Source organism: Melanotaenia boesemani, chromosome 13 (assembly GCF_017639745.1).
Source record: "Melanotaenia boesemani isolate fMelBoe1 chromosome 13, fMelBoe1.pri, whole genome shotgun sequence".
Classification (NCBI taxonomy): domain Eukaryota; kingdom Metazoa; phylum Chordata; class Actinopteri; order Atheriniformes; family Melanotaeniidae; genus Melanotaenia; species Melanotaenia boesemani.
This window is the reverse complement of record NC_055694.1, coordinates 12,520,674-12,629,593: the sequence shown is the minus strand read 5'-3', so window position 1 is coordinate 12,629,593 and position 108,920 is coordinate 12,520,674. Positions and strand designations below refer to the sequence as shown.

The window sequence follows — 108,920 nt, the reverse complement described above, 5'->3', positions numbered from 1 at the left end:
TCATAAACTATATTAAATCATATCTGCCACTAAAAGATGCACAATAAGCACAATCCATTTCTGCTTTAATTCTTAATCCCAAACACGTTATAGCAAGCTGTATTAATACAAGCCTGGGTTATTACTCCAAGACTGCTGCAAAGCAAACAAGTAATGCTGCTTAGTTTGATAGTCCTAACAAAGCAATAAGGCAACAGGCAAAACAACATGTTATAATGTGCCACTTTATTAGAAAAGTAAAAACTCACTTTAATATTTTATGAAGGGTAATATAAAACATTACAATCTTTTGCATATCTGCACTGCCACACTATATTTTATTATATTTATTATTTTTCAACTAAACCCTGTGCTTTTAGAACATACAACATTGGCTACAGCTGTCACAGCAGTATTGGCCCATAATTATATTTTAAGACAATAAACAAACAGCATTTGTATCTGCATGGAAAGCATGAAACATTTTGCATCCACAAAGTACAATGTGTCTGTGATAACCATCTTTTTTGTCAACAAATATACTGTATACTGTATGTTACATTGGAACAACATCAGAACAGCAACAGAGTATATTACACATTTACATCATCATACTAGTTGTGCAATCTGTTTTGGTCAGTGTATAACAGCTTTCAACAAAGTATATCAGATCAGTGCTTTCTTTCAGGATAAGGAAAATATGACACATTATTTAGGTGACAGCCACAGAAAAAAGATAAGAGTGCGAGAGCAATTTCTAGTCAACACTGTTAAAGTGAAGGCTTGGTAGAGCTTGTAAAGCATCTCAGCTGTTGGCCATTCTCATATCAGACAGTAGCTGAGCCGTTGGTGCCTGGCTGATATCAGGCTGGGTTTGGCCTGACCCACAGCCTCTGCCCCCTCCTCGACCCGCATATCACTCCCACAATCCCTCAGAACTGGACATCAAAGGCCCCTCTTCTGTACAGTGCAGGAGAAAGGTGAAGCAAAGGGAAAAAAAAAGGGCAGCGTTGGTTATTGGAGGATGGATGGAGCTGAGGGTGGGAGTACATGCACGGGCTGACCCAGTGGAAGCAAAATGTGCTTCCTCCCTATGAACTGCAACTGCGTATGGCTGGATACTGCACTGTGTTGATGTGAGCACGGATACATATGAGGAGGGGGAGTGTCCTTTGGATCTGTGTCCACTTGTGGTGGTCTTAATCCAGCTTTAAACAAGCTGTGCACTCTCCAACCCAACTATATCACTCTTTCTTCCGCTCCCAGAACATTGAATAAACAACCCTCCGCCATATCCTCCCACTATTGCTCTCTCCCTTACACCTCAAAGTTGGTGCTTTGGAAAAACCGGGGGGGGGGGGGGGGGGGGGGGGGGGGTGGGGTGTGCTTTGCATCACATGGCAAAAAGCAAACAAAACAAAACAAACAAACAAACAAACCAAAACAACAAAAAAGAGTAACAAGATAAATTAAGTACCACAACATTTGTTTTCATCTCCATATATATATAAGCATGCACTTATTTGATCAAGCAGGAAAAATTGCATTAACAACAAAAACATACTGTTTTCATGGCAGTGGTGTGAGCTATTTAACCAACTGTATTATTATTAGGTAACATAAAAAATAAACAGTGCATTAAAATACAGTGTGCATTTATTTTTACATACTTTGATACAGAAGCATTTCTAAATTTATGTCACTAACCTTTCTAAACCTGTCTCCTATATGGAAGTTTGTCTCTCAGTAAGTGAGCAGTTTGTATCCCTCGTCCACTCTTGTCTTTATGCCCATCTATTCAGTCCCACGTGTTTTTTCTTCCTGTGTTCTTTCCTCTTTTATAGTTCCCCAAAGTTACATGGGAAAGATGTTGTTTGTAATGGAAGAGAACTCAGAATGGAGGCTGGAGACGAGATTGGAGAGAAGGAGAGGGCAACTTTCCAAAGGACACTCAATGGTATTTTTTATGCACAGCTCTTTATTTTCTTTGGAGTCCAAACCTTCTGTTACTATTTCAACCACCAGACTCAAGTCTGGTGAGCTATGAGGCGCTCTGGCTTTGACTTGAATCCAGAAACCGAATCAGAACTGAGCTTGGATACACCCTTCATGATACACTAATACACAATTAAGCCCTGCAGCTGTCCAGTGCAAGATTACAATGGTCATAAAATTAGATGTTTACATCTCTCCAGAAGATATGAGATATCAGCTGCACAGAATGAGTAATCCTGTATTGTTTAGGAAATTCTTTCACTTCCTTTTTTTTTCTTTTTGTAAATATATTTCTGTCATTTATCCCTAATACAGTTAAGATCTCATATTGTGAAACATCACTCTGGGGAAATTCTTACACAAGCCACTCACTGCCCCTGACCTGATCATTTCACCTTGCATGACTCTGCTAAATATGTGTGTGTGAGTGGGGGTGTGTTGGGGTGTGTCAACATGCCTCTGGCTACAGATGTTTGTCAAATCTGAGTGCAGATTTCTGCCTTCTGTTTTAATTTAAGTCAATATTTTATGTTTGAGGAAAAGTCATTTTTCATGGCCATGATTACTGTTACTGAGAACTACTAATGAGCTTGGGACACATTGATGAACATTTGTGAAATGAAGATGATTACCTTCATTTACTAATGTGTTTGAGCAGGCCTGCAAATTATAGACCTATGTTTGAACAAAGCACCACAACGCTGTCTGCCAGGCAACAGGTCAGTGAAAACCTGTTTCATGTTTGTTTAGAGAAAGCGAAGCGTCACAAAAATCTGTGACATATATGTGCTTATGTTTCTTAAGGTACCCAATGGTGAGGCAGGTATTTGTACTGGTACCTCATACTCCTTAAATATCCATTTTCATTGCTACTTTAGTCTATTTTCATATCTATCTTTATGTGAGTTTGCACAAAGCATGCACATTTCTTTTTTTTATTTCTTTCTTTCTTTATTTATTGATAGTGTGTGTGTTTTTGTTTTTCTCAGGGTGTGAGTTTCACCACATACTCTTAAGAGTACAGTGTTCATATAAAAATATAGATATTATGGAAAATGATGCACAAACAGGTGAATATGGCCAGTAACACAGAACACTGAAGATGTATATTTCAGGTTTTTTTCTTTTTTTTTGTAGCTGTTTTTATCTTCGTTTTTTTTTGTTTTTGTTCAAATGTATTTAGTCCATATTTTGGGCTGGACTAGGCTTAGCCTGGTTCTGAAATACAGACCAATAAAAGGAAGTCTGAACCTGGATTAAGACCCTGTTTGTACCTGATGTCAACACAAAATGAATCCTCACGTTGACTGAATATAGAGGGCCCGCCTTGTGTCTATGTACATCAACCTGCTGGCCAGCGAACAGGAAGAGCCCGGTGGATTCTGGGCTCTCTCTGCCTACCAGTGTGCTACAGGCCAGTGACATACATCTCCATCCCATCATTGAATGTGAAGATCGTGGTAGTGCTGGAGCTATTGGCCCCTTGTTTAACATCGCTGATAGTCTCATAGAAGTTTTCCCCACCAGGGAGGCTTTTAGCTGGAGTGGCGGTGGGTCCTGAGCCTTGAGGTGCAGCCGGTGCTGCCTGCTGCTGGGGTGTCTGCTTCTTTCTCTTCAGAGTGGCACTACTCCCACCTGTGTTGTTAATGGGTCCCCCTTGCTCACGTTTCCGGTGGGTGTCGATACAAGCATAAGCAGGATCTGATTCGACCACCGAAGAAGACCAGGATCTGTCTCCTACTGGCTCGTAGCAGGGCTCCTCCTGGGAGCGTGCCTGGCCCTGGACACCTCTGCCACGGCCTCGAGAACTCTGGTTTCCTCTCTCCCCACCAAAGGAACGTGGGAGGGTCTTTGCTCCATTGTGCTCCATTGGAGGCTTCTTTTTCTGGGTTTTACATACGATAGAGTAAGTGTCTGCAATCTGAGAACACAAACACAGGAGGAGAGCAGAGTATGAGGTCAGTTAATGAGTTTTTATCATTGAACTACAGTCCATCTCTATGCTGCAGTAGGGATGGCAGCCCCTGTTGCTTCATTTCACTGCCTTGTTTATATCAGGGAATGTTTACAACCACCACAAATTTTTCTTTGAGAACTATTGTATGCATATGGTTTGAGTGTGTTTATGCACTGCAGTTTGCATGTGCTGACAGAGCTTGCTCTGTGCTGTAAACTGACCTGTTTTGACCAGAAAGGATAAGACAGAATAAACTATGTTATCAGTCGAGTTGAGTTCTAGGCTGAGGCAAAGTTAGCTTTGCTGTGGACGAACCTGTTAAAATTTCACCACAACTGGTTTTGGCAACGGAACAGGGTATGTGTAAAGGATCTGCACAACAGTCAACTTGCTGGAAAAAAAAAGTTTGGTGTTCACAAATGGACTTTGCTCACTACTCGTTTGCTTTGAATGAGGAACGCATACGTGTGTTTGGAGCTAAATGCACTTCAGGTGTACGAATGTGTCGCCTCATTCATAAACACAGAATTCTGTATGTGGGTGCTTACAGTGTTATCTAGGACTCACAACTGAAAAGCATTTGTGAAGTCTTATGAGGAATTCTGATGAACCAGTGCTGTGACCTCTGGCATTTCTATGTCAAAATTCCACATATGGAGCACAAGAGCAGAGGATTGTGGGGCATGGTCATGTTTACATTCCGTGTTCACACCCCTACCAGCGGCTCTGCTCTACTGGCCCTGAGAAACACTAGCTATGCAAACTCTCTCCGTCCTACACGCACACCCACACACAGATTAACCTTATTTTCAATCTACTCCAGCAAAAGCAAAGAAATAATTGATAAGACTTTATTTTTGTATGTGCTCACTTTGCATTGTATGTCACACATCGGTTATGCACGGGAAAGGTAATTAAAGAACAAACCACTCAGACTTCCTTTGTGAATATCTCTAACCCGTTCTTTTTCTCCTGTCATGGACTGATCACACACACCCTGCCCCCCAACAAATCTCTTGTGTGACCTTTTTGGATAAACAAAAACCCTGGCGTATGCTGTAAGTGTGAGTGTGTGTGCAACTAAATGTGTGTGTGCACACAGAAAGCGCAGCTCTGTGCAGCAGAGGAAGGAAGTCACAAGATGATGGGGATTTCAAAACTGAGCTACAGCTGTTAAGGAAGCCTGCCATTGTATGTTTTTCTTCTCTCCCCGCTCACCGTTTATTAAGTTGTTAGTTTTTCCGCTTATGCCAAGGCTTCAATATGTAACACTTTCTGCATACACTGATTGCCAGTAGGAACAGAGAAGAATGCACTATTCGTGCATCTGTTTGTGATCAACTTTTTAAGTTGCAAATAATGCCCTATTTTCCAAACAGTTTTCTAACAGTTGACATTCATCTGGTGAGACATGCTTTATGCAACGTGATTGGCTCGGGAGGGCACGCCTCCTAGCCACGAAGGGAGTGGAGCAGAAGGAGAGGGCGCCAGCAGAGAGGAGGAGATTCAGTTGGGAATGGAAACTCAACACCTTTTGAAGGCTTCAACTGACAAACTCCAGAGTATAGGGGCATTTTAGGGCAACAACAAACTCCCAAACCGAAAAGCACAACAACCAAAAAGAGAGGGGGGGGGTAATAAAAACAGAAAAAATAGGAGAAAAGCTTAAAAGAAGAAAAATAAACTTAGAACGAATGGAGAATTTAGTCAAGGCCAGTTGCTCTGTACCAGTCTGATGTGCAGGGGAGGAGTTTAACTGGCTCTGAACTGTAGAGACTTAACCCCTTAATCTCTACATGCAGCAACTAAATTCTTTTTTTCGACATTGGCCCAGAAACATTAAGGAATATAATGTCAAGAAACTTAACAGCAGCTTAAAACTAGTCAGCACTGATTTTCTGCTACTTTAAAATGTCTATTGGTACATACTTATTTCCCAACTAGAATTATCTTATATGTAAGCAAAAAGTAGCAGAATAAAAAAAAACAAAACAAAAGTTTCACTTCTGTGTCAAGATTCAGAATTAGATATTAGCTGAGGTGAGTGAATGAGGAAGATTATGAAAAAGAGAAGTGAATACTAAAATTAGACAGTGGTCTATTTCAGGGACAACTGTCCTACTCAGACTGGCTGCCCCCGACCCCCAGGCATGACAAAAGTTCTTTAAACTGTTTATAGCTCTTTCAGTATGTTACACTGGCTACAGCAGAGTGCAAATACTGAGAGGGGATCGTGTGTGGAGATGTGGGGGTGGAGTTGCTACATGTGGAGGCGCATATGGGAGAGTATGTGACATGATTAGCGAGTGCAGACTCCCCTCCCCTCGCTCACCACCAGATATGCTCTACCATATATAGGTCAGTTTGTAGCCCACATCCCAGTCAGGGCTATCAGGTAAAACAGCAAACCTTTAACCAACAACTCCACGTTTGCTGGGCGATGATTAATATTAGGCAGCAGGTGATACTGATGGCTGATCTGTCTGGATGTACACTGGAAACAGACAGATGAATGGGAGTAGGGGGGATTGGGGTCAAGGTTCAAGCAGGCGGTGGGGGGTGCTGGATCTATCTAACGTTACCTCTTTCTGTAAGCAGAAACCTTGTATGACAGCCAGGTCACGAGGCAGCAGCTTTACGAAGGCGTGCCCAATCAAATGACTGCCTCCATCGGTAAACAAAGCAGTAATCAGATACTTTTTCATGTATCTGCCTGCTTGGCGTCTTTTCTGGCACCCCCAGTTATAGTTTTTCTACCACCAGCTACCATCAAACAAATGCACAAATACAACCAACCTACCTCCTTTGCAGTTGGGGGTGATGGGTGCCCCTGTCCGTTCTCTCCACGGAGAGGAGGTGGGTGCAAGGTGATAATGTCATCATCCTCTGGAGGCTTCCAGATATACTGCTCCCCATTGCCCATGAACACGGCTTCCTGAAAAAAATAACAATATTATAAGAAGTTCAGGTAAGTATTTTAATTATGGTGTGATCTGTTAGTGCAAAAATAACAGCTTGTAAAAGGGGGTGATTCAGCACCTGCTACACTCTGTTTGTTTCTCATTTTTTCTTTTGTAAAACAGGTGACAATAATGCACAGTGTGGATGAATCATGCATGTGTGTGTGCACCTGCAAGAAACAGGGAGTGCAGTTTTGAAGGTCACTGACCTGCACTACGGAGTCTGTGTCAGAGCTTTCACTACATTTGTTCAGCATTGTTAAAGCCTCTATTATTAGACAAACATGTGGCTTTTTGTCCCTTTGTTTTGCTCTTAAATGTAGCTTTGATGTAAAGATCCAAATAAATGAATCCATACAAATATCACAAATATTTATTTTAAAATAGACCCTGCATAATTTTAAAAACAAAAAATAATTACTAGATGGCTTACGTTGTTATAGTGCCAAAAAGTACTGCTTAGAATTCACATTTTCAGACAGGTCTTTAGTTTCTTCATGCTCTGTGACCAACTGTTCCACCCAGTTTTATGCAAATCTGCTCAGTCAAAGATATCCCACTGATAGACATGTAGCCCCACAGACGCACAGACAATGCAGGCCAAATATGACCTCCATTGAACTCTGCTTTGCAAAAGTTTGCAAGTTAAAGCTATATGTACTGAATATAACATTAAAATATGCAAATATTATCATTAATACTTTGCTGTACATTTTTGGCTTATTTAAATCTTGGATGGAGCAAAAGAATATTAGACAAGAAACTGCTCCTGCAATCTATTTTTAAACTCCTGGTGATCGAGACCAATTAGTAACCACTTAGAACACACAAACTGCTGTGTGCATATGTGACTGATGATGATTAAACTTTTATATGTTCTTCCTGTGCAGTGAGAGTGAGTAATAATAGCTGCTGCAGAGTAAATGGCTTCAATATGTGGACAATATTTATCCTCGCTCTGGCTGTCGACTACCTGTTAGCTGTTTCTAGATAGACTTGATGATATATTCAACAGGAACACACATACACATATATGAAAAACACACAACCAGAGGCACACACGGGCAGCTGGGCAGTCTGCCAAGCTCTTACATAATCCATCCTTCGACTCTTTACTCTAATATTGCGCTGCGCTGCACAGTGCAAAGAGGTGGATGAGACACAAACATGCACACACATGCACACACACACACACACACACACACACACACACACACACACACACACACACACACACACACACACACACACACACACACACAATCAAGGATTTAGCATGCACAGATTAAAGTGCAGGTCAGCAACTTAGGCTGGCTTCAGCAGCAAAGACGGAATTATTTAAACAACCTTATCAATCTCTTTAAAAAGACAAGGGCTCCAGTTTTATGCTTTGCCAAAACACAAACATACAAGGGAAGTGTGTGCCAGCCAAGCCACAGAAAATGCTGATCACCTCACCATCAAATCATTCTCCCTCTAGCTCTGATTCTGACCTACTTTTATGCTAATGTAACTATGTGCTATGTGTGGCTGATAAATTCTGTTCTCTTAGTGAATAAAACTTTCAAGTATAAGACATAACTATGAAAACAGGATATTTGAGGCCAGCGAGCTAGTAAACTGTATAGATGATCTTTTTGTTTGAAGCATTTATGCAGACTGTGGGCATGCTTAGATATAACTAAATAACACTGAATCAGTTTTCTCGGTAGAACATAAACATTCTGTTTATTTGTGGACAGCTTCCTCTAGTGGTAAACAGACAGACATGCAGTTGTAAAATGCAGCTGATCGAGTAATATGTGACAAGTTAGGCTATAACAGAGTATCTGATGGCTGTACCTTTGGGAAGGAGTGCAGGTGAAATGGCTCCAGTGGTTTGCGTGGAAACTCCTGACTGCGGTGCAGTGGAGGAGGACCAGCAGAGGGTGAATCACTCACGCTCGATTGGCTGTCTGACTGGCTGTCAGCTCCGTTATTCTCCTTCCTGTTTAACTTGTCAACCTGGAGGTTTTATATCATGATTGAAGATGTTTTACTTGAAGCTACCAGGCAAAGATCACAGCAAAGAAAAGAACTCAGAATATAGTTATTTTAATTTTTGATGTATATTAAAGGAGTATTAGGGCTGCAATTTGGACAGCTAAAGTTAACATTAGTTATAATTTGCAAAAAAAAAAAAAAAAAATACAAAAAACAAACAAAAGAAAAAGATTTTTGTGTATTTTGCAAGATTGGAAACTACTGGAAATTATTTATATATATTTCTATCAACATCTACAAATATGCTAATTACATCTAATGTCACCAAATGAACCACTGCATATCATATCAATCAAAACTCCCTGCTTTTTTCAACAACACTTCTTTCATTTCAAGATAGTAATTGAATAGCTTAGTAAACAAAATGTGCATGTATACCTTTCTAAACTTCCGTATGGAAGCATACTCAGCTGCGGATGAATCTTGAATGGCCAGGGAGTTGACAGAGGACAGAGGGGACCTGTTTGCCCCACTTGCCCCATTACTTCTTCCTGTCATTGTTCCACTGATGGTGCCATTCCCCCTGCCATTCCCTCTGACATCCTGGTAGTAATGAAGACAACATGAAAATGTGGCATTTTAAATGAATTGTCACCTCGTCTCCAACAAATTACAGTCCCCAATTCAAAAGACCAAAAATCACTAATGCAAAGCATTTAGAAGGAGCACCAGTCAATATCACTTAACACTACTACTACACCCCTTGCATGAATGACCTATAAACAAGCCAATTATGAATGCCAGCTCCACAAAATAAATATAGAGCCTATACACTAAATGGTTGCACATACGTGGTATTATTTGCAGAACTTTTTTGTGTTTCTACTTTCTTTTCTTCCCAACAGGTTGGGAAACGTGGGTTTACCTGGCTTACTAGCTGGACACCTCACTGAATAGTTTTAAGACTGATAGAGACAATTAAGTTCTACTCCAAATAGATTCTGTAAATGTATTTTGAGTGTGTGTACGTACGTTCCCATGCCCGTTTCCATTACGAGCTCCATTAGTATGACCTGGGGGGCTTTGGGCTGCTCTGACTGTAGCCGGAGTGTTGGCCGATGTTGTAGGTGGTGCAGAGAGGACCTTGGGGCCTGCATCACCTTCCCGGACACCAACGCTTTCATATAAACCATCATCCGGGTAATGGGTAGGGGTGGGGTTATTGCGCAGGCCAACTTCAGTGTAGGTATGGTCTCTAGCCTCCCCACCACCACCACCCCCTCCTCCCCCTCCTCCTCCTCCTCCCCCTCCTCCTCCATCTCCTCCTGCATCCCCTCCTCCTCCCTGGCCCGATTCCTGTGTACTGGTGGGAATCTGAGGGAGCTGGCGTCCATGGGAGGGTCTCAGGTCTGTCTGGGAGCGCCGACTGTGAAGGAGCAGGAGGTCCATACTGGCTGGGCGGCTTTTACTAACAGCTGCACAGATATAGACAGGAAGAGGAGGATGAGGAGGAGGCGTAAGAAAGTGTTGGAGGGGACATGACTGATAAAGTGTAACAGCTCAGAGTAGTCTATTATTTATTATCACATAGGAGCCGTTAGTCACCACTTACAGTTTCCATTGCAGGGAAAGCGATTGATCTCATGCAGCCTGGTGTCAGATTTACTCATGGAGTTTAGTTTTGGATGCCGAAGCGTACCCTGCTGTCACACACACACACACACACACACACACACACACACACACACACACACACACACACACACACACACACACACACACACACACACAGACTTATTAATGGATGTATAAAACATGCAAACACATGCATGTGCATCTGTGTACACAAACAGCTTAGTAGGAGACGGGCAGAAGTAGCCTGAGACAGGAAAGGAGGCAGAAAGAGAAGGTAAGAGACAGTAAAATGAAAGCATGTCTCACCATATTTACTGATGTCCCTTTCTCTCCGGCTGGGGGGTGCTTGCTCTTGCTTTTTCTGACAACATCAAAGTGAGGAAGGTCAACGAAAGCCAGTGGACAAAAAGAGAAAATGCACACACGCATAGCAGATAGATACTATCATCGTTCAACTTTGGTTAGGGCAGAAAAGTCCTTGGCTGATAACAAAAGCCCAGTCAAACAGTGAATGGAGCGTGACTCAGGTTTTTGCCAAAGCGAAGATGACCTTCAGTGCTTTTTCTCAAGATAAACCTAAGAAAACTCACAATTATTCTGTTGCAGTTTACTGCATGCTGTTTCCCTCTGGTTTGAGCCTTGTGAAACAAATGTATCTAGATAAGTGTTATGCATCAACTGTGGATCCCTGGAGGTGGCTGTAGCTACAGGAAACAGTTGATATGGTGCATGAGCAACAAGATGAAGCAAAAAAGTCAAAAGATGTTTAGCCCAGATGTGGATGTGAGAAATGCTCTACACCCCAATCTCTTTTCTCTTGCTTTAGAGGGTGAGGATCTTCTGTGCTGCAAAACACAATGTGGCATTAAATAGCATCTCTAGCATGCAAACAGGTGCAGAAGCACAGTGTCATCTTATTATGCAATTAGCTTGAATGATTGTGTCAGATCCATTCTACTGGAGCAAGATATTATCTCCTCCAGCAAGATGGACTTCATTTGTACAAACATATGGCCATTTTACCCCAAGGGGACCGTAAGAAGGTGAAAAGAGCTCCCCTGGAGATTTTTATAATGATATGACATGGGGAGAGGTTCTGGGTAAAAATGAGATGAAGACTCAAAGTCAGAGAATGGCTATAGTTATTTTACAATTTTTAGACTTGGATCACAGAAAGGATATATAAACTGGAATCCCTGAAATTCTGAGAATATATATTGCAGTAGTGTATTTTTTTAATCAATAGAAGGAAATCAATAGAGGAAGGATTGGTATTTGTACATGACAAAGTGGATTTGGACCAGCAAATGACTGATAACCCGGCAACATCCAGCGGGGAGCTTAAACACTATATTATTCTTTAGATTGGAACAGCAGTGTGGTTTTATTTCTATGACATAAGCTGGTTTGACATTTCTCTACATCCTTATCTGTGTATCCCATGGCAACAAAGCTACAGCACAGCCTGTGATTGGTCCCTGAGGGTTCTGAAAAAAATAAAAAAATACATAGGCTGTTCCATTGCTCTCTCTTCTGGCTCACAGTCTGATCCTCTTTAAACCGTGGGGTGTCCTATTATTTTTGCCTGCTGCTTGAGTTTGCTTGAGATGATGACGTGAGGCTGTTCTGACGCTGGCCTGCCTCCTCCTCAATGTCCTGTAAGCATCATTTCATTTGATTTGACACTCACAGCCATTAACATTCATTACTGCCACTCTGCTCAGAGCAAAGGATAAAAGAGACAGAGGACGGACAGAGGGAGCTGCAAGAAGGGAGGAGAGGAGTTCAGAAGAAGTGGAGACACATAAAAGAAGGAGTGGATGATGAGAGGGATCTGGGAGGGCAGGGAAAGCTCTTGGCAGATATGATAAAACTCTGACTGTCTTTTCTCTCTCTACTTGCTTTTTAAAGTTTCATTCTGCACCCTACTTTTTACCCACTACAAGTCATGTGACAGTCTTACCTTTGGCAGCCTACGCAGACAAGGACAATAAGGATGGTGACCACAAAGGCGGAGGCTGCTGCAATGGCTCCGAGGAGCAGCAGGTTTTGGTAGGTAGGATTCCCTGAAGTTGTTCCTCCGCTGCCGTCCATGACACCCAATGCGTCTTTCTCACTCCCTCGCTTTCACTTAAGCTCCAGCACTGCAACTTAGACCGTGTAATCAGGAAAACCTGTGAAGACGCACGGCAGAATAAAAAAAAACAAAAACAGAAAGAGGTGCAACATATGAGCAATATGCAAGATAAGAAGAAACTGAAAAAAAATGTTGCATGGATCTTAGTGTGTGTGTGCTTGGTTTGCCTCTGGCTTTTTGTCACTGTCTCTTTCTGTCATATCAGTTTCTATTTTTGACTCACTCAAACAATACACAGAAAACAGGACACCTTATAAGGCAGCAGGTATGAGCATGCCAAAAGCAGTTAATGATCACACTCTTTTTCTTTGCTTTTGAAAAAAGATCAGATGATGCAGTAATATTCCTTTGAGAAGCCAGATAGATTCTTGTGTTAGTTTAATGGGTAAAACTAATTGAATTCTCAGAAGTAGTGATGGTAGGACTAGACTTGCAGCTGCTATACGTCAAGTGTGAGCAGGACGCTGCAGAAGAGGCTCAAACACTGACAACAAGATTTTAAATTTTTCAAATAGTGGTACATAATGTAGTAATTCTTGCACTACACACAGGGAAGCCTCTTCGGTTCTAGTCTTTTTTTAGCTCTGTGTCACACAGGGGTATACAACCGAGAACAACCAAATTTCAACAAACATACACACTTCTCATCAATGTCAGACAAGATAAACTCTGAAGAGATTTGCATGCTGTTCCTACATTATTGGATTACTCTATATTGACATCTGACATAAAGAAAAACTTTGGAGGTTTCTACTCATTTTGTGTCTACATAAATCACTACCAGTGTATCTGTAGAACATTCACTTGTTTCAGAATTTGGTAAAGTAAGGATTCTCACAGGACACAAACTTCCCCTGAAGCAGGTTTGCTCTGCAGTTCAATCTACTTCTTATTCCAATGTTTCTCCAGAGGTGGTGCAACTCCTTACATTTACTCAGCTGTGCTAACAAGCCGTCATTAATCCCGCAGCCCACTGTGATCACGGTGTCTGAGCTTTGCTAAACACACATGAAGCCAAATAGAACAAAACCTGAGCAATTGAGCTGTGGACATGATGGAGAAAAACAGAACAATTCAGTGTGAAACAACATGCATAGTAATTTAGCATCTATAGTTTTTTTAAATTTTGCAAAGAAAGAGATGAGAGCTAGTTGTCAATTCAACCCTTTTCCTCAGAGTTGAGTGTATATGTGATGGAATGCTGCTTGGCAGACTATTGATTATTGTTTGTCAACCACGTACTTTAACTATAAGGACATCCAAGGTATGAATATGAAACACACTAATATGCTGTTGTATATTTCCAGCAGTTTATTATAGCAAACTTTGATATTTTGGTTCAATATTCATTAGCAAATATCTACATGACTGCTAAACTAAATTTCAAAACATGAATAATATCAGATTTAGTCTTTCGTGTGCAGCAGCATTACCCCTGATGTTTATGAGCATGTTAGAAAAAGTGCTTTTCAAACTAGAAAAATGCTTTTTCCATCTCTAAGCTATTAGTTTTGAAACAGGGATTTTAAAATCTAAAACAAACCATTAAAACTTAATTGTGTTTGTGTTTAGAGAGAAGGCCTCACAATATCAGAAATGACAAGTTCACAAATACATGAGCTCTAGTTACAGAAACTTAAGGAACAATATAAAAAAAACAACTAATTTCCAGTTGTGTGTGTAGGTATGAGTTTGATTTAATTTTTGTATTTATAAATGCACACACACAGAAACTTGATTCAGTGTTTATGTAGTTTAGAAAGTGTTAAAAATGTTAGAATTAACCAAATCAAAGTCAATCACTGAGGGCAAAGATTAAAAAAATAACTGTATTTTTGCACTGTGAAGTTCAGATATTTTCCCTTTTTTTACATACAGAACCAGCCAAAAGTTTGGACACACTTTCCCATTAAATCCAATGGGATATATTCAAACCAAGTTTGCCGGAGTCTAGATAAAAGCTAAGATATAAGATGGGTTTCATGAATCATATACGTTTCTACTTTAAAAAGCTGGTGCAAAAAGCTTCTGCAGTATAGAAACTTAAATGTCACCTACACAGAAAATCTGTTGAGTTTCTAGATCCAACTTAGCTTATAATTCCTTGTTTATCAGCAAGGATATTTTGAGCAGTTGTGAATACCTGGTCGCGCTGCTCCACAGTTCCCAGAGGCACAACAACACACAGACATGAGCTGCATATTCTGTGCTAGAAGCAGAGACAACAGCAGAAATGTGGTTAAAGAATTCAATTAGAGAAAAACTGAACTGACAAAGCAAGCAATGTGCAGAAGCAGGTCATGGGAAGTTATATATAAGTGTATGTATTGTGTTTGTGGGTGAGAGGTTGGGGAAAATGCCACCACAGGATCTGGCTCTGGCTTTCTATTTCTTGGAGATAAAACTGCAATTTTTTTTATGTCCTCTCTTCTCTCTCTCTTTTTTAGTCCTTCTCCCTCCCTCTTCCCCCTGATCTCCTCTCCCTTCACGTCTGTCTGCCTGACCCTGCAGATATGTGAGGCGATGCACGGCGAATGAATTAGCAGAGCAGAGGCCTCAGACAGCCCTTTTTGGAACAGACAGACAGGCAAAGCACATCACAGCGGAGAGAAGAAAAACAAGAGGAAGGTGGTGAATGAAAGGGAGGGGTAAGGGAGAGGTGATCAGACACAGGAGCCAGGGAGTGGGATGAAAGGGGAAAAAAGGTAGGAGAGGACGCAAGAAAACAGGGGAGGACAGAAAAAGAGAGGCAGCATACTTCAAACATGAAGGGAAGGGTGGTGGGGGGGTAAACAGTGGGGGAGGGAGGAAAGACAGTGATGAGGCTTGGAAGACAGTGGGAGAAAAAGCGGGGAAGCCTTGAGAGAACATGAGATGAGCCCAGGGAGGAGAACAGAGCAAGGAGGAAAAAAAAGGAGAGGAGGCAATGAGAAGGAGGTCAGCAGCGGTCGGTATCTGTCTGCATTTTCTCAAACCCCCTCTGAAATATTCAGCGGAGAAATACATAAAAGGGGCAAATTTCTGAATTCTGCCAATGAATACGAGGCAAGATGGGAGCACACGTCTGGCTGCATACTTAACAGTGTGCGAGGCTCACAAGTGGTGAACAAGACGAAGGTTAAGGAGAAGCATACTCTGCCCCGACGCCCCTGCAGGACGCTCATCAGTGACACAAAGTTAGGATGCAAGAATGTTGATTTCAGCATCTGTCTTTATTTCATGAGATTATGGGTAAAATGATGACAGCTATAATAACAGCGTATTGAGAATGATGACAATGGCACAAGTTGATGTCTGCTGCTGGGGATCGTGATAAAGATATCAGCCATGATGAAGACGAAGGGTGCAGTTGCTAATACTGATGGTAATGATGGTGATAATGAGGTCAAAGTAAGTGTTGCAAAGGCACACTGAGGGGCGGATGCAAGCAGCAGAAGAAAGCAGGATGCAGCAGTGCAGCACAACCACAGGGTGGAAGGTTTCCTCTGAGATCAAGGCACAAACAAAAAGCACACTTGCACACATACAGCAGCATTTTGTTGTTGCACATTTAACAGCTATATTTTCTGCTACACAATCACTTTGCAAAGCAAACCTCAGATGTACATGTGGGGTGACTGCTACTGAAAGACTCTACACTCGTGTTTTCTGCCCAGCTAAAGCTAATTATAGATTCTACTCTCAGCTGCTTAAAATAGACTGTTGGCTTGAAAATCTAATTTTTTTATGTGAAAGAAAATTGTTTTTTGAGACAAGCAGAGACTTACTGTATGTTCACGCTGTTCAGATCTTGGCTTTAACAAAAGGAGCGTTGTCATCATAATCTAACAAAGTTGTCATATTTAGTGACCTAAAAATGGCATCATTTTTCTGGTATGATGATTCAACAGATCCTTAAAGCATGTTTGTTTTCCTGTGCAAATGGAAGCATATTACATTGTTTTAATGTGCCATCTGTTTAATTAGATTCATAAATGAACAATTAATTAACAAAAACCTGTTTTATGAACACTTCTTTTAACTATGAAATATCTCACTGGGATTGAGCAGTTCCACTTCAAAAGTAGGACATTTTTTAAAGGTTTAAAAATAGGCCTAACCTGATTAAGTTACATTTCTGGGATGGCATTAACACTTGTGTTTACACTGCGTTGCCATCAGTGCTTTCGGTAGTCAAAAGATGTTGGCTCAGCTTTCTGTGTAGAGCAGCTTTTATTGGAAGGGCTGAGCAGCTGAACAGATCTGAGTTCAGTTTCAACAGAACCAAACAGCATACAAAGTCTGAGCTGGCCAGCTTTGACAAGGCTGAGTATGAAGTATATTAGGTTAATTTCAGCATTTTACAGGTGCTTCCTTACAGTCATGTAAAATTAAAGAAATCTGGGCAGCTGCTCTTGTGAGTTAGAAGGCTTATACAAATGAAAATTACTCTTCCTTGACTTTTAACAAGCGTCATATAAGAAAATTTATAGAATATAAAGCGCAGGAATGTTACCCAACTGAATTAAAGCAGAATATTTTTCCACTAGACTCCACTAAAGTGGCATAAAATAAACTAAAAAAAAACAACTCCTTATCTTATCTTATATCTGTTTATAAACCTAATTTTTTTTCTCCAAAAATTCAATGTAGATGTCTATTCACTCAGTGCTGCAGAAAAACCTGCCCTCAGACAGCACTGTAACTTAAACATGACAGTGATGACCAAGAAAATGAAAAATACCCACATTGTGGAGCAGCCCACCCAGAGGCTAGACTTGCATCCAATCACCTGTAGGGAACTGAAGTCTTGAGCGATAACAAGGATGCCCTCCAGCCTCTGACTCTAGGGTTTTTTCCTCATTTATTGAAAATGTATTATAAGAGAAAAAAATGGTAACAGTAAATGGTCTCCAGCTGACTGGACAGACCATCTTAATGCCCCAAACGTACCCATGTATATTATGTTCAGGTGGCTTCCAGTGGTTATGAAAACAACTGCATGTGAGAGGTAAAAGTGGTGTCTACAATGATGAATTATCTGTATAAGCCTTTCTAACCCTAACCAAATAGATCTGATTTCTAGCCCTGAATCAGTGATATTACAGCCTATAAGCCAACCAGGAAATGACAAACTTAAGCCGTAATGTGCTGTTTATTTATAACTATGGCTGCTTGTAAAACTGGGACCACCATGATGGTTGTGTTGTACAATTAATGTATTGTAGCTAAAACCGTGATAGTTTTCAACTATTTGTCTAACCCCAAGCAGGAAGTGAAGTGCTACAACCCCCCTTCCTTATACAGACTTTGTGGCATGTTAGATGTGACAGTCATGTCTACTAGTGCATTTTCTTTGTTATGCTTGTGGAATAAGACATAAATTTTATGGGTAGAAACAAATAACATATATGACTGTTTCAGAGGAGTTTAATTAGAAAGTAACAGTAAACAGTCAATAGGACATGGAGAAAACATGCATGCTTAAGACCATTTTCCCCCATATCCTTGTAATCATTAATTCACTGTTTAGCTTCGGTTGCGCTTGTTCTTTCACTGGCTGCTGGGTCTCATTTACATATAAATACTTCTTAGCTAGGTTTAGGAATCACAATTTCTTGTTTAGGTTTAGGCACTAAAAGTCCTTGGTTAGGGTTATTCAAAGACTGAAAATACACTGCTTCATATAGTTAATCCATTGGTTAAGAAGTTATGCAGAAATACACTATTTCAATCACTGTTCTTCTTAAATCTAATGTTGTATGCTACTGTATGTTTCAGTTAATTCCAACAAAATGTCAACACCTTGATGGAGTGAGACTAGCTGAATACTCACAACCGGTATTTTTTCACGTTGTGTTTGACCCATTTCTGATAAATACAGTTTAAATATTATCTACATTTAGATTTTTATCTAACTGTATCTGCCTGACACAGCATCATATTTCCATTACCTGAGGTTCTTCAGATCTCTACAGACTGATAAGATTTTCCTCTAAGTGTCCCTGGTACTTGCCATATATGAACAGTTAAGAAATAGTTGCTATCATGCTATAGATAGTTTTCTTTTACAAATGTAAAAGGCACAAACACACTTCCATTCATCTGTATTGTATTTTCAGAGATATATATCTAAAAAATTCAGCATGTAAAAGTGAAACCATCTGCAGAGCTGGATAGCACCACAGATTAGTGAGAACATCTTTTCTGTGATTTCCCTGAATTGACACTGTGAAACTACATAAAGGCTCCACCAACATACATACTTATTTTTTTCAAAACTCTATTTTTAACCTCTGCCTATGCTCAGAGAAAATTATTCTTTCTTTTAACCAGCGGTCACATCACATGATGGAGCTAACCTTTATGTTGACACTTCATGACATTAGACAACACTAGCCTTGCATTTGCCTGATCGCTGCCTCTTGCATCTTCTGTTCAAAGCTGCCTGTACTCACTTTATAAAGATTACCAAGACCTATCTTATCTATCTCCACATTGGATTAACAAAGCTAGCCATATTCATAATTGTAGCCAGACTTTTACATGGCTGAAATGTCCACACCATTATCCTGAGGACAGCTTTAAATCTGTCATCACATTAGGACAAATCCAACTAAGTGATTATTATCAGCAGCTACAATGCAGCATTGAGATACAAGGATGACTGTGTGCAAGTATGTGTGTATGTTTATGATCTACTCGCGCTCAAGTCAAAACATCAGTTAGATGCAAACAATCTTGACCTGGTGCAATGAAATATCTTCTCATTGCATCACCTCATAAGCCCAACCTGTGCTTCACTTCCAAATCAATCAATCACACTTTTTCATTTCATCGATGCAGACATAGTCTGTGGTGGACAAAAAGTAAAGGACAGAGGAGGCTGTAAAAAACAAAATCTCTTCCATGCGTTGCAAGTTAATCAGAGGCCCTGTAGTGCAGCACATGTGAGGAGACACATCATGTCCATGGGGATCTGCAGCCCTATGGGACACTGCTGCTCTGTACATAACAACATGGAGTGATGGGAAGCCAGAGAGATAAAATGGTAGAGGAAGTGAAAGTGCAGCTTAACCTTATGGCATTTCTGCCATCAGCTGCCCAGCCAATCTGTAAACCTCACACACCCACACACTGGGGGAAAAGACCTTGTACAGGCACTTGGAAATTCAGTTTGCAATTTAATGCCTTTCCCAAAGTGACCTGTTACAAGTGGTCACATCAAGTGAACATAACCTGCTGAGCTATTTGTCCTGGACTAACACTCTAATCTCATTAGCAGAACAAATATGATTTGGAGTAGCTAAAAGCTTTTGGAAACATCCATCTCTTAATAGCGGGTAATATTCTACATTTCTATTGTCTACAAATCAAATGAGTCAAAGGTGATTATTCAACCATAAACAATTTTCCACTCTATCCAAAGATGTTGATAGTTTAAATAGTTGATTGAGTTAATAGAAAAGCTTGTCTGTACCATGTGCATCTACTGTTGTCCAAATTGATTGAGAAAACGTAAGCTGTCTATGTAAATGACTAATCTTTGCACCAGTTCTGAAAAGTAAAGCCAGTTTAACTTTCATTGCAAAACCAGTCACAAAACTTTTCTGGCTTCATCAAAAACTCACAATCAAAAATGGTCAATTTTTCTTCAGCCATCTTGTCTTTAACAAACTATATAACCTGAAGCCTTATTAATTTTCACTATATCATTGGGTATTTTAACTTAGGGACTTTATCATTTTTAATTATTGTTTTCAACCCAACCTGAAGTGTCCATTTAAGAAAGCCTTAGCCGTAGCCTCTTGCTTCTTGTTTTTCTTTTTTTTCCTTTAGGTTGCTACAGGTGCTGCAGTTGAAATGCTTTGTTTTGTCAGAGGGTAATTGTTTTTGAGTGGCCTTTAAACAGAACAGAAAGGAAAAATAAACTTTGCTAACAATAAAAAATCATAGAATAAAGTCATCCCTTTATCATTGCAGTTGCCCATCCATCCATCCATCCATCCACCCATCCATCCATCCATCCATCCATCCATCCACCCATCCATCCATCCATCCATCCATCCATCCATCCATCCATCCATCATTTACCTGCTTTGTCTTGGAAAGTATGTATTTGGCTTGGGCTTATCCCAGCATACACTGGTCATGTCACCATAGGGATGACATAAACAGACTGCTTCCAATTAACAAACACCAAATAAACTAGCATGTATATTTTGGACATTTTGAAGGAAACCAAAGCTCCAAATCTACACAGGCTCAGTGAGACCATGCAAGCTGCTTACAGAAGGTTCTTCTTAAATTCACTGTGGCACTACATATGAATTTAATTTTTGACAGAACAATTTTTTTGTATTATCATCTGAAAAACTTTGATTTCTCTTACCTCCATATGCAAAATTATGAAATTCATATGTACTGTAAATAAATAAAATATAATCTTCATTTAATGCTGCCTTTGGACACATATGATGACATTTTAGCTCTTTCCTAAACCCTCCTTGCTTATCTGCAACATTTATAAGTCATGATTATGATTCAGAAAAGAATGTTGATGATCTTATGGGAAATAGGTTAAAAATGTTAACTACATAAACATTTACGAAATCCACCCCTCTATTCTCGGAAGAGGACAGTTGGCAGCTCTACTTCAGCAGCTGCAGGGCACAACGAACTATTTGTTTTATCTGTTCCACACACGATAGAGTGCCTAAGATGTCCTCAAAGGGCAAACCTTTTGTTGTTTTATTTTTAGCGTTTGACAGGATTTTGACATTTCAGTTGTTTGCCTCATCCTTTTGTCACATGGCGAAATCTTTCCACCATAACACAACAAAGAAACTCCCAAAGGTTGCTCTACAGATTTCTTTGTTTCTCTGACTATCAGTATGGATGTGTATGTGTGTATGTGTGTTTCTGTCAATGTGTTTTAACTGCTGAGTGCCGGATGTGCAGAGCAAATACTATCTACCGTAAATGAGGGCTAAATGATAAAGTGTGATAAATGAAACTGTTAGTGTACATAGCCTGAAACCCAATGCTGAATGGGGCACAGACACAATGATGTGCTTGTAAATTTAAGACCTAATGGGAGGTGTGTGTAAGATTTTGTGCATATAAAAGGGCCTGTGCAGGTCAAGCTAATATAAATAGGCGGAACACACTGGATACAGTTTGTTCTATCTCTGCTTTCTGAGCACACAGAGGACAGTTACAGTGAGAAACCTCGTAAGCTACAAATACAGTATAGTGCTGATTCTACAGACTCAGGGTAGGCAAGACCCCATTTTCCTCTCACTTGACTCGACTTAATTAACCAGAATGAGTCAGAAGCACCATTCAGGATTAAGATTTATCCTTATGGGATTGAGGATCTTTCTCTCTCTCAACCTCTCTCTCTCTCTTTCCAGCTCTTCCTCTCTGTTTATGGTTGACTTCAGTGCTAACTTCCTGCTCATTACTTTAATGATGCCTCTACTGTGAGTTTATGCTCACGAGTGCAGTTTGCATTTTTTTAACATTGCAGTTTGGGAATAACAAGAAACACACACACAAGCGTACACAAAATCATGTATACAGCGACTGAGAATGAAATCAAATGAAAACACCACACATGCATTATGTATGTGTGTTGTAGCAAAAAACTAAGAGCCTTGTTGAGAAAACTCACAGATTTAAAAAATCTTTTAAACCATGTGTAACTGCATGAGCTGCATGATAACACAGATCTCCGTGACTGTGCATGATTGCGTTTATTAAGCATTAAAGAGTTAATTACAGAATTAAAAGTAAATGGGAAGCAGAGCAAAGAGCGACAAACGTTTTTTTCCTCCTCTGAAGTATCAGATGAACTCCCTACGAAACAGTAATACAGAGAAAGAGTCTGACAGATACGTATATCCAACCCTAGCTCTTTGCTTTTGCCTTAGATGCATTATTCATCTGTGCCAATTTGGAGGAGCCCTCCCAATCCCCCAGCTGGCACCAAAAAGACGAGAAGCGAGAGAGAGAAAGAGAGAGAGAGGCAGGCAAACAAGAAAAAAAGGAAGTCACAGCGAGAATGTCAGAAAAAGAAAATGAGAGAGGATAGCAAGAGTGGAAACACCAGAACAAAAGGAGTGAGACACATGCAGAAAAGCAGAAGTAGGCATGGCTCAGCCTCTCAGCTGCAATGTTGTGAAACATCCAAACAGGATTTCACATGATCCAGGGAGACTTCACCCTGCATGTTATAATATTCCCAGCTCTGTCTGATTTGTCTGCAAAAAGCAGATTAATGACTATTTCCAAACTAAAGACTCTTAACCCTGTAATAAACACAGAGGGAGCAAAGACCAGGGGCACACAGCTTGCTTTTTTTAGCCTGATGCCAAACTGCACACTGTTGCTAAATTTTTGTCTCACATGCTGCAGCATAAATGCCAACGCAAGCATGCTGTCGAACATACGCTAAACTATTTCATGACTGCACAACAATGCCAGAAACAAACATTTTATTCATTGCATGCTCGACCACCATCTTTTACTATCTCATGAATCTTGATAATGTCAGGCTCATCCCAGTGTCTCTTCCAGTCAGCCCCCTCCACACAGGCTGTCCATCCTGGGACAGCCTGCCCCAGATTTAACCCCACACATTTGTGTCTCTCTCATCCTGCCCCCGCCTGCCCAGGTTTGGTACCTAATAAAGCAGCAGGCTGTCACTCACATGGGCCAGATCTCTTTAACATTACAGCCCAGCTGAAAATAAAGTGGTCACTCGTAGAGGCGCCTCCTCACAGTGACGAATGTGGGTGTGTGAGGAGAGGAGGGGGAGCAGGTAGGGTAAGTGTGTGGGCTGGATCCGTAGGATTGCTGTTTAATCTGCTGCTGTATTCCCATAACAGACATCTGAGCTTTCAGACCAAACAGCTGGTTGGTTCTACCCCCGCCTCAGGCACACTCAGGACCAACAGGAATTTTTTTTCATTGCCATCAACCAAACCCATTTTATATTAATACTGTACTAAGCACCCTTCTGCATTTTCTAGTTTGTGATGTAATCCTCATTGTTTCACGCCTCATCCAACATCATTTTTACTGTAGTGTTATGAAAGAGCATTAATGAACGGCATAGTTGTGAGGGGCGTTGGCTTTGTTTCTCTGCTGACAGATCTGTCAGACCGTGGAGCTGCTCTGAGGATTTGCCTGTCAGATTTGGCCTTATTTGTCAGTTTCTTGTGATTCTGCTCCTTCAGCTTTGTCATTTCACCGTCTGGATCACTTCAGCGGGCTCTTGGGGATCTCTCAAATGGAGAGTACATGGCAGGCCCTGTAGCTGATCTACATCAGGTCAGTCATTACAGAGACAGACGGAAAGCCTAAGCTCCACCTATGACACTAGTTATGGGGGTTTAAACAGCTACGATAATCTGCAGAGATGCTGTCACCATAATCAAAGTGTGGAAATAGGTCTCATCCTATATTGACAATGTAAATTTAGGCATTTAGTTTTAAAGATGAACAGCCTATTTGCAGAGCCACTGCACTCTTTTTTATACAATCAAATTTAATATTAACTTTTGCAAAACCAGTCTGTGCCCCTATAAACTAGCTGCAAAAATGATAGTACTGAATCAAACAGAGTCAATAAATCCTTTTGATGGTCTACAAAGTTTGTAATTATTGCACACATACTGTGCTTTTTTTCTTTAAATTGTACAACTGTACCTAGTAAATTAACTCATACATTCAAACTCACATTTTTACACTTCAGGCTATGTGAAATCTAAAAATGCTATGCTTCACAGCGTTGTATGGTCCCTCTAACCAGTCATGGCAGCATGTGGCAGGTGGATTCAAATGTCACAACTCATAGCAACATCTGTGGTCTTCAGGATTACGCCCCCTCAAAGCTGTCATACTGACGAAAAAAAAAAAAAAAAAAAAAAAAAAAACCTCACATACATCACACAAGCATGACTGTAAACACATGGTAGCACCAGTTCCCAAGTCCCTGGTGGCAAGTGATGTTTTCACACTTATGTGAGGAGATTGCTATTTCTGCACGGAGCCAGATAACTCAATTATTTATTGCGGATCCTGGTGCACTCACTTTACCTCTGTAAGAATGGAGGCGGGTGTGTCTTGTTCTGAGTGTATGCGCTTGTTCCCCTCATGCATGTCAGCGTATGAGCCCAAGTGTGTGTGCGCATGTGTGAGAACACCTCCAACCGAATATGAACTGCTGACACGCCACACCACACGGTAAGGGAGGAAAGAGGCACGAAGAGGAAAAAGAAGCTGTCATAAACATGGCAATCAAAGCGATATGAAGCGGGAGGTGAGGATCAAAGAGCAGAGGGAGAAGAGGCAAGGAATTAGTTCCCTTATCTTCTCTCTAAGCCAACCGCGTACCCTCCAATCCTCTTGAGCTCAATCAATGGTTACAAAGAGAAAGACTTTTTTGAGTTAACAGCAAAAGTGAGACTCAGCGGTGTTCAACCTTTCACACAGGAGGCTTTTTAAGCACTTTGTGCAGTCCTGACATGAAGCATTTTTGGTTTGTTACTGATACTAATGCATGGGCCCTCTATCACAGCCATGTTGTATGTGATGTCTAAGAGATCACATATAATCTCAACATTTCTCACATGGCCCCTTCATGTGTCTTAAAACTACTCGGTAACATGCAAAAGTGTAAGGTTTATGAAGACTGTCTTCATTTGCTTGCATGGTACACGGCAGTTTCATCTCTTGTGAGTTTATTGTGTGAAGTCAAGGTTTTTCTCTGTTAGAGACCAAAGTAATTCGATTAAAATTGGACACAAACATTTGATTAGCGTTAGAAAAAGGTAATGATTTGGTGTGAAATACAGCCATTGAAAACCCAGCACAGTCTCCACAAAGCATCACTACGTGACGAGTAAGGAGAGTAATCATATGTCTTTGGCTGACAGGGAGAAAATGAAAATGCTTTTCTTTACTAGCTTTACCAAACTAATTGAACCACAGCTATACTGCAGATAAACTGGTTGTTGATGCCCTTTGCGGTGGCTTCTGGGAACTCATTGTCCTTATGAAAATCTGCAATGTGTTTTAGTGTTGCTCATTTTTCCATACTGCTGTAAATTTAAGAAACATAAACATGGGCTAAAAGAAACTGTTCTTAACCATTCTGTATCTTCACAGTTACAGTGACAATAATTTGTGCAAGTTCATTTGATTATCTGATGTACAAGTGAATGGTTACACTAAAACTGAAATGATGATCTTTTATCTCATAACTTGACCCATGACCCATGAAGCCAGAAATCATCCCTAAATTATTATTATTATTTTTTTATTTATTTATTTTTTTTTTTTATTATTATTTCCAGTCTGAAAACTTCATCTTCACCAAAAAATTGTCTATAAACTTTCACATGCTGAGTAAATTATAATAATCTAAATATCTAAGTGATATAATATCATAATTCCTAACATGCAGCTTTGGTGCGCAGCTGCAATGGTGTGAGAAGGGGTCTGATCATTCATATGTCAATAATCATTAATAAATTATTGGAAGATTGATTATCTGTCCCTTTTTTAATTATTAAAATGCGTAATCAAAACAGTGTCAAAACAAAACAGTAATCTAACTGAACTTTATGACTTATAACTCCATTAATCTGGTCCTGCACCATGTTTAAATTAAATCTCTGATAGAATGACCTCTACAGGACATACCAAATTATTAAAGAGAAACAGCCCAAATTCCATAAGTGCTTCAGCAAACAGCATAGAAAGACAAGGCATAAAAGACACGTGAGGCTGAAGCTGTGACCCGGTTGGGTTTAAACTCAGTGCTTTTACAGTAAATGTTGGATTTACAGAACCCAGGGTCACAGACCTTTACACAGTAGCGTGTAAAGGCCTTGGTTCAGCACCTGCTACTCTTAAGTCCACAAACAGCTGCAGAGTGCTGCCCCTAGAGTCCATTTATCACCCCTGACATATGGAACCCTGGAAAGTCCTGAGCAAACACACTACATAAGCATGACATATAGACACATACATTATGCTTACATATGCATGTGCAGATTGTATATGTAAATACAGTCAGTTTCCACACAAAGACAAAACTTCACCATCACAGTTTCACATCACTCACACAACAACACAATGTTTTTAAAAGGAATTTTTCTCTATATCTGCATATTTTGTATTTTGGCTGCTTCTATTTACAACAATCTTTGACTGAAACATGTGAAAAGAGGCAAATATAGGACAGACACATAACTCTTCTTTAGTGGCAGTCTATCTGTGCCGGTGACGCTGCCCTTATTTCCCTGAGGAGAACTCTGGAAAGCCAATTGGAACAGTTACACATGTCAACACTTTCATGAAACCACGGCACGCCAGCACAGTAGCTCTACAGTCTGTAATACTCATAGAAACATGCAAATTTTATGTAGAGGCAGTAAATTGACAGAAACTAAGACATACACACATGCAGAGCAACTTCATTTGCAGAGATAACTCGCACACACTTCCCCCGTTTAATCTTTGTGGCCAGCAGAATCCATGGGTGATTTATTTTAAACCATTCCCTGTGGGGTCTTACAGGATTGAGCCAGCCTGATCATACCACTCACTTTTTGTGTCAGCAATTTATGAATCCACCCCCTTAGCTAGAGCTTGTCAGGTTGCACGTGTGTGTTTGCAAGCAAGCTAATGAGGGACAGAGAGAGAGGGAGAGAGATGTGGATTTATGGAGAAAGAAGGGGAGACACAGGAAGAACAAATTGGCACTGTGATGAGTGTGTACTATAAGTTAGCAAACTGTGTTGAAACACACCCCCATGGTTTTGGGTGAGTCACTCTCTGCATTTGCAAACGTGCATCCAATTTTAAAACACCTCAGTATGCAACGCATCTTCTGTGAGTGTGTTTTTCGGGTGTGCGCATTTCATAAAACCCTGATGAAAGTGTAATGTGAACTTTGACACAACAAAGTCAAAGCATGACACACCCTCAACTGCTGTGCAACCACCGTCCATTCACTGAACTCATCTCAGTATCATCCAGATGGCTGTGTCTAATTTCACTGGATGCTCAATTTCCATTTGAAAGGTGGTCAGTGCCCATTGAACAGTGTTATCATGGCTGTGCAGACACAGAGAGTCTCTGCTGCTCCTCCCAGCCTAAGACGGAGAAGCCATCGATTTGACTCAGTCTTAAAAGCCAGGTCAGCCTCAACAACAGCAGCTTATGGAAAAACCATTACCTCAGGTGAATCTTGAAATGTTAACCTACATGCATGCTTCCCATCACTCCTGCTCTCTCTGACTATCCTACACAACGCCACAGATGGAGATGAGACAGCAGAGAGAGAGAGAGAGAGAGAGAGAGAAAGAGAGCTCTATGGGTTGCTAGTCAATGGAGTATGCAGGCTCCTCTCTTGGTGAGTCATGCTGCTTTTCTTTACACTTCTTGTCCAAGGCCACCTACCATACACCTCCACTCTCGCATAGTTGCTGCCAAGTTACTACGCCATCCATTATACTACTCACAGCCCCCAATCCTTTACAAAAAAAGTCTCAGATGACTCATTTTATCTAGCTGAAATGCCTGCTGCTAGGCTGAAAATGATATGAGGACTCTAAAGCTGAGACCCATAACTGATAGTCAGAATATGATTATGACATGTCATTTTCCTGGGAGAGTGATGTTAACAGCAACATGCTATTTACTTTGCTGAGCAACATATCGGCCCATAAAATCTCACTACTCTGCCCACTGTAGCTCAATATTTCTGACTGATGTTCCAAAAATCTAGTTTAAAGAGCGTTACAACAGAGCTGCCAGTCAAGGACAAGGGACTCTTTAATGATCAGCTGTTCACTTGTTCATCAACAGCAAAGCATGATGGGCAGATATAGTTTTACAAACATGTAAACAATGAATTAACTGAACACACACAATGCAAAAATAAATATACAAGCAAATAAATAAGATTTTAAAATATGGCTCACATAACTGCCACACACAAACGCGTGCAAACACAAAAAGATCATAATAATCATTGCTATATGGGTGGCCATACTTGGCATTAGCAATTAGGGTGCAAAAAGAACAAGAACTTGTTAGATCCACGCAACCGATCCACGTGTGCTGTGAGGAACTGCTTAAATGAGAAGCTAGGAGACGCAACATGGAAGTTAGCCAAGGACTAGCAGAAGCTAACCGGCTGATCAGATGAGCAAGTTCGTGCTAGCTGCAGGGACTCAGTGTCTGCTGTTTACTGCTGGCAGACAGAGCTGTGAGCAGAGCCAGATTAGCATATTCACAGGTCCCTCTTCATTGAAAGAGGAAAAGGGTGTAGCACTCCATAGTATTTGCAAAAATTAGAACTGAGAATATAACATTGGATTTTGCATGATGGGCACTGATTATAATTTCTTTCAAAATGACCAAATATTGAAGAAAATGTGATTTTTTTTTTTAATAATCCAGTATTTCTAATTAAATAAACAAAAATGAAAAAGAACATATAACCACCATAATTACAGCTTACTATGAAAGAACTTAATGAAATGAGTAATGATTTGCCAGTAAGATGCATGAACGTGCCAGTATCAGTTAGGTTACTACAGTGCAGGGGTTCTGCTAACTGAGTTAGTGCACAGTTTGGATAATTGGGTTAGCAAAGATTTCATGAAGACCATACTGACAGACCCAGCTTGCTATCGATCAGATGACTGAATGAACAGTTTGTTTGACTCTGTGTTTGTGTTTGATGTGGGTGGCTGCAGGTGTTTTCATTAAACAGTCGCGAGAACATGAAAAAGCTCAACGAACTGCAAACACACAAACATGTCGATTCATGATGTAAATATGTATATCCAGCTTAAAAGATAAAAAGATGTTAAGATCACCGAACTAACCAATTATGTGATGGTGACTACAGAAAAAAAATGTTAGCCAAACAACTGAATAATAATAGATTGGTGTGTGTGCACATGAAAAAGAAGGAAAGTGTTTGAGAAAGGAAAAGACAGAAACCACTTGGGACCTAAGCTTCCTTTCATGTGGAGGTGAATTCATAAATAATTAAATAAAATAATCAAAAAACAGCCCAAAATAGTCTCAGCCCATGTCTCAATAATGTACATACAAAGAAGTGTATGCTCCAGATTAATCAAAGTTTTATTAGCTCATAACAGTCTTCACATTCAATAATCTATATGTTGAAACATCAGTGTGATGACATAAATATGTATATATGTGTGCTATTTAGAGAAAAATGACTAAAATGACGTAACTACAGAGATAACAGTTGTTCTGATTTTTTTTTTTTTTTTTTTTTGTAATGTCATTTCACAATAAAATGTTAAAGATCTGTTGCTAGCATCCATCTTCAGGCTTTCATGTGTGGCTTGCTTCCATAGCTACCCTATTATCTGATGGTGGCTCTGTGCAATTTGCAAGGTGTCGGGGGAGCACAGTACTAAATAAAGATATTTTCAAGCTTTTCAGACACCAAGAAATCTCAACCCCAGTTGTGTCACTTCACTTCCTCACTTAACGCAATCTGCTGCCTCCTGAAATAGCTCAGTGTATTTTTGAAGCCAGGCTCCTCACTTAACCTGGAGATAGATGGAAGATAGATGGATGGCGTATGTGTAGGAAAAAAAAACTGTCAGTGAAAAGAAACCACACCATACAAGACATGCACACAAACCAGCTGCAAGAGATAGAGACTCATTCTGTATGATCTTACTCATGGCTTGAGACAGTAACTTTTGACTGCTTTGGTTTTGATCTAGGAAGACCACATCCTTGTGGTCAACATCTGTGTTCAAGATTTGGCCTAATCCTGTTTAGTCACCTGAGAAGTATGACTTTCCTTACAGAGAAGGTCTAAAGTCAATGGATTTGACTTTAATTTTTACATAGAGATATTTCTAACTCCTGGGAGCCAAAAACTATCATTCAAATGAGCTGACCTCCCTCGTGTTTGTTGTGATTTTGCTGTGATCTATTCTTTCAAGCTGAAGGCAGCCTCTGGAGTGGAGTTCAGATGATGTGATCTCTCTTTCCACAAGCTCCTCTTATTAAGCAGCACCGCTAAAAGCCTGAGGATTCTCTTACTAAACCAATCAATATGGGATCTGTCTTACCGTGGCCCTCTGAGCCTTCAACTACACCCTTCATTCTTCCTCCAGCTTTCACTGTCCCCACACTCTCTCATTCATGGTTACCACGAAGTGAAGCGAATGCTTTTGTGTGTGCACCCTGTTATCGTGCAGACCCAAGACAGATCTGAAACCAAATGTGTGTTATCTCAAACCTCGGGTGGGGAAACAGGTGACAGCAGTCCTTTGAGGGTACAGGGCCAAGGAGGGAAATGGCTGTTAATGAATAAATAAATAGAGCAGTCAGCATGACTGCCCCACTGTCATCTTTGAGTGCAGAGGCTGATCTTCCATCGGTAACACCTGTGTGACCGTCAGAGGAATCAATAGACACTTACTGCTGCAAAGGTGAACCCACCCACCAACGCACACTGTGCTTCAACTGTCTGTGTTTCTAACAGGAAGAGACATTCACTACAGTGAGACACCTTACTTTCAAATTGACGTGTCGCCCCTTGGAGAAAAAAAAATGCATGAATACTGTACACATGAATACTAAGATTAAGATGACTTACCAAGGTATAGAAACATGCATACAATGCCAAACTGTATTAAATCCTGCAATCTCACCTCCATCTAAATATACAGTACAAACATATTAAAAATAAATTCACCATCATAAATTCATTCACCACCAGTCCAACATACTGACTAATTAATAATTACTATTTCTTGCTGAAATATTTGCTCAAATAAAGGTTGCAAAACCATAACATCATTAAATCGTCTCCATGTGCTGATGCAAGAGGCCAATGACTGCTTGTTTGTTTGTTCATTGATGGTGTGAGTAATTGCTGTGGATTGTTGCCAGTTCTGCTGCTTTGACAGATACTGATATCAAGCTTACCAGTGGAAGTGTGAAGTAAAATCTGCAGAAGTGCACCTGCAGCCAGCAAGTTGCTAGTTTGACACCTAAATAAGAGCATTAAAGTGGTTATGTAACTCGCTCCCTTTTCTTAAATTAAGAGCAGGCAGTATTTTTGTGTATAAAATGCAGATGTGGCATAAAACACAAAACAGAAGAGTGAACATAGAGTATAGCATCCCTGCTAATAAGACCCTGAAGCTCAGATCTGATGAGTAGATTAAACTGCTGTTGGTGGAAACACATCTCCACCCACAGTGAGTGACAAACTCATTGTTTAAGTATAAAAATCAAAACAATCTCTATCTGAGTTGTAGCTGGGAGGATGCCCTGAACACTGAGTGCAGCAGTTCTGCAACAAATAGCAGAAAACTGAGAATGACGAGAGCACAGTGTCATGTATTCACAGTGATGGGAAAGGTTGAGGCAAGTCAAATGTCCTAAGGCCAGTGGATATAAAAAGATTCACTTTTTGTATTTCAATATAAGTTTCCTTACGCACTGCAGAACTACACAAATGTCACAAATGATAATTCAATTCAAGCATAGTAAGAGGACATATGTGCCGGTTAGCGTGTCTATCTGCAGCTACTTTTTGACTTGGGATATGTCAGACACCTTCTCAGTGTTTTGACCCCAGCTGTTAAATAGAATTTACTGCTACTATACTGTATATACTACTGTGGTGGTCTAGGAAGTTCTAGTTCATACTTCATGTATTCAATTACATGTCAGACATACAGCTAGAAATGTGATTTTTCAAAGAAAAACAAAACAAAACAAAAAGACTACCTATTTAGAGGCTGTGATAGATGGTGACTGGATAGTTTTACATGTAGGCATATTTAAAGGGTTTTTCTACAGTTTCCAACTGGCTAATAAATCCAAATACTCTGTGAGTTGCGGGTGGGAAGCATATTGTCTGAAAGGATATTTTGACAAATTCACCTGCAGAAGAGACCCACATTTTTTTGTTTGTTTGTTTTTTTGTTTTTGTTTATCTTTTTAAATATTAAAGCAAAGTCCTATGAAGACAAACAAACAGTCAAAACTACTTGGATTCTTTATTGGATGTGTTTCCTGACCACCTGATTACTACAGAACACTGTGATATACTACATATTTTATTGATGGTTGCAAGAAAAATGATTACTATTAACTGGATGAAACCTAACCCTCCCATGATCGCTCAGTGGTTACAGAAAGTAAAGCATGATGGGACATATGAATGCTCAGCTAGTTAAATGTACCTATTTTTATGAGACGGTGTATTGAATATTTAGCCTAAGACTCTTATACCTCAATACTTTTATAATATTATTATTATTATTATTATTATTATTATTGTTATTATTATTATTATTATTGTTGTTGTTTAACAACAGCGACCTAGATAAGACATACAAGCTCTAATGTGCACTGAAGACAAAAATGTTAAGAAACATAAATAAATAAAAAATAAAAAAAAATACTTGGACTTATTGCTCCACTTTAGATTATCTGATGAGCACCTGTGTGACTAAAGTGTGAGTTAACAAAGCACTAACAGCTGCCTCAAGTTTGAGCTGTGGAGAATCTATTGCCTCAGGCCACATGGCGGGCTGCTAAATAGTAGCAGAGGATATAGACCATTACCTACAGTACATGAAATAACAAAAGCAGCAAGCATGGTAATTTTGGTTTTTGTATTATGAGTGCTTCACAAACACACAAATGAGAAGATAACAACATATCTATGTAAATCCCTGCCTTCTCTTCACTTTATTTATCATGTTTGCTGCTGTATATAGTTGTGTTCAGGGACATTATGCTGAAACACTGCTGAGACATCAATCAATAATTATGAATTACAAAGCTCTTGCTCTAATGGCCACAGTGAGCCTGGGATATATTTAGTGAATACTGAGGCAACTGATAGCAAACTTTAGGGTGCTTAACAATTAAAATCTGGATTTGTCATATATTTCCTCGTGTGGATCTTTACATGCAATGCCTGGTGGAAAAGATGAAAGCTTCTGTATACTAAAATGCCCCCTTTTCTTTTCATATATCCTCTGTTTTATTAGCCTTTACAAGGGAATAAATAATTGAGAGCATTTTAAGCACACAGCGAGTTTTGCTGTCTTGAGCCCTTTGGTCACAGTTCTATGGCATTAATGCTGCGTGGCAGGCTAGTTTGAAGGCCTGCACTCCAAGTCTAGGCTAGGGCACATCTGTCTGGGTGACTGGCCAATATACAGTCCACCCTCTCCTCCCTAAGCTATTATGAACACAGCTGAAATCCACACATGCATGCACACATACACACTTTAAAGATTCATGGTCCATTTACTCCAATCTGTGAAGCTCACATCGCACTTTTGCACCTTTTACAAACAACTAAAGGCCACAGACAATGACTGACATTTTCAAAAGGCCCAATAACTCCAAGCTGCTTCGTCATCTGTACAGAGATATAATGACAGTTTGCATGAGATGGAATAACATTTTTCTTAGAGAGAATGATAGCATGCAACAGCCAGTGAGTGACTGACAATATATCCAGTAAAAACTTAAGCGTATGCAGACAATATTAGTGTGCAGGGACAACATTACCTGCATATGTATTGGTAGTATAAGCGAGTACAAGGGAATAATTATTTTAAAAAAAAAAACATGACGTGAGCGCAGCTAAAATCTTGCTGCACTTTTAGTAATATTTATATTTTAAATTAAAAATTAATCATGATTTTCTTTCTTTTAATCTGTGCATTCTTTTTCCTTCTCTTTGAACCAACGCCTGTGTTTTCTTTCTCCAAATCTGACAAATGGCCTCCTCTGTGTAATTGGGTTTTACCCTTTCATTTGGTTTAAACCCAACCATATGCCAGGAGCGACGCTGTTGTGTTTTACTTTGCAACTAAATCCATTTTAAATAGATACTCATTGAAAAGTACTTGGTTGCATATCAGAAGTTAAGCACTTTGAGACAACCTGCAATTAAACCACTGCAAGAGGGGCAAACTGCAGGTGGTGGTGAAGGTGGCCATGAACATTTGTTAGTTTAATCCAGCATTTCTTATAAATACAGTGAATGGAAACAAAGCAATCAGCTCAAACTATACCATATGTGATTCTTCTCTCAGTCACAAATGATTTATGAATTATAACTTTCTCTTATTGGGTTTTTTTGGCTTTTAAATCATACACTGTATATTTATTTACTGGCACAGTATGCATCAGCTACTTGTGGAGGCTTTAGTTAGTCAGGCAGTTCATTTCTTTATAAGATTGCAGCTGATAAATTACCCCAACTCAAAGTCACTTCCTCTAAACTTTACCTCTGTTTTCAGTCTGATAAATTTAAAGTAAAATATGACTTTACTGCTACATCAGAGTGCTGGTTGACACACTATGAAAGTTTGTATGAAAAGTGCAGGTTATCTGTGGCCACTTACATGAAGCAACTATGCTTTATATATATGTGTCAAACTTGTGGGCCAAAGATCTCTAAATGTTATCAGCTGGGTGGAGATGAGCTGACTATAAAGATCATATGCTATGATCCAAGTTATCTCTATAAATATAAAACTATTCAGTGACCTCTTCTACTGGATAGATGAGGGTAAATTCAAGCTGAAAGACCACTCCTATCAGACAGACTTCATGGCAGACAAGTTGTATTGATCTGTATTAGAATTACATTGCGTTGTATAAGCATTTCTAATAAAACAACCACACAATGTATGTATGTTATAGAGGAGAGTAATGTGTGTAATTAGGGCGATACATACAAAAAACCATGACTGAATATAAGTACGTAGCATGTACAGTATGCATCTGAAAACATGAGGTAGTGTGTGACAGCAGATTCGATTTTGTTTCAAACAGACACTCATAAATATTACTCCTTAGGCACACGTCTGCATGTGTGTTTGTTAAAGCAGTGTGTGTGCCACATGTGTGTGTGCAAGCATGCACAGGAGACGAAAGGAAGGCAGAAAGAGTGCAGACACTGTGCTGCAGGTGTGCAGCTGCACCACAGAAGAATGGGTTTTTCATTTCTGTGAGATGAAGGTGGAAAAGGATGATGGGATGGAGGGTGGATGAGATGGAGAGGGAGGAGGAAGGAGTGCTCCAGTCCTGTCGCCTTGGGTGCATCAGCAGCAGGAATTGTTCTCTGCCCTGTGGGGGCCATCTGACTGTTCTGTCACCCTCAACAGAAGGCTGACTCTGCCTTAAAGTGCTCAACCCCACGTTTGCAGTCCGACGTGCTTGATATTTAATATGTACAAAGGAAGAATATTGAAAACCCCTCAGGTAAAATGCTGCACACAGGATGTAGGGGCGATAGTTGTTTTTTTTTTTTTTGTTTGTTTTGTTTTTTTTTTTTGTCTGTTTGTGGAAAAAAAAAAAGTGTGAGAGAAGCTCCTATACAAAGCGTACGTGGGCAGGCGGCAAACATAATTGTCCAGGACTGGAACCAGAGCCAGAAATCCTTCACAAAATTTAAAATATCCAAGAGTAAAGCACCTCTCAACAAAACGCACTTGTGGTGAGTGGGGAGCAGCCTCATACTGGTGATTGTGTAATGCTCTGACGTATGCGCCATGAAATATCCAGCACACCACATTCACACATGATGCTTCAGTCAGAATAACAGCCGTGAACTTGACATGGAAAGCAGAAATGCCTCTCCCACCTCTGAGTGTGGTGTAATTCAGGACATCACTCCTCAATGAGGCAGGAGAACGGGCCCCAGAGGTGACCCTCCTGCTTAAATCAACACAATGAGAGTAATGAGGTGAACTAGACACACACACAATCACATCCATGTAGGAGATAGGGACCTTTGCAGCATAGTAAGTGGATTTCATGGATTTCATTCATCTGCATGCACTGGGCCTGATGTAGAAGTTCTGCTCACACCCACACCCACACATGTAGCAGAATAGCATGTGCTCCACTCTGTAGCTTATTCCAGGTGAGAGAATCATTACACACTGAATCAGATATATAAATGCAGTGCTCATTCCAACAAAGGCAGCCTCAATTTAGACATGATGTTAAGAGTAAGAACTGTAGCTTATGAGTTTTTTTTTAGAATCATCTTCAATGTCACTAATGAATGATCTTATTAAAAGCTACTATTTCTGCTTTGCATTGTGTGTCGGCTATGTGCCTTGTGCACATGACAGACTGTGTCCATGTTTTTTACTGAGTCCATAATTAATCAACCCAAGTGTGTAAGCAGGACTGGTGCCTTCCTCTTATCATCAGTACAGCAATCCACGCCCTCCGGGCCATCAATGGATTAATGATGAGTGCCTGTGATAAGAGACCCCCTATAAAGGCATTATTAATTAACCACTGTGGCCGCTGCGTGCAACACATGTTCACTCTAATCAAAACTTTAAAGAGAGACGATCGACCCCACAATCACCCACTGAAGCGCAGTGCGTGGCATTAAACCGTGATGCGTGCATGCATTACTGTAAGTTGCCGGTGTGCGCAGGCGGAAAGCGCTCAATTTTTCTAATTAAAAAGGCAACTTTCACACATCGTTGACTCCCTGGTTACGCGCACTTTTCTAGGAAGCGCATGAATGATTGATCAGACAGGTGGGATCGATGTAGCATGGCTTAATTCAAGGGCGATTTACGGGGGCAAGCATCCACAACTGTCCAGATGTTGCTAAAGTGTCGGCAGAATACAAGAGGCGGGGATCGAATGGGGTGTACTCACTTGGCTCCGGTGTGTTAGAGGAGCATCCCGGTCTCTCACGGCCAGCTCTTCAGATGAGTTCTCCTGGGACAGCGCGCCTTGGTCTTCACTATCATTCTCTGTAATGCCCCAGTCTCCTTATAGCTACACCTTACTGTTCTTCTTTGGCATCACATTCACCAAATATCGCAGCATGCTAAATGGGATTTGCCTCCTATAAATTGCTATTTCAGGGTTGCAGGCGTCCGTCTGTCAGTGTGCAGGGCAGAAGTGACAGAGGCGGATTTCTATTTGAGGGGATGCTGACGCGCAACCGGAGGGGCTCGCCTCCTGCCTTTTTCATCTGGCTCCATCAGCTCTCGGTAAGGCGGCACCATGTGACTAGATCGGTGTCAAGACAGAATCAGCAGCCCCACTAATATCCGGTGAATACTTTCCAAGTAAAATATAATTGAACCTATTGAGGATTGAATGAGGTAGTAAAAAGTTCCATAGTTTGCAATGCGATTTTTAACCTGCCAATTTTATTAATCTGCCTTGTAGAGCATTTATATACATATAAATCCCCAACATTCTGATTCCATATCCAATTTTTTTTTAACTATTTCTGACAAAGTGGTTCAAAAGTTACTTTCTCCTAATGATTTACAGATGTATTTCAGTCTCTTTATTTTCATGTACACATCTGGGATTATTGTCATTAACTTGTTCCATTCTTGTTATTTCTCAGCAGGTATTCCTGGCTTGGGGTTACACTGCTTATTGATCCCTCATTCCTTTCCTCTTCACCCCCAACAGCTTCGGGCAGGTGGAATGCTCTTCTTGAGTCTGGTTCTTCTTGAGGTTTGCCCTCCCTGTTAAAAGGGAGTTTCTCCTCTCCACCACCACCTGCCACCCAATGCATGCTCAGGATGGGGGACTGAATTAAAGAAAATGTTTATGCAATCTGTGTCCTTAGCTAGGCAATTTTTTTTTCAAGGCTTGGCTTATATGAACACAGTTATTATAAACTGGACTAATATTAGGTTTTGTTTAAATTGGATTATACTGTGACTACAAATAATTGCATCTGTAAGCGAATCTGTCTGTAAAAGTGCTTTGAAGTAACTTCCTTGTAAATTGGTGCTATACAAATAAAGTTGAACTGAATCTTTTAACAATAAACCACAAAGATCTATATGTATCAATTTCTATCTACAGATACAGTTTGCTGCAGCAAATACCAGCAATAATGAATGAATTATGATTGCTTCAAATTACTTTTGATCAACAGACATTGGAACTTGTCACAGCAGGAAAAAAGCACAACTAATAACACTCAAGGAATGCAATAATTACTAATAACATTTCTTTCTGTGACATGTGAAAAAGTGCTTTTATTTGGAAGGAAATGCACTAAATTTCCGGTATCCTCCGCCTCGTGCTTGCGTTGATGTTCCTATGACGGCACCGTTCAATCAAAGCTGACCTCACAGAGAGTGCCTCCAAGTGGTCGCCGCTAGAATAACACTATCTATTAAAGAACAATTCTGGGGACCAATTTTTCTTCACCAAAGCATAATCTCATTATAAATTATTGACATGCTCCTCATAATAGTCTGTATTTATTCTTCACTGAGTCTGGAACTTTCTTCACTGCAAAATGAAGGAGAAATCGGACTCCAAAGAAATGTGTACAACGTTTAATTTTTTATGAGTACAGACCTAAATAAAGAAAGCATTCATGTGCTTATCTCATAGCCAGTGTTGGCTGTCATTTGCAGCAATGTCAGCTACTTTGTGTTGATAAATGTCCTAAAGAGCAGAATGGAGCAGCTCAAATTGGTTACGGTGTATTCTTTATAACAGTTCATCAATGCAAAACACCCTGCGTTTTTTTGTTACTCGTCCACATGAGATGCATAGTGTTTCAGTCTGAATGGCACCATTATTTTTGTCTACAATGGTTTTGTAAATATGCTGCTGCAACATCATGATTTTAGGGGAAAACAAGTAATTTGAGTTCCTCTGCATAAAAGCAAGAAGAATCTGTTTGGCCTTCACGTTTCAGCTTCAAAAATGATGAATTGGTGGTTTAATAATCATAAAAAGAGACTTCTCTTTAACATGGCTGCATGAGGGGTTTCCAGTGAATTTTAGCGCCAAAATGTGTGAAAAGAAAACAACATAGAGAAAGGCAGTGAGAGTGGGAACCAGAAATGACAGCCTAAGGCTCTTTCAGAGAGAAAAGCCCTGTCCTTTTGAGGTCTTTTTTCTATTGTTGTCCACTATGTGCCAGACTCTTGGGTCTCCTTCACAATGCAGGTCCCCTCCGAGCAGCGCACCACTGGCTGTCTTGTCACTTCACATTAGTGTCTTTGTGGAGAACAGCAGCCCTGGAGGGCCACACTTGTCATGAAAGAAGTGAACACACACTCACACACACAAAGTGAAGAGATAAAGAGGTGTTGGGCAAAATGGGCAAAATGAGAGCACATAGCAGAACCTCCATCAAGCCATCTGATAGAACTATAACAGTGACCTTATTTCAGAATGGGCTCCCATGTCTTAGTCTCACTCACTTTTAGCCACTAACCCACTCATGCACACACATATACTCATATACACATTTCGATTATCACATAAGAAATGTAGCTGTGAATAAGGGATCTTCATACATAAGAAAACTGTCTTCACCAGTTTAGTCTATAACGATAAAAAAGACAAACATTGGCTTTAGAAAAATCAAATACATTTAGCTTTTACAAAGTCAAGCTGATGGTGGAGCTTTGTTTAAATCCATATATCTTTATGTAATGAATTGCAGCAAAGACTAATGTGTTTTCAATATTTCCACTCAATGAAATGGTGCAATGTAACCTGTGGCAGTGAATGAAGTCAACTTTGTCTCTGAGCAAATTACAAGGAAGTCTTAATTTGTGGAGCCATTTTGGGAAAAAGAAAGCGATCCATTAAAAAAGGTTAGGAAAAAATAAGCAATGCATTAAATGTGGAGATAAAAATATTTACATCATAAAGGCTAAACACAACGCAGACAAATGCAATACCTCTATATAGATTACATAACAATTACTTTGCGCCTAACAACAGTTAAAACAATGAAAAATGACAAGAAGAAGGATTCATAGTGGATTATTTTTTTTCATTCATGTTGTCAAGATTCGTGAAAAAAGAAAGGATTGTCGTTTATTCAGTTGTACTTTTTTATTTTTTATTTTATTTATTTATTTATTTATATTTTTTTAATCCCATGCGTTCCAGTATGTTAGCTTCCATAAATACAACTGCAGGTTATTTTGGGAGATGGAATTGAGAGGTGGAGCTCCCTCTGGTCCGGCGGGACTCAGGTGGGCAGGGCAGCTATATGGCACTGAGGAAGAGAAGATACTTTAAAGGAGTAAAAATAACGGGGGAGTCTGTGATTAAATGAGATGTGAAGTGTTCCCCCACTCTGCCTCCCGACTCTTAAAAGATTTATCGAGCTGGCGAGGAGAGAGGTGGGACCAGCCTCCGTGTGCTCCCTAAGAGGAGGAGGACTGAAGGGCTTGCTTTTAGTCTTTTCTATTATATATCATATCCAGTGGCTTAAATAGGAGGTTATGTGTGTAGTAACTCGTTATAGTAAAATGAACCGACAAAAGACGAAACAGAAAATACGATGCCTATTTATTTGAAAACTGCCTGAATTAGATTTAAAGCGTTTTTAATTGCGCTCACGAAACTAGTGAGAATTTCAGTAGGTTAATTATTATTGTAATAAATTGTGAACGCACCCTATATGATGTGTGATTAAATACAAAGGCAAGCATGAGCTATATACTGCATGTGTAAAAATGAGCTGTTTTTTTTTTTTTTAATCTTGACAGTGTAATTTTATAGCCACCAGATGGCACCTTTTCTCCATCTTCAGCATCATAAAGGCAGGAATATAACCTGGCTTCTCCTCAAACTCTCATAAGCGCCCGAGTAGAAAGTCATTGAGTTGTGACGTAATTTCCATTAATCTTAAACGTTCTTATGCAAACTGATTCCGTCACTTTTGGCCTGTCTGTAAATGTAAATTGTTATTCTAACAGCATGGCTGCCTTATCAGTTATTCACCTCACTTGCGACATTTTTTAATCAAAAAACAGTTTCAGGATTGCCACATTGCCGACTGCTTCCAGAAACTAGGTGACGCCCTCACTCAGCTTCATCTGAGCTCCGCTCGACTACCCTTACTACCACCACCGTGACCACCTCCGCCCCCCCCCCCCCCCCCCCCCCCCCCCCCTCCTCTTCCCATACACACCGGCTCTCACTCATCCTCCCAGCCAGTCACCTCAAGTGCGACCGGTTGGTCGGGGCGGAGGTAAACAACCACAATCAGAGGAGAGATTCCAGCTGCTGTTTCAGGATCTCAGTGAAAAGACGCCGGAACCGAGGAAGAGGAGGAGGAGAATGGGACTAAGCTTGGGTCAGGACTGAGTCAGGTCGGCACACCGAGAGCTCCTCAGACTCGATTCCAAGTCCCCGTAGAGTCACCGCGTTGTCTGACACAATGGGCTGCTGCAGCGGACGATGCACGCTCATCTTTATCTGCACTTTGCAGTTGGTGAGTTGATCCACACTTTTGTGCAACTATGTTTGTTTGTTGTTTATTTAAAAAGTTTTAACTCGGAGAATTCAGCCTTATCGTGTCAGTTTTAAAATAAACAACTTTAAAATGGAAAGTGCATCAGATGTTGACAACTGTAGCCTCAGTCCTTAGTTTTATTTAACTCTGTAAAAGACGCAAAGTAGTACACACAAAGCATGTTTTCAAATTGTGGTCTTACATCCTCTTTTCTTTTTGAGTTCCCGTTTGAATAGAAATCCAAATCCAGGATTTTGGGATTTTTTTTTAAAAGAACACAGCAGAGTTGTTTGAAGTTTACTGCTCTCACAGAAATATGTTGGTAAAAAACCCACAACACAGCAGCCCACAGACAATGCTGGGCTAAATGTAAGATGATGGATTGAAGCAAATCTGCAAATTTGTGGATTTACTCCTCTGAATACTGGGATGGAGTCTATTTTTGTTTTCAGATCCAGAGCACCACCTGAAGCCTCCAACAGCTTCAAGCTTTCAGTGTGACCGACACGCAGATGCTGAGCCCAAATGTCTGTCACACATTAAACCCAGAGTCACTTTTGATGAGAAACATCTGCTAATACATGAATTAATTCTCAAATGTTAAAATTTTAAGAAATTATTTGATCAAGAACTGAAACCAGCTGTATTTCATGTTTGTCCATTAAAAACATCCCCCTTGACCCCCTCCATCCCAATCGGGTTGATAGCTTCAGGAGCATTTCCAGGTTTGATCAGTGAAGTGTAGTCCGTGACATTTCACAGATGGAAACCGTGCAGTCTAAGATGATGCTTTCCACTGACTCCCACGCCAGCCTGCCTTTTCCACCACCCCTGAGTAGAGTTTACTTGACAGACTGTGACAATGTTATTTATGACAGTATTAAAACTGAGCTTGCTCACACCATAAGCCCCCAAGTAAATGCCACCTTTAACAACTTCAGGAGCAAGAAAATCTTCTCCAAAGACCCAAATGGGAAAGTTCTATTATATTATGTCACACATGATGGAGCTCATAAACAGGCTAAATGGAAGAGTTTATAACAAGAAAGCATACAGCATAGTGTAGCAGTTTTCATTTGCAATAATCATATTGACAAAAGAAGTTTAATCCCTTTCCATTTTTATTGCTGGCATTTATATATTTTATCTGCTCCTTTCTGTTGTCAGCTTTGTCTTGAATTTATGCGTGAAGCTTTGAGGCTGCTAATATGAAACGAACCACACCAGGAGTTGAAAACCTTCTCATTAACAGAAAGCTAAAACAAGCAGAACTTTTAAAACTGAGCATTCTCCATTTAGAAAATACTCTTCATGGTTTTGTAGATATTAATTACAAATACCAAACTGATTTAGATAAAGAGATTAATAAATTTCAGCTCCAGAAACAAAAAACAAACAACAAAATCACATATAAAAACAAAATATTTGGATTAGTATTGTTTGTTGACATGGACCAGTGGTTAGATATTGGTATAGAATAACCCCTCTGCAAATACATCAGAAGGAGAAGTATGGAGGATTCAAAGATAAGGTAGAAAGCCATCTTTTGTCTGTATGGTTACAGGCCACAACGATGCATTGCTAAAAATGTGTTTCACCCTCGGGTAAACTACAAACACTTGCACACACTTTCAAATACAGAGGGCCACGAACTCACTTGAGCCACACACCTGTTTTTCCTTTACAGGGTTTGGACCTTTTTGCCTCATTAGAGAAGAAGGTCGACTGTTTGTTATGAGCTTTACAAAGCTGTCAGCTTGTTGCCTTAAAAGTCCCTGAAGACTTCGACGAATAGCTTAATTTCCCCCCAGCACTATTGCTTGATGACCTGACACTTCCTGTCTGGAGCAACACACGCTCACAAGCTCACACACCTCCACACTGATGAGTTTAACCTGCAAAGAGAGGTTACATTAAACCCTGTCTGACCTTTGGAAGGGTCATCTTTGTGTGTGTGTGTTGGTGGGTATGTGTGAATATACATGAATATACATGTGCTTGTGTGTGTTGAGCTGCAGGAGGGACCCCTGTGCTCTCCTGGCTTAAACCTATGCATTGAACCAGGTTATTCCCAGTCCATTACAGACTAAAACAACCATTAACAAAACAACACGCTCTCCTTCTCAGATATAAAAATAGCTCTTGTGAACCTCCATGTGTGCTAATTATCCAGACAGAGTGCTTTGATCAAACTTCTTTTGGCATCTCGGCCATTCCCTAATTGAATTGTGATGCGCTCTCCTCATCAACAGGCCGAGCGGTGGGACTCATTTCTCTGGGACAGAAGGCAACAGATAATGAGCCTGTATTGATCGGAATGCCTCTGTTCCCTCTTCCCTTTGCAGCCTAACTATTGCAGACAGGAGAACTGGATGGTTGTCAGAACCCTGATCAGCCCTAGAGAGTAGCAAGTAATGGCTGGAAGCCCTGTCTGTGTAATGATTTGTTTGTACACTGAGACACTGGCAAGCACATTTTGTCTCAACGGGGTGGTTGTTTGAGGTGTTGACCTCAAGCTGACCTGGAGTTTTGTGAATGTCATCAACTGGCCGTGACCAGGATGTTGTCCTCAATGGAACTGATGGTCATTGTGGCTCTATGAACAGAAACTGAGAAACGAGGATGGCCTCTTCAGTGGTAATGCTGTTTTTTTTAGTAAAGGGCAGACAGACATGCACACTCACATGCACACACAAGCACACATTGTCATGCTAAGCGAGGGTAACAAGCTCAGAATCAAACACCGATACTGGGAATGCATTGCCTTAAGCCAGTTTGTTTTGCTGATGGATGCAGATACACATGGATGCTATAATGCACCCTTACTCACTCCTGGGACACACCCTCAGTCACAGCTGTGCATTCTGTACTGTGTGTTATAGGTTGGTAGGTCTAATGCAGGGTAAAGATTACAACATTTAGGAGAGCAAGTTGGATTCTGATTACATGAGAGACATATGAAGTAGCTGGAGGGGATATTGTTTGATCACAAGCAAAGAGAAGACAAAGTTGTCCATGCAGTTTTTACTTTATGTGCATTTTGAAGAAGTTCATTGGAAAAAGTTGCATTTGTCCATTTTGCTGAAAAGTTTTTATGCTTGCTTGTGGTGATTTTTGTAGGCATTAATGCACCTAAAGAAGCTGGAAGTCCTTACAAACTAGCTTCTTAAGAATTTGACTTACAACCGATAACATGAAAGAGCAGCTGGTTCTGCTTCCTGAGCAGGGACACAGCCAAAGAAAACGGGACAGTATTGGCTGACATGAAAAAATAACAACAACATGGTCAATAGAAACCTTGTAATCAAGGGAGATGAAAATATCTCCGCTGATTATTCTCTTTTCGATGCTTGAGGGAGCGTTTTTTTTCTTTTCTTTTTTTTTTAAACACTTTCTTTTTCCATGGTTTTGTTTTAAGTAGTGATCTCTAACATAATCCATATCGACATATTATACATCGCAGGAAAGCTTAATTATTTCCAATTACTTAGTGGAAATGTGCCTTATCTCAATTAATTAAAGCAATATTTTCAAAATTTACTTAAATTTTCTTGTTTTGTGCCCATATAACACAAACTGCTACCAATGAGCTGCAGATGCAGTCATGTTTACCTTAAAAAAAAAACAATAAAAAACATTTTTCAGTCATTTGACAGGCACCTTCATCCAATACATTTTCAAGCGAGAACATTGAGAAACTTTGGCATTTATCTATAAATGACTGAGTTCCAGATTATTTATTTATTTATTTATATATATATATATATATATATATATATATATATATATATATATATATATATATATATATATATATATATATATATATATATATATGGAAAGGGAGTTATCTTAAATTACTCTGCCTACTTTTCTTCTCTCCAGATGAGGTAGCAAAAGAATATATTAGCTTCTAGTGAATGTTTCAGAAAACCTGTTCTAGACAAAATGCTTCTGACAAAGTTTTTTGCAGAAAAATACAGCTGTTCATCCTCAAGTTGCAACATTATCCCTTGGCAGACATCACATAGTATTTAGTCTGTTTTTTCCCTGCTTTCACTGCAAACTCATTTACTTTATGGCAGTACAGACATGCAAATATCCTTCTGCATATTCATGAGCTTGGAGATGGCTGATGTATATCAAAATGCTGTTTCTGCCTATGTGTGTACAGACACACACACACACACACACACACTTGCACAAGGCCTTGGCCCATAGCTTTGATATAAATTCATCACACAGCTGTTATTAAGAGTAATTACTGCAGCTGGAACAAGCTGCATGGCAGTAAAACAGTGTATGCTGTCGGGCCTGCAGATTGGGGTGTGATGGTTGCTCTGTAATCCTGTTTTTCCTTCCCAATTCCCGGTATATCGCAATGTGGCAACTGGAGAAATATCAAAACTGTGCTTGGCAAGAGCTACAATATTTCAATTTTACCCATTACAGATGCTGCAGACATCTGTTCAGGTTAACTTGTTTAGTAGGAGTTTTGTGTACAGGGGTGTGTGTAACTTCTTTAGAGGGCCTGTGTCAACTTGGAGTGTAGTGTGATCAATGATAATGAACTGTATTTCCTTGGTACTGCCAGGTTGATGGAAGAGAAAGGCCAGCAAGAATAGAGTGGATGGTCACAGCTCTTTTATCTCTTCCCTTTTGTTCTTTTGTCTTTGCCTCTGTGGGCCCTGTATTAAGTTTTCATAAAGCTTCTCTGGAACGTGATTCATATCACCGTGAGCAAAATCCCATTTTTTAAAAGCTTTTTGTATTGGCTTACACACACGGTGGCAGAATAAGATAGCATCCTTATCTGAATTATCCATGTGGAAACAAAAATTGGTGTCTGCCTGTGTTAGAGATGGACTGTACAGAAAGTAGAAGTGCTCTCTGAATATCAATGGGAAAGTTTGTGTTGTGTTTTTAGTCATTTATTTTTCATGGGAAAGTGGGTTTGTAATCCTGTAATGCTTGTCAGTGTGTACTCCTTATGTTTAATCTAGACTGTACACATGGTGTAACTTGAGTGGTGTATAGCTTTGTACAAAGACAATGTTTTGATGAAACCAAAATGAATTTAAAAAGTATTAAAAATACTAAATATGGTTTTCTCACTACGCAGTCATAACAATAAATTAAAAACAGTTAAGACTAATTTCCATTATTTTTGATGTGGACTATCAAAGGACTCTAACCGTGAAAATTATGCTGATGCAGCATGAATAAATGCTGTTTTCAGTTGTCTTTGGCTGAAGAATTTAACACAGTGATTATTTGGTTGATCTTTGATGTGTTATGCACTCTTTAAATCCAAAACTCATTTTCTGTCCAAATGCCAATTACATAGTGTTCTCTGGTCAAGAAGAGGAGTCATGTTTTCAAACGGTCTTCCTTTCCATGTCCTTTTTATTGCAGAAATTTTAATTGTAATTATTATTTAATTGACATAGGAATAGGAGTACAATGACTTTTTTATTGTGCTAATCTAGTTTGAACATATGGTGATGTGTCATATACCAAGTCTAATCAAGCCTTGATGATTTGCAGCTAAAAAGGACTTTAACACCATCATCACTCCCTCAATTTGCAACATGTTCATAATATCTTCCTTTGCCAAATGGTCTGTTGCACAGATGTGGAAAGGTTTTGATGGAAAGCATTATTGTAATCAAAAAATGACATTACATGGGATTGGTTGAATCATCGTTATTTAAATCCTAAAAATCCATGTGGATTTTGTGAGGGCAGTATTTGATTTTCTGGCCACAGACGCTTAGATGATCTTAGAAATAAATGTCTTAACCCTGACTTTCATAATCTCCAGGTCTTTATTCCATTCTTTTTGAAGGTCATGCAGGTTGAAGTAATTAATCTGTGCTGTGCTGTCAGATGGACCCCTGGTGTTCAGTGCTGATTGTAGTCTTGGTCTGGGCTGTGTTGATTGCTTCGGCTGAACAGCCCTCATCCACGGAAGAGCAGATCCTGACAGGTCATGTCTGGCCTTAGCTAGAAAAAAAGGCCCATCAAAGTTGATTAAACAATAGCTTACACTGAGCCACAGGGCAAGGTGACTCCTTAATAAATTCACACTCACATCTCCTACTTTTGGAGCAGCGTGTCATCGTCTCACCTGAGAGCTTAATTTAACCTGGATTATTCAGGGGATGGGAAGCATTGCTTGTGTAATGAATGGGGAAGTGCAACAAAGCTGTGAGATACCTCCCCCCCATTTTTTTCTCCCCATTTAGTTTTACTCCACTCCTCTCTTCCTCATTTTCTTTCATTTCAGAGACTGCAGGTTGGAATATGTTTAAATTATTGATTGCCATTTGATTTCTAAGAGCCACTGGAGATTTGGGTGAGGCACAGATAGATGGGTGGATGGAACTAGAGAGAGAAAAGGGGGGTAGGTAGTAGTTCAACCTCTCACTCTGAGCTAATTATGAGTGTGTCTCTGGAGACATGAGAGACCTGAGATCTCCATGTTTCACTTTCCTTTACCCCCTCCTCTTTTTAATTTTCTTTCCTTTCCCCTCCCTCCTTCTGGAAACCTGCAGGTAAAAAGAGCAGCTTGTCAGAAGGCAGCTTGGGAATGCATGATACAAATCTGAGTTGGCATGATGAGAAGAGAGATGACTGCTGGTAGACGACCTCTTGGGGTTACAATGTGATGAACATGGAGTTCAGTATATATCCTGCTCCTTAGGCAACTGTAACTCTAAAGATACCTCTATATCTCACTAAAAAACCACACTGAAATGCATTAAAGCAGCCAATCAGCTGCATTTGAGTACTCTAATTTTTGGCATCAAGCGTATCTCTGAAATTTCCTCTTATTTTCTTATAATAAACTTAGTCTCAGATTACTTGTTCAACAGATTAAAGCTGCCGTGTTGCATGCTAGACCTTACCTCTCTTTTTCAGCTTTAAGTCACCACCCAAGCTGCATGCATGTTGGTTTATAATAATATGTGTGTTTGTGGAAAACCCATCTCCTCTCTGTCCCTAGAGGCCCCTTTTACAACTGTTCACCATTTTAATGTCTTCAATTTAACACACCATTAATATTGTGGTTATAGTGAAAACCTTGGGCTGGCAGATGTGAGTGTGTGCATTCTCCCATCCATGCACAGGCTTGCGTTAATGTGCCTGCATGTGTTCCACATCAGTGACATTGCCATATTAAACCATAATGGAGATAAAACTAGAACTATTTGCAAGCCCATTTCTCTCTTTCCGTTCCAATGGTTCCGGTGGGGTCATTTGTTATAGTGTGGCATTGAATAAATTGCTTTGGGAGCTCCACAGCTGGGATCGCTATCTTGACAGATCACACTCAGATGAATGGCTGTGATGCATATTCGTCTCAATCAAATTTTCTTCACAACTTTTCTCTGGTTTGCATGCAACTGATGAGTACCCAGGTGTTTTTGCTTCAAACGTGTGACCAAATGGTCGAGCAGCAGGACTGCATTCAGTAGAACTTCTTCTATGATGGGTAAGAGATTAAGAGTGATGGCAATATGACGAAAAGAGCAACATGACTGACTCAATTATGGAAAGCCGAGCTGGAGGGTGCAAAGTGCTGACAGCTGTTTGCTGTTCTTGCCTGCATATTCTTGATGAGAATTTCCTCTATTGCAGCTAAATTGCCCACTTGTTAATTGGGGCGAAACCTAAACAGCTCTTTGTTATATCTGGGACAGAGGGGGGAGAGATGATTGGCTGCTTTAAGCTGCTCTCATTTCATCAGTATACTTCCATCCTTTCCATTGTTGCTATGTTTGGGTTATACTTGTTCTTGTGCTGCTTTTTTTCGATCAGGGATCACCAATCCTGGTCCTCGAGGGCCAATGTCCTACAGGTTTTAGATGTTTCTGCTACAACGTGTCTGATTCAAATTAAACTGATCTCCAACAGCTTGATGCCAGTCACTGCACAAGCTTATTACCCATTCATTTGAGTCAGGTGTGTTGCAGCTGGGAAACATCTAAAATCTGCAGGACAATAGGTCTCAATGGCTCTTTTCAGAAACTCAAGGTGTGTGTGCGTTTATTTGTAGATGAACTTTTTTTAGTCTTGCCTGATATACTTTCGATTACATGTTTTTGGGTCTAATGGAGAAAATAAGACACTGACAAAATGAACAGTTGGTGCTACAGTAAAAGCAAGTTCTCAACTGTGAACTTAGCCCCTTCAACAGAAGTTGAAGCCTTATTCTTCGAAAGAATAAAGTCGAGTTTGTTATCTTGTATTGAATTAAACATTACTACAACACAGTTGTGAAAAAAAAGATCAGATAAACACTTGACACGAAACCTTGATTCAATGCTGGCAGGTAAGGACAGAGAGCACAGAGCACATGGCTTAAATTTCCCGAAAATAACGACATTAAAACACACAAATTCATACCTGGCATTAGAATGCATCCCCACCTGCATCTCTTGTGACCATTTGTGGCTGGATCTTGAATTAAAATGCTGTCAGAGTTTGGAAAATCTCATCCGCCTGCACCCACAAAGCTCAGTAGAGTAGTGGGATTTGCTCATTGTTCTCAATGCTAACACTGTTAATATGATTGTTATCCTGTTATCCTACGCGTGATTAAACAGAAACATGGCCTTATTCAAAACAAATAGCCTATAATAACCCTGTATATCCAACCTTGTTGCTTCTCACCCGTTGGGAGGCACATCAGTCCAATAGGCAGTGTGGAAATGATGTAACCACATGTGGCCCTGACTAACTCAAAGTTTGGACCAAGTGATCAACTCTCAGTCTATCCTGGATGCTTTCACGCCTGCAATACTACTTATCAACCTATTTAATTATTTAGCTAAACATCCTTAATGTTCCATAATTAGTTTTGTGCTGTTGTAAATATTTTAGATATGCGTCATGATAGACTAGTCAGAGGTCTTTGCATACCAAAACAAGTTAAGAATTACACAGGGCAACAAGTCCACATAAGAAGTAGCACATGCAGGATAAATGGGTATAATGGAGGACACTCATCCAGTACTCTGTTTTACCCACTGGGGGTTAAATTTTGTCAGTGATGGCCGATTTTGAACCCTTATAAGTTGCACACATACGCCTGTGCTTAGAACATGTAGACTCATACAAAAGTAATCCCGATTAGTCTTCTCTTATGACCTGCTACAAATGTGAATGGTCTGTTTTGTTTTTATTCATTTTTTAAAATTTTTTGCAAACTCAGGTACCACTCTTGTAACACGTCTCATCGGACACAATATATTAGAGCACAGGTCTCAAAATATGGTCCTCGAGGGCCACTGTCATGCAGGTTTTTGTTTTTTCCCAGCTCCAACACACTTGTTTCCAATCAAATGGATCCAACAGCTTCTTGTTAACTTCTTCTCAATGATCCATTAATTTCATTTAGGTGTGTTGGAGCAGGAAAAAAAGCTGAAACCTGGAGGAAACCAGCCCTCGAGGAGGGAATTTGGACACCTTTGTATTAGAGGGTACATGGACAGCTGCATCACTAGGACACAAGTGGATTGTTATGTACTTTAGAAATGGTGGCACAAACATTACAATGAAAAATGAGAGCATTTAACTAGAACTGAGCTCAAGTTGGCTAAAGCTGTGATCATATAAAGCTGCATTTTGAACATTGGCCATAAGAATCTAAATAGCCTGGAGCTGTTTTACCAGGCGTTAAAAGATTATTTCAGCCAGGCGTCTGTTTCATTTCCACTGAGGTGTAGGGTTCAGGGTAGATTAAGCTGGCTGAATTGTGTGCCTCATAGTAGCCTCCAAACAAGGAAATCAACCTCAGTCATATTAACTCAAAAGCTGTCAATTTTACACTTTGCTATGGTATTTTGGGTTGAACTGTTGGTGTCTTAGAGCATGACTGATATGGAAATATCACAGATCAACATTTTATCTCTTTGGTTTCTCTGATGTCATAATCTGGTGGATTGACTCCCTAAATGATCCTGATTCCTGGAAATAGTCCTTCAGTGAAAAATGAAGTAGTTGTTTTCAAACACTTGACCATTTAATGATCAAATGATGATCACGGGAGTCAGTGATGTTCAAAGTTCAAACTTAAAATAACTTTAACAGAGAGAACATAGCAAGACAGAGCACAAAAGAGAACGTTTAGAGTAGTTGGTTAGAAACATGGAGGAGACTGTGTTTAATGTTATTTTTTGTGTACAGAGCGTAGTGACAGATTACCTTGTTATAAGCACCACTAGACGTTTAACATATTCCCTCTTAGATAAAAAGCAGCTTAATTAATTTTCTTTAAATAGCCATTTCACCAAAGAGCAAGCAGCTCTTCCCATAGTGTCAGTTTAACATCATCACCCACCGCAAGAGGTACTTAAAGGGAGCTTTAGCTGATGTATGTTTCAGTATGATGACCATATTTCAAACAGTGAGAAAGAAAGTGGCTTTTAAAAGCATCCTATTTCTTAATCCTTGTCTCAGCGCTGCTAGACCAAGCAGCACCAACCACCACCAAAGGGCTATCTATCTAACCAACTCTCAATGTGCCCAATAAAAGCCCCAACACACCATCTCACACATACTGAGATTGGCACCATTAGTGACACAGTTACGTGAGGACCATGTAGACACCAGGGTATAATAACTTAACCCTGGCAAGAGGTGAAGAATGACAATTTTCTTGAGAAATGCTTTACTACCTGCAGAGAGTCAGAGTAAAGACAACTGTCTTAATCTGTTACTGTCTCAGTGTGTCTTTTTTTAGGGACTAAGCAGGGAGTGATACAAGGCCCCCTTAAAATAGCTGTTTTCAGTGAATACCAAATTGGTTAACCATGCTGAAAACCTATACATGGATATGGGCACAGAAATATTTAATTTGGAATAATTGTTCTTGGAAAATAAAGGTTTTATAGTGTCTAAAATGAAATTCAGTACAGTTGCCTTCATGTTGTGTTTCAGCTTCATGAATTCAACTCTACAGAGAAATGTAACATCCCAGTAGCCATGCATAATATCATGCTCCCAGGCTGCACTATGACAGTATGTGAACAGGCGACAAACAGCTAGCACCTAAATCTTTTGACATATTGCAATGTGTTCCTACTTTGGAAAGTTATCAATAACTAGTATAGAAACAGAATAAAATAGTTATTATTAAAACTGCCAAAGGCAGGCATGAGAGTGGTTATAAGAGTCCCAAAAAGAAATTTAAAAGGCCAATAAGAGCTTGTGCAGTATAAACATGGCCATATAGACCCACAAAGGCTCATTGTTACAAGGTTATTTTCATATTAGTTGAGGGGAATAAAAGAAAATCAGGCGGTAAAAGAGACGGGGATGAATCAGAGCATGACTGTCTTTGAATGTGCCTTGCTTTGCCCTTACTTGTCTTTACTCCCAGTCACTGCTGACATGCAGCAAAATAACAGTTAGAGAGCAAGACAGGCATGAAATAGCAGTGATTGCTGGGATTTAGCAACAAAAAAGTCTTATTTTCTTTGTTTTGGCCTATTTGTTTTATGTAAGCAAAATAAACTTATTAATGATGTTATTGAAAAAAAAAAGATAGCAGGAGATGTAGCTGTTTTGAGTGTACCCTTTACATCTCCTGCCATTCCTCACTGTCCTCTATCTGCCTGACTCTTTGCATCACAGTTATAGACTTTAACTCAGAGGAGACTGACTCATGCAGCCTAAAGTCACAGAAAATTGGTACAAACACTCAATTGCACACATCCTGATGACACATCCAGTAACTAACAGACATTTCACTGTACACACACACAGAAAGAGAAACACTGATGTGATTTATAATAACTGGAGGCTAAGGTGGAGAGGTGCAGAAATAAGAGGGTCACCAGTCACCTCTGTCTTTTCGCTCCAGGGGCAGAATCACACACTAACACCTCATCAAAAACCTTTCCTACCTCTGCATGTCACAAACTCGTGGCAGCACAGTCTGCGACATAGTTTGGTCTCTGCCTGGAATCCAGGTTGGATACTTTGTTAAAACAAACGTGTTTTCATGGATTTCAGCTTCTTATCTTAAGCACACATGCAGGTCTTAATTAGCTTTCAAATGATGTAGATCAAACGTTGTTTCTCCCTCAGTCACATACACTCTGATCTTCTCATTCCACTTACATGTGGCTTGTTTTCTCTCCTCTTCAGAAAGAAGGTGGAAATGACTGAAATGTCTTTGGGACTTTGATCATTTTGATATTAGATATTTTTGTATTGAAAGCGTCCACTTTTTGTTTTCTTCTTCATGTACACCTGAGTATATGGACCAGCAAACGACATCTGACAGAAGAAGCAGGATTTGAGGTCTTTGATTTTAATCTGGTATAATTTGACTGAAATTCAGAATAATTGATGGTTTTGGAAATCTATAAATAGAGATTTGGGAAAACAAGTTGAGTGAAAAAGGAGGAAGGATGGGCAGTAGTGAAAGAGCAAAAGGCCTTGTTGCATCCTGCTGCCATACTCTTCCCCTAATTGCTTAGTATTTATGGTGGGAGGAGTCATATTTGTGGGTAACACATACACACTCAAAACCAAAATACACACTAAGAGATTCCGTCACTCTGGAGGGAGTCATTTATGTTTGCCGGAGGTCAGTTAGAGGCTTTTACGGGCCGTTATGTAGCCGGCTCACTATTCCTGGAAGAGCGTTGGTATCTTTTGATCAAATTCCAACCCACTCTCCAGTAACCTGCTTCCTATGAGCTGTGAGCTAATTGTGCCATATGGGTTTTGTGTGATTGTGTGCGCCTTCATGTATGTCTGGGTGGGCAATGGCCTTTCTATCTTTGATTGATTGTTGTCATCTAGGTGGATTATTAAATTAGCAGCATACATGATAGGCTTACAGTATCTCAGAGGAGAGAACACACATTTATACACATGCACATAATCACATTTCTCATTTCTATACATATCTTTAACACAGTGACTAGTGGAAATATTTCCCAGAAATGATTATATCTGTGTTCTGAATTCAGCATGGGTGTGTGTGTGTTGGACAGGTGAATGTTTATGCTTTTCTAAGCTAGCTTTTGCCCAATGTAAGGGAGTAGTTTGAATCCCCTGCTGACAGTCAGACTTCTTTTCATAGGGTATTTGACTTTGTCAGATTGGCCTTTTGTCACTGATTCTTTTAATGTTTCTGGAAAGAATTTCTCTCAGCAGACAAAGATCAGAGGTTTAGGATTGTAGATGCTGTTGTCTTATTGACTTAATCAAAATGAGACCTCTAGGAGGCACTGGGCTGGTTTGCAGCTGAGCGTGAAGCAGCTTGGATAAAAATTGGCACCTCTGAGTCTGAGGTCACTTAATTAAATTGGAAAGGGTGGGTTCCTTGCTGTCTACAGGTAGGGAGTGATTTACTGCCTCGCATGGAGATCTTTAAGTGTCTCGGGATTATGTTGATGAGTGGGGGTAGAGTGGAATGCAAGATGGACAAGCCCAGTGGGGTGGCATCTGCAGTGATACGATTGCAGGGCAGATGGTTTTGTGTCAATTTAAAAGTCCATCTCTGCTCTAACCCTCACCTGTGATTGTTAGCTCTGGTTAGAGACTGAAAGGTGAGAGCATTCAAGCAATATATTTAGGAGTGAGTGGGTTTACTACTAGAGGTAAAGCAAGGAGCACAATCATCCCCAGAAAGGACGAGAATCAAGTCACTGCTCCTCTGCAGTGAGAGGGGCGTGCGTAAGTGGTTCAGGGATCTAGTGGATGCCTCATAGATGGCTTCAAAGAGAGGGAGACATGTCCCACCAGGAGGATGCCTTGGGGCAGACCCATACTTACTGGAAAGCTAAAAAGTCTAAAAAACTGGAGATCATGGCCAGCTAAAGTGAGGTCTGGGAATCTGTGTTCAGACTGTTGGCCATGCTATCCAGTCCCAGATAATGGATGGATGGAACAAAATTTGTGGATCTAAAAGTCATTGCTTGGTAAAAACACCATAAATGTTGCCAGTTTAAAGGGATCAGGCCTGTGTATGCCCCGACCTAATTAAATGTCCTGAAGCTGCTTCTCATCTTTGCTGAATTCCTCCTGCATAATTTCTTACTGAGCTCTCTAACCATGACCCACAGGTGACCAGAAGATGTATGACTCTTTCAGGTTTATTCATTTACTGAAGTCCTTTCTCTATCCAGGGAATAGACAGAGGTTATTATTCTTGGTAATGTTAACATAGCTCATTTATACATTTGTCCACATTTTTTTGTTTCACAGTTTGCTGTTGTTTTATTAATGGCTTCATCTATCTCATGTTTTGTTTTCCATCACTCCTTACTTGTTTTTCTCTTACATATAAGGAATGCGTTTTATCTTTTACTGGGAAGACTTTTCTTGACATTTGAAAAATCTCAGTGCATGTTGCAGTTCACTGCATCTTTTGTCGCTTTACACCCAGCCCGTGGAGTTATTACCTTTGTCCTCCATGTGACAAAGTGTTCATTTTTAATTATCACTCAGCATTTGATCATCTCCCTACCCTGCCTGTCACTACACCTCATCAAGTTGCTGGTAACATTTCCATTACATTAAGATGAGCAGCTACCGCTGGGTCTGATGTGTGTGAGTGATGTGTGTGTGTGTTTGTGTAAATGTGTTCAGTGGTGTGTTTCTTTCATTTTAGCAAAGACATTTCTTCCTCATCCATCTTCAAACATTTTGCTGTAAATGACATGTCAACACACAACAGAACATGTAGTTTCTTCAGACACACCCACCCACCCACACACACACACACACACATACTGAAACTGGGAATGAATTGGAATTGGATTGGCAATGGAATCTTGATTAAATTGTTCACACCCCTTTGTGTACCCCCATCCCCCCAGCCCATTGCATACTGATTAAGCAGATGCAAATGTACAAATCCAAATTGTTTCGTTTTGCTGCTTATGCATAAAACATTGCACAAAGTTGGGTGAAAGGTATGGAGATGGTGATTGATTTTGTGTGTAGTTAAATTAAGACTTGCATCAATCCTCTTAATATAAAAAGACATCTGTCTCCAATCATTATTGATGGCTGGAATGGGTAAGTGAGCACTGGGAACTGTGGAATTTTACTATTCATTGCAGGAGGTTTAACTCTGTTCATGGTTGTGTATGTGTGTGTGTCAACATGTTGTTTGTGAGCACATATTTTCATAAGTGGCTAAGCTCGCTGCAGTGGTATTAATAAGGAAGGGCCTCACCTCCCGTAAAGTTCCCAGAGCATTTTCATTTCTGCCAGCCGTTGGCAGGAAGGTTGGAAATAGTGATCTCCTCTTAAACTCAGCAGGGGTTGAATCGATAAATCTGTCATTGTTTGTTTAGTAAAACTTTTACTCTTCCCCTCTGGGCGCTCCCACCGCAAGTGGAGTGTCTCTATAAAGAACCGGTGAATTGTTTTGACTTGAACACATATTGTCTTTAACTACCTTACAACAATGAAAAGTGAACATTTCACTTTTCATTGTCAATCAGGGTTTGGATCACATCCCTCGATAACATTAGAGATCAGCTGTACCGCCAACTAGTCCCACAGAGCCAATTTGTAGATGCCTATTGGCATAAACCTGTAATATACAAACAGCCCTTTTTAATAGCAGGGTTTTAAAATGATGAAAGAATGTAGTTTAAGCTACACTATGTGTTATACCCACATCAGGCTCTGCCATGGACACACCCACTCCTGCCATGCATCACCGTAGTCACGCTCCTGAGTACTAATCATCCACACCTGTAGTCAATTCACACCCAGGCTTGCTATACTCCAGCTCCTCAATCACTCTTTGTCGGACCTCTTTTCTACTCAGTTGGATTTCCTCGTTCCCGACTCACCTGGTGGATCTCTGGACTTACTTTGTAAGATATTGTTGAGGATCGCTTGTGTGAAATAAACCCTGTTAACTGCGATCTGTCTCTGTGAGGTCCTTCGATAACACCATGGTTTTTTCCTAACCCTTACCTTTCATCCCTAAACCAAATCCTTTTTTTTTTTTTGCCTAAGCATAACTGAAAAATCGTGTTGCTTGATTGAGCTTACAATAGAAATAATGCTCTACTTGCACGTAAAAACAAGTTCACAAAAAACAAACAAAAAAGCAAAACAAAATCACACACTTGGGTCTAACCTGTGTTTCTTAAAAAATGTATTCCCTTCCTGTCTTTCAGTATGGACCTATGTGCTTGTTTGTGCAATAGGGTTGTCCTTCTGCCATTAATGTCATATGTTCTTGTTAATTTAGCTTTGACAGACTGGCAGCATTTGACCCTGTGACCGTGTTGTCAGTAGTAGTTAACATTAATGTTTTTCAGTGGTAAATAAAGATGCTGATTTTTTAACTGCTTACTGTGGTGCAGTCACTTTCTGATATGATGATATTAATGTGTTTTTTATTCAATAAAAAAAAATAAAATAAAATTACTATTTTTTTTAGCTCACTTCTAAATATTTCCTTAAGCAGATGGCATGTTTTCTGTATCCTTTGTATTGTATCGACTTCCACTGTATTGTAACAGTTCCACACACTGTACCTGTGACTACAAATATTTCTTCGTCAAAATGAAGGAATCAGCCTGCTAATAATTCCACTTGCAAATAATCAGGTGCCTCATAAATGATTTTATCTGAATTTGTCTGTTCAGGTTGAATTATGATTTCAGTGTCACTTGTATTTGAGTCTGCACGATGCAAAATCTAGATGACGTTAATGAAATTGTATCAAGTGTGAGCAAAGGAAGACTAAATTGCGTTGAGGATACAGTTAGCTTGTTTTCTTTTAGATAATTTGGAGGGCCGTGCAGCTCCCATCTTGCAGCTCACTTCACTTGCATTTATACATGAGTTTACGTGCATGGAAATGTACTGTATAAAGATAGATTACTTTCAGTTTTAATGATGTGAAAACATGTCTTTTTTTCTCATTCTTTAGGTGTTTGCTTTAGAAAGACAGGTATTTGACTTCCTCGGTTATCAGTGGGCTCCCATTCTTGCTAACTTCTTCCACATCATCATCGTAATCCTCGGCCTCTTTGGCACCATCCAGTATCGGCCTCGCTACATTACAGTGGTGAGTACATATAATTTAAATCACAATAGACTTTTAGTTCACGTTGATTTTTTTTTAGCAGTTGCACGTCATGTTAACCTTTAACCTTTAATCTTTATACATACTTGTATAAATTCTTGTTGTTGCCTTTCTTCTAACTGAAAATTGTGCTGCACTCTTTTGTGCATTGTGCGACACCCTTAAATCACTCTAATCCTTTGGTAATTAGGGCTAATTAAGGGGGTTGGGATTGTGAGGGGACTAAGGAGCTCATCAGATTTATACTTGGTTTCATGTTTCTGGACAGAGAAGTTCATTCTCTACAGCAGAAAGCAAAGCATGTGCTGCCTGCTGTCCACATGAAACTTAGGAAACAGGCTTTCACACACTTACGTTTTATTTGCACCATAACATTTATCTGAGACATTTAAAAACTTGTATTCAGTAGAATTAGTACAATTCACAGATGGTGATGTTAATGACAGGAAAAGATTATAGGAAGGGGTTAGAAGAGCACAAATGAAGAGACAAGGGAGATAAAGAGGCATAAAGGGAAGCCACACAGGATGAGATAAAAAACCTTGAAAGGAGCTGAATAGAAGAGAGGGAATAGAAAGAGGGAAAGTTGAAGCTATTGTTTCTTGTCAAATGGAAAATGGGAGTGCAAGCTGGAGGGTTTCATGATTCAACATGTATGTTTTTATGGAGCTGCTGCTTTGCCCTTCGCTCTTCCTCTGACATTTTAAACACACATTTCATTGTGAGTCAGAGGTTTTCACAACCTTCGCTCTGATGACTCTGTCAGTGAATACCACCCAGTACCACTCAGTCTGTCAGCAGTTGGCTGTCTGACTGTACAATTTTCTAAATGGTTGATTCGTGAACTTTATTCAGCTTCAGCAGTTTAAAAAAACCCACAACTCCCACAGGGCTCAAACACACTTGCTGAACTTACTGGCATCTTTATAAAAGTGAGGTCCTCACATTTGTATGCGAGTGTAGGGTTTTGATATAATTAATGTACACTAGCCTTTGGCCTTACTTTCTTTAAGAACTTATTAATTAAGCCTAACATTTATAAAGTAGCTGACATTTTCTACTCACTTCAGTTCATGCACAGTAGTTTCCATGGAGCTAATGCAATGTTATATGCTTTGTCTTATAGTACATAATATGGGCCGCTGTCTGGGTAGCCTGGAATGTCTTCATCATCTGTTTCTACCTGGATGTAGGAGGCCTGTCTAAGGTGGGACTTGAAATATCTGTGTTATCTCTGAAACTTGCATCATGCACATGCCATTTGAGTGAAAAGGTTTGTCTGTACTGTAATGAACATTCTTTTCTTTCTAAGGTCAGAGCTTCAAGCTGTTTGGGGGAATTTAAACTGATTTATGTTCCTCTGTCTAATAGCTGCGACAGTTACACTGCAGGTGTCTTTATGTGCATCATAAACCCCGTCATTACAGCTGCAGACTTAACTATAGACTTGTTTTCTAATTAACTTCCAAGTCTCCCTTGAAGTTGAATAGCATGGCACCTCAAACTTGTTTGTGGTCAAAAGTTAAGCACTGTCCTAAATACAAGCACAAAGTATGAAAATGTGGGTGTACACACGTCCCATCTGCAGTTGCTGCTTACAAACAGCTGAGAAAGTTTTCATTTGTGGCACTGATTGTGAGTGTCAGTACACTGATTTACATTGTGCTGTTAATTATTTAATAAATTTCCTATTGAAAACCTGTAGAGATTAACATAAAATCATGAGGTATGGGCTGTCTACATTTATTAATCTGTTTTCTCCAATTTAAGTTTGATCTGGACAATGTTTTCAAAGTACTAGACATGTACATATCAGGTGGCGCTTGTTTTGTTCTGAACAGCCACACTAATGTGGAGCAAAGAAACTTGTGACACAGTTGAATGAAATACTGTGTTTTAATGTGTAATGTGAGAAATAACTTTCCCACTCAAATAGTGTAACAGTGATTGTGGACAAAAAAGTGTTTAAACAATTAAAAATGAAAGCCACTGACAGATCTAATTTTAACTTGGCTAATTTTTTTTTACCTCCACTCATTTCGTTAACCACTGTATGTGAGTTAGAGATTAGAAATGAGTATATTGCCTGAGTGAAAGTCTTTTTCAGTGTCCATTATCTCTTCTCAAACAGAGTAAGAGTAGAATTTCAGTTTTCAGCAGAATACAAGCAAGTTAAGTTTTTGCCTCATTTAGCCAGGAAAATGTACCATCTCTGTTTTTCGTTTCCTGTTCTTAATCTTGACCTTGTGCAAGACTTTTATTTTAATTAAACCCAGCTGTGCCACTAAACAAAAAATAAAATATGTGAATATGATTAATTCTTTTTCAGCTTCAGCACTACTGTATATATTTTATATTCTATGACATGAGTACAATCACTGTCAAAGAAAACACAATAATATGCAGTGTACAGTATAATCTGTGTGTTACACAACCGTGTGGCATAACTATAAATCACTCACTAAAACTTGAAGAATCCGCAGCACAAACATCTGCAACAGCTCAGCAGAGATTTCTAATTTGGCCTTGAAGAATGTTTCCTGTTTTTTCTGATGTTTCTGCTGACCTGTGGGGAATAATTACCTCCCTGTTGAGTTTGAAGAGCCAGCTTAAAACTTATTAATCAGGAACAATCCTCTTCAGCCCTGTGTGTTGCACGCACATCGACACTTTTAACTCTCTGTGGCTTTCCTGCAGTTCCTAAGTACAGATCAGAGACATACTGATTCAGACAATGGCAAGTGTTACGAATGTCACCTCTCAACAACCTCTAATTTTACCCCCCTCCCCTTTCTGCCTTTTTATCTTAATTCACTCTGCTCACTGCTCCTTTGATGGTATTTAATTTCTCATTATTCTAATCCTTGCCTTTTTTTATTTTTACTGTACTCTCCTTGACTGATGACTACCTTGCCTAACTGCCTGCTGACCACTGAGAATAATGAATTCAGGCAGCATTTATCTGACACCTGCTCAGACAGCCAAAATGAGTTTCAGAAACACCTTCCCAGGCTATGGCAACTCTGTCATTGTGTGATGGTCCTTGGCTCCATCAAGTGTGCCTGTCTTTCATTGCATATATCTGTGTGTGTATGCTACGTGTGTGTGAGTGTGTGTCGTGTGTTCCTGCATGGTTCCTGCTAGAATAATGAGGCTTGTAGGGGCCAGCTGCTTGGGGCTGAGGCGTGCGCATTAACCCGACAGATGGAGCCAGCTTGGCCTCCGAGCTCTGCATATGGTGGCCAGGAGGAAAGCTGGCTGATGGAGTGCACACATACACACATAAGCACATAAACAACCCATACACACATGCAACACATTATATCATAAAACAAAGTCACCTTATTCTTTCCGGCTCGCCTTAACAAATGTTGACAGGATGGTACTGTACGGGTTGTATGTATGTTTGAGTGAGCAGTGTGTGTGAGCCAGGACCAAAGTGTGGGGGGTGGCAGGTTGTCAGAGAGTCAAATGCCAAACGCTCTGTCACCTCCTATTGATCCTTCATCCCCACCCCCACAATGTAAGACAGACAAACCTCTGCTACTGTGTGCACACCTCTGTTTTCAAACGGTCTCAGTCATCCGTTGCTTTTTACTTATTCTCTGTCACACTCTGTACACAGTGACCACAGACAGGGGGACTTTTGGGAAATCAGCAATAAAGTGCCTGATAAAAATATAACTTTTTCTCACCATTTTGGTATTTTGGACTTTAACTCAGTTGTCAGTTTTTTTTTTTCTCTCTCTCTCTCTCTTAACTTCCTCTAAAAGAATCTTATTTGCAGTATTTTTGTTGTTACCTTTGGTTGCAGAAAAAATGTGTAAAACAATGCATAAGGCATTTTTAATCTTGTGCACTGGATTGCTTTTTATTATTATTATTTATTATTTATTTTTTAATATTTACACTAATTTTAGGTAAAGCTTGTAGTCTAAAAAAGTATCTTTATATCTGAAATACATGAAAATCCCTGAACTATTCTGGTGTGGATCATATAGGACATATATTCAATTTGACTTAATATGATACAGTCTGACCGAAAAACTCCTGGTTAAAGAACAGAAAAGTTTGTGAACAACTTTTTGTGTTTTTAAACTCCTAAAAACATTTTCTATCTTCATTCACACTGTGGCTGCAGACTTTACTTCAAGGAGTGTAGAATGTCTTTCCAGCTCTTGAATGAATACAAAAGCAGTAAATGTGTATTTGTTTATCAAATTTAATTAGATCTGAGGCCTTAATCAGAATCAGAAAAAAACTACAGCGCCCAGTGTGTTCCCTACTGTGATCATACATAATTTCTTATCTCTTTATTTGAGAAACAAGCCCTTATTTATAAGATTGCAATCATTTGATGTAAAGCCTTATCTTTCATTATTCCAATAGTAGGATTTTGTCTAAACATACACCCACTTATTGTAGAGGAAATAGTTTAAGTATTATCAGTAAACTTATCTTGAAAAGTATGGTGAGATTGATTTGTACTTCGGGGTGTGAGGGAGCATAACAATGCCACTCCTGACATTAAGTTGCCAGAAGCCTCCTCAGTATCGACTGCAGTCATGAATGTGCCTGCAGCTTGGGTAGAGTTGGTTTCCCTGGCTCGCAGCATCAATCAATGGGATCTGTCAAGTCATTAGTCCTTGCAGTCCAACGATGACCCTCAGCTGTCCTTGTTTTTGTGACTCTGTGTGACAAATGACAGAATAGCAAAAATGAAAAAATAAGAGACAGTGAGTGATTGTAGCTCATCATCTAGAAGAGAGGGGGATAATATGACTTTTGGTATTACTCATGACTCCTGTTGGAGACTTCACTGATGGCACATATGTATTATTAAATGTTGTTGCTACCTTTGTTATTATGAATGTGTTGTTGATGTGTATTTTTGAGTGCGCCTTGATAGGAATCAGAGATGTCTCCCAACAGCACAGTTCTGTTAATAATGCATGGCTTGTCAATGAGGGGCAGATGCAGGGCTAGATTGCTGTTTTAGGGGTATTGATTGGTGATGAAGTATCTGTCGGGCTGTACACTTGGGCTCACATGGCTGTTTCCTAAACGAACCTCAGCATGGTATGCAAGAGCAATACAATTTAAGAGATGGCTCTAAAATTAGCATTACCACCTTGACTCTGTTTTAAAGTTATTAAACTTCACTCCTAAGCAGAAAGCCTGATGGGTGAGGCTAACAGTCTTCATGTCCTTCTATTACTTAAATAAAAAATGTTTAATGCAAAATGCAGTATTTTGTTTATCTAGCCATGCAGACTTCATTTAAAAAAAAGCAAATAAAAAAAAAATCAAAACTTCCCCTGGTTTTGATATATTTGCCATTTGAGGCTTTAACCTTTAACCCAAAAGTCTGATGATATGAAATGCCAATTACAGTGCCCGCAGCTATGAAAAAAAACAAACAACTTTTAGCAACAATGATACCTCAGGAGCTATCAATTTTTATAAGTGGTGTTTGTACAATCTCCTTAAAAACAGACATTTTAAATCTAACTACCTAATTCTCTTTGACAACTACTACTTATACAATAAGTAGGAAATTGTATTTTTAGACTTGATGTGTGGCTGCGTTGTCTCGTCAACCACTTTCATCATCTGAAGTATTAAATTAAAATATAAAGATTTAATGGATTTCCCTGACATTTTTCAAAGCAAAATGATTAACTTAATCTAAATTGCTACCCTGAAATGATTAGTATAAACTACATACTACAGAATATTCGATGGAAACCTATGCTTCGAACAGGAATGACCACAGCTGGATGAATTGCAAGAACTTTTATTTTAGGGCCATTGAACTATAAAACAAAATCCAAATAAATTATGAACCAATACAACAAATTTCACCAGAGTCCAAAATTCAATATGTATTTAAATGCCAAAATCAAAATGTCTTCTGTTTCCGTGATGACAGTCAGGCTGAGTTTCACCTTGTAAAGTATCTAAAGTCCTAAAGATTCAAATATTTGATAAAAGCAACAGGAAAGTATGACAGAGCATACATCTATTTTTTCATCACACAGAATAGCAAAGAAAGAAAGTCTTGATCTAAAGTGAGTTATTATTTCAAACAGTAACATCAAGCTATGATTGGTGCAGGATCATATAATGACAACATGAAACTCAGTTTCTTTACTGAGAAACCAAGCACTTCGTACAACAAAGTAGACATTACTTTTTGTTCCGCTTCATGACACAAAGTAAATATTTGTAACTAAACCCTTCCCTTTCACTTATTACATTAGTAGTAAACATAGAACGAAATCAGTAATCTTTAGCTTCATACTTCAACGTCGTAGCAGATAAAGTTCTCTGTGAGAAACTGCCTGTTTAGCCCTGAATGTTTTGCTACAAGCTTAACCAATAAAGACCACATATAAAAATATATATATATATAAAAAAAAAACCCCACAAAACACTGGTTTATGGAACCCACACATTATCCAAATAACATCTCAAGCATGTTTTACAATTTCCCTTTGGAGAGTATTTTTGTAAATTTATTTTTAGTCATGTCATAATGAAGTGATATGATGTCTCATGCTCTCTGAACCACTCTTTCACAGTTTGAGTCAGATGAATCCTGGAATTGCTATATGCCATCGGGAAAGAAAAAATCCATTACAAACCAGCTCATTGAGTATATTCCGGTATTAGATGGCCTCATTCTTTGGACACATAATGTTGCTGAACCTAGACCTGACCCACTGCAGCAACCCCAGATCATAACACTGCCCCCACAGGCTTGCACAGTAGGCGCTATCCATAGCTGCATCACTTCATCTGCCTCTCTTCTTACCCTGATTCTCCCATCACTCTGGAAAAGACCACACAACCTTCTTCCATTGCTCCAGAGTTGAATCTTTATGCACCCAAGCAAGTTGAAACTTTTTGTTCCCATTTGTCTCACTGATAAGTGGTTTTCTTTAGGCTACGCAGCTGTTCATTCCCAGTCCCTTAAGTTCCCCTCACATTGTGCTGGAAATGTTCTTAATTTCACTCCTCAACATAGCCCTGAGCTCTACTGTTGTTTTTCCACAATTTGATTTCACCAAATGTCTAAGCGATCTATCATTCAAGATTTTTTTCGACATTTCTTTCTCAGAGATGATTGTTCCCCGCTACCCTTCCAGTTTTTAACTGAACATTTGTTAATCTCATTCCAGTAGTTTCAGTAATCTCCTTAGGTTTTGTATGTGCTTCTGAAACAGATCAACATCTTTTCCATGACAACAGGATTTGTCTTCTAACATGGTTGTTTTAGGAAATGAAAAGCTACTCACTGCTTCACTTATGGTTAGATAACTTGTTGCCAGGTGAAACCTAACGATAATTATCCAGTGGGAAGCTCCTACCTATTTGCTTAGTTAAATCTAGACTTTTTTCGGACATGCTGTGTAACTTCCATCATTCTTAGATATGCTGGATGATCGTTACTAGTAAATGCTGGCATGTTGATGCATAAAAGAAGGTAAATTGAAGTAGTAAACCTTTTATCTTTCTAACATATGATGAAAGAGTGTTGGTGTTAGCATTGCTTTAAACTAAACATGAGTAAAACTTTGAAGACACTCATTTGTCTGAAAATAGATCAACTAAATCTTTCAGCAAAGCAACCCAGTCATAAAAAATATCCAATATCTTTCAGTGTTTCAGTGTTAAGATCCTTGCATCTTTAAATAAACCTACCTTGTGATCCAAAATTAGATTCCTTATAAAGAATAAATAAATGTGCATCATAAATAATAAAAATAAACCACACAAAGAAGATAATGTTTTTTTCCTTTGTTTCCTTTTTACAGGACAGTGACCTGCTGACATTTAACATCTCAGCCCATCACTCCTGGTGGAGTGAGCACGGTCCTGGCTGTGTGAGGGGAGAGATGACACAAGCTCCAGGGGTCCGCACTACAGAGAGCCAATCCTACATCACTGTCATGGGCTGCCTCGTGGACTACCAGTACATCGAGGTTATGCATAGCAGCACACAGATTCTCATTGCTGTAAGTACAAGCTTTAAGAACAGCGTCCACGCAGGTATGCCACAGGAGCTGTTGTGTTTTTTTTGTTCATGTAAGGCAAGAGGAAGGTGATGTTTTCTCCCAAAGGTTTTGTTTAACAGTGTGCTTCCATGGTCCGCTGGTGTTGTCTATCCAAGTCTTCCTTCCTCTGTTCCGGGCACTGACTGAAAGATTGATCTTTTGTTTTTTCTGGTTGACATTAACCTTCAAGGTCCTAATGGGATTCTTAAACATTGAAAGTACTGTTATTGTCTTCTTTCTACAAGTCATTACTGCATAGGCGTTGACATAGTTAATGGTTGGGTTTGGACTTGCACACTTGTAACATTTGCTTACAAACTGACCCCTTTACAAGAGATGTGCACACTCATACCAATATTTCAGTCACTGTCATGTTTCTGCATGTGAGGTAGGTGGCAATAAGTGACCAAGAGAAAGAGACACCAGTTGGTTTCAGTGACATGTCTGCTTTTATTCTCACCATCCAATCTTGGAATAATTTAAACCTGGGAAAACACTGCGTATGTGGTTAACATCGTGCTTTCAGATGGACCAAGTGGTGGGAATTACTAGATAGTATCATTCATCCCATCTCCTCCATGGAGAAAAGTAATAAAATGGCTGACCTCATTTTACAGCCACAATACTCTCAGTGAACCTCATTAGCCTTTTGCACTATTGGCAATGAATTGGTTTATGGTTTGCCACGCTTGGACTACTACTCCTCCATATGAGGAGATCGCAGCACCCTTTTACTTGCATTTGACATGGTATTGCTCAGCTATGCATTAAACTGTACCTTCATGCAAGCAGCTCCCCAGAGGAGCAGGAGAATTGGTACAGCAATCTCAGAGTCAGTAATGACATATTTTTCCTTGCATGTTCACTTCCTCTTAGCCTAGTAGTAGTGACCTGCATAGGAAAGCTGTCCCTGGGGGGGTTCAGTTTTTTTAGTTTCCTTTTTCCCTTCTCTGATTGAAAAGAGGGTCAGGCAGAAGGAGCACCTGCTTTGCCAGGTCACAAATGGCCTTGATAAGTTGTTGCATTGCCCATAACTTTGGCTGGACAAGATGACAGTTTTCTTCTGTGTAATCTTAGAAGACTGTTTTATATTTTCACTATGAGAAAGTTAATGTGTTGGGTTGATTGAAGCACTAAAACTGGGGTTTTAGTCCTGTCTCAGTGTTTTCAATTATTTTTTTACGTACCCCTTTTTAAATTTAGTTTTACACTTTTTATTTTCAGACACTGTATTAGTTTAGGCAAAAAAAATAATAATTTGGTTATGTTCTAGGCTTTTCACAGTTTACATTTCAAGTCATTGCTTGTTATGCTTAGCCATAATATTACTTGCTTAGGTTGAGACAACAAAGGTATTATTTTAAGGTAAGATTTCGGTTGGGTTTGGGGTTGAAATGAGCCCTTTTGCACTTGTTCACACAATTACAGGAAATGTAACAGGGTTGCTTTCTACAGACTATAGCAGTTTAAATGCAAAACCATCTCATGACTAATTGTTAAATACTGACTTTGATCAAATAAAGACACCTACATTCTGCTCCTGCTGTTCTCTACTGTGATACAGCTCTATCTACATTATTACACTGAATTAGTGATCAGTAAGCCAACAGCCATCCACCCATTATCTATACCCGCTTAATCCAATGCAAGGTCACACGGGGCTGGAGCCAGTCCCAGCAGCTACACCCTAGGGCTGGACGATATGACCTAAAAATATAGACTCAGATTTTTTCAAACCAAATCTGATTTCTGATTTTAATTGATTTTTTACTTTTCTTTTAGAAAAACCTATGAAATGTATTAAAAACAATGTTAAACTTAAAGCTTTTGCATGCAACTTTATTTATTTATATATTTATATGAATGGATGAAAGTAAAGAAGGTAAATAACGTCAGAACTTTTCCCCACTATTAACGGCTTCATATCTTGCATAGAGATATGCAACACAAGTGCATCTGTGATCTTTTTCCATCTGGATTCTTATCATACGGGATCCGCTGCAGAAATAATTCCCCTGATGTTGGTCGTCTCTTAACAAGAGTTTGTGAGCTGAAGTTGTCGTTTGCATCTCAAAGAGAGCAGCATTTCTCACTGCAGTTATTTGCTGTTATTTGCAGTTTTTGCGCAACTAACTTCCCGTCGTGAGTGACGACTAACTTCACTGTAAATCTGTTAGTGCTTTCAGACAAACACCGTTCTGGAGTAGTGGGAGGGCTCAGCCCACTGCCAATTATGGGAGCCCAAGGAAAGTGTCTGTTGTGTATGTAAAAAAGTAAAAAAAAATCCTGATTTTCCTAAAAATAAATCGTCATAAACAGAAAATTTGTTTAATCAATTTTATTGATTATCGAGTACACCCTATAACTTTTCAAGCTTATTATAAAGCATGAGACACTTTATAGTCTATTTTTGTTATACATACAGATTCATTTTCTTTACAATCTCTGATAGACCTCAGGAAAAAATCTAATGTTATTCTAGTTATGTTTTGTGATTTTAATATGAATAGAGCTGCATGTGATACAGTCTAATATATATTGCTGGATAGAATTGTTATAGTAATACAGTTATACATGATCACAGAATATCAAGTTTTATACTGATTGATAGCAGTTCCCATGACATGATATGGTACTACCAGGCACAAAACAAGTTCGTCAAACATGTTGTAATCAATTTCAAAGCTTTGTGAAGCTATTATATGATTTATGTGTGAACAGGAATAATTTTTACATTTGCTTTTGAGACTGGGCTGAAAAATATGAAAAAAGTGAAGAAAGGAAGGATTTCTTTTGTCTGTTTTGTAGGGGGTTCAAGGTCACAGTAAGAGGCCATTAAATATTTAGTTTGGGCTTAAAGGCGCATTTTTCATTAAGATGAAAAATGCACAACCATCAGCCAGTGATCGAAGCATTTTTATTATCATCTACTCAGATTTGTCATAAGCTAGAAGAAAGAATTCAGAAGTCAAGCTTTTATTGTAGTAAAGTCAAGCCTGTTTTGATTTATTCTGCCGCGGGCTACTTTAAGACAAAAAGTGCCTTTACAATTTAAAGAAAGAACTTGAAGTTGCAGCATCTTAAATTTGGATACTGTATTATTTATCTCTGTGGGGAATATTTTCCTCCATATCTGCTGCTCTATTCTGTATATCTTATATGTTTATAGCTGTTTTTCAATTGTCACAATAATACTGACTTTTAATTCCATTAATGGGGGGGCTCATAATCTACTCTTGTTTTTTCCTCCTCCTTTTATGATCTTACTATTACCCTTCTTCTCTTGGTATGCACCTTCATTATTAAATAATAGAGCCGAGTTTTAGGAAACACCTCTGGTGAGATTCAGGGTAGTCAAAGAATTGTATAAGAGAAGAAAAGTGGTGCAAGATGTAATATTGAGTTTACATCTGTAGACATTACTCTTACAAGGAAGCGGAGAGCCTTGTCGGAGGGTTGCCAGAGCAGCTGAGCTTCTAAGGTAAAAGTCAAAGAAAGTGCGCTCATACATACAGTTATTATAGCATTTAACTGAGAATATAGCTGTCACTGGCCAGGCTTTTGTCTGTTGCAACATCTGTGCTCTGAAAACCTGCATTACATGGAAGCTGATAAGGAGAGAAATGACCTTGTGCGTCAGTCTCTTGTTCCATTGCTCATTTCCTCTATTTTTATGTGCCCCCAACCCCTCCCTATTTTCTCCTATTCCTACCCTCACAACACTCTCTTTGACCCTTATGTCCAGTTATCTCCAGCTTAAACAACACAAGAGAATACTTTCTTTCTACCTACCCTCCTCACTCACTGTCATTTTGTGTCCTTTTCCCTGTTTGGTTAGTCGATTAAAGTTAAAGTTTGGTTTTGTTGAGCACCAATAGACAGGGGTCTTTGAAAGATGAAAAATACCCCCTGGTAAATTACAGGGGGTTTCTGCCCAGCTGACCCCTGTGATTACTGCCCGAGGGTGTGCTTGCCTACGGGGTCGGTGTATGTTTTTGTGGTTGTGGAGTTCATCAACATGAACACAGCATGATCCCACACCCACTGTCATACAAGCAAGAGGTCAGGGTTCTCTCTTTGATGAGTCCATTAGACTATGTTCTGTTTTCAGACTCTCACATGAGCAACTATGTGCAAGAAATGATTTTTTTTCTCACCTATTTATATGTACACGGCAGGATGAGCCACCCAGAGGATCTTTGATCTGCCTCCATTTGAAGTCCAGAATTTGTTTGGTGTTGTCTAATATAATAACTGGGCTTGCAGGACAATTATAAAATGTCAGTGCCAAATTTGCATTGTCAGAGTAATTTAACTTTTATATTTGTTTCAAAATATTTATAGACATTGAGCCTCAGAGATTTATGGTCCAACTGTGAGTGATTATTAGTGCTGCTTCCAAAAACGGGGAGAAAAAGAGAGGGCGAATTAGTGTCTAGTGGGCTTTTGAATAATGTGTCAGGCTATGCGCAGTGTCACAAAGACATGACTGCTCACCATTATATTTCAAAGGCTGTCTTGGCCAACATCTTTAAAGGTTAATCTAGTTATAAATAAAACTGATTTAGCCCAGAATTATTTGATTATATTTGGCTTTTTAAAAACCTTTAAAAGAAGGCCAAAAGGGGTAGGGAACAGAATTTGTTTTATTTATGTTCATTAGTTTGTTGTCTAAGAGAGTTGTCACTCACACTTAATGCAAAATCCTGACTGCAAGTAAAGAACTGGAGCTGTAATCTTTCTTTGCACAGCTTGTGTGTCAAATCAGCTTGCTTTTAATTGATGTGCAATATGCAAATAAGCAACAGACACCTAACAACCCCATGTGGTATTACATGTATGGCTCCATCTTTGTACGTGTGTCTCGTGTTTGGGTGGGGGGATGGTAGAGAGGTACAGGTGGATGTGGTCTCAGCAGTCCCTATCTCATCAACGGTTTGTCATTAAACATGCAGCTGCCTACACACAAACACACACATCTAATTTTCTGCAGAGACGCGTGCACATTTGTTGCCAGGCGGAAAGTCCTGTGTAATTAACCTACGGGACATCTGCACCGCCCCTCTCTGCCTCAGCCCTTCCCTTCTACTCTCTCCCATGTGATATATTTTATCTACAAATTCCTTTCATTATTTTGCATCCAGTGAGTTTTCTCCTGACACTGAGCCATAGTCAATAGTGTGTTAATTAGCTTGTAGATCGATTCAGATTTTTTTACACACTTATGCAGCAGCTACTTCGATGTAGACAGACAGCATCTCCAGAATGCTGAAAACACAGACCAAAACTAATATCCAATGCCCCCACTGATGATTTAATATTTTCACTAATTAATGTCACATGTTTTTGAGTCATCTGTTAATCTTATCAAGTCTCGTGTAACTGTTCAAATGTAATATTTAAAGCTGATATGCATATTGATAAGATCTGACCCTACAATTATGCAAATAAGGAAATCGACAGCTCACATCGTATTACATCGACAAACTGTAACTGCTCCATATTGAGACCTGCTGGTGGTAAAGAAGTATGGCATGTTTTTTGTGAACAGACCTGTGGTGGCTCCTAGAGCATCAGCATTTAGTTAAAATTATTTTTGTTCTTGTTATATGTGAAATAATCTAGCAAATGATTAAACCTTAACCTTATTCACTGCATCCCTGTGTTATAATTCATGATAGCAGCGATTAAATTGTCATCATTCAGTAGTCAAATACCCAGTAGACTGATGTGTATTAATGAATGTATATTGTCAAAGGTGGCAGTGTGTCTTTTTGGGTTGACTCAATCAGTATGAACTTAACCTTCATTAGCTTATGCAAATACACGTGACCCTTCTTTCTGGCTCAGCAGCCGGGAATTCTAACACTCCCACACATGACAACACCTGAGACTTAAACTTCCTTTTGGCCTCATTAACTGAGGGTAGGAACACAAATTAAGCTAGACTATTACAAATACCTACATAATTTTCCCTGCAGCATATTAAATAGAGGATAGTTTGCTGGCTCGGTTTCTTTTTTGTTTTGCTTTCCTGCATTCAGACTGTGATTTGATGCTGTCTGTTATTAATTGTGTAGATCATCTGCTCCTGAAGAACCCAGCAGACGGAAAGCAAAGAGGAGAGTGCTGCTCAGTGTTAGAAAACATAATAACCGGGGTGCATTAAGAGTTGAAGAAAAAGACAACAGAGGAGATTTGCAGATTGCAGAGTGACAAGAACGTGGATATAAATGTTAGTAAAGTGACTAAAAGATGTGCTGAATAGAAAGGGAAAAATATAAAATGATTGGCAGCCAAATGAGTAAGCTTTAGTGGGGCTTGTTCTTATAGATGGGATGAGATGAGTCATCCAGGGTCTTTATGAGCTTAATTATTATGACATTAATTTCTTAAATGATCCCTGATCTCTCAAATGCCAGAGGGATATTACTGAGAAAGCTTGAGGGAATATGTGTGTGTGTGTGTATATGTGTGTGAGAGAGAGAGAGACTGAGAGACTTACAGTCATCTTATTATCTTTATTTCAAGACATTTACCATGCAACCATATATTAGTGGAATTGTCACTTGTTATTGAGGACACTGACCTATATTGGCTGCCCCCTGCAGCAAAATGTCAGCAAGTGGAGACTTTTCTGATCATATTAGCTCCCCAAGCACAGCACTAACTTTCAAACTGTCAGCAGTTATAAGCAGAGGAGTGAAAGATGGAAGTGATTTCCCTTGACTGACTGGTACATTTTCAGAATTGGGTCTTTACTGGTGGTCAAAAAAAAAAAAAAAAAAAAAAAAAATCATGTGTTTCTTAAAAGGTCCCAAAATGAGTTAATTCAAACTCAAATGAATAACAAACAATGTTATATCACACAGTATAATATTTTATTAAGCAAAAACCAAGCTAGGCGTAGGCAGTGTATGAAAAACTAAGTACATGCTTACTTCTTAAATTAAGAGGGTAAGTAGAAGCCAGGGCCAGGGTTATTTCAAATTAAAGATCATTATTCATAATACATTTTTCATATTAATCCCGATTGGGAAAATAGTCTCTGCATTTTACCCATCTCTAGATTTCCTAGAGAGCAGTGGGCTGCCATGTTCTGGAGACCTGGTGAGCAGTTTGGAGGTTAAGGGCCTTCACCTCAGTTGGCACACTCTGGACTCGAACAAGTCTCTTCCAGAAGCCCACCTCTGTAACCACTAGACCACCACTCCACAATAACAGATTATCCCATTATTAAATGCATATTCCCAATTACCAAATGCACCTGGTTAGTTCATCATCAGTAAATGTGAGCACCTCAATAAAAGTACTGTATAAGTTTTGGGAGTTAGCAGGTCTGAGGCTTTCAGGTGTGTGTTAACGCAACACAAAGAAGCAAAGATGTCCACAGTGGTCTAAGAGAAGCAACTGTTGCTGTCCAATTATCTGGGAAGGATTATAACACCATTTCCAGTCACTTTGGAGTCATACTACAGTGAAAAAGATTATTCATAAGTAGAAAGCATTCAAGTTAGCTGTCAGTATTCCCAGAAGGGGATTTCCCAGTTAGCTAACCCCAGGCCAGACCATGTAATTTAAAAAAAAGCAAAAAACAAACAAAACAAACAAAACAACAAGGGCTACATCTCAGACTCCTCAGGCCTCTGTTATCATGTTAAATTTGAAAGTTTATGACAGTACAATTAGAAAATGAATAAGTATGGTTTGTATGACAGGGTTTTCAGGGTAAAACTTCTCTCTAAAAATAACATGGAAGCACAGGTTAGACAGCACAATCTGCAAAGCTGCATTTGAACAAACTACAAGACTTTTGTAAAAAACATGCAGCATAGCAGCAAAAACACTTTATAATAACAATCTAGCATGAGAATGTGATGATCATACTAGATAAAATTGTAATGTGATGATTTATTTTGCAGTCACAGGCACCTTACATTCATCAAGCTAAAATATCTACAACAAAATGACTGAAAAATGAAAGAATCAAGATGCTGTATCAAATTAATGCAATAAAGCCTGAACTAAAGCAACACTGAAAAGAATGGAGTAAAGGTTACTCACAGCAATATAAAAACTGATACATAAAACAATTATTCCAAGTTATTGCTGCTAAAGTTGTTCTAAAAACTAGTAAATCATGGGCTGACTGAGTTTTCCCCCACATTTCTTCTTTAAATTGTCTTAGTTTTAGTGATATAAATAGCTACATGATCTGAGTACCTGTGTCTAATACGATCAAGATATTAGAACTTTACCAAAGAAAAAGAAAGAAGGAAAAAATTCTTTAATACACGTTTTACCTCTTCATTGACAAGAAGTCAATTTCAATAAAACCCTAACTCACAAGGCAATGAAACTGCTTTTTGTGTCTTCTGAAACATTTCTGTTGCTACTTATTGTGTGTCCTTGTATTTTTCCAACACAGTTGTCTATTTATATATTATTTAGATTTGCAAGGCTGCATTCTTATACTAATGAAGATGCTCCCATTAAACATTTAGCTCTCCTAACAAACATACAACAAATTGATCGATGTTAGATGATACCATGAGGCACAGTTGAACAGGGTAAAAAGTACAATTATATGCAAGATAATTAAAGTGCTCTATATGTTATGTTGGTCTAAACATTTTAAACTTAGACCAATTTGTTCTTGTAAATAAAAAAAAAACAAAAAAAAAAAAGATTGGCTGGGTTTTTACAAAACCAACTTGTTCCGTTTATGTTGATCCAGCATTTCAACACTGTGTGCTTGCTGCCATTAAATTTTGCCTCACTGTTTTACTCAAATGCAAGCACTTCACTCAAGTCTTTTTTTAACTATACAATGTTTGACTGAAATCAGGCTCCTTAACAAAAATTAAACAGAAGTGTGCCCATGCATAAACATTAACACATACAAGAACACACTTACAGGAAAACATGCATGAACACACACACACACAGACAGACACAGTACAGTCACAAAACAGGGTGTGCCCCTGCTGTTAACACCATCTTGTGTTTGACACCGTCTTTATACATATGCTAATTCACCGCCATTTCTCCACCACTGTAATGGATGGGGGTGAAACCAGTAATTAGATATTGGATAGGAAAAAGCCTGTGTGTGAGAAGCAAAAAGAAGACTTGTGTATCTTATCTGGCCCACACAGAGCCAGAACTGCTTTGTCATTTACTAGACCTGACACCTATGTTTCATTTATGAATGCAACATTTCATTTACATTGGATGAACTTTAGTTAATTTATCGTTTACATGAAAAGTAGAGTGAAGCCCAAATAATAGTCATGACTATGTGTATTATCTTTGTTCCATTTACAGTATGATTGCATGGAAAAGGCTATGTTTAAGTTGAATGAGTGTAACATGAATCATTATCATCACACACAGTGATCACACCCTTGGGTTCTGTGTTTGTGAACCCAGTGTGTGAGGAGGGCAGTGTGCCCGATGCTGGTTTAATTGGCATGGCAGAGTGCCAGATGATAGATGGATGGCTGGGTGCAGAGATTCGCTGTCTCTTTTTCTGAGTCGATGGCAGCCATCTGCCAGTGCCACAGGCTATTCTCAGAGCTGTGTGTTTGCCCATGTATAGGGTCTCATGCTTGTGTGCTTGCTTTGTTGCTTTCTGGTCTGTGCATAAACATTTTCTGTATGGACACTTAAGCATCCAAGGTTCATTCAGCACTGAAGCACACAAACTGTTTAACACAACAGCAGCTTGTGAGCTTAATAAATCCAGAAGAACTTGTTTCTCTGTTTTGTTTTATTTTTAGAGTTTTTAAAATGGGGCTTTACTATGCTGGATCCACAAGCCAGTACGCCCTACCTGTGCTGCTATTAATCTGATTATATTCATTTTAGTTTTGAATAAACGGAATGCAACAAAATAGTCAGTGGAGTTAACAATGTAAATGTTTAACAAAGGAAAACTGATTTTTTTTTCTGTTAAATATATGTATAAAATCATTAGGCTACTATAAACATGCAGAAGTAAACAATTTAAGCACAAAACTTTTCCAACCAGCTTATTCATTTTTTTTATAAGAAAGTTTAATAAATAATGCCATCCATCCTTCCATCCATGGATCCCTCCCTCCCTACCTCCATCCCTCCTTCCCTGATTATTCCAAAGACAGGCTATGGGGGAGATGGAGACTATGAGCCAAGTGAGAGGTAGGGTATGCCCTTGGCATACATAGTCACACAGAGAGACAAGCAACCACTTAGGTTCATTCCAAGGAAGAATTTAAAATGAACCTAACATGCATGTTTTTGGACTGTGGGAAGAGAGAACCCATGCATGCACAGGGACAACATGCATTGGGATTTGATCCCCCAACTACACTAATAAATAAAAATGGAAATTAACTATAATTCATTAACCTTTCAAAAATATTTACTAACCAATCAAACCCCCTCATTTTAAATAAAAAGTGATTCATGAAGCTTTCATTCATTAGCTTTCAATTCATGAAATCTGGCCGTGTCCATATCTTTAGTTGAACATGTAACAAGGCTGATGCACAGCCTAATAACAGCTGTTCAAAAAGGTGTCTTGTCCTTCCTCACTTTGCATGTCTCATTTGACAAGGGCCCAGAGGTTCATGATGATTTTAAACAGCCGAAGGAGGAGGATGGGATATTATTGCTCTGGATAATTGTCCTGCAGAATGATCTCAGCTTGCTTGAATGCTGCTAGCTTCATCTTATACTTGTGCTTGGAAAGAATACCTTCCAGGAACTGGGAGCAGGTTTGGGAGTTTATTTCTAATCTATCATTAAAGGTCCATTTGCTCATCCTTTCTAATGATGAGGACACACTTTTAGAATGTGTGGCCTTTCCATTGTTGATGCACTGACGGGTTCATCCATCAGCTTGTCACCTCTCTTCCTCTCTCACTTAAATTTCACATCCCCATAAAAACCTTTTGTCTTCAGGTGTTTCTGTGTTTCTCTTTAAAATCAGCTGCATCAAACGCAGTTTAAAACAGGACCTGAATAAGATTTGCAGACTTCATTCCCTTCGTCATGTCTCTGGACACTTTACACCTTAGATTTCCAGATACCTCAGGTATATTTCAGTTAACTTTCAGTTCATAAAAACAATAATGTCTACATTAGAAAACAAAGACGGTTTATCCCTGTCTCTTCTTTTTTTCTTCTCCACACTCTATTTCTCTCTTGTTTACTTTCTCCTTTATTTTTACCCTTTCCCCTCTTGTCAGGTCCAGCAAAAATATGTAAATTCAACAAGAAGCAAATGTAGAAATAAAGAATAATACTTAAATTATCAAGAGGGCCTTATATCCATAAAGCTCCTCTTAGCAAATCAAATTTGTTTGATACAACACAGCAACCAGAACATCATTCTGCTTGCTATAATGCTGGACAGGACAATTTTTTTTCTTTCTTTCTTTCTTTAGGACAGGACAAGTTAAAAAAATCCGAAAGTAGGAGTAAATCACATAAATGTCAGTGAGGGCTTCCTTGTGTTTTTAATCCTGTTGGGAGTTATTTGATTATTTCTTTTCAGTCAGTTAAACAATAAACCTGCTCAACTCAAGTCCTGTGTGTTGCATCATCCTCTCACATGTGTGATCCTTAAATGCACTATTTCTTCCTGTGCTGTCTTTTTGTCCACCAGAGAAAACACACAGCTGCTTAACTGCACACTGCTTGCTCTGTTAGAGTCTAACCTATCTTGTTTGCTTGTGTGTTAACAGCTCCTGGGCTTCGTGTATGCCTGCTATGTTGTCAGCGCTATCACTGAGGAGGAGGACAGCTGTAAGTAACTTAACACACTCACATACATACACACATGTTGGAAAGGAGCTTTGCAACAAAGACTGAATCACACCCAGACTCACAGAGATGAAAAACCCCTGAGTTGAGGAGAAAAGAACTGCATCTTTCCTCATCTCCTTCTTTCTCTGTCACACCCCACACTCTGCTTCAGCTTTCCCCTGTCTCCCTTCTCTTTCCTCCCCCACACCAGCTGAGCCCTCTCACTCTTTTTCTTTTCAATACTAAAGGGTCCATGTGTTCTATTTCCACACCTACTTCAGCCCATTCTCTTTTTTTTATCTTTCACATGTACAATTGTAGGCTTATCTCTCCACCTCACATTCTGTGTGATCCTTAATGTTTCTGTGAGAGCCTCTTTAATGTACTCTGGCTTTTACTTTTTCCTACTTTCTTCTTTCCATATGCTGTTGTTTTCCTGCTCCAGCTGCCTGTTGCCTGAGTAGGGTGGGTGTTGTGCTTTTATACTCGAGGGCTGCGCCACTGCTTCTCTCTTGTTCACAAACACATGCACATCTCTCTTTTGGAGCTTCTTAAACTTTTAGATCTCCTCAAGAAAGTGCCTCCTGCCTTTTTGCGCATTGCACTTTGGTCTGTGTTACCCCTTTCATATAAAGTCAGATGATGGGGACTCCATTCCTGTTCTTGCCCTGTCATGCATTAACAGGCAGAGAGCAAGGAAAGAGTGTGGGAAAAGACAGCAGGGGGACCACAAGATGAGTCATGGGGTAGATGGGGAAACCAGAGACGGATGGCTGTGATAAATGAGCGAGCTGCTGTGACCTCACAGAAAGCAGGGCAGAGGTCCTGCTTGAGGTTAGCCAATCAGAGGTCAGAAAACAGCTGATCTCAGGGGTCAGTAGTAGCCATAAATATCTGATTAGAGCCGCAGTGACTTGCTAGGTTGTACTGGTATAGCAACATGCATGGAAATCTGCCATTACACATGTTTTAGACACAGACATGCAGAACACAAACCGAAGAAGGTGTGAGGTAACTGAATTAAGGACTCAACAGACTTGTACCATGTGAAGATTTATCATGACAACTTTTAGTACCAGAAGACTTAAATACACCCTGTAAAGTAGTAGTTATCAAATATCAGGGGGCTGGATGTTTTCATGAGACAGCTGAGCTCTAATTTGATTAAAAACAGAGTAATGAACAATGCATTAAATGCACTAATTACTGTACATCTTAAACAGCAGATTCTCATTAATTTGGATAGTTTGCAATGTGCTTCCTGTGTGTGTGTGTGTGTGTGTGTGTGTGTGTGTGTGTGTGTGTGTGTGTGTGTGTGTGTGTGTGTGTGTGTGTGTGTTCTGTATCAGTATTACAGAGGTCTAAGCATTTTCTTAGGTGGTCACATACCAGAGAATCACTGGCTGTGAGTGGTTAGCATCAACACCCAGCTGCCCTCCCACCCTAACACTGGAGGGTACCATTTAATCACCCCTCAACCCTAAGTAATCCTTAGAAGGCAACACCATGTCAGTGTCAGTCAACTAGAAATATAATTTTCTCCTTTTCAACTTTTTCTTATCCTGAGTTTGATTTTTATTTTTTGTGACCTCCATTCACTCCATGTGGCAACCACTGGACTGTGTTTGTTTAAAATCACAAGTGGCTGTCATGCACACTCAAAAACAGCAGTGAAAATAACAAATAAGGGACAACAGAATCTCTAGGTGAAAGCTGAACATGGTGTGATTTTTATTGGTTTTAATTATCCTGTAGCTTTTCTCTGATCCAGGCTTTGCCAAAGTGAAAGGCTGCTGTGCTCCATCCCAGCGCTAGCTCTTTGTTATTGTAATCAGCCCTTTGCCTGCATGCGCACGCGTATTTGTTCATGCAGACACAGGTGCACACACACACACACACAATGCAAAAACCAGCTTAGGCATTTTTCTGTTCTCATTTCCTCCTCTCATTTGATGTTTACATTAAAGTAAATATCTGCACTCTGCTTCCTGTTTGCCTCTGAATCCCTGCCTACTTTGCTCAATACTTTGCCTCAGTTCACTTCCAGATTTCCTAACAGGGAGATGGAATAGTCTTGTATTGGAATCCAATTCAAACGTGTTCAAGGAAGCCTTTCTATGTCTCTGTCTGTCTTACCATCTCTGGCTTCCAAGCTTTAATGAGGTGTGGTTGTAAAAAGTTACAGGTCTCTGCTCACTCTATTTATCAGCCTCATTATGTGCCTTGCTGGTCAATAACTTTCACAGGTGATTGCTCCTCAGAGAAAAAAGTAAGGAGGAATCCTCAGGAGGGACAAAAAGATAGGGAAGAGAGGAAATTATAACGTGAGGGGTACATGACGGGAGAAAAAAAGAGGTGTTTATCAAGAAAAAGTCAATAAAGAGGAGATGAGGAAATATGCAGGAATAAACATCACAAAACATGATGAGTTCTCACGAATAAGAAGATAAAACAGGAATTCCTCTCACACTGTGCACGGAGTCACTCTCCAGGGAGAAAACAGAGTTAGATTTGAGTGCTCAGGCTTGCGTAAAGAATAACAGGATGAAACACACATGTGCAGACACACACATTCCCTCACACCCGCAAGAAGGCACAATGGGAAGAATAAAAGGCATCATATACCATCATCTCAGGGTTTGACAAGGCTTTCAGGCTTTATTACTGAGACCGTGTGTTTGCGTGTGCATGCGTGTGTGTGTGTGTGTGTGTGAACTTCCTTTTGATGCACCTCTCTTCCTCTGTCTTAGTGAGTGCATGTGGCTGTTTATATGCACTCCCTCATACATAACTTTTGCATGTAGCCTATTTGTGTGTGTTTGACTGACTGTGACTGACTGAGTGAAGTTGTTTGCGTGTATTTGAATGTATGAATTTGTTATAGAGTTATCAGTGGTGAGCAGACACACAGACTGAGTGAGTGGTGAGGAAAATCCGCTTTGCAAAGTAGGTCATGGAGTTAGCTGCCTAGCACTGGGATAAGTTCACTTTAGCTTGTCTGCTAATTACACTGTCAGCCTCTGTGCTGAGTCACATCCCTGGAACATGTATATGGACATCTAATAAGTTCATTCTGTGATGTTATTCTTGTGTGTCTTGGTTTTGTTTTTCCTGTTGTTGGTTTTTTATTCCAGCAACAGAAGAAACAGTTGCTTTCCTTAGATAGGTAATTATCACAGTTAATTATGTCTGTAAAGTACCTTTATGAGAATTATTGTGACTTGGCACGATACAAATAAAGCTGAATTGGACTGAACTGAATTGAACAAAAATATATTCTGACACAGAAAAGAGGCTCTGTAGCTTTTGCGGAGAAAGTACACATTGCAAAACCACATGCATACAAGTATGGATCACTGTCAGCAAATGTTACAGGTGATGCTTCTGTGCTTTTGGGGGGTACATTTCTAGAGCGTAATCATGTTTGTTATGAAATTGTTTTCAACTAAAATAAACAAGTACACTAGTATTTAGGTAGGAAATATCGGAAAGAGAGAGGGAAAGATGAGATCAGGAGTATATGACGGGGAGGTGTTTATCATTAGCAAGTCAATAAAGAGGAGATGAGGCAAACAACACTAATTTCAGTTAGTCAGCATTCAATTAATTCATTGCATCAGCTCTGCAGGTCTGGGTGGTTAGCTTTTTGGAGAACTGTACAATTGTCCAATTGCATTAAAAAATCACCCAGAATCCATCATTTTGAGAGCGCTGCTACATGAATAGATACAGTTCATGCACAAAAATCAGCTCTAAGCTTTTGCCTGATGGTGAGCCAACATATCAAGATTTTGATACTTAAACATTATAATTAAATTATATTTAGGGCTTTAGTTGAATATTGATCTCATTTGTTGTTTTGCCAGTTCTATATATATATATATATATATATATAGTTTCATTTAAAAACACTCACAGCATACCAAATATGAGCAAAGCACCAAGGTAAAAGCTGCCCATTATTCATCAATCAAGACAGAAAATGTACAGTGGATTGAGTGTTTCCATAATTGTTGTCCATGCTCCTCGGCAGAAGCACAAAGTCACCCAAAGAAACAGTAAAGCAAAAAAAAAAAAAAAAAAAAAAATAAGCACAGGTGTTCTGCAGTGATTTGAAATATTTGGCTTGAACATAAAGCTGTTTGATTGCTGAAGTGCTGGGAAAAGCTACAAGGATAAGTGTCTGCAGGCAACAGAAAAGCCTGATAGAGTTTCCTTTCAGGTTTGGGGATGCGTTTGTGCAAATTGAGCTGGAAATGTAGTCAGGCTCAGCAGTCTCTTTAATGCTGAAAACTACTGCCGTATCCATCACATAGCCTTAGAGAGATACATCTGGTTTGACACTGATTCACTCTGCAGTGTTGCAGGGAACAACAACAATGCAGCCTGAGAACTATTCATGGTTTATGATAAATATAGGCTATCTCTTCCATTATTTTTTTAAGACATCCTCATATGCACAAGTCTTTTGCATAATACTGTATAATATGTCTAAATTTAACATGTTTTAAGCCTTTTTTCTGGCTTGAAATATGGGTCATAAACACATGACAGCAAATACAATCCAGGTGTTGTAAGATGTAAATGTAGTGAAACCACTTCTAGAAATTCTCCTGATCTATCTTTGCCTGTAGTTTACATGCTTATATGGATAGTTAACTTTAAATACACTCTCAATCAAATACACACAAGTTCTTATATGCACAACAACTAAGCGTAAAGCTGCTCAGTTGGTCTTTAAAGTAAATGAGTAGTCTGTGTAGCAATGGTGGCTGCGTAATGGTGTTTGAGGACAGAGTTGGAGACATGCATAGCCAGCGTAACAGACGGGCTGTGAAGTCTTGAACTATCTGCCTGCCCTTTATCTCACTCACTGTCCTGTCTCTCGTATGTTTTCCTTGATCTTCCCCAAGCAACTCTCTTTTCTCACCAGCCTCATTTTACCCTCATGCTCTTCTTCCTTTTATCGTGTTGCTTGTGTTTCATGTCAGTGCCAGCTCAACAAGTCAGACACATGGTTTTAGTTGCCGCAGTGTAACAGCGACCCATTATGGATTGATCCTTTAAATATGAGCCAGTTTTCACTTGAACTTAAACAAATTCATCTTATATTACTCCTTGTGCTGCATATGTGCTTCAACTACTGACCTGCATACATTTAATTTCATGCATTTGTCCACACAGATAAACAAATAAGCTTGTTCATTCTACACTAATACAGATTTACTCCCTTCACCTATGAGTGACAGATACTTAATGATCTTCATCCTAGAATTTCAAAATATCAGAAAATCATCTGTTAATAATAATCAAACCCCTTGATCTTGCAGTAACATTCCCCAACACCAAATCACATCACAGTGAGGTCTTTAACATCACCTGACATGTCTTAATGATTACAACAGGTTCTGTTTTTACTGTTGAAAAAACAGTCTCATCCTTATTTTCACTCATTTCTCATGCATAACGGTTCAATGAACTGCTTAACAGACCAACCTCAGAGTCGGAGTCAAAGCAATGCATGAAGTAAAAAAAAAGATTCAGCATGGCTGCTCTTACTGTGCAGCAGGGAAGGCAAACATTTGATAAGGCGCTAACTAATGTTTTGACACATTTAAACTGCTAGTGGCACTTGAGCATATGTTCAGGCTCAGATTTTGCACTTGACTGTTGGTTGATGGTACTTGACAGTAATGTACCCATTAGTGGAAAAGTTTACCTTTTTTTTTTGTTCTGGATAACAAGTCAGAGGATTACCCTGAATATTAAATTTTAATGCATCCAATGGATGTCATGATATATCACACTAAACCAAAGCCTGAAATTGTCATATTGATAGATGGATGAGCTAGTGTATCTAAAAATGGTGACTATCAGTTATCATCTAGCAGCATTCCTCAGAGTAGTTTAACATGGCAGGGAATGGGTCCCTACCTGCTTATATTGAGAATTTATTTTTGCACAGAAATGGCAGGGGAGAGGTTTTTTTTGTGTGTGTGATGGTGGCTACTATGTGTGTATCTGGTGTGCAGATGAAAAAGTAAATCTCAGGGAAGCAGAGCAGGGTCAGAGGAAAAGGGACAACAGCACAACCCCTCTTGGCTCCCTGTGTTCCTCCTGTGCACCTATCAGTATTCACCAGACCACCCCTGCCTCCTCTTATCAGGATGGAGCTGATTTACAGTAGTTTCCACAGATAGCTTGTGTGCATCCTCCCCAGCTGCTGTTTTCTCCCAGCAAGAAACAGATCTGTTTCTGTTATTTTTTGCTTTTTGCTATCTTTTCAAATCAGGTTCAGTCTCAGTTTTTCCCTTTCCTTCTCTTTTGATGTTTACAGGAAAATCACAGTTCCTGGACATGCTGTCCTCTTTCACATGCACTCCCTCAACTCATTTTGGTCAGCCCTCGTCAGTCAGACCGACAAGCGTGACACATCCCGTTCTCCCCTTTCTTTCTTCCACCCTGCCATTGTGTACCCTCCAAAGCTGCAAGCCTTTTACGCCATCGAAAAAATATTGCTACCAGCATGTCTTTCTCTTTTATTCTTTTTGTGACAATCACAGGCTCATCTCCACCCTGCCTGCAGTCTGAGCTCTTAAGTAAGAACATAAGCAGAAAGGACTGGGCATTTGTTCGGTGGCTGGAGGTCGCCTCTGTTTCCATATGATAAAAAGGCTTAGGCTATTTTGACAGCTGGGAAGGTTTCACCTGTTCCCAAGCTTTCCCTTTGAGTTCAGGGAGATACACAGCTGAAACAAGGGGTTTTTTCTACTTTTTTTCTTTATTGAATTAACATTAAAAGTAAAAATGACTTTTAAGTGTGTACCGTTTCTGGCAAGCTCCCTTTACTTTCATGAAATTTGTTTTCCATTCAGTCTTAATTTTCCATTTCAGTCTAAATTCATGTTACACTTTTTAGTTAGTGTCTTGTGTTATTATCCATCTTTTAATTTACTCCATAAATCATGTGTTTAATTTTTTTCAGTTGATTTTATTGGTGGATTTGACCCATTCCCACTCTACCATGTCAATGAGAAACCATCTCATCTCCTCCTAAAGCCCATGTACCTGTAAGTACCTCATCCCAAAGTTTGTCCCCATTTATGTTATTGTGAGATGTTTATGTAAATATTTCAATTTCCTTTAAACAATGTTCATCTTTTAAAAGAGATTCTCAATTCATGGCCCACTTCCATTTCATCCCGGTGCATTTTTTTCTTTTGTTATTTGTTCAGGATGTGGATACAATAGTTTACATCACAGGACAGATCCATAAACTTACTTGCTTGGTTTGTGAAAAGCTGAAATAACTGGGTACTATAGCTGCTGTCTAAAACATGCTGTTGCTCTGTGGAATATGAAGGTGTTTCACTGTGCTGTTTTTAGTGTTTGGGTATTATGTAGGTGTGTCCACGCCACAAGCGGTTACTGGTAGAGTCGCATCAAAAAGAAAAATAAATAAATAGAAAACATACACAAGTCTTTAAAAAAATGTAATAATTCAGTTAAGATGTGCAGAAGTTAATCGCTATGAACCAGAGAAATTGTGCATTAATTCTCAGCCAATATGAAATGAATATTTTATTAGCCTCCTGACAGTTTAATCAGCTCTGTCTCTAATGGGAAGGAAGAAGTTTTTTCCCCAATGTAAAGGGAGTTATATCCTGAATAAATTTATCTAGGGATGCATGCATATGAGTGTGTTTGTATGTGAAACCCAAGAACAGCTAATCTTCTGCCTTCTCTTTCCATGTTTCTGTTTTCTCCAGGTCTACGTAAATAGAAAAGCATCCAGTGAGGGAGGTGATACAGCAAATTCTCACGGAGCCAAAACGGCTGTTTTCACATAAACATCCAATTGCTCTTCGGCACACGAGACGTTCCTCCCCTTCATGATTTCAGTACTTTAAACATGTCATTTTCTGGTGTGCTGCCCAGAAAACCCACCATTTTTCAGTAAGCATTCATATTGCCAGGATTTGGGAACAAGGGGGATTACAGTGCAACATAGGTCTATTTGTGTTTTTATGCAAGTATCAACCATTTTCTTTCTGTGAGTTTTCACCAAGGATTATTACTCCCTAACAGTGTATAATATATACATTGTATGTAATCACAGAGTTCCCAGCATTCTCAGTCTGTGGTACTTTGTCTTAGAGGACTCTGATTTAGCATATTATTGATGGTTTGGTTCAGATCTTGACTGTAGGGCTGAATTACAGTGGAGTCTGTGGAATGAGCTATTGTGTGCTGCCTGTTTACTTTAGATCTGTGTGCAAAAATACAGAAGCAAAGCAGGAAGAGGCAGGGGAGTAGTAAGGCAGAGGGCGGGGAGGGAACAAAAGCACCAAACCTAGAGGGGTATCTGCCAAAAATAGAAAATGTAAATAATGAAATGCAGAGTTTGGAATGTGAATTATCAAGAATGCAAAAGAGCAATAGTCTGCAGGAGGTGTTCTAACACAAAGACAGGCATGCAAGTTTTACTTTTATGTCCTATTTTTGTAATTCTTTTTTACCAGCAGCATAGTTAGTATTTCTGAAGTGTCAGGTGTTTGTGTTAGCCGGTGAGCTGAAGCTTTGTTTTCACTTCAAGTCTTCTCCGCTAACAGCTGACAGGTCTGGCAGGGGCAGTCATTTCACACTTTCAAGTAAAAGTTACACACCATATTTTTAACTTGGCAACAGTGACAATTGTTGTACCTTTCAAATTCCACACAGCAGTGTTCAAGCTGTTTTGGTATTAAGTGTAAAAGTAGCACATCTGTAACTGAATAGATCAGAGTTGTGTCTCCTGTCAGATCAACACTAAATTCTTCTATAAATGATGATAGCCTCAGCTGCGTTTTTGAGTGTAGCGTGTTTTTGTTTTTTTTTCCCTTTTTTTTCAGAGAAAACAAGGTTTGGATTAAAATTGTGTGCACAGTGTTAGATAATAAATTATTTTATCTTAAAAAAAAACCAAAAACTATTAACTGGCTTTACACAAGCTAGTTAAACGGTAACTAAAAGTTTCTGGTGACTTTTGTCGTACTTTGTTTTATTCAGACCCAACATTTTTATAGCCTTTTCTTTACAAAGGTAAACACACATGAGTCATATATGTTTCTTTTTTTACTTATGGTTTCACCTTTCCAGCTTGTGTTGGAAACTGTCAGATCCTCTGTTGCCTTATTGTTGATATGAATCACTACTGCCCTCTGCTGTCCAGAGTGTCCATGTACAAGGTGCAAAGCCTCTACTTATACAGATCTCAATGTTTTTTGTCTTAAAGTCACTTTTTCTTTGCAGATAGTAAAACTTAAACTGGTGATCATGAAAGTGATTTCATATGTCACTTTTGATTTAGTATAACAGATCACCTCATAAGTTTGGATTCAGAAAGCTTTCAGTATGTCATTTAATGAGTTGCGATATTTCTCTTTTTTTAATGTTATGACTTTTTTTAAAAAATGGAAAAAGCGGTTGCTTTTATTTTATGTTTTTAGTTCTTTATTTTCAGCAGCAATAAATATGGTCTGTCAGATTCATCTGTGGTATTAAGTAAACTCCGCTGCAGTAGACAGGTTGTGAACTGTTATGACGTAAAAAAATCATCTGACCTATTCTGCTGACTAACTTCATAATGACAATGATGAATAGTTTTGACTAAACTGGCTACATTTCTGCTGGAGAGATGCCATAATTTAAATGTCATTTTATCATTTAAACTGCTTGTTTGCTCACTGGACTAGATAAACAAAGCACTTCACATTCTAACATAATATTAGTAGTAACATGCTACTAAAAATGTGTAAACTAGTCTTCCTCTCAGTGGAATAGAAGCTTTTCATAAACTCCGGTGACTGGTAGTAGTTGCAGCCTGTTATGGTTGTGTATCTCTTTGTAGATAATTCTTTCTTATTTGTATTGGAAGTGAGAGAATATTTTTTCTTTTTTCTTCTGTCCTCTGTTGCTCCAACCTCATGTGACCTGATTGCCGTAATCTTATTTATGCAGACCTGGGCTTTGTTTCATGTAAATAGGTGTTTGTTAATAAAAGAATGTGCTCTTTCAATGATTTTGTGTGGCTTCTTTGTTTATGTAGCAATAAAAAAAAATTATGGTGGACAAGTGGAACCTAAATGGTGTATTGTTAAAAATTATCTACAAAATGTGGCAAAATAAGTAGATAAAACTCTTTATTTTCACCAGTTTAGGGGAATTAGTGGGCAATAGAAACTCAAAAGCACTCATGTAACACCTGTAGTGGGGTAGCTTTTCACTGCAGCCTCAAGACATAAAAGCACGAACGCTGCCTCTGATGACAGCTCTGCAGATGGGACAGTGACGCAGGCTGGCAGCACAATCACCACAAACTACCAGGTGACCACAGGGGATGAAAACAATGGAAACCAGTTTGTCCATGCACACTTTGCAGGTCCTCTCTTCCTGCAGCTGCCTCAGCAGCTCTTCTGGACTGGGGTCTGTGTAAGAAGCCAAATTAAAAAATATATATTGTGCATTATTGTGCAGAGTAATGATTTATCAACTGTTTCTTTCGCCAGTTACATGTTTTTACTTTTACATGAGCACTGACCTTTTTCTCTGACAGGTGTTGGCGTCCTCACATTTCCTGCACTGGAACCCTGCCTCATCTCTGGCTCTGAAGCACACAAATAAAACCACCAGACATAAGAACTCAGACATTCATTGCAGCACCACCATGTGGGTGAATAATTTAGTCTCAGGGGAACAAGAGAATTCGCACTCCTCAAGCCTAAATGTATTTTAAATTGTCAATAATGACTGACTTGCTCTTTTAGTAGCTTGAATTTGTGTAAAATGATAAGTTCTGCAGTTATTAGTGGAAGAAAAAATATTCTGATGCTTAGGTGAAAGCACTGAGATAACAGTGCAGCAATGCTAAATGCTGCCTATAAAGCTTTAACTTAAAAGTACACATACACACACAAAAATGTTCTATTTGGATCTAAAATGGTTGTGCAAGGTAATGGCCTTTCACTGCTTTTATATAGCATGTATTACAGTGTAAGCAACAATGTACTCGAGTAGCTTTTCAGCTCAACACTAATATTAACTACATAAAATTGCTTGTCAGGTGCTGTGTATAGTTTGGGCACAAAAAAACTTCTGTTACTTTGAAGCTATTTGAGTACAAGATGACATGGTTTCTAAAAGACATCATAAAAGTGACACATTTCTTTTAATATTTTATGCATGATTACTTTATTTCCATCCTTTATAGTTTCAAAGTAACAAAAAGATAAAAGTCCCAAAGCAAAAGTTTTGAATCTCTGCATGCTCAGTTTTTTTAATACCTCCTGTCACAGCTTTTTATTGCCAGGTAAAAGTCTTGTCACCTATAAAAGTTGTAAAAGCATTACTTTCCCAAAAATACCCATCAGTTTTTCTCCAAACATACCATTGCTCATTATAGCCTCCAAACTTCAATCAGTCTGCATGTCTTTTCCCTTAAAATGCACCATGCTTTTTTCTATGTTTATTTGCAAACTTTTGACTAAATTTTCAAGGACTTTCAAGAAAGCTTTTACTCTGATAAGTGAATGTGATTGTTGTGCAGTTTTTCTGCATTGCACCACAGTTTGGAACTCTGATGAATCCTTCTGAAGCAATCCTTCAAACATTTTTCTCAGAAAGCTTTCTTACTCCCCCAGACCTCAGTAGGCCTCCACTGTTTCAGTAAAGTGCCATTTCTGAAACAGATTCAGGGCTGATTTAACAGCTATCTGAAGATGCTTTGCTATCTTCTTATAGCCTTTGACTGCTTTGTGGTCATAAGATGTTTAGAGGATCCCATGACTGCCTGTTCTCGGGATGATGATGGAGGAGTAAGGCTATTAAAAAAAATAAAACTTTTAAATTTGCATTCCCTTCGCTGTCTCAGTGTTGACTGTAAACAAGCTTTAGTCCTAATAAGTTAATAAAGTAAATGTTATCTAAGAGCTCAAATCTCTTTTTGGGACTCAAACTTGGTTCACTTTTCCTTTTCCCATTAAAACTGAACCCAACAGAATGAGTACTAAATTGTGCTTAACATGTTTTAAGGGTGTTTTATCTTTAACATTTTGCCTTTTGAAGATCAGTTATCTTCCACTCACTTAATTTTTAACAGTAACAGTCTTTCAGAAGGAAAGAACTTATTAACACCAGCATATGTCAAATAACTAGCAAATCAACTAAAGTATTGATTTGACTTCAATCTTTGTGTGACTAAGAAAATATTTGACTTTGAGAGATGATCAAAGCAGAAAGACTAAGAAACTTTTTTTTTCTTTTGCTAAATATTCAATCATTTTACCTCTCTAAACCAAAAGAAATAAATTAGGTTAAAATATTTCTGGAACTTATTTCAACAAATAGTCTTCAAAATAAGCCACTCGTATACAAGTACAGCACTAAAGCTTCAAAATTATTTGATAAGGCACAACCCATTCTTTGTTCCTTTATTATATTGCTGTTACCTCTGCTATTTGTAACCCTCTGTCTGTCCTCCTCCTCTGCTTGCAGTACGTCAGTAACCAGTTCAGATACAGATATGTAGTACTGGCCTGTCAGGAGGTATTTGGTCTGGACCAAACTCTCCACCAGGCTAGCTTCAAAGCCCATTTGGAGAACAGTTTGCACCACAGGAGAAAGCATGGCTGATGAAGCTCCCAGACCTCCAACTATATCTGGAGGATAAGAGGAATAGAGAAGTGAGAATGATAAGATGAACTGACTAATAAGCAGCCAGTGGATGATATGTCAGTTTTACACAGGTCCAAGCACCATATAATTTACAATGTAAAGCATACTTTGAAAAATAAGTTACCAATATTGCAGCCTTTGGTATCTCAATATATTACTAAATTCATACCACAGACCCCCCCTCTGTAAATCTGCTGAATTAGATAGTAATATGCTTCCATCGTTGTACTGACTAACTGCCCTCTCATGCTTACCCTGCCTGCAACCATGAGCATCAGTCAAATGGTTTCCATAGCATTTGCTAATTACTGCACATTAACTCAGGTATAATTGTCCACCAATTTATTTCATTTTCAGCAGCTTGACAAAGACAAGAAATGGACCTGCTACTTTCCAAAGTGGACTTGCTCAGTGGCTAATTTAAAATTTTAAATAGAGTTCACGCCAGGTATGCTTTCATCCACCAAATCTGGAACCATACCATTGAAGGATTGGTCAGTCAAGTGGCCGCAACCTTTTTTTTTTTATTTATTTATGCAACCTGCAATGCAATTCAACTTGTTTGCTCATCTTTATGTTTGTGTGATGGCAAAAAGGCATTTTAACACTTTGATTCTATGTAAAGGATATACAGTGATAAAGGGAGAAGGCTTCTTCATTGTTATTTGTGGTAAGAATTAAGTTTGTTGTGACTCTAGGTATATAATAGTAATTTTCTGCAATGTTTCAATTTAGTATGACTTACCATTTCTGGAACCAATGTTTCCGCCTGTGGAGGTCTGTGATCCTCCCTGGAAAAAGGAGATTTTATTTTCATTTGCAATGACATGCCATGAATTATTTAAATGCAGGATAAATATACTGATTACAATATTTCTAATATTCCAAACAAAATTATTCTAGATAGATAAGAGGGATTCAGATCTTACCACAGTGTCACCCAGATGGAAATGAGCATCCTGTATGTTACTGATATAGTCCTGCCCTCTGGACTGGATTAAAAACTCACATCTGAAAAATACAAAAAGACTATCAAATAGAAATGCAGTGAACAACACATATGTACAAAGACTTTGTCAACTTTTGGCCCTAAAACCTAAAAGTAAAGAAAGAACGGTACAAGAAATAATGTCAGTCTAGTTTTTGCTTATAAATTTGTTTATTACACATTTCAGGATTTTATAACCCCAAAACAAATCAATATTGGCTGTGACCACTACATGACTAGAAGACAGCACTATTTCTCCCAGCTACACTTGTGTGTAGTGTTACAAGTATTATGCTGGCAAACTCCAAACAATTTGCATTTTGACTGTGTTATTGGTTTGTGCCTCATCTGGTAAGACCAGAGCGCAGTGTTGATATGACTTAAGCTGTTTGTTTGGGGTCAATATCGTAGATGCATTGGAACTGCTTAGATGCCTCTGTTTTGTACGCCCAAATGTTTAAAGAAATTTTAATTTTCCAGTGCAGTGGTGAATGTTTTTGGCCACTGTCTTTATATTGTCTTGTAAAAATCCTGTTGTTACCGTGGAAACCATTTGGCATGTTCCTGCCAGGGGTCATCGCCTGGCTCCCAATTCCTCAGCCCGCCATCGCAGTAGAAGCATTTGACATTGTCACCATGGCCTGAGATCGAATCAAAAACTAATGTGAAACAAGTGTAATGGCAGACATCCACATTTTTTGCCCACTTTTAATGTCTTTACACTCCAGCGCTGTCTGATTTTCAGTATAAGAAAGACATTCTCTGTGTGGGTCAAACTCTACAAACTCTAACCAGTACAGATAAACTAACCCATCTCTGACAGTCTTAAAAACCCTATGTTACAAAGAAATGGGAAATGCACTAGATTTATAAATTACTCTCTATAATATTGTGCCCACACTGTGTATTGCCTGAAGCTATACTCCTTTAGCAGCCCCAGCTTTGTCCAGGTTGTTCTGTCCACAACATCATGACTCAGCAGGACAATTGTAGCATGAACTCTCTCACATAGAGGAGGTCGCTCTAGTAGTGACTGGGTCCGTGCTGAATATCTACCTAAAACATGCTAATGGATACTCCAAAAATTCTCAAACATGTTAAAGTTAGGAATTCAGATGTGTTTTTATTTATTTTTCTTGTATTTTTCTTTTTCTGTTTTTTGAAGTAATGAATTGAATACCTGTGTAGAAAAATCCTGCTCTGGCGAGGATATCTGGCTGGACCGAGGCTTCCGTGGGCCAGTTGTGGAAAGTGGTGAGCCTAGAATCCTCTGCTTCCATCTCTGGGTAGACTGCTTGTCCAGCTGTTCCTTGGTCATCCATAGTCATCCTCTGGAGCTGACTCAGTAGCTGGCCATCCACAGAGTCCGAGGAGCCTGCTTGGAGTGGAATATTCCCCACAGCTTGACCTAGTATGAAACTGCAAGTAGGGAAATGTCGCTTATGCTCAGCGACTGGGCTGTCCCCGTGTACCCAGTATCTTAAAATCCCTCCACAGCAAAAACACTTAACTTTGTCCCCAGGACCTAAAAAGAAGAAGCCTGCTTTGGCCAGGTCTTCAGATGTTACAGGTGCATCTCCTGGCCAATTCTGAAATGTTTTAAGTCTTTCCCCTTCTCCTCTCATCTGAGGCTCCTCAAGGATGTGCAGCATAGTTCTCCTGTCATCCATCATTCTGCAGCATGTAGGCTTTCCTCTCCGTTTGTATCCTGTGGCAGTTACCCCTTTTGCGGTCCATAGTGGAGCGCACACTGAAGGTGAGTGCAGAACAACAGCTGAAATAATATGATCAGGTGTGGGGGCCTGCACAGCGGCCTACAGGAGATTTCTTTCCAGAAAAATTCCCTAACTGCCAGAATGTATGCTCATTGATTCTTGAATGAATGACAACCTGAACATGCCATGTTGCTCTGTCTCTTAGGAAAAATATACCATACCATAGCCTATCAATTAATATGACTCTTAAATGAATATTTTCAATATCTCATAAGAACACAAGGAACTATGAGCAGTTTGTGAAACACCTGATCATATTAAATATCCATAGATTAGATTAAGAAAATTTTCATAAAACATTTAAATATTTATCTGATAAACACTAAACTTTACTTTGTAATTATAGATTGTGTCAATGCTTGAAGTAATGAGCTATGTGTTCAGACAATAAGGAAATAGGTACATTCATTATTTGTGTGAAAGCATGTACATTTCAATACTTTCAATACAATATATATAAATGGCATCCTGATATATAAAGCACTTTTAATTAATTAATATATTAATTAATGTTTCAATTCATAAAATTTCTTTTATATAGCACCTTGAAAGATCAAATTGAGCTACTGACACTTAAATAATAAATAGACAGCATGTGCTCTTGTCTTATATCAAAGCCAAGTCAAAACATAATTGACAAAAGATGGGAAAAATAAATCTGTCCTTTTAGTATTAATGCTCTTACTAAAAAAATCTAATCGATTTCTGTCATTATTAACGGCTAAATATAGATACATATGCTTTGTACAGTTAACAGGAATTTGGCCTTTGGCTGACTTTAAGAGATTTGTGGTTCTGTCTTTGCTGCTGCCTAGTGGTGAAAAAGAGTAATAACTACTGAGTACGGTTCAAAGGAAGAGGCATCCCTAAAGGGAGCCAAGTTGTTTCAGGGAAGGCTCAGCAAATTAAATTGAGGTAAAATTGTAATAGTGAAAAAAAGAGACTGCATAGAAGCTCTCATTTATGTGATTTGTTCAAAATACATTAAAAAGTTTAGCTGGAACTTAATAGGAACATTGTTTTTGTTTTACTCTTTTTTAAAGTATTTATTATAGTTAAAATGTATTTAGATGCTTACTGTAGCTCAATTACCCAGTATTTATGGGATTTAACATAATGTAACCACCCAGGAGTAAAGCAACAAAAGTAGTCGAGGAACCTGGAGGAGACCCACACTCACAAATATACAACCAGCTGAGGATTCATTTAAATGCATTCTGCTTCGCCATGACATGAAAGTTATTCTACATTTAGTTTAAAACTGGTTTTTGCTACATGAGTGACATTAAAAGACTCACAACCAGATGTCAGAGCAGCCATAGTTAATCTGCATTTACTGTAGATCCATCATTTTTCCCTATCAAAACCAGCTGGGTGCAGCTAGACTGTAAACACATGAGGAATCTCATTAATATTTACTGTGGCCTTATAGTACCCTGTGTCATCTTTTAAGGTCCAGTAAGTCTCACATGAGCACAAAGAAGTGTCAGAAGACCCTGCAGAAAACCAGTCTGCTGACACCTCCTCGCCCTGTTAACATCCGCAGATACTGCAAAAAAAAGCACTAATGTACACATTTTTAATGCTTTACAAAACACAACACTGGATAATAGACAACAAACCCAGAAACAGAAATTCATAAAATCCCATGATAAAAGAGAAAATACAACATTTTAGAAAATCCATTTGTGTTTCAGAAAACACCATAAAAAGAAATCACAAGCAATGAACAGAAGATTTCAAAAAGCCCAACAGAATATCATAAACACAAACATTTAAGAACACATAGTTTTTTTTAAAGCTGTTTTTGTAGTTTTCTTACATTCTTCAGGAAGTGCTGTTTTTTTTGTTTGCTTTTTTTTCATTTTGCATTCTGCTTTGTGAAATTTAGCATTTTTCTAAAATGTGATTGAGTCTACAAAACTATTGTGACTTTTATTGTATTTTGTTTTCTGTAATGATGTATTTGCTGTTTTTTTATTTTTTCTATATTTTTTATTTTATTATTATTATTTTTTAAGGTTGTTGCGTTTCCTATTTTCAGTCTGTGTTCTATGGTCTGTTCTATATTTTCTGTCTAGGCTCTGTTTTCTGTGATATCTGTTTGGGTTAAAGTGTTTTGTTCAGTGGTGTGTATTTTGCACTTCAGGGCCACCGTAGTGTTGCCGTAGAAGTGGTATTAAACTTGTTTTGCTTACATAAAAGTGTTAAATTATTTGAGTTTGTTCCTTTTTATCATTAAAGCACGACCCATTCTTCATTTTTTACTTTGTTGATGATACTTAAACTTTTGCCACCCCGCGGGGAACAACGTGAATTACAACGGCGGCACAGAGCCCGGATGGAGCAGCCATTGGGGAAGTGTACAGGTCTTTAACGTAACTGAAGAGGGCTCTCTCTGTGGAATAAAAAAAGAAAAGACTAAGTCAGGGGGCGGCCGAAGACAGAAATATTCGAGATCCCAAGAGTCCCGCTCGGCGACGCATATCATAACATTGAAAATCCGAACAAGGACTTTACTGCTTCAGGACAGTATCTGAGTCGACTGACTTGAACTGTGGAAGTTGGGATACGTCCACACAGCGGAAAATACTCAGCTGAGCCTGCGCTACAACTGCTAGCCACACGCTAAGCGGCGCTGCTAGCCACATAGCTAACTGCAACTGAGCTGTGAACTTACTTTCAAATCACGGGGGTTGAATTTCAGTCTCAAGCTCAGGCTCCGTGAGAATCCAGGGACTTGCTTAATGAATTATGTCTACCACAAGCATTGACCCTCAGGTATGGAGGACGACGTACCTCGCAATCTGAAAGCTTGCAAGCTAGCTATACGCTAATGTTAACGATTTATTGGGCTATGGCTATTCCTCGGAAGTGCTAGCTAACCACTAGCGTTGGCCGGTGAATGCAACTAGCAAGTTGGCTGCATTCCGTGAAAATGATAAAAGGTTTTTATGAACATGCAAGAAATATGACATTTATTCATCAGAATACACCACGATGGCCAATGCATCTATAACTGAAATAATCTGTTTTGTAATCAACGTATCAGGGGAAAGAAAAAGCCCCATCCTATGATTGAATACGTAAAAACCTAAAGCTAGTTAACGTACACAGATTTACATAAGGGCACTTACTAACGTACTCTGTGAACATTAACATGTGGAATATATTGTATGTTTTGCGGCTGAATTATTTGCACTTTCACGTGGAAAACTTGAGTACATGCTGCATTAAAGCTGTTGGGGTTTAGAAAGCCATTTTAAGGTGGCTTCGTTAGAGAGCGAAGCTGTGCGTGAATTAATGCTAGCAGTGTCTGATTAATTGACATTAGTTTTAAACGAAATTGTATGATGCAGAAAATAACTAGCAGCAACACTTACAGCCAAGCATTAGTAAATGTATATATATGTATGTATGTATATATATATATAAGCAGTATTGTTATGTACAACTTCTGGTCAAAGACTAGGCAACACGGGCTGCATCCAACCTACCTATGACATGACTGAATTTGTCTCTTTCTTTTTCCTTTCTCTGATTAAACCTGGACACAGAGATCAAAGGGACAAGCATCCAAAGGTGGGTCAAGTTTTTTGGTTCTATTGGGAGACAAACTTCAGCATGTTTGGACTTAATGTATAGTGATGTAAATTTTCAGTAAAATAATGTAATTTAGATTACTAGTAAAGTTGATATTTGTCACCTTCGTAAATGAGAAGCCAGTTTAGAAAGAGATGTCTTTTTCTCCAAGGTAAATACATAAATTTCATTATTGACTCCAGAAGTCAAATATGTGACATAGATATGTGTTGTTTCACATTGCATCATAACTTTTACTGTTTTATTAAAAGGAAGTGAATTTCAGAAAGCTCCTCTTAACTTGGTATGTGTAGAGTGACAGTTTTGACCCTGGTCTTTGAAGGAAAGCTTATTACTTCAGCTAATATTGCATGTGAATATAGGTTTTTCTTTAACAAAACTGATTCAGTTTCTAATTGTAATGCAGTTAAATTTATATTCATAAGCTTTTAGTATCAGTGTTAAGGTTGCAGTGGTTGGAGATGTTCTGTCTCAGAGCATTTCAAGCTATAGGGTAACATTTATCTGCAACAGTGTCCCTTTAAGAAACTTATTACCAATGAGTTTTTATAAATGTATCTATGTGTTTGCTTTTGTCATTGAATAATGTTTGATTATCATATAAACAAGAAGATATAATTGTATATTGCTTTTTTATTTTCCGGAAGTGTGTCTTGCACAAGTTAATAAATCCAACAGACAGTGGAGGAGTAAAGGAGATGCTGCTGAGATTCTTTATTGGCATTTTCTCTCCAATACTGTAGATAAGATAAGCAAATGTAATCTCTGTGACAGTGATCAATTTACATACAGTTATGCAAAGGGAAACTGGTCTATAACTGCAACCCTAGTCATGATATTATATCTTAATATTTCTTGTGAACATGACTCACTCAACTATGTTGCCTTCAAAGCTACATGTAAGTGTGCTAGTTGCTCTTTAACAGATAAATGTTGTGGCCTGCTTGATTTTTATTAAAGTGCCTCACATCCCATAAGTATCATAATTCTTGTTAAAGAATGTTATTACTGTCCATCTATATATTGGCAAGGCAAGTTTATTTGTATAGCACAATTCAACAACAGGCTGATTAAAGGTGCTTTATATATCAGGATGTCATATTCTACTAAATCTTGTTATGACTGGAATTCAGTGTCTTTAGTGTATTGAAGCCAATCACAGACTCTTGATAGAGGAGAAAACTGCAAAGATTGTCATTTACTGCACCTGCACGTATTGAGTTTTTTCAAACCTGAAATATGTGGAGAATATTTTGAGTTTTTTTTTCTTCAATCTTGTTACCCTAGTTGCACGGAATGGTTACTGCTAATTAATCTTTTCCCATCAGTGTTAGCATTTGTCATGATTTTACAGCCTCATGTCAACTTTGATCTACTGCACTGGTAAGATGAGGTGGAGTGAAAGACAAGTCTTTAGTCATTCTTCACCTGCAGGTCTGTTTGGCAGCAGGCCACAGGCTACTGTCCTACAGAATAAGGATTTTTTTGAAAATGATCTTGCTTGAATGTTTTTGTCTTTTTGGAGAAGCACTTGAAATTGGAACAGTTGAAGCTGAGCTCTAAAATTTTAACTTGTGCGAGTAGTATCCTTTTATATAATTCTTTATGTGCTCATATACATGTTTATAATGATGAAACTAATGTGTGAATTAATGTGGTTTAGATACTTTAATGATTTTGAATAGTCACAAGATTATCCTTACATGTGCTTTTTTTTTAAATGTAGCACAAGTAAATATTTAACACAACCATTAACTTTCCTTCAAAATGTAACCCTGTAAAACAAAGTATTATATTAAAATGCACTATGTAATTTTGTTTATTTCTGCAGTGCAAAATGGTTCACTGCATCAGAAGGAGACTGTCCATGACAATGACTTTGAGCCATACCTTACTAGTCAGTCCACTCAGGTAAAAAGTCCACACTCTTATCTTTTTTTTAAACATTGTTTTTGTTATAGGTAAGTTTTTTAACCAAACTCTTAAGTTACTGTTGTTTCCACTTTCTTTTATTCAGAACAACAGCTACCAGTCCATCACCGATCCTTACCTGTCCAGCTATTATGCTCCTTCCATTGGATTTCCATACACACTAAGTGAGGCTCCCTGGTCCACAGGTGGGGATCCTCCTATTCCATACCTCACGCCCTATGGACCCTTGAGTAATGGAGACCATCATTTCATGCCGGACACAGTGTTTGGCCAGCCAGGGGGCCTGGGAAGCAGTATCTACCCCCACAGGTTTAACTTTTTCCCTGAAAACCCTGCCTTCTCTGCTTGGGGCACAAGTGGGTCCCAGGGCCAGCAGACTCAAAATTCAGCTTATGGTGGCAGCTACAGCTATCCTCCAAGCTCTCTGGGGGGCACTTTGGTGCCTGATGGCCAGACAGGCTTTCACAATGACACCCTAAACAAAGCCCCTGGTATGAACAGCCTGGAGCAGGGTATGGTTGGGTTGAAGATTGGAGGAGATGTTACTGGTCAAGGGTCAGGAGTCAAGGCTGTAGGATCTGTAATTGGTGGAGCAGCGGTGGCTGCCGCAGGAAATGGAGCCACAGCTATAGGAATGCCTCCCACTAAACAAACCTCTTGGGCCGCCATTGCCAGCAAGCCTGCCAAACCACAGCAGCTGAAAACTAAGGTGAAGCCAGGTATGCCTAATCCAGGGGGAGCTCTTCCCCCACCACCCATCAAACACAACATGAATATTGGAACTTGGGACAAGGGCCCAGTGACTAAAGTAGCCACAGCTCCACTGCAGCAACAGCAGCAACCTCTTGGCCTGTCTCATGCCATGCCACCTCAAGGCCCCATGCAGCAAGGACCCATGCAACCCCCTCCTCCCCAGTCTTTAGTGCAACCCCCAATGCAACCTATGGCCTTACAGCCCCATACTCCTCATCACCAGCACCATCAGCCACCACCTCAGCCCTACCAAAATCACACCCAGCCCCCTCAACCCCAGACCCGCTGGGTTGCACCACGCAACCGAAACCAAGGCTATGGGCAGGGTGGCCTTGGCCATGATGGAAGTGGTGTGATGGGTGTGGTTGGTGGTGTGAACAATGGCCCTCAAGCATCTGCTTGTCAGGGTTCTGGTGGAGAGTCACACCCAGTGCTGGAAAAGTTGCGTGCCTCCCACAGTTACAACCCCAAGGACTTTGAATGGAACCTGAAGAACGGTCGTGTTTTCATTATTAAGAGCTACTCCGAGGACGATATTCATCGCTCCATCAAGTACTCCATCTGGTGCAGCACGGAGCATGGCAACAAGCGGCTGGACTCAGCCTTTCGGGCCATGAATGGTAAAGGTCCCGTGTACCTGCTGTTCAGTGTCAATGGCAGTGGTCATTTCTGCGGTGTGGCAGAAATGCGTTCACCAGTGGACTATGGGACCAGTGCTGGGGTTTGGGCACAGGACAAGTGGAAGGGCAAGTTTGATGTGGACTGGTTGTTTGTTAAGGACGTGCCTAATAGCCAGCTGCGTCACATTCGCCTGGAGAACAACGACAACAAGCCAGTAACCAACTCCCGTGATACGCAGGAAGTTCCTCTGGAGAAGGCTAAGCAGGTGCTCAAGATCATTGCCACCTACAAACACACCACCTCCATCTTTGATGATTTCTCTCATTATGAGAGGAGGCAGGAAGAGGAGGAGGAGGTGCGCAAGGTGAGTACGGTGGTCTTATTAAATAAATCAAAATGGTGTGTGCTGAGATGGTAGCGTCTAACTGCTGGTTCGTCTAACTTACGAGATGCTAATAGTTCTGTGTGTTTGTTGTTTCTTTTTATTTTTTACAGACTTTTGAACCTGCTCAGATACAGAACCGCTCCCGATTGGATCAGGTAAAAAAAACTTAAATATTTACCTTCCAGAGAGTATTAAATAATTTATTTTCACTTATTCATCCACAATTGTTTGAAAAAAATACAGTATTTGCTCCCTGTTTTGAATGTCTATAGCTTTTGAAAAAGCCCTTCACTCTAATGGTTGGTAATGATTATGCCTATTTTTTTTTTTTTCTTTTTTCAAACAGGAGCGCCAAAACAGGAATAAACAATAGAAGACATTAATCCTTGGCTTGATCAACAGTTACACTAGGACTTGATATAAAGACAGAAGAATATGAAAATGCAACAAAGCCCTTCATTTTTGTTTTCTATTTAATCCTGGTGAATCTCTGCCATTGTCAAGACTTGTGCTTTTTTCCCCCCTCCATCCACCACCAATTCTTGTGCAGGGATAACAAGCTGATTAAATGTATCACCTAGCGGCCACCACGCTATATAGATCAGTTTTGTTTTAAAACACATTTTCGTCACGTTCTGTCATGTACTCTTCTCTCTCCAGACTGGTTTTCTCTCTTTTGCCCCAAGCCCCCTCTCCTTTCCAATTGAATCAGGGTTTGACTGCACCATGGAGTAAAAAAAAAAAACAAAAAAAAATTATATATATATATATATATATATATATATATATATATATATATATATATGCCACTTTATATCTCAGTACAATCAGGAACAGATGTGTCCTGCCCCTATTTGTCCATTTGGGGGCATCATTGCCATGCTTCATAGGTTTATCTGTGCCAAAAGGGTTGACTGATCCTAAAGGCAACATTAGACTTGGAACTGTGCGGTAATAAAACTTCAATGGTTTATCTATTTTTCATTCAAATCAACAAAATCTATTTTTTGGCAGACTACTGACAATTTTCATTTCAGAAACCTGTTTTCTGGAGCCTTAATGTTTTCTTTTTAAAGTTTTTTTTGTCCTTCTAATTATCAACAAGAACTGCTCAAACAGTGACACTGCTGGAGAAATCAGGGATAGTGTGAAGTCACATGGGACTTGAGACATTTCAGAGGAGGACTTGCTAAGGCTTCTGGGAACGAAATAACTAATGTGTCCTCCACAACCAGAACGCTCACCATTTAAATCAAAAATTGTACTAATGACACCTTTCAAACCCCTCTTTTTTTGTCGTCTTTTTATGTTTGTCCTTAAAGGATCTTTTGTATGTTTTTTCAGAAGATTCTGCTTGTGTACACAGCCCAGTCTGAGAATTGTCGTAACCATCATTTGGATTTGCTATCACAATTATTTTATGATGTTACTGCTAATTTGAATGAATTATTGTTGCATTTTTGTTCCACAAAAAAAAAAAAGAAAAAAAAAAGAAAAAAAGGGCGGGTTCACATATTTGTCCATTCACCGTCATTCTGTCTTAATCCTCTTTTTGTTTTCTTGATTTCTTGAATTTGATTTTTGCTAAGTCTTTCGTGTTGGTCGTAATGCTAAGCTTTAACGTAGGAGCCTATATATTCATGGAGAAAGCCTAAAAATGTATAACCTAAAAATTAATGTAACTGATTTAATATTGAGTAAGAAAAAAAATGAAAATGAAATGTGGTTTCTGTGTGGGTTTTTCTTTTCTTTGGGCATTGCACCTATAGTTTGTTTTAGCTTGAAAGTATTGATTATGGCAGTCATTTGTGAGGTATGTGTAAAGAAAATTAAAAATAGCGAAGGTCCTTTGGTAAGAGATGTTACACATGCAGGGCAAGCTGTAACAGGAAATCTGCTGGAGATGCACCATGTCTTTAAGGTGACTGCTTTTATGAGTTAAAAAACAAAAAAAGAAAACTGTGCTTCTGTTTGTGTCACTCATTTTGGAGCATTTAAAGCCAGAATGCAGAGTTTCTCCCCTTGAATATTTTTGATATTGTCACTTAGGTAATTTGTGAATTGCAAGGTTACTGCAACGCAGAGAAAATGACTTGTAATAGACAGGGCTGCCTCTTTTGTTGTAAGGGATCTCATTTATGTAATTAAAACATTTAATCTGATGTAGCGTTACATTAACTCAATTCGATTTTCAGATCCCAGTTCACAATTTTCTGTTTGAAACATTTGAAGCTAAACAAATTATATTTAAGTACTGCATCCTTGACTAGATTTTGTTTTGTTTTCAAGTTATGTTAGATAATGTTTATTCTATGATCTGTTTACCCTTTTTAATAGTGAAATGGCAAAAATGCACTTTGCTAAGGTCACTTGAGTATGAACTGTATGCTTCTCATGCGTATTTCCAAGTGTATGAAGCTGCATTGTATTCTTACCTGGCCAGTGTATGCCCTGTTATGTAAAGAGATGTCCTCTTAACAATAGCCTCGCTTCTTCATCACCTCCTTTACCTGCACTAACCATAGCTAGGCTGATCCAAGCAATACGGTGGATGCTCTTCACGTTTGCCTTGACTTCGCCACTCTGCAACTCTGCAGCATTGAGTCAGGCGGAGGTGAGAAGGTAAAGGATGCCACCGAAGACTATCGCAGCCAGATGATTTTCTTCTTTTTTTTTTCTTTTTTCTTTTAATTCCTCAGGAAGCATGAACTGGTTGTGATTAAAGTACAGGGCTTACATGCACGTTAATGATAACTGTAAGAAGATGTATGCTGCAAGGGGATGTCAGGTCAGCTATGAAAGCCAACACCACAAAAGATCAATGACATGAAATACTAAACTGATTATCTTATAGGCCACAGTTGTAGTGGACATAACTTGTTCAAAGTATATATCTTGGTTTTTCTTTATAGAAGAAATCAAGCCTTAATAAAATGTCTGTTCAGAAATTACTTTGTGTTGATCTCATGAATTCTCTTAACTACCCTAGCACGTACCTGCAGGAAAGACAGGAAGCTCTGCGAGGCATCCCCGGTACTAAAATGTCAAGGTTTTCTAGGATGGAGTAGTTTCACTTTGTCTTTTTTCCCCCACCTCCTATATATCTTTAACACTGTTTTCTTAATACTGTATCATTGTCAAACCAGGCAACTGTTTCACATTTTCTGGTGGTTTGCAGCAGTTTGTGTCTGAATGCGAGTGTTCACCGTTATGATTTAGGATTAAACTAGGAAATTTTAAAGACTGCTAAAGTTTGAGGTTTTTGTTTATCCATGCACATATAAGGAGAAGGATCATTTTTAAACATGCAGTTTATTAACCTGAGATACTCTGTTGATATTTTTTACACACTTAAAATGCAATATTGTATTGGTACAAGTGATTAATGCAACATTTATTTTATATAATGTATTTGTTCTACAGAAGACCTTCTTAACTTTTCTTGACAGGAGCTCTCCATGGTGCTGATGTCCTAACTTGAAGGTATTGTTGTTAAGTTATTCCAGTCATAAACTAAGGGTAATGAATAAATAAAAATGATCTGGATTGAAAAAAAAACCATTAAATTATATTTTATTAAAAAAATAAGGACCTAAATTTTAAATTAAATCTTAGGTTTATACAAATTTGTTTAATGCCAAACAACAATTAAAACAGCATGAACATTTTATGGCAACATTTTTTACAAAATTGCTAATGTTAATTTGTCCATTTTAGTCTTGTACTCACAAAACCAAATTTACATCAAATTTAGTTTTGCAAACTGCTAAATACACATGTTGCAAAGTTGACCCAGCCAAGAACAGTTCCTCAGAAAATAATCACAATAAAAAGTAGAGACCATATTTCAACTCAGACTTTATTCCTTTTATCACAATACAAAACAGGCATAAAACTAGGACAGAATATTTCACAGACACATTCTCTATACACTCGATCTTGCTCTAAACAGCACCAACAAATAAACTAAATAACATTACTAACAAAAATGCAAAATCATATTTTGGCCTTGTATGTCATTACTATTTAATTTCTAACTTATTATTGCTATTAATATTAACATGTTGGTTGTTTTCAGTGAATAATTATGCTATCTTAATATGGGGTCTACACGTTTTTGATGAATGGTCAATAAAATGGCCAATATTATGATGTATTTGTATTTATTACTTTACTAATAGAGGGACCGATTTGATATGCATGTTATAGACCTTTAGTTTCTTGTTAAAACTACTTCCTAAGTTCTGTTCAAGTGCCATTTAGAGAGTACAGACACCTAAGGTCTAATAATCAATGTCTATTCTTAGAAAGGGGGTGACTTAAGCATTGGCCCCAACATAATACATGTTTGAAAATAAGTGAAATTGGAGCCTATTAAGATTAATGATTTATGAGTGGGTGGTATTCGGGCCTTAAGTTGTCTACAGCTTCAGTGGTGCGCTGTCAGAGGGATGCCTGTAGATGGCATTAATTCTCTTATAGTTCTATAGGTTATGTCCACTCCACCAAACTAACACTGCAGCTGTTATCAGTTTGTATCCTATCATTTCTCTTCAGACTCTGTGGGCCTAAAGTTTGAGCCATAAAGTGAAGTTTGGATTGACCAGAACTGTTGGCCTCCTTAAACATTTAGCCCAATGTGTCAAGCACAGCATCTTAACGGCGAACTGATATTCACAAATCTTTCAAACTGTTACAAAGCATCGGGGGCAGACAAAACAAAAGATATTCATTTCCCATATCTCTTTGTCTGATGATGGAAACTAAATTATTTATGCTATCTAGATTAATGTTTAGCATGTTCATATGGGATATATGTATTTTATTTTATTTTTTTAAATTAAACTGGTTAAAAATTGGTGTTCATATTGAGGCTGCTATGTACATATAAACAAATTAAATTTGTTTATATTATTACTGGTAATAAACTGGTTTTTACATGCAGTTTGAGGGATGGGCACTTAAAGGTGGTTAAAAAAATAAAGCATTTCGCTAAGTCTTACAATAAAAATCAAGACAGATTAAGTTAGATATTTCATGTAACCCAGAGGTGAGCCACGAAATTCCCTTAGCAAAAGTCCTTTTTTCTAAACCTGTTTTATAACCTACCGGCATGGTAGCCAAATTAAAAATTTCCTGAAATAATCTAAATTCGATTATAAACGGGATATTAAATATGAGTGAGTTAAACCAATGTAATACTAAAATAGCCTAAACCTACGCATTGCGTCCACCCATTCCAAGCCACGCACGCACACATACACGCACACCCCCACACACACGTACTGAGGTAGCTTACATTTGCATGCATAAGTTACACTTGCTTCCGCGAGCACGCACACACACAATAAGCGTCAGTGTAGCAGTGAGCTTTATCCTGCTGCTGTGAATGGCTGTCAGGGCCTGTTTCTCTGGCATTTAGGGTCAACTAAAGCCTGCGGCCTGATGAAAAGACGAGGGAGTAAAATGTGAAGCGTGATGCCTTATAGATTCCTCTCTTGGCATTCACCGCGTGCCTTAATTGTATGGACATTAAATCAAGGTCCGCTGTGAACACGCAGAGTGACAACCCTTTGAGAAGACACCTTTCCCTCCTGCCGATGGGAGCAGGATGAAGCCCAGTGAGCAGCTTCTAAACACCGCCTGACATCCACAGGCTCCATAAGCAACCTTCCGCCAAATAGGATATTAAGACTACAAGCCTGCGGTTTAAGTACAGCTCCCGTTTCCGTGCGCGCCCTCGCGCGCGCACACACACACACACACGCACAAACATTCACACAAAACTAAAGCCGATTTGCTACACGATCATACTCACACGCACACAAACGCTCATTTGAGCATTCAAATTTAAAGCCGATTTATAGCCTATATCAGCAATACTGCATGCGGCCACACTCGTTTCTTGCGCTTCTGTAGATTCCAGGCAAAGAAATATTGATATTACTGCGACACAACTCTGCATCAAACCCCACCAGAAAAAGACAAATATTCAAAGGATGAAGCTGAAAACCCGGAGCATGCCATTTGCAAATACCCTCTAATATCTGATTCGGTGGTTGTGCGTCTTTACGCATCTTTTGGCAAGGTACCTCGCACAGAGTGACAGCTCAAGCTACGCAGCCTCTCTTTTCCTCCTTCACCAAAAGCGCTCAATTTACAACAATAGCCTGATCCAAAACACAAAGACGAGAGTGAAAGAGAACAGAAAGCAACGATGGCAGAGGGTCACAAAGCTATTTGTCTGAAGTCATACATCCCCACTGCGAAGAGTACTGTATGTTCCATTTAACTTGGCTTGAATGCAGTTCCTCGGCTTGTCCACGATCAACGCCCTGGGACAAAACGCATGATGCCTCCTATCTCCTCTCAGCTGACATTACTAGTTTGACATTAGGCTACTGTGTATCTTCAAAACCAAAGTCATTCTTCTACAGCCTTCTAGCATATCCCTACAGTTGGTGCAGTCTGGAAGCCGAATTTTCTCCTTAAGGTCTGGGAAATGGCTTCTTTGTCTTCGGTAATGTCCTTTCTCCAATAAGAGTCAGTCAGTTCCTTTTGGTTTGGGGTCTTTAATCTGACCCATTTCAAACAGAATCCAGCATGCCCCCCTCTCTCGCTCTCCTCTCTTGCGGGCTGTGTGATCCACTGTCTCCCAGATTAGAGCGCCCCTCTCTTCCCATCCTAGACAATTGCGAGTCTCTGCTGATTGGGCTTCAGCGCAAGAGGATTACATGGGCGCACAATGACGTCATGGCCCGGGGCCCAAGCCAGCCCTCCCTCCTCACAACCACCACCACCTCCCCCCAGTTAAAACCAAATCCTCATCAGCCCCAAACGTCCTTGAAACCACCGACCTGACTTTCTGCAACGCGTCATGCATGCAGCGCACCGGAGCAAACTTCAGTTTAAGCTAACATAATAAATCTGTTGCAGCCGATTAACAAAATGTAGTTGCAAATACAATGTAGAAGAAGAAAAAACATGTATAGATAACATGGGTGTTCCAACGTCGACTGAGTGCACCTGGACATCTTGATAGTGTTTCATGTGCAGACACGTTTCCAACAGCTTAATTCTCGCTTCGATTGGAGTCTTATATTAAATAATGAGGTAAACAGTCTCAGCTGTGACTCGCTGTTTGTCAATATAAATCCGGCTTGATTCGGCTTGAACGCACAAGATTTAAGTTTTATTCCACACAAAAGAACAAGCTACATGCACACCAGTGGCCTTTAGAC

General features: G+C 39.1%; 4 protein-coding genes across 5 annotated transcripts; 2 read left to right on the top strand and 2 right to left on the bottom strand.

Moving 5' to 3' along the window:
- Window positions 1–2,218: 2,218 nt before the first annotated feature.
- On the bottom strand, window positions 2,219–37,713 carry LOC121651890. Its single transcript, XM_042004346.1, has 10 exons — window positions 37,379–37,713; window positions 12,473–12,683; window positions 10,816–10,870; window positions 10,487–10,577; window positions 10,201–10,349; window positions 9,907–10,134; window positions 9,313–9,477; window positions 8,734–8,895; window positions 6,732–6,866; window positions 2,219–3,895 (listed from the first exon to the last, which is right to left on the bottom strand). Exons 2-10 carry the CDS (start codon window positions 12,601–12,603, stop codon window positions 3,383–3,385), a joined length of 1,629 nt encoding a protein of 542 aa, XP_041860280.1. The 5' UTR covers window positions 12,604–12,683; window positions 37,379–37,713; the 3' UTR covers window positions 2,219–3,382.
- A 3,802-nt stretch (window positions 37,714–41,515) lies between these two features.
- Window positions 41,516–88,968, top strand: nkain4 (sodium/potassium transporting ATPase interacting 4). Of its 2 annotated transcripts, XM_042004018.1 has the most exons (7): window positions 41,517–41,951; window positions 58,903–59,040; window positions 60,185–60,265; window positions 66,879–67,079; window positions 78,851–78,911; window positions 85,897–85,981; window positions 86,681–88,968. In XM_042004018.1, exons 1-7 carry the CDS (start codon window positions 41,898–41,900, stop codon window positions 86,688–86,690), a joined length of 630 nt encoding a protein of 209 aa, XP_041859952.1. In that variant the 5' UTR covers window positions 41,517–41,897; the 3' UTR covers window positions 86,691–88,968. The 2 variants fall into 2 exon arrangements, with proteins under 2 accessions (XP_041859954.1, XP_041859952.1); XM_042004020.1 differs by lacking the exon at window positions 85,897–85,981 and having other exon boundaries at window positions 41,516–41,951.
- A 182-nt stretch (window positions 88,969–89,150) lies between these two features.
- On the bottom strand, window positions 89,151–96,739 carry birc7 (baculoviral IAP repeat containing 7). The gene is made up of 8 exons (XM_042004344.1): window positions 96,707–96,739; window positions 93,791–94,424; window positions 93,152–93,251; window positions 92,552–92,633; window positions 92,368–92,413; window positions 91,397–91,606; window positions 89,491–89,556; window positions 89,151–89,377 (listed from the first exon to the last, which is right to left on the bottom strand). The coding sequence occupies exons 1-8, from the start codon at window positions 96,737–96,739 to the stop codon at window positions 89,184–89,186; spliced, it is 1,365 nt and encodes a 454-aa protein (XP_041860278.1). The 3' UTR covers window positions 89,151–89,183.
- LOC121651643 (YTH domain-containing family protein 1-like) lies at window positions 96,574–102,439 on the top strand. The gene is made up of 6 exons (XM_042003995.1): window positions 96,574–97,166; window positions 97,943–97,967; window positions 99,820–99,899; window positions 100,006–101,658; window positions 101,790–101,834; window positions 102,026–102,439. Exons 1-6 carry the CDS (start codon window positions 97,140–97,142, stop codon window positions 102,050–102,052), a joined length of 1,857 nt encoding a protein of 618 aa, XP_041859929.1. The 5' UTR covers window positions 96,574–97,139; the 3' UTR covers window positions 102,053–102,439.
- The last annotated feature ends 6,481 nt before the right edge of the window (window positions 102,440–108,920 follow it).

Coding starts and splice junctions, on each gene's coding strand:
- LOC121651890 (XM_042004346.1), bottom strand. CDS start 12,603: ATGGACGGCAGCGGAGGAACAACTTCAGGGAATCCTACCTACCAAAAC. Junction 10,871..12,472: donor GTCTGCGTAGGCTGCCAAAG/GTAAGACTGTCA, acceptor TGATGTTGTCAG/AAAAAGCAAGAGCAAGCACC. Junction 10,135..10,200: donor AGGGAGGAGGAGGGGATGCA/GGAGGAGATGGA, acceptor GGTGGTGGGGAG/GCTAGAGACCATACCTACAC.
- nkain4 (XM_042004018.1), top strand. CDS start 41,898: ATGGGCTGCTGCAGCGGACGATGCACGCTCATCTTTATCTGCACTTTG. Junction 59,041..60,184: donor GGCCTCGCTACATTACAGTG/GTGAGTACATAT, acceptor TTTGTCTTATAG/TACATAATATGGGCCGCTGT. Junction 60,266..66,878: donor ATGTAGGAGGCCTGTCTAAG/GTGGGACTTGAA, acceptor TCCTTTTTACAG/GACAGTGACCTGCTGACATT.
- LOC121651643 (XM_042003995.1), top strand. CDS start 97,140: ATGTCTACCACAAGCATTGACCCTCAG. Junction 97,167..97,942: donor CCACAAGCATTGACCCTCAG/GTATGGAGGACG, acceptor ACCTGGACACAG/AGATCAAAGGGACAAGCATC. Junction 101,659..101,789: donor AGGAGGAGGAGGTGCGCAAG/GTGAGTACGGTG, acceptor TATTTTTTACAG/ACTTTTGAACCTGCTCAGAT.
- birc7 (XM_042004344.1), bottom strand. CDS start 96,739: ATGGCTGCTCCATCCGGGCTCTGTGCCGCCGTT. Junction 92,414..92,551: donor TCCATCTGGGTGACACTGTG/GTAAGATCTGAA, acceptor TCCTTTTTCCAG/GGAGGATCACAGACCTCCAC. Junction 89,557..91,396: donor GAGGGTTACAAATAGCAGAG/GTAACAGCAATA, acceptor TGTGTGCTTCAG/AGCCAGAGATGAGGCAGGGT.